This window comes from Electrophorus electricus, chromosome 3 (genome assembly GCF_041902795.1).
Source record: "Electrophorus electricus isolate QZ-2024a chromosome 3, ASM4190279v1, whole genome shotgun sequence".
Classification (NCBI taxonomy): Eukaryota; Metazoa; Chordata; class Actinopteri; order Gymnotiformes; family Gymnotidae; genus Electrophorus; species Electrophorus electricus.
The window spans coordinates 4,807,501-4,927,500 of record NC_137499.1 but is presented as its reverse complement, the minus strand read 5'-3'; the positions used below and the strand labels follow the sequence as shown (position 1 = coordinate 4,927,500).

The 120,000-nt window shown below is 44.9% G+C and overlaps 8 protein-coding genes and 2 long non-coding RNA genes across 22 annotated transcripts in view; 3 read left to right on the top strand and 7 right to left on the bottom strand.

The window, feature by feature from the left end:
- Nucleotides 1-6,286: 6,286 nt before the first annotated feature.
- On the bottom strand, nt 6,287-7,952 carry LOC113586513 (uncharacterized). Its single transcript, XR_004776578.2, has 2 exons — nt 7,862-7,952; nt 6,287-7,641 (listed from the first exon to the last, which is right to left on the bottom strand). It is a non-coding gene; the product is annotated as an uncharacterized LOC113586513 (long non-coding RNA).
- A 148-nt stretch (nt 7,953-8,100) lies between these two features.
- LOC113586511 (uncharacterized) lies at nt 8,101-12,840 on the top strand. Of its 2 annotated transcripts, XR_003411623.3 has the most exons (4): nt 8,101-8,231; nt 11,240-11,537; nt 11,719-11,779; nt 12,140-12,840. It is a non-coding gene; the product is annotated as an uncharacterized LOC113586511 (long non-coding RNA). The 2 variants fall into 2 exon arrangements; XR_014122517.1 differs by lacking the exon at nt 8,101-8,231 and having other exon boundaries at nt 8,252-11,537.
- Nucleotides 12,841-31,739: 18,899 nt separating this feature from the next.
- map1lc3c (microtubule-associated protein 1 light chain 3 gamma) lies at nt 31,740-32,896 on the bottom strand. Its single transcript, XM_027024677.3, has 4 exons — nt 32,646-32,896; nt 32,485-32,540; nt 32,299-32,405; nt 31,740-32,139 (listed from the first exon to the last, which is right to left on the bottom strand). Exons 1-4 carry the CDS (start codon nt 32,701-32,703, stop codon nt 31,947-31,949), a joined length of 414 nt encoding a protein of 137 aa, XP_026880478.1. The 5' UTR covers nt 32,704-32,896; the 3' UTR covers nt 31,740-31,946.
- Nucleotides 32,897-33,228: 332 nt separating this feature from the next.
- strn (striatin, calmodulin binding protein) lies at nt 33,229-66,388 on the top strand. 5 transcript variants are annotated; one of them, XR_014122516.1, is made up of 19 exons: nt 33,229-33,682; nt 44,674-44,777; nt 45,769-45,842; nt 46,081-46,162; nt 54,210-54,401; nt 54,776-54,911; nt 55,084-55,246; nt 56,516-56,626; nt 57,662-57,805; nt 58,048-58,184; nt 58,702-58,877; nt 58,985-59,032; nt 59,555-59,676; nt 59,860-60,027; nt 60,972-61,118; nt 61,888-61,989; nt 62,473-62,559; nt 62,682-65,053; nt 66,323-66,388. XR_014122516.1 is itself a non-coding variant. In XM_035527425.2 (18 exons), exons 1-18 carry the CDS (start codon nt 33,467-33,469, stop codon nt 62,849-62,851), a joined length of 2,379 nt encoding a protein of 792 aa, XP_035383318.1. In that variant the 5' UTR covers nt 33,229-33,466; the 3' UTR covers nt 62,852-66,388. The 5 variants fall into 5 exon arrangements, 4 of the variants coding, with proteins under 4 accessions (XP_035383318.1, XP_081566096.1, XP_081566098.1 ...); XM_035527425.2 differs by having other exon boundaries at nt 62,682-66,388; XM_081709970.1 differs by lacking the exon at nt 56,516-56,626 and having other exon boundaries at nt 62,682-66,388.
- A 3,568-nt stretch (nt 66,389-69,956) lies between these two features.
- On the bottom strand, nt 69,957-73,805 carry eif4a3 (eukaryotic translation initiation factor 4A3). The gene is made up of 12 exons (XM_027024678.3): nt 73,523-73,805; nt 73,035-73,107; nt 72,822-72,888; nt 72,626-72,688; nt 72,360-72,492; nt 72,196-72,276; nt 71,882-72,023; nt 71,612-71,750; nt 71,276-71,391; nt 70,888-70,995; nt 70,331-70,458; nt 69,957-70,175 (listed from the first exon to the last, which is right to left on the bottom strand). The coding sequence occupies exons 1-12, from the start codon at nt 73,674-73,676 to the stop codon at nt 70,159-70,161; spliced, it is 1,221 nt and encodes a 406-aa protein (XP_026880479.1). The 5' UTR covers nt 73,677-73,805; the 3' UTR covers nt 69,957-70,158.
- Nucleotides 73,806-75,711: 1,906 nt separating this feature from the next.
- rpl37a (ribosomal protein L37a) lies at nt 75,712-78,368 on the bottom strand. Its single transcript, XM_035533199.2, has 4 exons — nt 78,294-78,368; nt 77,453-77,581; nt 75,985-76,067; nt 75,712-75,880 (listed from the first exon to the last, which is right to left on the bottom strand). Exons 1-4 carry the CDS (start codon nt 78,294-78,296, stop codon nt 75,817-75,819), a joined length of 279 nt encoding a protein of 92 aa, XP_035389092.2. The 5' UTR covers nt 78,297-78,368; the 3' UTR covers nt 75,712-75,816.
- A 2,622-nt stretch (nt 78,369-80,990) lies between these two features.
- On the bottom strand, nt 80,991-92,108 carry pfklb (phosphofructokinase, liver b). 3 transcript variants are annotated; one of them, XM_027029455.3, is made up of 23 exons: nt 91,824-92,108; nt 90,871-90,944; nt 90,667-90,744; nt 89,899-90,088; nt 89,169-89,334; nt 88,977-89,021; nt 88,692-88,800; nt 88,358-88,453; nt 88,117-88,209; nt 87,799-87,924; nt 87,118-87,182; nt 86,980-87,043; nt 86,177-86,323; nt 86,014-86,084; nt 85,844-85,931; nt 85,601-85,753; nt 85,048-85,212; nt 84,731-84,792; nt 84,248-84,359; nt 83,787-83,886; nt 83,256-83,361; nt 82,463-82,648; nt 81,662-81,861 (listed from the first exon to the last, which is right to left on the bottom strand). In XM_027029455.3, the coding sequence occupies exons 1-22, from the start codon at nt 91,903-91,905 to the stop codon at nt 82,474-82,476; spliced, it is 2,367 nt and encodes a 788-aa protein (XP_026885256.3). In that variant the 5' UTR covers nt 91,906-92,108; the 3' UTR covers nt 81,662-81,861; nt 82,463-82,473. The 3 variants fall into 3 exon arrangements, with proteins under 3 accessions (XP_026885258.3, XP_026885256.3, XP_081566094.1); XM_027029457.3 differs by lacking the exon at nt 82,463-82,648 and having other exon boundaries at nt 80,991-81,861; nt 91,824-92,101; XM_081709968.1 differs by lacking the exons at nt 81,662-81,861; nt 82,463-82,648; nt 83,256-83,361; nt 83,787-83,886; nt 84,731-84,792.
- A 743-nt stretch (nt 92,109-92,851) lies between these two features.
- On the top strand, nt 92,852-95,647 carry cfap410 (cilia and flagella associated protein 410). Of its 3 annotated transcripts, none has more exons than XM_027029459.3 (7): nt 92,852-93,038; nt 93,414-93,432; nt 93,566-93,612; nt 93,744-93,973; nt 94,366-94,513; nt 94,626-94,710; nt 94,999-95,647. In XM_027029459.3, the coding sequence occupies exons 1-7, from the start codon at nt 92,962-92,964 to the stop codon at nt 95,161-95,163; spliced, it is 771 nt and encodes a 256-aa protein (XP_026885260.1). In that variant the 5' UTR covers nt 92,852-92,961; the 3' UTR covers nt 95,164-95,647. The 3 variants fall into 3 exon arrangements, with proteins under 3 accessions (XP_026885260.1, XP_026885261.1, XP_026885262.1); XM_027029461.3 differs by having other exon boundaries at nt 92,882-93,018; XM_027029460.3 differs by lacking the exons at nt 93,414-93,432; nt 93,566-93,612.
- A 207-nt stretch (nt 95,648-95,854) lies between these two features.
- Nucleotides 95,855-101,517, bottom strand: orc2 (origin recognition complex, subunit 2). The gene is made up of 17 exons (XM_027029458.3): nt 101,342-101,517; nt 101,154-101,257; nt 100,713-100,868; nt 100,455-100,541; nt 100,171-100,263; nt 99,968-99,999; nt 99,784-99,835; nt 99,501-99,688; nt 99,199-99,297; nt 98,989-99,098; nt 98,600-98,732; nt 97,956-98,052; nt 97,627-97,773; nt 96,896-97,067; nt 96,589-96,650; nt 96,357-96,475; nt 95,855-96,146 (listed from the first exon to the last, which is right to left on the bottom strand). Exons 2-17 carry the CDS (start codon nt 101,248-101,250, stop codon nt 96,063-96,065), a joined length of 1,728 nt encoding a protein of 575 aa, XP_026885259.2. The 5' UTR covers nt 101,251-101,257; nt 101,342-101,517; the 3' UTR covers nt 95,855-96,062.
- Nucleotides 101,518-103,677: 2,160 nt separating this feature from the next.
- Nucleotides 103,678-120,000, bottom strand: part of ldb1b (LIM-domain binding 1b) — a 24,778-nt gene continuing 8,455 nt past the window's right edge. Inside the window, exons 1-11 of one of the 4 annotated variants that reach the window (XM_027029472.3) lie at nt 115,597-115,877; nt 109,586-109,688; nt 108,717-108,761; nt 108,410-108,485; nt 108,054-108,156; nt 107,737-107,909; nt 107,333-107,455; nt 107,134-107,217; nt 106,405-106,528; nt 105,616-105,764; nt 103,678-105,528 (exon numbers count right to left, since the gene is read on the bottom strand). In XM_027029472.3, coding sequence (XP_026885273.1) covers nt 105,298-105,528; nt 105,616-105,764; nt 106,405-106,528; nt 107,134-107,217; nt 107,333-107,455; nt 107,737-107,909; nt 108,054-108,156; nt 108,410-108,485; nt 108,717-108,761; nt 109,586-109,688; nt 115,597-115,621 — 1,236 coding nt within the window. In that variant the 5' untranslated portion in view covers nt 115,622-115,877 and the 3' untranslated portion in view covers nt 103,678-105,297. Of the gene's footprint in view, nt 105,529-105,615; nt 105,765-106,404; nt 106,529-107,133; nt 107,218-107,332; nt 107,456-107,736; nt 107,910-108,053; nt 108,157-108,409; nt 108,486-108,716; nt 108,762-109,585; nt 109,689-111,256; nt 112,975-113,075; nt 113,416-115,596; nt 115,878-120,000 lie in introns of those variants that run through there. The other 3 variants (XM_027029473.3, XM_081709967.1, XM_027029471.3) reach the window with 3 other exon arrangements.

Here is a 120,000-nt window from a genome sequence, read left to right as displayed (position 1 = left end):
ACTGTATCTCACCCTTCTTCTTATCTCTGATATTAAACACACACACACACACACACACACACTCAAGAATACGAAGACTACCCAAACACGATTAGGGTGATGCAGATGATGGTTAAAGAGTATTGTTTATAAAATAAAATTTAAAAAAAAACAGCCACCTTCAGGTGAAAGAAATGAAGGTATAAATTTGCTTTTACTGATCAAAGATAACCTGATGAAATCACGTTAATGTCAAAAGCATGTTAGCGTCAGGATGAGATTAAACTCCTTTATCTCCTTGTAGTACACAAGTATAAAAAGTGTTATTTGGGACATCTGTGATTTTAGTCTCTTTAATTCTCTCTCTCTCTCTCTCTCTCTCTCTCTCTTTCTCTCTCTCTCTCTGTCTGTGTCTGTCTGTCTGTCTCTCTGTCTGTGTCTGTCTCTCTCTCTCTCTGCCTCTGTCTCTCTCGCTCTCTCTGTCTGTGTCTGTCTGTCTCTCTCTCTCTGTGTGTGTGTCTCTCTCTCTGTCTGTCTCTCTCTCTTTCTCTGTCTGTGTCTGTCTCTCTCTCTGTCTGTGTCTGTCTCTCTCTCTGTCTGTGTCTGTCTCTCTCTCTCTCTCTCTCTCTCTCTCTCTGTGTCTGTCTCTCTCTCTCTGTCTCTCTGTCTGTGTCTGTCTCTCTCTCTCTGTCTCCCTCTCTCTCTGCCTGTCTGTCTCTCTCGCTCTCTCTGTCTGTGTCTGTCTGTCTCTCTCTCTCTGTGTGTGTGTGTCTCTCTCTCTCTGTCTCTCTCTCTCTCTCTCTCAGTCTGTGTCTCTCTGTCTGTCTCTTTCTTTCCCCATCTCTCCCATCCTAAAGTTTGTGTCCTACTTTCTGGGTTCTTTGAAAAACAGTAGTTGGTGTGTATCAGATGAAAGATAGAAGGAGATGAGGAGGAGAGAGAGAGAGAAAAGAGAGCAAAAGCCAGAGCAAGAGAGAGTGAAAGAGAGAGAGAGGGAGAATGGAAGAGCAGGGAAGAGAGGCCAGTGGAATCATGTGAAGGCTTTGCCCCTTTTATCTTTCAGCCTGAGATGACTGACTTTAAAAAGACATGACAGTCTCTCAGGGGACCAAACCCTCCTTTGGCTTTAAGCACTCTGAATGTAAATAGTGGAATGCAGCCGTTACACAACATCCGCGGCCCACTTAGACGAAAGGGAGGCATTTTGCCTTTTTCATTTTTCTGTTTCTGCAATCAGCAAAGGCTGGAACTGTGCTTGTGCATTCCAGGTTGTTAACGACTAATGCGTAATCCATATGCCTGGAGAATTTAGGCAATTTTACATACTATGCCAAAGAGACAGATGATTGCCTACCTGAGATGGAAAATGGGAATGATCACTTCCCACATATTCCCAGATCTACTCTCCAGCAGTACAATGTAAAATTACTGAAAAGCCTTTCTGGGTCATTTAAAGCTCTTGACTAAGGTTTGACTTTTCCACTCTCAAAGAAGGTCGAAGCAAAACCATAAAGGACATCAACTTATGTGTGCTAATTGTTTGGATTTGAGTGTGCATGTGTGTATGTGTGTGTGTGTGTGTGTGTGTGTGTGTGTGTGTGTGTGTGTGTGTGTGTGTGTGTGTGTGTGTGGGCGGGGCCAAGGGCGTCAGTGGTGGTGGTGAATGTAGAACATGTCTATTTTGAGTTCTAGTAGAGCACATGGTCCCATCATTAGAGGCCAGACTGTGTCCCATGTGTCACTTGAGCAGGCAAACTCTCAATGTGACGCCGTAACTCGTTTACTTCAGGCCCCCACCGAGAGCCACGTCACTAGCAGCACTACATGGTGTGTGTGTGTGTGTGTGTGTGTGTGTGTGTGTGTGTGTGTGTGTGTGTGTGTGTGCATGTGCATGTGTGTGTGTGTTTCTTTGTGCTGGGCTGTCACAGGCTTTTGAGTGGAAGGCAGCTTAAGCCATGTGGCAGACTTTATGGTGTGTGTGAGTGTTTGTGTGTGTGTGTGTGTGTGTGTGTGTGTGTGTGCATGTGTGTGTGTGTGTATAAGAGGGCTTGCCCTCTTCTGATGATCCGTTCAAAACAGGTTTCTGAGAGGCACACCCCACACTCTTCACCAACCCCTCCTCATCACTTCTACCAACACCTCTACCACTACCTCATACACACATGCACACACACACACACACACACACACACACACACACACACACACACACACACATAAATACGCACACACTTACACACAATGCATGTCCTTTATTGCTGAGGGCTTTGAGCTGATAGGCAGTGCTTCCATGTGACCGTTTTGTTAAGCTGTGTCTGGCTGGTGTGGGCTAAAACCTTCAGTGACGGTGACGTGACCCTGCTGTAAATGACCTGTCCTGTCAGACTCACCTCCTGCCTACTCCCAGACAAAGCGAGACAGAGACAGTAGAGGTAGAGAGAGAACGAGAGAGGGAGAGAATGAGTGAGAGAAAGAATGAAGAAAAAGAAACAAGCAGATCAATGGAATCTAGTCCATTATCTGTTTCTCTCTACTGTGTGACGCTCCCTACTGCACGCTTTGCCGGCCTTGTGATAAAGCAGGTCATGTGACCTTGCAGCTGCCGTGGCGACACCTATCAGTCAGCGGCAGAGGAGAGCAGTGTGTCTCACAGTCCCCCCATGTGAACCCTTCGCTCGGCGAAACTGAGCTGGACCCCTTCTGGCCCTCTCTGTCCCTGAATGGCTCAGATTACGGAAGATATAGCAGTGGCTGGTCTCTCAGTCGGGCAATGTCAGTTATACCGAACAGGAAACCCGCCAGCCATCTGTAGAATGGGCCGCCTTGCCAGTGTGTCAGGGTGGCGTAATCACCACGCCGGTGTGCTCTCAGATCTGGCCATTCGTCTTGCTTTGATGCCGGGTGTGCTGGTTTTCCTGGAGCTGGGCCTCAAACAGCGGGAAGGGGGGTGCGGAGCAAGGTGGAGCACGTCTGGAGATGTGCTTCATGTTTTGGTGGGGAGTAGTGGGTGTGTGTGTGTGTTTGTGTGTATGTGAGAGAGAGAGTGTGGAAGAGAGAGATCAAGAGACATGGAGGGAGGCCATGTGCAACGAGGTGATGGCTAGACTTGAGTGGACAGAAAGAGGAAGCAGTTCTTGCATCAAAGAGGCAGATGGCGCAACACAAGCCTGGCATGACGAGATCGGCGTGACTGGTCGGTTGGCTCAGGGTGGCGTGGCAGACGACATTGGCACCGGCGGATGGCGGAGAGGAGACAGCCTGCCTAATTGTTGTCAGGCAGTGACGGTGTCGAGTTACTTCACTGGCACGCAGAAGATCTGAGGCAGAGTTTTAGGGCTTTTGTGCAGTTCTGAGACCTGCCGCTTCCATCCAAAGTGCAAGCATCTATATCACTGCAGGGCCCAACACTGTTGATTGTATGTCAACTCCTAATGTTCCGGAACTGTGCTGGAATTCTGCTTCACTCTGATGTCATGATTCTAATTTGAATTCGACCACACCCTAAAGTTTTGTGGCAGAACCACGCCAATCCAAGATATGACGGGGTCGCTGGGAGGCCTGTGGTGTTCATCTCTGTGTCTGGCTGCGTATATGTGTAAACATGTGGGTTAGCGCAGGTGGTTGGGTAACTTCCCTCACACAATGACTGCGTTGTTCTGAGCACTGCCTGCTTCGTGCTGTAGTTCCAAACAGGCTGTACCAGTATGGCGGGTGTGCATCGGCCTCTGGGGGGAGGAAGCAAAATGTTGTGCAGTTCATATATAGCCAGCGTGGTTGTTTTCAACTGTCATATGGAGCTCTGTCGATGCTCTATAATTATCCTTTCTCTCGCTTTCGCCATCTCTCGCGTTCTCTCACGGATAAGTGTGTACATGCACAAGCGCGCGCGCACACACACGCAGAGAATGTGAAACGTCACACATTCTAACACACATCTATAACACTCTTTGTTTCAGCTCACACCCTCCCACACAAATCCATATATTCTGAAACATTCCTCTACATCATCTCACGTGTTCTTTCATGGATAAACACACATGCATTCTCTCTCTCTCTCTCTCTCTCTCTCTCTCTCTCTCCATATCTCTCACTCACCAGTGCCCTTGCAGCAATTTGTGTGCTGTGGGTGCTAATGGAGTGTGTTATGGTGATGATGAGAGGAGGGAGACAAAGAGAGAGAGGGGGAGGGAGAGGGAGAGAGAGAGAGAGAGAGAGAGAGAGAGAGAGAGAGAGCTTTAACCTGCAGCACGACGCACTGACGTTTAGCGGACGCGTCCCGGCCCCTCCATCATAATCCTCAGTGCGGTGGTGTGGAACCAGAACAGAAACCTGCCTCGAGCTCACCGTGTGGACCCCACATGCTCCAGATGGATCATGGGAGAACAAGGGCCCCTAAATATAGCTGGTTGCTATAGAAACCCAGGTGCACGGGCCACCTCCCCTAGCCGTGTGGTGGGGGCGGTTGGAGGCGGCCGGGACGCAGGTGAGGCGGAACTCTGGCCGGAGAGCAACGCTCAGCAGCACTTCATTATATTACACCCATGTTGGAGCAATCAACATTTCCATGACAACCAAAAAGATTCCGGCACGGTGGTTGTCCACCTTCTGTGGACACCACCATGGTAACAGTTTTTCATGAGGCTCGAGTGGAGTTCTTTCCCTCGCAACCTGAACTCTCACCAGCCATAGCTAACAAGATATCTCACGTTTTATATAACCACATATTTTTCATTAGTTTCCTGTAGACTTACCTAGCGCGCCCTCGTTGTCTTGTTATTACCTATGGTAAGATACGCTCACTTTGTGCGTAAAATGATGTTGGATCATTTGAGTTGGCCCAGGAACAGTCACAAGGCACATTCATGTCTTCCTGGTTCATTGGACAGGGACTACTGCACTAACAAATGTTTATCAGATTAAAAGTTGTGGTCAAGTTCAAAGTGAACACAAACATGGGACATAAATATTGTGGTTCGTGTTTGAATATGGGGGCTGCAATGAGCCGTGAAATTATTTTCCTTAATTTGATGGCGCCAAACTGGCTTTTATTTATGCACGAGTGAAAGATTCACTGGCTGACGGGGTACTTGGTGGAGACAACGCAGAGGACGACATTGGACAGCACTGTTATATTGGCTCTTGCTGTAGTCTTCAGGTGTAGTCGAGTAGCCACGGACCGTGAAAGGACGCCACCAACTTAAAAAAAACAACAACAACCTAGTAACCGTGGCTGACACTGCATGAAGTGAGAGCATTTACGTTCAAGCTTGCTACCTTCACCGTGCTGTTTTTACAGCTGTCGCATGTCTTGCGATATCGGTCAGGTCTGCCACTAGCCGGAAGACTGTCGTCGTTTCTAAAACCACTGGAGCTGCCGGTAAAATCTTCCGTCGTCGCAGCACGCCATTTCACCAGGTGGACACGCTATACTGTACGCGCAGACGGTCGCGGCGACGCGGAACCGAAAGCGATACGGCAGAAGTGAAAGTGTTGTGGGGGGATTTCGCACTGCCGTTATAAGGGAGTTTTTGCGATGGTTATGGAGAGTGTATCATAAGCCACATGCCCTTTAGTTAAACGTCAGTTCCAGCACACGCTGCATGGTGACGAATGCTTAAAGAGCAGTAAAGGTGAAAGTAGCACTGCGTCCGAAACCGCGCTATGTTGTCATTTTATGAGTATATACCGTTGGGCCGGGCACATTTAAGACATGGAGTGTAACCTTTTTGAGATTAGATATTGGCATAAGAGCATATTATTTTTGACATAGCCTACTGTTCAGTATTATTTTAGAGGCCTATCAAATTTGCAGGGATTTTTTTTTTTTTTAACAATTTCGCTTTTCCCACGTTGGTTAAACATACACCAAGTAACAAGACTTTTATGTTTGTGTTCTGCTTCCAGCTAAGAACTGTAGAAAAGCACTCTGTTCGCGGAGCACACAGCTCACGCTGTTGTGAAGGAGTGTTTATTTCCTTGATATTTTGGCTGTTCGTTAGGCGACGAGGCTGACTGCTTTACGGTGGCGAAGCGTAGATGGAGCCTGTTACAACAGCCTGGAGAGGCTGAAAACCACTCCGATATGTATGAGAGAGCAGAAGAGACAATATTATGCGACCACTGAGATGATTAATATGCATCGGCACAGGTGGTGCGTTCTAATTTATGCTGATGAATTCCGAGCCAGACTACATGATCTCTAATCAGTTTCTCATTGAGCAAACGGTCACACCATGATAAAAAATATATATTGATTTCTTTCTCTTTTTTAGCATAGAGAAAAATATCAAGTTCATTGAGTTGTGCATAACATTAGCACATTATATATTTATTAATGATGTGTAATGTTGTATTCTTTTAAAGTTTATTGCACCAGTACATCTACAGCCAAGGCAGCAATTGTTGCTTAACAGGCTGAAATGAATCTGGAAACCCGAGTGGCCCTGACCTATGAAGAACTAAAGAGAGGCTCTGGCAACCCTATCCTCCACATGTGGCTGCGGCTCCAAGGTGGTGCACAGGAGGACCACAGAGGCCCGCTGCCTGCCAGGAGCAGCGGGGTAACCCAAAGCCCTCCAGAGGGGCTACATTTCAACGGCCTAGCACAATCTCCTCTCACCAGCCTCAGCTGTCGCCCTCCAGCCGCAGGGGCGCGACTGGGAAAAGACTGAGTGAAATGTTACTGAATAGAGCCCGTGAGCCCAGGGGACAGAATCAAAACAAGTTCTGTGATGTTTTGGCAACTCCACTCTAAATGACAGGTGCTGTTTAGGGAGATATTTTCTGGAAACGCAAGTAGGACACTGCTTAGTCATAAAGTTCAGCCGTGTGTGAACATTTCATGTCTCCCATGAGTAGTCTCATTATAAGAGCTACAGAAAGATTGACAGGAGGGGTTAGCATGTATTTGGCAACGTCATATCAGTGAGCTGGAGGAATTCCGCTGTGACCAAACGGTTTCCCTGGTTACAAAGGGATAAGCTGCCACCTCGCTCAAGCCAGACATGGTGATCGGTTTCAGCAGGACAGAGCCCAAGTCTAGTCAGAGAACAAAGATATATTAGCTCTTACTTACTACCCTTAATCGGAATACGAAAATGAATACAGGGCTGGTAATAAAATATGAAGTGCTATAATAATATAATAATAATAATAATAATAATAATAATAATAATAAAACCTTTAAGTGCTTTTCATGTACTCAATGAAATTCGAAAGCTGTAAGAAGATATAATGGTCAAAGGAAGGTTACAATATAAACATAAAATAAATCCTTCTGTGTTTCTGCTAGTGAGCCCTGTGTTATATTTGAATGTTTGCATAGCTGAAGCCTAATCTGTCCAAAAAGTCAAAAATGCATATAGTTCCTGAGACTAGCAATTAACCTTACCAAAAAAACTCATAGCCATTTCCAGCTCTGAACATGTTTGCACTGTCAACCTACAATTAGCCTTCCCATTTTGGGAAACAGAGAGCGTGTTATACCTATCAGTCCGCCATTTCCTTCTAATGCATCGAGTAACTGAATAGGCATGACGAAGTGAGATTTAATACTGCCTTCTTCCGAGAGTCTTACGGCGCGCCACCATTCGGGTTCTCTCCATTCACTTCCACCAGACGTCCTGGTAGGACCAAACATGGCAGGAACTGAGACAGCTTTAACTGCAAACCACAGCAAAGTATAAATAAATAAGAATGTGCATAGATCCCCATACCAGCACACTGTTTAGAATATAGTCTCCATGCACTTTGGAAGAGTCAGTAACAGCCGGAAGGCGGGAGGTGTCACCAATCGCTGGACCTTCTAAATGAAGCGAGACTAACTCATGTCTGATGACTGAACTCTCTGAAGCAAGCTGAGCTCCCCGGAGCATGACCTCACCTCCATTACCCAAAGCTCTCCGCTCGTGCCGGACAGGATGATTGGATTTGCGGCCGAGGCCGCCCCAGCGCTGGGCTGGGTTGGCTCGCCAGCAGACGGTCAGGCTCGGGACGTGACTCACCGAGCGCGTGGAGCAGGCCTGTGTCTGAGCAAGGCCCGCCCCGGAGAAACCCGAGCCGTCACTGACCGGGCAGGAAACCCTGATGCTGTTGAAGCTAAGCGGATGATGTCATCGCTCCATTAACCACAGCGGCATCTGTGCTGCCCCGAGAGCTCGCCAACAGGGAGCCTGTTCCAGGCCGGCTGTCGTCTCCCCCTACGGTCTCCCTCGCCAAGCTACCAGCCGACGGCGGCCAAAACATCACCGAAGGTTAGGTTGTTTGCGCGGCATATTTTATGCACAATATGGGAACAGGAGAAGCCTTAGGACGAGTCTGACTTCCTGAGTATATATAGAAGGTCTGTGCTGAGTGTGGCTCAGGGTGTGCGGCAGAGAAGTCATGACAAAAGGGTTGCGTCACCGATAGGTGAATATAAATATAGCACTGAAATATTCGCCGTCTCTGTTGTGTGTGTTCGTGAGTCATAGGCCACGGCTCGTCCGCCTGCCTCCACCTCATTCTGATGAGGTGACGCAGCCTTCCACGCGTAGGCGTCTGCAGGAAGCGCTACGGCCATGCTTGATCACGGCTGCCCTTGACAAAAGTGTGTTGTTTGCTCTTCTGAGAAAAGGGAACGGGGGGGTTAAGGTGAAAGGTAAGCAGGTGAGAAGCTTCAACCCCTTAACGCTAGCGTGACTGAAATTTCTTGATCCTGAGGACATCTCCCCTCCTTTTTGCCAACCATTAGTGGCCCAAAAGACGTTTGTTATGTAAATGCATGACAGAGGCTGCAGCTGTTTTGTGCAGTTGAAAAGCAACCATAGATTCCCTGGCTATGACTGCACATATGCTGGAGTCACAATAGCCCACAATCTCTCTCTCCAAATATAGCACTTTATTGTTGTTGTTAGTATAATTTCTGTATAAATACGAAATCGTGTGTGTGTGTGTGTGTGTGTGTGTGTACAATCATTTTCAACAGTGTTTTTGTTATTGGTGTTATTAGTTGAAATCACGCATGCTCATATTCTATCACAATTTTCTACAGAACAGTGCTTTTTTTTGGTTTTTGAATGAACAACTATACATTGCCTACTTCTCTTATTGTCCCTTATTACGCACCTCTTCTATTTTAATTTTCCTTTCCTGATCTCCCTTTTCCTTTATTATTATTATTATTATTATTATTATTATTATTATTATTATTATCATCAGCTGAAGAAAAATGTGCTTGCTTCAGAAACAGGCAGCGGACGACACCTGGAGACAAGTGCAGCCAGTGTAGCAGTGAGTGCCACTCACGTGTGGGCCTGTACAGTCACAGGTGCTGCTCTTCCAAACCGGAGGAGCAACTTTCCAGACGCAGATGCATAGTTTTCCGAGATTTATGGATTTTTAAATTTTATTATTTGTTTAATCTATATGAGTCAACATATATAGTCAAACTTTTTTGTGTTAATAATACACATTTGCACATCCGTTAATTACATCCGTTATTAATATGTAAATAACTGGAATAATATTAAGGAGTTTGCAAAAAACAGCACAAGGACTGATTGGATTGTTGAGTGTTGAGGAAGTGCTGGGACGTGTAGTCCAGATGGAGTGGTCAGCGGCCAAGCACGGAGCATGACGACTTCCACGAATTCACTCCGATCCTCGGCTTCCCAGAAATGTTGCTGTTGTTGTGGTCTGCCGCTGCTGCTGGCATGGCTGCGGTCCTGCAAAACTGAGTGTCCCAAGTTCTGCCGTAAACCGATTGGCCAAAATTACTCTAGTTGTGTTGCTAAGGTGATAATGATTCCCAGGCAGCTAACTCAAATGAGTCACTTTCTACTATCTGCAAACAGTGGTAAGTCCTATGAGGGTAAAGTACAGCGGTGGATGTTACAGCTGGCTGAGTATATTCCGGTTGTTTCCCTCTGTTAGGGGGGGATAATCATAGTCATCCATGCCAAACTTACCCTTATACTTGATGCCAAGCCGTTAGCCTAGAAGAGCAAGTGGAGGCAGAGTGTGTGATATATCTGTAAAACAGAATTAAAGAGCTGAGTGCTTTGGCAGGTCTGAACAGGGTGAGGAGTAGCTCTCTCCAGAACCTCAGTGTCCTCTGTCTGTCGGGCTGTTCATCAGCGGCAACGAGGCCATATATCTCAAAGACACAGCACCCAGTAGGAGGGCCCTTAAACAGGCCAAAGCGTCCTGATTTAAATAAGGGCGCGGAGGAGTGCTTTTGTGAGCACTCCTTCCTTCAGTCGTTTCTCTGATGTATTTATGGCCTGCCAAGTTTGCCCACTGCTTTTGGAAAAGCGCTGGCACAAATCAAATGACCTTCGGCATCTCCCATGTCGGACGCTGTGTGCAGCACGTGCTGGATATGAAGACCAGGATCACCTTAGCTACCCTGCAGTGCTTATTCAGAAGCCATTTGCATCACTTACAACTCTATTAAAGTTGAGGATGCATTATCCTGGATGCACACCATTTCGTCTCTCTCTGTGACTTTGTATGTGGTCTGAGATCAAAATAAAGCTTTACTTAAAAATACAGATTTAAAAAAATGTATCGTTATAGATGTTGATAGATGTTTAGTAAGTTGCTTACATGCTGTGTTTAAGGAACAGGACTTGAAAACACATTAAAGCTGTGAGACCAAAACTGGCTGTTTGATAGTCCAAGATAAATGATTGTTGATCTAATTTCCACAGAGTCATTATTAGTAAGTATACCACGGTGAATGGAAAATGTCTGACTGAAACTGGATCTCAGTATCTCCAGCTGTAACGCACTGCTGTTCTGTGCAGAGGGCTTTGTTTTCTTAACTGGGTCGCCCTTTGACCTTTGTGTTTGCTGGGACCTCTGGAATTTCGCGTCACAAGGAAAATACAAACAACAGCTGTAGCTTGTTTCCTCAACTCAGGAAAAGGTCATGTTTACAATGGCTCACATCCAGAGGTTGTTCGCCTGGACAGATTTCAAAGAACCTTATCACTCCATCCTTTCTCAGCAGCCTAAATATAGTCACGCTATCGAGGTTGATCACCGTACGCTTATACAGTTCTGTGAAGGGATGAGGGTCTAGGTAACAAATGTCCAAAGTCTGTTTTGTTTTTTTATATACAATAAGTGACCGCGTTCCTTATCTTTTTACGACGTGTGTGATATTTGCGCCTTACCAAAAGAAGCTGAAATCCAAGAGGAGGCGTGTAGCTGTCTTTGCCACGCTAAGCGAGGTGCGGTTTTTGTGTGTGTGTGTGTGTGTGTGTGTGTTGCACAGGGAGGAGCATTTGGCTTCACCTTGCTGCGTTGCTGTATATCTGATCCTGCAGGGCTGATTGAAAGGTTAATGGGCAGAGTGGGCCAGACGCACTGTTCTTCACCACTGACAGTGAGTAACGCCGCTGCTCCGTTTCCAGGAAGCGCCTGTCTCCTTCTCGGGATCGATCCACCTCGTACCATCCGCTGGCTCCCATTTTTAGAGCTAATGGAAGAGGCACGTTACTACGTTACTGCAAACACGCGCGTCGCTGATTACAAGTGACCGCGCCTTGATCGTTATTCAGCCTACAGGAAATGTAAGAATTTCGTTGACCACTCACATTCACATTTCATCACGCTCTTCAAACATGAGCAAGCACCGAGAGAGCTGATGTTAGGCCTAATTAAATTATTAATTCGAATTTGTCTGTGTCAGCATCAACCAAGAAAGCATGGCACCCAGTAACCGCATTGTTCTCTATCTCTCTAATGACACAGATGTGGTGACTTAGAGACTTCATTGGAAGTGACCCCGCTGAGGCAAAGCCAGAGGTGGGATGTACGTGCCACACTTCTAGTGCTCATTACGCTTTACCCTGTACATAACTGAGGACCCCATGCAGTCAGGCAGATAAATGCATTCTGCCATTGCGATGTTCTCGGCTGCCGATCTGAGGGCCTGTGTCCATAAAGCCGATCTGAGATCTGGCACCTCCCCTGTCTATAATGATCGGGACCGTTAGATGAGATCCAAGATCATAGAGCCTAGACTGTGGCTCTCAGACGATAACATTGACTCGCCACTCCTCAACACGGACAGCAAGCGTAAAATAAATGATTTGTGTCTGGATCTGGTCGACATATTTGGTATTGTGGGTTGTGCTTTAAAAAAATAATAAATCTGTTGTTTTTCTTTCAGATTTATGTACAACAGCACTCAGTTGCACCAGCTATTTAAGTTCTTCCTTATGGCCATGTGTTGACAGCTGTAGTGCAAACCACAGTCGACTTCAAAGAGCACAGTACCACCCACAGTGTTTATTCCCAATCCAGTGCAATAGATCATGGAACAAATGGCAAAAACTGACAGTCTTGTTAGTGTAACAACATGTTTGTATTTGTAATCTAAAGAAGAGGAACGTGGATGGGAGATGCACGTCTGGGTTTGACACAACAGGGACAGCAGGATTGATTATCTCTGTGCAGAAGCTCTGGAAAAAAAAAACAACCCTAGGATGTGTTTTCTGCATCCTTCGGAACAAAGAGACCCACATTCACACCATAGTGCCCCTCACCTGGCGACGCCCTTGAGGAAAGCCTCTCGGGCCAGACTGGCTTTTGATTGGGTGTGATCCCGTGGCCGTAACCATAGCGACTGCCCACGGAGCACCTGGAGGAGTGACGCAGGCGTCGTCATGGCTGCCGAAGGACGAGGATGATAACGGGGAGAAGGTCGAGAGCTGGGGGAGATGTGTTGCGGGGAGGGAGGGGCATGCCAGCTGTGCCTTTCTCACACACACACACACACACACACACACACACACACACACACACACACACACACACACACGCACACACACACGCACACACACACACACATCACACACACACACACACAAATGTACACCAAATTAGATAACCATGGGAATGCCATCCAGACTCCCATAACACACTTCACTCTGGAGCTCAGTGTGACTTTGAAAACTCCCAACAGCCAATATGACAGAAGAGGGGCAGGTACAGTGTCAGCGCACTCATACAGCTAGAGGTGGGACTCGGCTTGACTTGTCTGGTTTTTGGGGTTCGTATATATATCAACCTTGTCTGATCACATGATTGCAACCACATGATTCCAGCTTTGATTTACTAGGGAGATGTGATCATATGACCTCAGAAGCAGACAAGTGACTAATTAATTTGATTTTTTCTGTAACCAAACCTTTCAAGCCCTCTGTGTGCTTTATTTTTACTGCATCAGATTTGTCCGTATCTTGTATTGTCTGTATTCTTTGAAAACTATAGTTTACAACGGTAAGTCTGGTTGATTTACAACAAAAATCACCATTAAAATAAAGTTTACTCCATGTAATACAAACAGCAAATGTATCTGGCACTTCTTGAAGTGTCCCCCTGTGCTTTCCTCGATGAAATCAGCTTCATTGTTGATAATCATAATTCAGACCTCCAGCAGGTGAGTATGTGCTTTGTCACCATGGTGTCTCAAGCTAGCCTGACAGACGAAAGAGAGTGCCGCTCTGTCACCATGGAAACCATCTTGGCGAAAAGTAGCAAGAGATCATTAGCTGATGCCAGTGAGAGATTAAATCTTCAATTATGCTTCAGTGAGCTTATATTAACCAAACAACCCAATGTCCTTTGCTGGGTGAATGCCATCGTGGCCATGTGTATGAACAGACTTTGGTCACCTAAATGATCCCGGCACAGTTTAACTTGCCTTGTAATGTGGCAATGTTGCGATGTCTTTGGGATTGGTAGAAGTTGGTGTTGGTTACTCATTGCACTGTTCAAGGAAGAACAGTCCTCTGTGCCTTAGTGACTTAACGTGTACCTTCCCTGCTTGCACAACCTCACGCACTTCTGTGTGTGTGTGTGTGTGTGTGTGTGTGTGTGTGTGTGTGAGAGAGAGAGATGATGGCTCTTGCTCATTAGTGTGTGAAGAACAACATGTAGACGTGGAGGGGTATTTTCTAGAAGCTTTTAGCCCAATTGGTTTAAAACAGTGTGTGTGTGTGTTCATGAAAGCTTCCATACAAAAAGAGTCACAGTCTCCCAAGTGTGAAAAACACAATGTTAACATTCATTTGGTGTATTTAACATGTTTAAGTGGTGTGTTAGGAGCGCATTGTACGTGTGTGTGTGTGCGTGTGTTTGTGCATGCTTGTGTGTGTGTGTGTGTGTGTGTGTGTGTGTACTAGATGTTAAATGTTCATATATACTTTGTTTCTGGTGTACAGTTTGTGTTCATTATTGAATAACCTAGTCCCATCCAACACAAACACACAAACACTCCAATTCTAATCTCTGTATTTATCTCACTGGATGACTTATGTCCTCCTTCTTATAAAACATTTACTGTGGAAAGAGACACATGTGCGTAAGCATACACATGCACCCACATAAAGGATGGGCTAATTATATGGAGCCTATTATGTCACACACAAATAGCCTTGTCACATGACGTGGAGTCATGTGACATGTGGGTGGTGGTGTGGCATCCTGGGAGGCAGGAAAAGTTCAGGTACCTGCCTCAGGTTTCACTGGTTAATTATTAAGTGTGGGAACGAGAGGTTCACCTGTCACAGGGGTGTGGGGCTGCATCAATGCATTCAAATTCACTGTGCTGCAAACAGGATACCTGTTTCATCCTGTGTCTGTGTGTGTGTGTGTGTGTGTGTGTGTGTGTGTGTGTGTGTGTGTGTGTGTGTGTGTGTGTATGTGTGTGTGTGTGTGTGTGTGTGTGTGTGTGTGTGTGTTGATATAAATGCTATATCAAGGTGTTTAGGCCTACCATAATGCAACAAGGATAGTATTTACATCTGTGCATGTAGGTATGTGGGCGTGTGTGTCGTATTTACATGTACACATGAACCTCTGAAAAGCAAAGCCTAGATGGGGTGGGGCTGGGGGTAGGTGATGGGAACTGTGCCCCCTTGTATCTCACGATAAAGGACCTGCAGATGTCATTGAACGAACAAGCCCTTGCCGTGCAACCAAAATACTTGTACAGCGTACAGAAGTCTCAACATCCACTGTAATGGCTGCTTCTCAAAGCTATCGCTTTCCAAGTCTGTCTTCTCCTGGGGGAAAGAAAAAGGTTCAGACTCGCTAAGCTCAGTTTGAAGTGTTTTTTAATACTCGGTTTTCTCCTAATTTCACCATCGACACTTCCAAACACCTACTCCTGACCTGCTATTGCACGAGAGCTACCCAGGAGGATGAGGGCTGATGTGTGATTCCTCCAGGACACGTGAAGCCAGCCACTTCCTATTTTTGAGTTCTGAAAAATTTATAGTGAATACATAGTACACATACATGTATAATCTAAGCTTAATAACAGTGTGCAAGCTTTTGTGGGAGACATGAACTTGTGCTGGTGTGTGTGCCAGGTGTCTGAGTGCGTGATCTGGGTTGTTCTTGCTTTGCACACCATGGCGAAAGGTCATTGAGGTAAACCTCAGTTGCATCATAGGGAAGCCAGCCAATTAAACAGTGGAATCTCCCTAAACAACCCCTTAACCTCTAAATACACACATGGAAATGCACACACATGCAAAACGCGTTCACAGTACAAACATGCATAAACAGACACCTATCCCACCCCAACATACACACACAGACATATACGCACACATACAGAAACACACAGAGACACATACAGACCTCCTCTGACCTCTACTTAACAAAATGACACAGTGATCCTTGAGAATGGGGGAGGGTTCGGTCAGAGCCTGAAGCTGAGGAGTGTTACTCAATGCCTGCTTATTGTTTACATAAACACGCCCGCGGGGAGGAAAGTTATGATGGCTGTAAACACAAGAAAGCAGACACGTGGTCCCGGGCTTTTTGCTGCGTGGGGTCATGCGGAGCGCTAGGATAGTACAGGGTTAAATGTATCCCTGTTACGTAAGGTGATTATGGTCACGTGTAATTAAAAAGATAGGAACTTGCGATTTCCGGCGTGCTTTCTGTCAAAGTGTAATGTTTTCGTGACGTGTCCTCCGGCAGGGACTGAGAAGGATTCAACAATGTCAAGAGCACTGGTAGCACTGCTTGCCAACCCACAGCTACTTCTTCTGTTCCTTCTCACCTCAGTCCAGCGCATTCCATCCTGCAGAGAACGTGTTTCTCCCAGCGTCCTCTATGTGTTGGCTCAGTGTCAGCTAGCATTAATCCAAGCTGCGGAATTCCCCACCATCAGCAGACCACACACAAGCATACACACACACACACACACACACACTCACACTCACACACACACGCGCGCACACACACACGCACACACACACACGCACACACACACGCTCACACTCACACACACACTCACACTCACACTCACACACACACTCACACTCACACTCACACACACACACACACGCACACTCACACACACACACGCTCACACACACACACACACACGCACACACACGCACGCACACACACACACGCACACACACGCTCACACTCACACACACACTCACACTCACACACACACTCACACACACACTCACACTCACACACACACGCTCACACTCACACACACACTCACACTCACACACACACTCACACTCACACTCACACACACACACACACTCACACTCACTCACACACGCGCGCACACACACACGCACACACACACGCACACACACACACGCACACACACACACACACACACGCACACACACACACACACGCTCACACACACACACACTCACACTCACACACACACTCACACTCACACTCACACTCACACACACACTCACACTCACACTCACACTCACACACACACTCACACTCACACTCACACACACACACGCTCACACACACACACACACACACGCACACACACACGCACACACACACACACACGCACGCACACACGCACACACGTGCACGCGTGCACTCCTCCATCACATCAAAAGCCATTCTTCTGTTCTACCCTTCCTGAAGAGTTCGAGCAGCAGCTAAGAGTGGCTGTGCGACCTGCTCTTATCCCACCACAATGACTTCCGAGACTCTCAAACGGAATCTAATTTTAAGTGTGTGGGTATGGGATTTGATTGAGGTTGCATGGAAATAAAAGGAACCCATTAACAGGACGTTAGTTGCAAATAAACCATATGTCACACAGACATCTTGAAGTACTTCAACTCCAGGTTTTAGGGGGGGGGTTTCAAAGGTAAGATACTTCAGAAAGTTAGTGGTAAATGTTGCTGGTTAAAAAAAGAAAAGAAAGAAAAAAGAAAATGCATCATTGACTTTCAATTTTTATTTGTTCCTTATTATAGATGCCAAATAGTCCATTAGAGATATATAATCCAGAGGTGGCTTTGATCAGAGGGTCTGCCCGTACTCTACCACAGACCTTCTGAGGACCTGTTTACTGCCAGTACCCTAACACACATCCTCTGAGCTCCTCTGCTATGATTGTTCAACTCCCAACTGCACTCATCTCCCATGCGCTTGTACAGATGCCGACCGGTAATTTTCCGAGAAGCGGCCGACTGGCAGCCAGGAAGCGTAAACTCCCTCACCCGGCCTCCAGAGCGGCTCACAGTGCCGCCCTGTTCCCTCTCGATCATGCGGCGTCGGCACGGCAACACTGCTTGCCCCCGCCTGGCCCAGAGGATCCAGGGCGAGGGCCAATCGGAGTGTGTGTGCCGGGGCACGCCTCCCCCCACCGTGGGACCAGGTTTAGGAGGCCCCGAGACAGCAGGGAGAGAAGCGGATGGATGAGAGGACTCTCAGAGCGGTAAGCAGCACTATGACAAATACACGTTCAGTTTGCTACATTCACGTGTTTCCATTCACATGAAAACACATACCATCTGTCCCTCTACCCCCCATAGTCTATCACATGGTTTGTGACCAAGATGTTTTTCAACCACCTTTCAAAAGCTGGCTGTTCTTTTACAAGAGAGCGTAGGAGGTTTGAACTGTTTGAATAGCAACGCCATTCTTTGATATTTTTTTTGTGAGGACCTTTTCCATGTGTTGTTGGGTAGTCTTGTAGACAGGAGCAGGATGTATGGTAAGGTGGAGTAATCTGGGAATACAGGCTGGCCCATTCCGACCACATGATATACATTCATTCATTTTATGTGCCTTCTATTATTTTCATGACTTTTTGCTGTTGTTTTTCCTGTGTTGACTAAAGAGGTGCACAAGATATTCCGAGATTTCCGGCAAAAAGAAAAGGCACTGTCTCCACCCTGGTAATTACTGCATGCTGGCTTGGCAGGAGCCCCACTGAAGGTCATGTGGAATGCTTTAGCAGCCGTTGCCATTACAATAATGCAGAGGAATGAAGCGCACAGATTCACGCACACACACACACACACACACACACACACACACACGCGCACACACACACACATGCACACACACACACACGCATGCGCATGCACGCGCACACACACGCACACACACGCACACACGCGCACGCACACGCACACACACGCACACGCGCGCACACACACACACACTCACTGAATACAAAATTCACCAGAGAAGAAAAAACATGAATCTGTTCTCAAAGTGCATTAAAGAGTATGAAAGAGAGAAAGAGAGAGAGAGAGAGAGTGTGTGTGTGTGTGTGTGTGTGTGTCTGTGTGTGTGTGTGTGTGAGAGAGAGAGTGTGTGTGTGTGTGTGTGTGTGTGTGTGTGTGTGTGTGTGTGTGTGTGTGTGTGAGAGTTTGTGTGTGTGTGTGTGTGTGTGTGTGAGAGAGAGAGAGTGTGTGTGTGTGTGTGTGTGAGAGACAGAGAGAGTGTGTGTGTGTGTGTGTGTGTGTGAGTGTGTTTAAAGAAGCACGTTTTATTCTTGCACTTACACACATTTATAGCAGGTGGAAATAAAGATGAAGAGACAGAAGAAAGAGTTGGAGGTTCAGGGTGCTTCTACCTTCACCAGCAGACACTTACATGAGCAGAGCCTTAGAGAAGGAAGTCTGGGAGAAAAGCTGTGTGTGTGTGTATATGTGTGTGGGTGTGTGTCTACTAAAGAGGTGATGGGGTGTGTCTGGGAGGGGGATGAGCACACCCTGACCTGAGCATGCCACTCCAGCACTGTAGGCCTCCAGCCCCTCCCCCAGCTCAAGCTCAAGGCCAGACGACGCCCACTGTCCACGTTCTGTTTAATTCCACAGCCACAGGGCCGCAAATGAGCCGGGTCGGTCGGTTTAGGCCGCCAACCAATGGGCAGCTTCTAAAGCTGGACAAATCCCGACCGGAGCGCCACTCCACCGCAGCTGTCATGCCACACCAAGATGGCCATCCATCATGCCCCCGCGGCTCGTAGAGGCGAGGCGTGTGGGGAGAGGGCGAGCCGTTAGCCCTGGGCCAGCACATCCTGCTGAGTCATGTGGGTAGCCAGCACTGTGACTGCCTGCTGTCTGTGTGCGTTAAGTTCATTTGGGTGTCGTTTTCTCTCACTGCGAGAATCACTCTCTTTATTAATGTGTTATTGTAGGGAGGTGCATCAGTGCTAATGGCCTAGCTCTGTTTACACACACATACACACATACACGCACACACACACACTCACACATACGCACGCACACACACACGCACACACACACACAGACACACACACAGCTTTCATGTTATTGTTTACTGAGTCTCTATAGAGACTTCATTCAGTGCAGTCACTTCTCATTTGGGAAGAGACAGGAGTCTCTGTGTTTCCTAATCAACAACTCACGTCAAACAGGTTCACCGTAGGTCCTGAAGGACTCGATATGAGACTTTGTATTGAGTTTGGGGGCCTTCTGGGTGGTCTCCTTGTCAGCAGAGTAAGAGGCCAGAGAACAGATCCTGGAAAAGGAGTTTGGTGTATGTAGGAGAGGCTTTGCTGTGACATTTTGAGTACAATCAAACAGATTTGTTCCTGAATATCTGGAAATAGGATTGAATGAGGCACAAATTCAACGATTTGAGTACAAACAAAAGAAAAAAAAGGAAATCAGCTGAGTGTAGATTGCAAATTCTCTCTATAGGAAAAGAAGACAGAGGAAAAACAGAAAAATAAAGAGAAAGAGAGAGAGAGAGGTTGTTTATCTCTGCCATTCATCCTCTGGGTGGTGATGTGGGTACTATGGTACTCCTCTTATGAGGAGATTCTGCTTAGTAACCCGTTGTCATGGTGGTGGTCCTGCACTCTGATAGGACAAGAGCCTTGGCCTTAGGGGCTCCGGCAGTAATTGCACCTTTTTTCAGCAGATGAAAAACAGAGCAGGGAAGACGTATTGCGTAACGGATGCTGTTTCATATCTCTCTCTCTCTCTCTCTCTCTCTCTCTCTCTCTCTCTCTCTCTCTCTCTCTCTCTCTCTCTCTCCCTCCCCTCAGGGGTTGTTCTCTAGACTTCCATATGATCCCAGCAGTGACAGAAGTGGATAATTTCATAGCAGGTAGTGGGAAGACAAAATATGGGGGGGGGGGGGGGATAGAACAGGTATAAATAATAAATACAGAGAGAGCAAAAAATGGATAAGAGTGATGTAGAGAGGAAGCAAGGAAAAGAGGACAGAAGATAAAGGAAAAGTGAGGAAGGAGGAGCAGGGAAATGGAGAGGGCGGCAAGAGCTCTGAAAGAGAGACTGGTAGGGGTGTCAGGTCCCACAGGTGCTGACTGCAGGTTGCCATAGCAGCCGTTATAAAAAGCCTGTGTGTCAGCAGCAGGGGTCGACCCCTCGACACTGAATCCAGATGTACCCCAGTCACACGGCCTGAGCACTGGGAGTGGGCGATGGGGCAGTTGGGTGGGTGGATGGGTGGGGGTAAGTCTCTCATCTCCCCTCACCACCCCCCACTTAGTAACTCCTTCCACATCCACCATCAACAGAATCTCCAACTAAGTCAACACTGCTCCCACAGGCTGCACGTGGGCCGCACACGTGTGGGTCGCACTGCGGCTCTCTCCTGCCTGGGTACGAGCCTCGTTTCCTGGAGACAACATTTTGATGGGCTGCGCTCGGATCTGCAGTCATCATCTCCCTGCGTGCAAACGCCACGGCCTTCCTTTGAACCGTCCGTCGAGCGATCAGAGCCTAGCCGCGGGGCGCGTCCTCACTCCAGAAGCAACAGCTCGCCGTCTTCCAGTTTTTCTTTTTCTCTCATTTCTTTTAAAGATGTTTACATTGCAGCGAAGGAGAGCTGCTTTGCAGCGTCTGTGCGCGTTAAAGGCGAGCACGTCGGCTAAGTCCTCCAGACCGAGGCAGAGGCCACAGGGCTGCCGCACACGTTCAGGCCGGACCAGCAGAAGCGCCTGCCGGCGACATTTCGGGGGGCTTAGATTTACCTCTCGTGCGCTCTTTGGCCCTTCATCGCTCGGAGCATAATAAAGAGGAACAGATCCTGTAACCAGAGATATGTGAGTATCCGCCGCGCTCACTCAGGCTCGCAGGCCAAATGAGAAACAAATGGTTCTTCTCAGACACTCTTGGCCTACGTCCTGGACCCTCTGTCCTCTAAAAGTCTGGCTCTCCCCACCCACCCCCACCCCCAACACCACGGCCACCGTTCCCAGAGTGCTCCACGGCGGCACAAAAGGGAGCCGGGCCATTCTTCCGTTCACACCGTATCGGGTGGCGTATTGTGTCTTATCGTTCTGGACTCGCCTCGCTGCCCATGGACACTGGCCAAGGTGCAGGGAAGGCCTGTACACAACGAATAGCCTTATCTGCAGCCAAGCGTTTACTGGACCAAATGAAACAGGCCATAAAGCACACGAGTTTGAACTCAAAACAGGTATCGAACCACTGAGGTCTTTAAGAACTCTTTGGAGCTTGCTGCAATAATATTCTTTAGTTAATAAAAAAAAAAGTGCTTCATATGTGGTTGCAGGCAACGTTTTGAAGCTGCGTACAGTTGAAATTCTTCTGAAGGTTGCCAGGGGGACAAAAATCTAGGCCATATTCATCGGATGGATTACCAAAACAATGGCACAAAAAATAGATACCCAAAAAAAAAGCAAACCACATGTGTCAGAAATTCATGGGCCAAACTTAGGTGTACGGTTCAAGAAGGGGCTAAAGTGTGACTGACAGAGTCATCGATTCGTCTTAAGATCAGTGAGCTTAGGCAGATCTGAGGCTAAGAGCCAAAGCAGATTAGCAAGGCACCAGGTACCGCCTGCTATATCCGCACCCCCATCTGACAGCGGGAGAAAGGTCATAGGGTCACAGGGTCATGGGGTCACAGGGAAGTTGTGATGCGTTCGGTGATAAGTGACTCGTGACTGATGCGCTCTTGCAGGGGCGGGTGTCGTTAAAAAGCGTGAGGCAATCTTGCGCGCGTGTGTGTGTTTAAAAGATGAGTGAGGTAGGTACCTGAAACTTGAGTACTTGCAGGCATGTGATTATTAAGTGGGTCTGCTCCCGACCGGGGCACGTGTGATTGGCTGCTCAGGTCACTGCTATGTTTGTTTGTGTGGTGATGGAAACTCTCTGGTGTTCTGGATGCCATCCAGAAACGAATGACCTTGTTTCCGTGGAAACTCCGCCAATGAAGTGAAGGAGGACTGTTTTTTTCCTCTTTTTCTCTCTTTCCTGGAAGCCAAGCAGTTTGCATCGCTGCAGAGCTTTATTGATTCACTGGATCTGAGGCGTTTCCATTAGCTAAGATTACCTAGATGCATGTGACCTTCTTTCTTGCATTGGTCCTTTCATCCAATATTTCCATGCCAAATCAAGGATGCTGGGCCCCTTCTCCTCTTCCCTGGGCCGGTGAGGCATCAGGCGTGAGCCGTGGGAGTGTGTACTCCTGCAGCAGAGCCAATGACGGCCAGAACCTTGACTTTGAGTCAACCCTACCATAGCTGTGAACCGAGGGCCACGACTCCACTTTATTTTTCTCAAGTCATGTTTCGAATACGCTTAATAAGAACCGTTAGCCTGCCCCATGGTCAAGAGAGAAGGGAAAAGGGGTAGCTGATATTTATGCAGATAGCTGGGGTTGAATAGGTCCTAGCATGACTCTTTTACTCGGATTTTCTCTCTCTCTCTCTCTCTCTCCCTCCCTCCCCCTGTCAGAGTCCTGGGAGAAATCTTGTGTGCAGGAGGTAGATTATGACTGGGTCCATGTTGGGTCTGTTTGGCAGTAGCAGTGTGACCTCCAACGCACCGAGGATTAGCTCCAGTTACCATTAATGGAAAATAGAGCAGACTCCTGGCTTTCTCTCTCTCTCTCTCTCTCTCTCTCTCTCTCTTTGTGTGTGTGTGTGTGTGTGTGTGTGTGTGTGTGTGTGTGTGTGTGTGTGTGCATGAAGAGATGGAGAGAGCAAGGGAGAGTTCATTTCTAAACCCACCCACCCTTCATTCCTTAACTAATTCACTCTAGGCTTGTTTGTTTGTGTGTGTGTGTGTGTGTGTGTGTGTGTGTGTGTGTGTGTGTGTGTGTGTGTGTGTGTGTGTGTGTGTGTGTGTGTGTGTGTGTGTGTGTGTGTGTGTGTGTGTGTGTGATGGAGGAGATGGTGGCACACTAAGCATTTAAAACCAAAGCTACCATAATCTCTGCTTTGTATGGAGTAGTGGAAGTCTTTCAAAACCAACCGTTTGCATAGTCACAACACAAAAAAGTAAACAGGGGAACGCACATTTCTCTGTGTGCACATGAGTGCATGCATGCGCGTGCGCGTGTGTGTGTGTGTGTGTCTGGGCCAAGAATATTTTGTGGTCAAAGCTTAGCGGATTCAGGAGATTGTACGTTTATGTTTCACTCTCCATAGCTGCGTAGGTATTTTGGTTGGATATTGAGGCTGAACCCAGACATATGCTTGCAGCAGGCTAGGTCCTGCCTTATCCGGCCTCAGAGAGACACCTCGCTGAGTCCCAGACAAAGAATGCCACTGCTTGCTGCTTGATTATACTTTGCAAACTGTTTAAATGTTGATCCTAATGTTTCAGTAAAGAAAAGAAACATCATAAAAATCATCCAGAACTGTTCTTAGGAATAAAAACATCATGACAAAATATTACTTGGCTACCTATAGCAACATTTATATTTCAGCAGAAACTCCTCCTTATTCTGTTATAGAATTATAATTGTACTTTTAACAGAATTAAATATTTATAGCATGTTCTTTTGCAGATCCCTAACTTTAACAACTTTAGAGACACTGAAATCAGTTTAAATGACCCCTTCCCAAAATAATATCCACTGGGAGCAGAATGTCCAGCCTGATTCAGGAACAGCTGTCAAAGAAAATCATGTGACTATTGTGTGTTTGTCTCAGCACTTCCAGACCCCTCTGAAACTCAATCTCCACAGAGTGGGTGGGAGAGTGTATGTGTGGAGGGGTATACCCATTCAGAGCCTGGTCTGGACCGGGAGACAAGGGATGTCTTTGTGAAAGCAAAACATGTGACAGGCGAGACAGAGACGGCTCTGTGGCCCCTACCCGTAGCCGCCCGGAGAGAGAAGGACCATCTAACACCTACAAGGATCTCACCACGTCGCCCGCGTCCACCGCTGGAATGGCCACGTGCAAAACAGCTCAGAGCGCACACAGCAAGTACGAGGTGAGCTCTCCCGCTGCCGTGCGCTCGGTCCGGCTGGTGCGGCCTAGAAAGCACGCCTCCCAGCGGAGACTCCTGACCCTGTTTTGAACATTAACCAGGCAACCGAAAGCCCAGCGATGCTTCAGCCAAAAACGGCACGTGATTGGCTAAAGCCCTGGCCAATCGCAAGCATGTTTGGATGCTGCCCACGACTCGCTCCACGGGCCGCTGTGTTTTCTGCCCCACTGCTTTCGTCTGCAGCTGGCCGTTGACTCAGAGGTTGTTTGAGAGTGTAGGCCACAGAGCAGGGGAGATGGGAGGTGGGGAATGGTTGTGGGGTTCAGGTTTACAGGCCCGATGGCGGGTTGTGGTGGTGGTGTTTTCCCTACATTTATGCTAGCCAGAGATTTCCTCTCTTCCTCTCCATTGCCGAGATGATGAGAGGAGAACACAGGGACTTCAAAAGCATTCAGCCTAAGAGTTAAATTAGGACATCAAACAGACGTATATCCCTGTATGGGAGCGTGCTCGCGTTTCTGTGTACATAACTATCATAACCATATCTGAGTTTATTGTACATGTTTGTAACTGTGCTTCTGCTGTCATTCACGAGCACATGCTGTTTATATGGCAATATCCGCATTGATTATACAGCGTTCACGTCGGCATGTGCACATGCACGTGTTTAGCTTTGCAGCCGCACATGTATAAGGCAGTGTTTCTGTGTGCTCGACCCCCCACCTTGTTTGCATGGGGGGGTGCGATTTCGAGACGTGTTATCCACCCACCGGGTCCCAGACAAAACTGAGTCCAAGTTTCGGCACGGCAGTGGCCCGGGCCTTCTCCTTCCCGGCATCTGCAGCGCACGTCCGATTACGCGGTCGTATCCTTGCTGTCTCCCACCTCTTCCCCTCGTCCTTTCCTCGCTTGCATCATCGATGGGGCTGGAGGGCTGAAGCGGCAGAAAGTTCCGCCGCGTTCCAGCCTGCTCCTCCCCGCCCTGCTGCGCCGCCAGAGCGTGGATCCGTTTTCCCCCGGCTGAGGGCACTGCCTGGAGTGGATCGTTGCCGACTCTGCTGAACTCGGCTGATTCAATTAAGTGCTGTAAATAATTGAGCAAATGGCGAAACCGATGCGCTGCCTCGTGGGAAGCGGATGACATCATGACTGAAAGCAGTAGGGGAGGTTGGAGGGGGGAATAGGACACGGTCGTCCCGGAGACACAGCCCGTTTGTGTCCCAGTTGGCTTGCCATATCTGATTACCTAACAACACCCCCACACCCTCCTCCATCCTCCCCTCCTGCAGACGCCTCCCTGACTGTGCTCCTCCTCGGCCCTGTGAAAGGCATCTCCACCAAAGCTGGCAAGAAAGACCAGGAACATTGTAATCTGTAACCTGATGCTGACTGCTATAGAAGTGTTTATTCATCGGGGCCTGGGCTAAGAGCCAATCAGGGCACAAACACAATGGGTGAAGCTTCCAGGTCTGGTCCAATGAAGTGAAAGACAGGCCCGGACTGGTGCTTACATCACAAGGACCAGTAATCAGGAGCTGTGCTGAGCTACAGGGCTCATGGGTCTGAAATAACACAGTACCGTGTCGGCCTGCTCCTTGTTCGGCTCTGCGTTCTGGTTTTCAGGCCGCATGCTGTGCTTTGGAGCCAGTGGGAAAAATGAAAGCCATCCTTGACCTCCGACCCGAGGGGAAAATCTAGCCCATCATAATGACCTCATTATGAAGGGGCAGCCTTGACTCCTTTTTCTCACCTTTGATGTCAATCCAAATATTTTCTCTCCATCTTTAATGACAAAATGGTGCCCATTCACTGAGTCATCCTGAGATCATTTTGAGTACAGTGGGGTTACATGGACGAAATTCTTTTGGTTTCAGGGAGCTCAGCTCTGACATTAATTACAGACATGTGTCAGGACAGGAAGTGGGATACAAAACCCCGCACGTGTGTCAGACCGGGTGCCATTCACTCATCGGCCAATCTGGGCACATTAGACAGACATCATCAACAATTCAAGTGTCCTAGAAGACTCAAACAAGGTGAAGATTGCGTGGGTGACTGTGTGTGTGTGTGTGCGCGCATTAAACAGAACATTAAAAGTTTCAGCTGAGCTAGCCAGAAGCCGTTACTCCTGCGTGCACCACGACAGTCCCTGCGATCCTGCTCTGCTTTCCAGTGTGAAACAGCAGGACGTGGCATCCCTGTGAGGCCAGAGGTCACCTCTTTCCTTCTCCGCCATAAATCCGGACATAAACAACAGGTCCACTGCCTTCTGCACACGTATCGTCATCCCCCCCACCCCACCCTACAACCGACGCTTCCTCCCCCACATCCATTAGCCGATGCATTAGCCGTGGCTATTAGCGCATCGGACCCAAGCGCGGCAGGACGGCCCCGAGAGGCTCGCGGCTTTCCCTTCCACAGGAGGCTTCAATGATGCGGTGGGAGAGAATGGCCACCGACGAGGCCCCCTGGCGCTAGGGGAGGGGCGCGCCGGAGCTCCTCGCTTTCAACGCGGCCGCTTGCACGTGACTGCCGCGACCCGGAGAGGAGACAAAGGGCTTCCTCTGAGGCCAGAACGTGCAACAGCGCGGCTTTCACATGCAAAGACTTTCGGTGAAATTTAATATAAGGGGAGAGTTAATGTTACAGAGAGAGATGGGGAGAGAAAGAAAGAGAGTGAGTGAGTGAGTGAGTGAGTGAGTGTGTGTGTGTGTGTGTGTGTGTGTGTGTGTAAGAGAGAGAGAAACTATGTTCTTGGCCTATTCATGACTTTTTCTGCTTGGAGCAACATTGCCCTCTTTAGGTGAACACTGAACACTGAGACATACATTCGGATACCTGTCCTGCAGGCCACAGAACGGCTTTGTTCAGTCCCTGTGGCCTCTAGCAAAGCCCTGTGAAGCAGGCTGTGTGTGTGTGTGTGTGTGAGTGTCTAACAGCGGATGACATTTTTTTTCCTCTGATACTGCTCTCTAGGCCTTTGGGGGTGTACAGGCTGACCACATTTAAACGTTCCATTGACTTTTTCAGTTCAATTGGCTTTTCAGAGTTTTATTGAATTTCTTTTATTTCCATTCATGTCTGATAACCTAATGTGGGCTGTGAGCTCAGCCTTAAACACTGGCAAGTGTGTGCTGACGCCATCCGCTGGGCCTGATCCTATAGAGAGGGTGCAGCACAGTCAATATGCGTGGCCGTCCTGATACAGGAGTAGGCACAAACTTAACCGCTCTCGAAGTTCAATGCTGTTTTTAATGATGAGGCATGGCGCAGTGCAGTGCTTTACCACAATGGAACCAGTAATAACGTCTTACTAGTGCTCACACTGAACACCAGTGACCGAGGAGCCGTTTGCCTACGCGGGACGGCTCATTTAACCCCGACGCACATTAAATAATCATGCCCTGCTCCTGCAGTCCTCCAGGAACCATTATGAAATATTCATCTTTGTGCTACGCAAGTGATTTGTCAAAAAAAAACGGGGGGGTGGGGGGGTGGAGGGGTGGACAGTCTGCAGTCGCCTTAGTGACGAGTGTTTTGCATGCACAAGAAATACGAAAATATGAAAGCCCGACCCATAAGATGGACTCTGGGTTCCCTGGTCCTTCTTCAGCCAGTCAGCAGTGATATGCCCGAGCCTCAGTGATCTTTTTCCAACCCCTACAAACTGATGCTTCACTGCATATACACGCGTTAATAATTACTTGTTGAGGGCTTTGCTCTCTCTGAAGACAGTCTGCAGTTGCCTTAGTGACGAGGGCCTGCCTCTCTCTCTCTCTCTCTCTCTCTCTCTCTCTCTCTCTCTCTCTCTCCAAACAAGGCCAGAGGCAAGCTGGGGGTCGTCGGTGTCGGAGCACGGCTGTTTCCATAGAGACAGCAAGTCAATTATTAATGCCTTCATCCATTTTTAACATGCAGCCATTCGAAATCTGGGTCAAGTAGGGTCAAAGATCAAGCTGACATCATGACATTGCTTCATGTACTCGACGTGAAGGTGGAAGCTGCATGCACAGAAAATACGAAAGACCCACAGCCTGAGCCTCGGTGCCCTTTTTCCAACCCCTACAAATCAATGGTACACTGCATATACACATTAATAATTACCTGTTCACCTGAGACCTACATACAGTCTCCTTTTTTTATGTTTGTTCTGGAAAAATGTAACTCCTAAATAAAGATAAGACAGCCCTTGACACCAGTTGGAGCAGCGGGGCCGCTCGGCTGGCCCCGTCTGGGGGGGGCGTATGGAGCGGCCTAACAGTAGCCTGCTCCCAGTGCAACAGCCGGGGGACGCAGGTGGGGCCACAGCGTCTAGCGGGAGTGTAAATGGAGGAAACAGACACGCTGCACCGCAGAACCGCAGACGACGCGCTCTCTTCAACACCCCACGTCTGCTGCTGTCGTCTAGAACGCTGGAAGATCTGGGAGGGGTTTATTACCTGGGGAGGAATTCAGCCCCATTCCCCACGGAGCTTGCCACAAGCTTGAATTCTAGTTTTAATGTAAAAACCATGAACCGAGAAAATTCTCATACAAGAGACTGACTGCACATCCTTAATGTTTCGTCGCTAACTCTCTTTTAGGGCTTGCTAGACTGCTTTCATTATCAAGAGAACTGAATCAGCAGTCTGCTTTCCCATGCAATTTGAGCTCTCCATTCTGAAAAACGTCGTGTCTTTTGGTTGAGACAGCCAGCGGGGTGTACTGACACATCATCCACTGCCAAGGCTTGTTTTCACCAAACTAGAATGAGCCTTTTCTCTGGAGGCTCAGACGGTACTTCAGAAGTCACGCAGCTGCACGGCTGTGACCCAAACCCGCCTCTAGCGTGTGGCGTGACACGCGGATGGTTCCTGCGATGCTCCGGCGCGGCTCAGCTCCATCCCAAAGGTCAAAGGTCACGGCGAGTCATTTCCGGGAGTAACGGGGCGACGGAAACCGCGCCTCCCAGTCGCCCAGCAAACTCAGTCGCCGGCTCCGTAGCTCCGCCTTCGCACCCGGCGGAGGGCTTCGGTGCGAGGCAACACGGCTCCAGGGGGAACACAATTAAGAGCGCACGCAGGGGGCGGCGTGGACCGCCTGGAGGGCATACTCCAGCAGCCCGAGAGGCCACCGAAGCAAAGAGAAGAAAGAACGCCAATGAGAGGGAATGGCTTCGCCAGTCACAGTTGAAAGAGGCAGGAGAACAAGAGCTTAATGAGTGACCCTGCACATGGCCTGCGCTGCGCTCCTCGGACACGGTACACGCCGACGGGCACGTCAATCACTAGAGCCATAGCTCCGCACCTAAATGACAGCTGCTCGAGTCAAGTGCATGAGGATTTGGCGAACAGTCACTTCTTTGCAGCTTCAGCGTGGAGGGAATTTGAGGCATGTTAGTAGGGCACATGGTGTTCAGTACTGGGTATATCAGCCTCTGAGGCTTGCTGGAGGTCTTAGCTGGATTTTGGCAGGGCGGGTCCCTGTGCTGTCACATTCACTGCTGTGTATGAGTTAGCAGAGGACAGATGGAAGGATCCTCAAAGCAATGAGCAAAGGAATTAAGAGGCCTCTCTCCAGTTAGACACTGTCTCAACGCAGTTTCAAAAACATGCACACACACACACACACACACATATAATCCCTGTTGGTGCCCGTTTTTGAAGGGTTGGCATTACTGTGTTGGCAGCCTGCTAATTATGGCACTGCATATGCCCGGCTGGCACCAGAGACAATTAAGTGTTTGTCCACAGAGCAGCACACAGGGGTGCTGCAGGTTTCATCGCAGCTGTCAGAACGCTATTAGCTACCCACACCATGGCATGGCACAAATAAACGAAGCCAGAGGGTGCAAAGGGGTAACGCAGAAACACCTCTGATAAGTGTGACATATCCAGCGTCTATTATTAGAACCACAAAAAGAGAGGGACACCAGGACTGCGTCAGCTGTAAAACGTAATTCCTGTGGGTCTGAGTGCATCGCAAACATTCATACACATTTGGGTCCAATAAATGTGGCGCGTCATCGTCTTCGCACTTTGGGATGTAGTGAATATTTGGTTTTGGTGCGAGAAATTTGCTCGTTTTGGATGAAGGCGGAAGGATTACGATTGACGGCCGACGCATCGCGCCCACAGGAAGCAAGCCGGGTTGTTCAAGCGGGCCTTTGTGAAGTCTGTACCTCGGAGTCTGCCTTTCAGAGTTCATCTGCTGCTGGAGTTTGCAGCGGTGCGTTAAAACCCATGCCGTCACGGCTATCCGCGTCTCACGCCTGACGTGGGGGAATTTTCCCATCCCCCACAGCACCGCTAGAAACGCAACCACAGGATCATCTTGACTAAGGATAGAGCTGACATGGCCTTCGATATCCCGCTTTGTCAGTAAGCTCGGTGCTGTAACGCTGCAGATCACAGAAAATGGAGCCAACTCGTGGCTTTGTTGGAACGGCTAAATTTAAGCGGCTATCATTAAGTGACATTATGCAGGTACGTACAGAAAAGGAAAAATACAAACTCCCCAATTCCATACGTCACTAGAAGAGGTAGATGACCCTCATCTTTCACAGTAACATCCAATCCTCTCCACAAGAGAAAGCCTGCAAAACAAATGAAGCGTTTCTTGAAAACCTCCCCGAGGACACGCTACTGCTATACTTGTTAAGCATAAATGCCTTCACAGGTATTGAAGCCAAGCTATTACCAAGTGCCCAAGAGAAACGCTGATTTAATACAGAAAGTCTTCCCCTTTTCAGGTCATCTTTTACAGCTGACGAGCGCCATCTCCGGGACGTTTTTATTTACTCAGAGCTCGTCTCCCATTTTGTGACAGCACCTATTTAACATATACTCAACTCCTAGGTGACCACTTCTACAAAAACACTGTAGCTTCCCCCTGACTTATCGCTATATTTTCTACATAAATGATTACCGCATCTTGGCAGAGCTTTTTGCACAACCAACGTGCAGGTTTCTTTAGCAAGCGTGTTGCATCACAGCCAGCCCTACTTAATCTGCAACACCCTCTGTTTACGCACTGTGGCTCTTTGAACGAGGTTATTCGCCATTGAAGTTGTATCCGCCTTGTTAATGCCACAACCACGAAGTACTACAGAACTGCAAGGGTCCCCACATACTTTAATATTACGAATTGCCTGCCAAATATTTATACATAGCTGTGGATACAAAAGTACCAGCAGTGATCAATCAAATTACCAAGTGCTGTGCTCCTATTGGTAGTCAACGTATTTAACCATTCTGCATTATGCTGCCCTCTAGTGACTGACGAATAAAGTGACGAGTACAATTTATTACTTCATTAAAACATACAGCACAAAACGACTCGTGCAGACACGAAATGCACAATCCTTAAAAAAAAAAAATCAAATACTATGTACAAGCAGTCTTAAATAGGCCTACAATCTAGGCTGGTAAAGGAAGGGAAGTTCTCTTCAAAACACGTCATGCGTAACTTTTTTTCTAAACATTTCGGATCGCTTTCTTATCGCAGTGAGAATTCAGTCGCGTTTTCACGAAGTCCAAACATTTCCTGAGAGGCGTAGGTCATGTAGAGGAATCCGTCCTCGTCTTTGTGGTCGCTGTACACCTGCGCCAGTGTCAGCGACATGCTGGCGATGCCCGTGTTGTCGATGAGCAAGTAGAAAGCTTGGCTTGGCATAAGGGTCATTCGGTTTCTGAAATGCAAACGCATAAAGAGAGTCATGTAGACGGGGTAGAGGAGTCGATGGCGCCCTTTTGAACACGTTTGCAACACCGTTATGGTCAGAAACCACGGTGTGCTTGTTCTCCAAAGTTTTACAAATATTAAACTTGCTACAAAAACCTGAACGCACCTAATGATGGTAACGAACTGCGTCATGGTGAGTTCTTGTGGGACAAGAAACTTGGTTTTATCCAGGGGTGGGAGGTATTTTTCCCGATGGTATCGTTCAATAATCACCTAGACAATAATGAGTAGTTTACGCACAAAGACACACACCTTAACCAAATACACCAACTTCTATTTTTCTAGCTCTCACCGGAACTTTAGTAGGAAACTTCGTTCGAATTCCTGCCACCTCTTGTTTTCGCAATGCTGTTCATAAAAACATGTCCGAGTTAGAAGAATGTCGCCGAGCCTTACAGTTTGCTGCGTGCTGATCCACTACAACTCTTAGCGTACATAAGAAAACATTTTTACCAAAACTTTTCCTCTGTTTGAAAGGCTTGGGGTGCTTCGGTTTCTCAAACGGCGCCATTTCGAGGTTTCCTCTCCTTAACGGGTTCCCCACGGCCTCTGACCTGCTCAGAGTAATTGCTTATGAAGCCAACTAACCCAAATTAAATAGTGCAAGCTGTGGTGACGTATGACCTCCACTGACGGCCTGATCCATCCCATACTGCTTTCCCACCTTCCAGAGTGGTGGGATTCTTAGGAAAAATGTTATCAATTGTGTAATAACCTCTTATGTCTGTCACAAAGATTTTTTTTAAAACTGCTCATCAAAAGTCATTTTGTCTTACTGTTTCACTTTTGTGAAAGGTTTTATGTTTCTAAATCAGTCTTTAAAGTCACAGTGAAAGAGTTTAGGCAAAATGAATTTAAAACCGTTTTTGGCTTTTGGCATGTGCAAAAAAAATGAGGCCCGTTGAAACTTCTAAACTACAAGTCCAATCATTCATAGCGTGCAGTTCGCCGTCGAATAAGTGCATTCATATCCGATTGGCTGCTCACGATCGGAGTTGTTTATTGTAGCCAATCAGAACGGAGCGTGTTGACGGTGCTCTACGCGGTGTTTGTGGGCGCAAGCTCGCCGCCAACGTCACGAAATAACAACCGATTTCTCGTTTTGAATCGACTTGCCCAGTAGAGAGAGCTGTTGCTAGGCTAGTTGTTTTTCCCCCTCTTCGAGTACTGAAGCGGATATTGTAACTAGCCAAGTATCGAGGCGTCAAAGAGGAGCCATACGACGAAGTGTCGTGCCAGTCTGGGCGAGCGGATCTCACATTCCCGGCCTTGCCATGGACGAGCAGGCAGGCCCCGGTGTGTTTTTTAACAACAATAACAACGCGGTGTTGCCCGGGGGAGTGAAGGCACCACAGCCGGGCGACGTCGGAGGCGGAGAGGCGGCGAGGGCTCAGTACAGTATTCCGGGGATCCTGCACTTTCTGCAGCACGAATGGGCCCGTTTCGAGGTAGAACGAGCGCAGTGGGAAGTGGAACGGGCCGAATTACAGGTAATACACATTCGCAAAAAATAATTGTGGTTTTGGTTTTTTATGTTTTGTGTAGTGCACCAGTCAAAAGGGGGTGTCCATTTCTCCGCACGATTGTCACTAGCAGCTCCTTACAGTCACGCAGCTAAGCTAGCATGTTAGCATGGAATGACATTTAGCTTAGCTTCAAAAATATTCTGCCGACCACGGCATGGAACTAGCTAAACTTTTAATTTTGCAGTCTGTTAGTTAGCTATCCTTCATCGTCCGTCAAGCCATTCTCCTGTAGCTAAAATGCCTATTGTCTGTTACGAGGAACTCGAGGAGAAAGTAGCTTGGTTATACTCGCAGGTTAGCCTAGCTGCTGTGTGAGCTGATGATGGTCTGTGATGGAATTCCAAAAATGTCCTAGCTAGCTAACTGTTGGCTTGTAAGTTACACAACCAGTTCGTGAATCAAGGTTTTTTTTTTTTAAAGATGGGATATGAATCCATGTCAGTTTCTTTGTCTCCCTAGCTTTTTTTTCACGATTTACTTTGATCTGCTGCAGACAACACTGACGTCAGGATAAAATGGGTTTGTAACTAGCTAGATATAAAACACCAAAACCGACATGTGACTCCAGTAAAACCATACACAGTGCTAGCTAATTAAATGCATTCAACTGCAATAAAGATTTATAACATAAACAGTTTATAAATTCGTTTGATTAACCAGACTGGCAATGTGATACCTTAGCTATATCCCATGCCCTTTCAACACTCATTGAATTACTGCTCTCAAGTGAGCATGTAAGGTTAATAGTTAAACTGTTCAACACACATCTTTTATGCTCCTGTATAACAGTACCATATTATGCATATAGACAGCTGAAAGCTACACAATGTCCCTGTCATTTGAGACACACTGACCAGTGAGGCGTTTAGCACTTATCTTATTGGTGTGATGCCCTTTTTGGCATTTGTACATCCCTATCTCTGAAACAGACATACAGACCAATAGGTATTACATGTACACGTGTTCAAGAGCTCAGTGGTTAAGGTACTTGACTTGTAATCAGAAAGTTGCTGGTTCAAGCCCTCCCACTGCCAAGTTGCCACTATTGGGCCCCTGAGCAAGACCCTTTTTGCTCAAGTTGTACTCAGTCATAATTGTAAGTCACTTTGGATAAAAGCAGCAGCTAAATGCCATAAATGTAAGTATAGTAAGGAAGTTGACAGGTGTCGCAGAGGTAGATGTGAGAAATGGCCACCGGTCTCTTCTCCTCAGAAGAGGAGCTGCTAGCTCTCTGCCTGCGGCTGCTGAGGACAGCACGCTCTATACGCCAATACAGCGTGGGGAAGAGAATGGATTAAGGATTACTGCCCCACTGCTATTGTCTCTGTGGACAGGATCCATTTGACACTGGAATCTTGTTTAGAAAGGAATTTGTTTTGTTTTCATTTGTTTTATTTTATTTTCCTCCTTTGCAGCAACGAAGACAACAAACAGTTACCAGCATTTGCACATGGACAATATCTACTATCATTTTTCCCCAAACTTTCAGTTAGCAAACTCATGCACCAGGCCTGGTTTGGGATTTCTTTTAAAAGGGTGAATGAATAGGAAGAAACATGTGGACCGCAGGATGCGCTTAGTTAACATCTAGCACTGTTGCTTCTCCCATCCAGTGTCATTTGTCTCTTCATAGAATAGTGATCATCATCAAATGTTAAATAATGTATTGGCAACGCCTTGTGTAAATACGGACTGTTATGCTGGGAGGCTTTGCACAAATGGTGCTCTGGTCAGTAGTGTCCTCACACTTGATGGCATTTAAACATTTTCTGCATGTGTTTCACACCTGAGATTGTCAGTTAGTAGGGAGTTCCAGTGTTGGCCAGCTTTAGCTGGGATTTACAAGCCCATCTCCATGGTGACTCATTCTTCTGCACTGCACAGCTTTCTCTCTCTCTCTCTCTCTCCCTCTCTCTCTCTCTTTCTCTCTCTCTCTCTCTCTCTCTCTCTCTCTCTCTCTCTCTCTCTCTCTCTGTATATCTTACATCTAAATATATAAATGAAGAAATATAGGAACAAGCAATTAGGAAAGGAGGAAATGTTGCAGTCTTGCCAGTTTTAGTACTGCAACAGTGCATCTTTTTAACCGGACCCACAAATCCATCCAGCGGGTTTGTTTACCACACGTTCTGGCTGTTAGCTCAGCGGCGGCTCCAGGGGTGGTCGCGCCGATGCATCAGCCGGTCCTTGCCACGGCTTTAAGCTGTTCCCCTCTCTGAGACAGGCCTGTCAGAGGCAGCGAGGCAGTCCCGGGGGAAGAGTGTGGGTTTGTGGCTACGTCACAGAGCTATTCCTGAATATCCCTCCTTATTTCAGCTTGGCATCTCTCATCCTTGTGTCTTCTGACTCTCTCTCCTTTTTTCCCTCCCTCCCTCCCTTTCTCTCTCTCTCCTTTTTTCCCTCCTTCCCTCCCTTTCTCTCTTATAAAACATGCCCTCAGCTGCTGGAGAAAGAACATGTCTGTCTGTCTCCTGGCAGACCCATCCAGAAGGGGCTTCACCAGGCCTGTGGGCTGGACACATTGCACTGAGTTCACACATCCTGTTCTGATGTTTCCCAGCACAGGGTTGCAGTCTGAAACACAACCCCACACATCAATTTTCAAGTGATGTAGATGTGGGGCTACACAATGTAGCCAAAATCTTACAGGGCAAATATAACAATGGAGATCAGCCTTGAGGTATATTAAATGATTTGGCTAACCCTAGATGGAACATGCTTAAAGAATGATGTGGTTAAGGTTACAGAACTTGTGAATGCCATCCTGATTCCTAGACACACCCACTGGGTGTTCTTCCGGAACATCCGAGAGCGGTCAGCCTGCTTACAGCAGAATAAATATTCCATGTTGCTTCGTTCAGTGTCATCATCGCGAAGGCAAATATTGCAGTAACGATTAACAAATGGTATACTGTGCAGATGTAGACATGTGCTCTGACTCTGGAATGCAAGAGAAAGAGCTGTGTGTGTGTGTGTGTGTGTGTGTGTGTGTGTGTGTGTGTGTGTGTGTGTGTGTGTGTGTGTGTGTGTGTGTGTGTGTGGTCGGTCCTGTTTTGACTGCCGGTGCCAGTGATGTCAGGAGGACCTCCGTCCATCAGATCAGCGTGTTGTGTATCACCAGCCTGCTTCTCAAGCCATGAGTAACCCTGGCTGCTATTCTAAAGGCTGTCCAGTGTTCAGCAGTAGTTTGTTTTGCAAGTGTGTTTTGGGAGGCCGTATGCATCAGTCAGCAGCTGCTCCAGCAGGTTTCTCTCTCTCTCCCTCCCTTCCTCCTTACTGGCAGAACTTTTGCTCTACATGTGTTTTTGTTTCCCCCTTTGCGGCATAATCTATTTTGGAGAGCAGGAGTTGTCTGTGGAGTCCTGATCTGCCTCAACCACCCGCACTGCGTTACCGCCCTGCCTGCTTTTCTGCCAGGAACACGCAAACAGGAGGGCACCTTTGCTCCAGGGCAAGTTGGTACTCGTTGGTATTCGTTCCCTCTCATGCTGATATGAAGAAGACTAAGTCAACAGACTGCAGTATTTACATCCGAGCAGTAGTTCTGGATGGCCAACTGGCTTTCAGCATATAGGTGCTTGTTAATGGGTCTTCCTGCCCCCTTCTTGTTCTCTTCCTGCTCTCTTCCTGCCCCCTGCCTGTCCCACACTGAACTGGTCCAGACTCACCACTTTTGCAGTAGTGGTTTGAGCCACTAATTAGCCAGAGGTCAGCATCTCCAGATTTGCTTCCCAGAGGTGTTTTTTTATAGTACCGCATCCATGTCTAAATGAATTGGCCTGAATTGGCCTGAGCAGGCGGGACGAGCTTTTTGTGAGGCTCAGAGGAGGATCACCACTGAAGGGGGGGCAGCCATATTTTGCATTCCTCTCTCTCTGTGTGTGCGTGCACACATGTGCATGTATTAGTGTGTGTTTGTTTACGTGTGTTTGAGAGTGAGAGAAGCAGGGAGGGAGATTATCTCTTACATCAGAGGTAGTTCAGACAGGGGACCCATGGAAACAGCAGAGAACCACAGCTCAGTTACAGTATCAGGTTTACCAGCAGTGTGGTGGAACCCAAGAAATCCACACCCCATTGTGGCTGTGTTTTCCCCTTCCACTTCACCTTAGCTCACAGAACCTAATTCAATGGATCAGTATCCGACGTCGATGAGCTTAATATATCATCGGATCCTGTAATCCTGCTGTAACTAGTCTAATTCCCAGCAGCAGTGACTTTTCGGCGTGTTTCTTTTGATTTGGGGCTTATCACCAGTTAGCTCTCAGGATCTGTCATTAGCCTTCTTAACGCCTTAAGCTGTCTCACAGCCGTTCTGGGAGAAATTGGCATCGAGATTGCATAAGACTCTGCATACTCCAGTAATACCCTATACCATGTGAGTTCCCATGGTCTCCTCTTATCTCACCTTATCTCCCCTTTGCCTCCCTCTGTCTCCACCTGTCTCCCTTGTCTCTGGTCTCAGATGCCTGGGTCTCTCTTTACATTTCACCTACTTAAAGGTTAGTTGCATTTTCAGAGAGGGTCAAGTAAGTTCGTGTATACAGAGGCTCCTGTAGGTGGGACCTGCAGGAGGATGAGAGAAGTAGTGCTGTACTGGTGGGCGGGATTAGGGCCGGTCATCTGGCCCCTGAGCAGGGGTGTGTCACTGTTTGTGGTTTTTGTTTTTGTATTTCCTGTTCATGAGCTCTTTTAGCCGAGCTCATTCCCAGTAGAGGGGCAGGACATCGCAGCACCGCCACTGACTGGACGAGATTCCACAGGTTTGGAAGAGAACGGAAGGCAGTGTTGTGATTCTGGAGGGAGAGCTCAACAGCTCTGTGCTGTAGGATGTGATCTGTCGTGTGCACGCAGCGAAGTCAACCATAACATTTCCTTCTACTCAGACCTTCGTTTGCGTCTTGAAGCCAAGCTGCAGCTTACTTAAATATTTCACGACTGTGGCGTGTCGTGTTGCTTAGAAGTCACCAGCAGTGTTTACCACCTCCGTATGCATAATCTGCACCGACATCCACGTTTATCCAAACCTCCGTGCGGCTGACGAGCAACCCTCAAAACCTTCCTCTCCGCCGCTGTGACGGAGCCCATGTGGGCGCCTTTTTAAACGGCGTGATTCATGATTTGAATTTCAAAACAGTCGGCAAGGCATAAGCGTGTCCTGCAGATGTTCCATTTTTGTCGCATGTTTGGAAAGATGATGCGTGGTGATCTCCCCTGCGCTTCCACATCAGACCCCCACTACACCTACCTCCATGTAGCCCAATCCCAAGTCCCCATGCAGTTGCTTTGTCATGTCGCGTTCATGCTATTAACCGACACCCTATGTAGTGCACTATGCAGGCAATAAGCCAAGAGCTGGCATCCTGTGTGGGCTGTATGTAAGGTGTAAAAAAAAAAAAAAAAACCTTCAACCATCCTCCAAGGTGGTGCATTATTTGTCTTCCATGTGCCGCTGTCACCAGCAGGTTGCTCATTAGGGGTCTGGGCTCTGGGGTTCTGCATAGCTGCTTTACTTACAGTGTCCGTCACAAGAAGCGCTGTGCAAATAAAAACCAACCAAGTTGGGCTGACTCTTACAGATGTATTGAAAATCGTTGTCATACTTTTGCGTAAAACCATATCCTTTGCCTCCAGTCACGTCTTCAAAAGTCGTTCACAAACGCTTTCTAGATTTTAGTTTTGCTGCCTGGTAAATTGGTGGATCCTGGGTGAATCCCTCCCCCTAGTCCTCACTGCTTCGGTAATTGAGTTTCCATAGCTGAGATGATGACCTCATCAGGTCTGGTGTCTCCGTGGAGCCCGTAAACTCTGTCCTAGAGCGTCTGAAAGTGGACTTGGCGGAGGACGCAGAGCAGAAGTTCTCCTCAATGCCTGTTTGTGCTGGAGGTTCCTCTCACGGGATTCTCTACCTATGCACTTCTCCTTATAGCTTTTACATCTTAAGCATTTCTGTTGAAGCCCATCAGGATAAACCCCCTCACGGAGTGCTTAGGGGTCTTCTACCCATCATACACCTCTGTAAATGGGAGCGTGTTGAATGAGACTGTCCTAGGACCTGGCCTAGTTACCTCTGGGTGCGTGGTAATCGCAGTGGGTAGGCACTTATTAGCGCCCTTCCTCATCCTGCTACTGTGCTGCTGTTCCACACAGGAAACAATTAGCACCTCTGTTGTTTCATCATTCCTGGGATCGTTGCTGTTTGACTGAGCATGTGGCTTTCGGTCCGGGTGCCACGCCACTGCAGGGTAGAGGTATTGTTCTTACAGACACGCCCTTACATGACGGGTTCTCTTCACTGCTGCGTGGCGAGGGGCCAGCACAAAAGATCCATCCTGCAGATACAAGCCGTCTGACTGCCACCCTTTTCGGCTCCCTTTTAAAAGGGCATCGGATGTTTCGATGGGGCTTTCACCAGTCGTGCTTTTCAGGCTCTGAAGTCGCTGGCTCCCTGGCTTTGGCTGGTTATCGGCAAGGACTTTGGGCAGAGCGAGCCGGCGAGGCTCCTCTCTCGTCCTGCTCTGGGACGGACGCAGACGTATGGCAGATGAATTGCTGGGCGCTGCTCTGCTGCTTCCCCCAGCCATGCTGTTGCTGTGAGGAGGTGATCAATAAGATCACTCATTAGAAGTGCTGCAGGAGTTTGTGGTGGAAGACATTTTTCTTGCTTTCACTCACTTATACTCACTCACACTTTTTTTTTCATCTTTCTGTCTCTCTGTCTCTCTCTCTCTCACACACACACACACAAACACTCATACTTACTCACTCGCACGCACATACACTCTGCTGTCCTGTCCTTCTTCACTGGCAGAACTTTTGCTCTACATATATATTTGTTTCTCTCTCTCTCTCTCTCTCTCTCTCCCTCCCCCCATCCTCCTCTTCACTTTCCCTTAGTCAGGCATTAGCAGACTAACGTAAGGTGTCCAGGTCATGCAGTAGCAGGTGTGTGTGTGTGAGTGTGAGAGAGAGAGAGAGAGAGAGAGAGACAGACACACGTTCAGTGCAGGCGGTAGCAGACCTAACGTGCGGCGTGTGAAACGTTCAGGTCAGGCAGTAGCAGACTAACACAACGTGTTCGGGTCAGGCAGTAGCAGACGGGTGTGTGTGAGTGAGAGAGAGACACGTTCAGGACAGGCAGCAGCAGACCTAACGTGAGGCGTTCACTGCAGGCTAACGTGAGGCGTGTGAGGCGTTCACTGCAGGCTAACGTGAGGCGCTCGGCGCTGGCAGTGGCGGACTAATGTCACTAAATGGTGCGTGTTTAGTGCTCTCCCTGTCTCCCTACATGGTGAGCCACAGTGTGTCCTTACTGCAACATCACTCCGAGCACTTGTAAGCACAAGCCTGGCATACCAGACACAACTGCTCTTCTGTCAGCCTGAGACCTCTCACGTGTGTTACACAGCACCGGCGAAAACAAGCACACGCACAGCGGCTCAAAACTTTGCACACTCGCCACAGCTCTGCCACCGACACTGGGACGAACACTGCAGGAGTCGAGAGCTGACAACCGCGTGAGCCAAATGGACTTGGTCATGTATGGGCTTTTACTTGCCATAGCAACGGCGCACTTAGGCGCTAAAAGGGTGCAGGCCATCATGCTGCACACGCGGCCTCTGTCGGGCTCTCTTGGTGGGGCTTCTGGCCATGGCCAGGTAGCCGGGGCCCCGCAGGAGTCGGCTTGGGTTTCCCTGGGGAACCAGAACCGGGTCATGTCGGCCGGTGGGGGCATACCCAACAGGGCGGACCCCGCCTTTCCGACCGCGGCTGTCCCATGCAGATGTTGCGCGGTGGCGATTGCCACTTCTTCCACGACAACAGAGACATCCGACATTAGACTTTCAACCGATGACTTGCTCTGAGCAGCGCTGGTGTAATCAGGGGGCTCATTAGCCTGAGAACTTCCTTCCTGTTTTCTTCTCGTCTGCCATCGTGCCTTTGCTCTAAGCCCAGGGAGAATGGAGCGTGTCTGCTAGAAGCTGCTCCCCTCTTCGAGACAGCGCTGTCAGAGACCATCTCAAGGTGACTAGTGTGGGTTTGGAGCTACGTCACTGAGCTATTCCTGAACTCCCTGCAACCTACCCCTTCTGCTTCATGCCTCTAGTGTCTCCTGTTCTCTCTTTCATTTCTTCCTCTCGCACTTTCTCTGCCACTGGAAGAGGAACAGCTTCTCCCGTGGAAGCTTTGGTAGGTCTTTCCTATAGACAAAAGTGTAAATGAGCTCGTCCTCTCTCGGGAACAGCCAGAGAGCCTGAAGTCCCATAGGGGAGTTTAAACCGGTTCTCCTGGATTCTCCATGGCCAGTGCAGCCACTGTGCTCACGGGAGACGATGTGAAATTCAGTCAGAGCGCTGAACAACAGTGTTATTGAGGTCACCTAAACTGCTCCCCGGTTGTGCGAAGAAGACGCCAGCATGATTTAGCGGGTAATTTCCTCAGTGGGAAGTCTAGTGCAGTGGCTGCTGGTATTTGCATTTGCTATTTTCTCCCCACCACGCATTGGGGAGCCCCCGCTCCTCTGAAAACCCACTCTGAGTCACCACCATGGGCCTCATTTGAGGGCTTTCACTTGCAGGCGTCCAGAGGGCACTTCCGCACAAACTGCCTGTCAGCCTACAGAAGCGGAGAAGGCTAGGGAGGGTCCTTTTACAGCAAACGCCTCATTTAACGGGTTGTGTTTATGCGTGTGCCCTAAGAAAGGCCAAATCTAATTTTCACACTTGTCCATCTACCCTAGATCATTTAATCAACACCCTTTGGTGTCAGAGTTTAATGTAGCTAAAATGTTAGGAAATATTGGGGGGATATATTAGAAAGTGAGGAAATCCCCACCAAACAGCATATTACAGCCTGTTTTGTGATGCTTCTGTTGAAGAAAGTTAAATGACTGTGTGGTGTTCTGGTGCATGTAAGCGATGTTAACCTTGTACCTACATCATTGCTTACTCCCATCGGTGTATCACCACAAAATAGTGAATCAAAACATTTTTTTTCAGCCGTGGTTTTACATAGCAAAATTAGCACAGGAAAAACCACACGTACATGCATGTGTTGCAGTGAATGGAAGCTTTCAGATGGAAGCTCCATGCTTGCACAACCTGCTTGTGCTCTCACTAAACATGCCCAACTCTTTTTATAAAACTCTGCGGTCTTAAAATGGGAAATGGAGTGAAGATTAATCAATTGGGTTACCCAGTTTTCCCCCTGCATTTAGGTCATATCAACCTCTACATCTGAAGCTCCCTTTTTAACTCTCTAATTTCAGCTTTCGCTTCCCTAGCAGGGGGGGCAACTGTGCAAACTCAGCATGGCTCTTACATATGGGCTTCCACCTGTGCTGTACTGGTATCCTAATCCTGCACAGATTGGGGATTTTGTCCCTAGTTAAACTCGTAACTTAATTCCCAGGTTTAGTAGATGTGTGAGCGCAGAGAAGTCACTAGACGTGGCACTTCCAGAAGCTTTTCTGCTGCTCTACAGGTTGTCTGTCACGTCTCACCCAATTTCAGTTTGCTGAGGGAGTGTTTACCATCAGATGCTGGCACCGACCCAGTTGCCTCAGCAACCCTGCAAATGAGCATGACCGTGCTGCCCATGCCTGCCACGTGGAGGTCAAGGTTTAGAGGCCATGACCGTCCTCTGAATCATAACGTGTTGTACTCCAAGGGTCACCCAACTAGAGAAACACCAGGAATTATGGATAGAACATGTATTAACATATATGGATATAACGTGTATGAATTAGTGACTCATTTAGCTCTGCAGTTGTTGTAGCCTGTTCTGCAGGTTGTGTTGTAGCCTGCAGCCTGTCCCATCAGCCTTTTCCCCTGTAACAGGACTGCGTATGTGTCCATTGTCTGCGATTAAAACCACGTTATCCACCTCCTGCTGCTGTTCCCCTTCAGTGCACACTTTAGCTCGATTCCGGTTCGCATTGGCTCGCTTAATTAATCGCCATTGTCTGCTGCTAAAGAGAACTTCTGACAGCTCGGTATCAATGCTGTGAGCATGATGCACTGAACGGAGAGTGTCGTGCTGCGTAAAGGAAATGTAAAGGCAGTGTAAAGACTATGCAAAGGCGGTGTAATAGAAGTGTAAAGGCTGTGTAAAGGTTGTTTTTTACTGCCTCGCTGCACAACCGCTGCCGGGCCAGCAGTTAGCGCCTGCTAGCAGGAGACCTAAAGGGAATTTTCACAGCTCCAGCCTACAGATGGCGAGGTTCTTAATGCCAGAGCTGAAAGCGTTCCCCGACTTAGGGCCTCCTTCAGAGCATGAGGCATGCTTCTGCACACCCACACCCACACACATCGTCTAACATGCTGTTTGTTCAGCACAGATTTGAACAAGTGCAGCTAAAATAAGGTCTAGTACATTGTGTGCGCATGCACGTGCGTTTGTGTGTGTGTGCGCGCCCATGGGTGTGGTTGTGTGTTTTTGCTGTTGGCTTTATGGGTGTGCTAAATCTGATTAATCCTGCGCCAGCTATCGGTGTTTGGCCCTGGGCACTAATTCACCCCATCACTTAGGCAGACATTAAGCAGCAGATGGGCCATTTGTCCAAGATGCTATGGATAGAGTCCAGAAAGCCACGCAAAGACAGAAATAACGAGAAGTGAGGAGTTGCGAGAAAAGCATGGAACCTGGCTTTGCCGTCCTTCCTTTGGCTTAGTGAGTTAACCTTTAGAGAAGTGTATAGTTTTATGAACCGTGTAACCCTGGTGAGGCTAGTGGGTTTAATCTTGGTTCATTTCTCTGGCACACTTTTCTGCCTGCACCCGGGTTCCCCTTCACCAACACCAGCCGTTTCTGCTGCTGTCTTGGATCCCAGCTAGAGCTGCTTCAACTCATAGAATATTTTTTTCAGCTTCTTATGTTTAAATGTTCTACTTTATGGTTTAGCTGGGTTTTAGTTTGGCTTTGGTTCACTGTGGTTGCGTGTACATGTGTTCCAGGCTCAGATTGCCTTCCTGCAGGGGGAGAGGAAGGGCCAGGAGAACCTGAAGAAGGATCTGGTGAGGAGGATCAAGATGCTGGAGTATGCTCTGAAGCAAGAGAGGTGTGATCCCATCAAGACCCCCACAGTACCCCATCACCACCCCACCCATCCTCACTACCCCCCAGTACCCCCACCACTCCTTACCATAACACCTTTTCCTACACCCAAAGAATGCCTTCGTTTTCATGAGCATATTTTTCTCTTGCTGATGTGCTCTGGTTGACATCTTTTTGACTTTAACTGCCAGAGATATATTCTCCATCTCTACTTCTCAGCCTGCCTCACTCTACCATCTCTAAAATCTTGTTCTTACTCACTCTCTCACACTGCTTCTTTCTCCACCTCTCTCTGCCTCTCTCAATCACCTCTACCACTGTTTTCTCTTACCTGTGTTTGCCTTGCTCTCTAAATCTGTGGCAGCAGAGTATGAGTCATTCCTCGTCCCAGGTCAGGCTGAAATAATATAGGACCCAGGTCCACAGTGAGGCTTTCACAGCAGAAATCCATCTACTGCAACAATGTCTCCTGTGCCAATGGGAAACGTCTCTTGAGATGTGGTGTCTATAGCTGGCATGCCCACGGCTCACGTCTTTGCCTTGTCCTTCCTCCAAAGCCTGTCTGAGGCTCCATTGCTCCTGGCTCTCTTCCCTGAGCACCTGGGCAGGCGTTGCGTGGAACGGTATTGCTCACACCGCGCTTTTTTCTGAGCTGCGTTTAATTCGACTGCGGCCTACGGGACGTGGCAGGAGGAGACGGTGACACCGGAAATGGCCGTTGCGAGTCACGTTTACGGTGCACGCGCTCTCTGCAGTGCGCGGTCACGTAGCCAGATTGCTTATCCGATGAGCAGCACTCCGCTCTAAGTCCTCCCTGTTCTCTGCCACCGCCAGCGTTTCCCAGCACGCACAGTTTATGGAATCGATCAGCAATGCGTTCTAGACAATGTCAGAGTGCCAAGTGGGCGTTCTGCTGTAGCCGTGGCAACAGCGCAACTAAAGCCTTCTTTCTGTCTGTCTTTCTTTCTTTTTAATACTTTTGCCCCCTCCCTCAGAGCAAAATACCACAAGCTGAAGTATGGGACAGAGCTCCAGCAGGGAGACATGAAACCACCTAGCTATGACTCAGGTAGGTCATTGCCTACGCTCCACTACAACCACATTTCTGAGTGTGAGACTCGAGACAAATGTTACCGACAGCAGTGTCTCCACCTCCCCCACCCTCTTCAGACAGTTTTATAACTCTACTTCTGTGTGGGTTATGCAAGGAATGCTGAAAGATAAGATGGTGTGGTTTCTGCAGTGGTGACACTATAGCTGTGTCTGGGAGTGATGCTGAACTGTGACCCCCTCTCTCACTCTTCCAGATGATGGGAACGAGAATGAGGCCCTCCCTGAGCCACCCAACAGCCAGCTGAGCTGGAAGCAGGGGAGACAGCTGCTGAGACAGTGAGTGATGGACAATCACACCCAGACACACACACACACACACACACACACACCCATCGACAAGTAAGATGTTGGCTACGTATGTAAATCTCACATTCTTGTGTTCGAGCACCCACAAACACATACACACACCTCATTCTCCCAACCCAGGCACAGGTCCACTCCCACATAGAGACACAGTCAGGAGAAAGACCCTAGAGCATGTTCTGAGGTAGGTGGGGCATCCACCACTGCTCTGGGCAGTTACGAGAACTCGCAAGTTATGTAATGTTGATTCTTCCAATGTTGAGAAGTACTCTTCAACATTGTCATGATGTGTGTGAGACAGACAGACAGAGACAGACAGAGACAGACAGAGACAGACAGAGACAGACAGAGACAGAGAGAGAGACAGAGAGAGAGACAGAGAGAGAGAGAGACACAGAGAGAGAGAGAGAGAGAGACAGACAGACAGGCAGAGAGAGACAGACAGACAGGCAGAGAGAGACAGACAGACAGGCAGAGAGAGACAGACAGACAGGCAGACAGAGACAGAGAGAGAGAGACACAGAGAGAGAGAGACAGAGAGAGAGAACAATCTCTCTCGCTCTCTCACACACACACACACACACACACACACGTTCAGCACACACCTGAACAATCACTGCTAAATTAAACAGCACTTGTCTAAAGACCATGTGATGTAATCAGGCTTTCTGAACCCTTGCCTCATGTAGCCTGTCAGGCTAAATGGGGAAAGCTTGTTCAGCATACAGAGACCCAGAGGGGAAGAAAAGGGGATTTCCTTGGCGACACCTGTGCTGAGCAGGATGTCATGCGCCACACAATGCCCCAAATTCCCTAAGGATGCAAGACTAATACTATTCACCAGAAACACAAACGTGCACACTGGAAACCTCACACAGCAAATAGTTCTCAAACGTCATTTCAGTGCAAAGTCAACATTTGTATTTTTTCACGGTCTGTAGCGGAGACTGTTGAATGTTCAAAGCTTTGGTGGGAATCTGTTTGTCAGAGCTCTGGTGGGAATCTGCTTGGCAGAGTTTAATTCTGAGTGTCTAGAACAGGCAGCCAGAGCTAAAGTTGTGCTTCAGCAGGTGCTGTGGGTGCTGAGCACCCGTGACCAGCTATGCAGACAAGCTTCCAGAAAGCCATCAATTATTTGCATAACCATAATAAAGAAGTTATCGACAATTTGGTTATTTTCATTTCTGTTTTTGCTTGTTAGAAGTACAGACAACAGCTGCTAACATGCTAAATCCAAAGATTCTACCAATGTGCTTAGGCTAAACAGGCCGTTTCCGTAGACTTATGTGTCGTATTTTCAAGGACAACTACAAGCGTGCAGCGTCTTTCTGTGTAATATTAAGTGCTACAGCCCGTTTCAATATGTGGCTAGCCTCCATTCTGTGGAAGGCTTAAAATGACTGTTGTCTTAAACATGAATTTAATAGACTGGTAATAAGACTTGCAACTCCAGGAAACAGAAGCATCAGGTGTTCTGCAAAGTTAGTCATCAGGTTACCTTGGAGTTGTTACTACCCTGTCTAGGATTGTAGGCTTGAGTAATGGAATGCAAACCAGACAGACAGGTTGATGGCAAAAGTCAATTGTATTTACAAGTTTTGGTGTTCAGATACAGAAATGTACAATAAACTGGTGCAGTAACTTCAGGAGTGGCCCAGACCAACACAACAAATAAAACCGCACTAGAAACAAAAAGACAACTGATTAAGCTAATAAAAAGAAATGTACTATGACTATAAACAGATAAATCCACTCCCTACCACCAGTGTGTAACTACTATATACAGGGCAAACCAATAAAGGACAAAGCGAACCGTAAATCAAGGGGAAAAGCCAAAGTCGTACACACAAATCCAAGCAGTCACAGTATCAAAAAGCAGACACAAGTCCAAACACTAACAACAACGATCTCTTCTCTAATGAGCCCTAAGCGGAGCCCTTCTTCCCTTCCTTTTATATGGTCCTCAGCTCACTGCAAAACCAATGTAGACTTCAAAATACTGCAGCACTAACAAGAGAGCAGGTGCGTCTTTTTCTATGGTGCTGTACGCTAATTGGTGCTTTATAAATTTTTTTGAAGATATAAAAAACAGGGTGTTCCAAGCCTTGGGTATCCTTCTGCATGAGGACAGCACCAGCACCTACGCCACTAGCGTCAACCTCCAATATAAAGGGACGTGAGAAGTCAGGAGCAGCAAGAACAGGAGTATGGCACAATAACGCTTTGATGGTGTCAAAAGCATCCTGGCGCATAGGGGACCACTCAAAGGGAACTTTCTCAGGGAGTAGGTTTGTTAGGGGTGTCACAATTACAGAAACATTTATACAAAAACATCGGTAAACGGTGCTACTTCACCCATACCAAAATAACATTTGTTCAGATTTAAAACAAGCAAAGCATCCTGCAACTTTCCAAAAACCATTTCTAAAGTCCGCAGGTGCTGTTCCCACATGAGTATAAACATCATCATCCATGTAGGCTTCACAATTCGGGACCTCACCTAGCACAATATTCATAAACCACTGAAAGGTTGAAGGTGCATTTTTGAGACCAAAACTGTGTAATGCAGGAATTTATCAGGGGTGGCAAAACGAATGTCTTGAGGCATGAGGTGTAAGCGGCACTTGCCAATAACCCTTTAGAAGGTTGAGCCTACTCACAAAATTAGCAGATCCTATCTTATCAATGCAATCCTCCATGCAAGGCATGAGGAACAAATCCTGCGTTCACTTTACGGTAACCCGTGCAAAAGCAAAAGGTTCCGTCAGGTTTCGGAAGCAGGAGACGAGGAGAGCACAAAGGGCTGTTACTATGGATGGCTAAACCATTAGCAAGCAAGTATGTTGTTTCCTGTTCCAACAAAGCTTATGGGGGTTTACTCGATACGGATTTTGTTTTATTGGAGGGTGTGAGCCTACATCTCTATTAACAACAGAAGTACACAAAGGAGTATCAGAAAAGAGTGATTAGTATCTCTGTCAGCTTCTCTGGGAGACATCGTAGGACTTCTGAATTGGTTAGACGTGCACACGGTAGACTGTTGCAAGCCAGGTGTACCCCATCTTGCACTGGTATATACTCAGCAGGAACCATAACCATAGCTAGGGTACAAGGGGTTGATGATGACGAGGAAACAGAGGACACGCACACATTCTGAGCATTTTGATCAACATAGGGCTTTTAACTAATTGATATGGCACATGTGCATCTTTCGTCTACTAACAGGTAGCCAAAGCATAATTGGTAGGGGACCCGCAAAGCGTGCACTCAAGGAAGATCCCAACATAGGCAAAAGGGCTAATGCCTTGTCACCAACCTCAAAAGAACGACCGACAGCTTTTTGGTCATACATTGCCTTCATAGCTGTCTGAGAGTCACTAAGATTACGTTTAGTAAGACGGGCACTTTGGAGTGTACCGCTACTTTAGCTGGCCCTGAATATACACTTGAGGGTAGGAACAGATTATGTACAAGGAGCCTCATAATACTTTTCCTACACCTTGCACCAACACATTGTTACCACCATATGTGTCTGATACTGGCAACACGCTTTCCAATATAAGTAATACAGCAGCATCAGTATCCCTTAATCCTGTGATTTACCGATGATGATGAGGGACAACGGCCAAAGAGACAGAACCTTGGAAAATAAAGGGTTGAAAAGCTGGTTCTACACATTCAAACGTATCCAAGGGTAGAACACTCATCACATTTATTTTCTTAGCTGCTCTCGCTTCGTTGGGGCGTAGGGCCAGACAAGATGCAACGATGCATGCCCTTTTTCATAAAAACACTCCCTTGTTTCCACTGTGGGAGAGGAAACAGGTGCTTGTGGTGGTATCAGGGTTTTCAGGGACTATGGCTAGGCAGATTCGTAGTCACATAGTTACGGAGCAAACTCGGTTTTGTGAGTTAGGACTAATTAATCTGCCAAAGTAGCTTTCTGCTCATTCAGGTAAACAACAACCGTTTTCAGGAGACAAATTTCGAGAGACAACTCCAAGTAAAATCAGCTCTTTTAGATTATCAAACATTTTAACACTACTCGCACTACACCACTTCTCGAATTAACAAGTTTTCTCCCTTGCAAGCTCTGTATGTGTCTGGGGGATTTTCTCAAATGCCAAAACTTCTGTCTATAGACTTCTGGCACCAACTCACAAGCATTGTGGCTTTCACAACATCGTAGTTAAAGCTCTGCTCTAAAGTTAACAATGAGCAAACCACCTTGCACTGGAGCATGAGTGGCCAAAGATCCTTGGCCAATTTAATGCTGTGGCTTTACGTTCAAACATTGGAAAAATAAGCATGTACCTCATCATCCTGAAATGCTGGTACCAAACTTCTCTGCCAGCTGACATCAATCCATGTGATACTGGTGTAGTGGATACAGAAGTAGTGGGCGATCTGGGCAGGCGTGGTTTTGGCACCGGGGTACTGCCGTTAGCTGAGCCATGTGGCATAGAGGAGAACTTCTGGGACAGAGGAATAGGACCCTGCAGACCTATGCTGTGCCTCCTGATCGCTGCCTCCTTATCTGCCTTTTCAGTAAGGCCCGCACCCTCAGTAGCTCCGTCTCATAGTCCTGAGTCTTGATTTCTATTTCCACTTCCTTCAGTTTCAAAGCCAGCATCGGGTCACCACCAGGAAACTGGATGACCTGAGGCTCTATGCATGAGCCGACCTCAGGGTCGTCTCTGGTTTCCACCATCCCCGAGCCCTGTGTCAGGTTTACCACAACAGCGACAGGACCACCTCGTTCCAGCAAAATTCCCTTTCATACTAAGCAGGCCTTTAAGACTTCCTTGATTTCCCCTTTTTGTGGCTGAACAGGTCAACCACAACATCAAAGAAATCTGCTATTAGTAGCAGGTCTGCCTTTCTACACCAGTCAAACTGCTCCAGGGTGGAACAAACAGTAAAACCAGATGAATCAAAACTCTCCATCCTAACACAAATGCTCCCAGCACACAAAGCCACAACCCAAAACCGCCCACAACCACCCCACCCACAAGAGAAAATCAACCAGCACAGAAAAACACCAAAACGCACAAAAGGGGGAAAGAAACAAACAAAACCGCATTAGAAACAAAAACACTACTGACTAAGCTAACAAAAAGAAACGCACGATGACTACACTGACTATACCAGTATAAACAGAGATAAATTCACACCCAAACAAAATGGCAGTCACTCCCTACCACCAGTGTGTAACTACTATATACAGGGCAATATTCACAAGAGACATACATTTAACCAGCAATCAAGCCAATAAGGGACAAAGCAAACCATAAATCATGGGGCGAAGCCAAAGTCATACACACAAATCCAAGCAATGACGATATCAAAAAGTAGACACAAGTCCAAACACAAGCAACATCACTCTCTTCTGTAATGAGCCCTATGCTGAGCCCGTCTCCCCTTCCTCTTACTTTTATATGGTCCTCCGTTTACTGCAAAACCTGGTCCAGATCAGAATGGGGGACACTCCCGAGTCAGACACACACGTGCGTGTGTACATAACGGAGTCTAATAGCAAATTAATACTCCTAGAATGGACAAATCAAGTGAATATAGTCCCAATTATCCAGTGAGTCAAATATCCATTATAAAAAATGAATAATCCCAGTCTCCTAGGTCAGGGAAACTCTGAGTATGAAATGGAGCTCAACAGCCAGACCCGAACACATGAAGCGCCAATGAGTCTGGTGAATGGTTAGACAAGACAAACGTGTTGCTATTTATTTTCATGTACCGTGATATTGTGGTTTGTGGTCATTGTCACTGTGTCACTGTGTGTGTGTGTGTGTGTGTGTGTTTGAGTGCATTCACAGAAGTGCTCATTTAATCGTCTAACTTCTTTTGGCTCTAATGGGTGGTCTGTCGACACTAGATTTGGTCATCAAGGCTATTTCTGGATCAGTAATGTCTGATCTTTAGTGTAAGTTTTGAGTAAGCCACAAAGAATGATTATAGGTTCTCCTCTATTCTTCTGTGAAAGCTGTAGATCCAAAATGAGTCAGTTACACTGGAACTAACGCTGTTTAGTTGACAACTTTCAGGCTGAAACATGAATCATTTAAATGATTTCCACCAAATAATCAAAACCATTCACCTAATTGATTAGAGTTAGAGTTAAAGCCAAATGATATTTTTAATAAAAAATAAAATAACACTTTATTAAGAAAAATAAATGGCATAAAGAAACTAGTAACTTTGAACAAACATGTAGGCCAAGACCTGCTCATGAATGCTGTTTTTGCTTGGTAGTGACTACCTACAATTCTCATAATCAAACTTCAGTATTTGAGCGGACGTTGAGAATGACTGACTGACTGTTGTGTGCTTAATTTCACATTGTGTCTACGCTCTGCCACAAAGCAAGAGTGATCGCCTTAGGAAGAGCATCGGTAAAACGTGTAGTTAGATCCGGTCCGATTTCATTACCGCTGCCACTGATCACCATGGGGCCTCTCGTGCGAATCGGCTTGACTGGCTGAGCACTCTAGCGTGGCCGGGACTCACAAGAATGCCCTTCACCGCTGTCTGTCATGCGGCACGGACAAATGAGAACATGGTAAACATTAATCCGGCAGTTCCAGCCCACCGGCTTCATTAGGACAGGCATTGATTTCATGTCCTGTGTCAGGGTGCACAAGGCAGCCAGCATTTGGGCTCATTGACTCTGAAGAAGTATTCCATGGGGGTGGGGGGTGGGGAGAGTTAATTGGTATCAAAAATCAGATGAAAGACAAATGTTTCAAAAAAAGATATAGTGAAGAGGGCATTGCATTGAAAGTGTGTTTATGCATGTGTGCACATCAGAATCTTTGATACACATTGATGAAGGCACACTGACGTGCCATCCAGTTTGCAAAACGCACGCACACACACACACACACACACACACACACACACACACACACACACACGTATAGAGGCACATGTACACAAATTACACAGCCCCTCCACCCACAAAAGTTAATTCACAACCAACAACCACAAATTTTTTAAAAATGCATATAAAGGATCCCAAAAACAGTCCTTATAAAGAGAGGGTACATACTGGACTTTGTGTCAGTGTCACTGTTCGATGGGTTCATGAAGGGCACTGCCATTACAGCTGTGTGTGTGTGTCTGTGTGAAAAAGAGAGCGACAGAGACAGAGTGAGAGAGAGGAACCGAGTGTCAGTGACAGTGAAGGAGGATGAATGGAGGATTGTGTTGGGGCATTCAGCCCTCCAGGGCCTGCAGAGACTGGTACAGAGGGAGACGCCACACTAGTCTCTCCCCTGCTTTTTTCTTCCCGTCCATAGCTGCCTTTTCTCACTTAAAGCTGCTCCTAAAGGTTCTGATGCGATTCTTCAGCTATAGAGCCGCAGGGCAGGAGCAGAGGGAGCTTTGCACAGGAGAGGTGCCTGGCTGGCCGCTTCACGGAGAAGCCTTCACGAGGTACACAGCGCCGGGAGCTGGCTTGTGGCCGCGTCTGCATTGAGCAGTGCTGACGGAATGCCGCGGGTTTGTGGAATTTGATCTGAACGGTGTCGTATAGGTTTTTGTGGTATTTGTGCAGTGGACATTATCTGTCATAGAGATTGTTGCTGCGTATGGGAATTTGTGATGCTGCCTAGTTTTGACTTTGACTTTGAGCTATCGTCTTTGCAATTTTTCTCTGTCTAGGTTTTTTTTTTATCCTTTCTTTTTTGCGGGGGTATCCATGTGACTATATAAAAACACATACATATGACTTGCACAGCTCTGTAGGTACTGCTTTGTTGTGCCTGGGTACTCTCCTTTGTGTCTGCTTTACACAACATAGAAAATGAGGTGTGGTGTGACTGTCAGTTTAACCGGCAAATAGCCCGTTGTTTACCAACCATTTTTCTGGAGGGAAAAAAAAAAATTTCACCCTAGCATATAGAAGCCTTACCTTTGCTGACACCCCCCCCCCCCTCTCTCTCTCTCTCTCTCTCTCTCTCTCTCTCTCTCTCTCTCTCTCTCTCTCTCTCTCTGTCTCCAGGTACCTCCAGGAGGTGGGCTACACAGACACCATCCTGGATGTAAAGTCCCAGAGGGTAAAGGCACTGCTGGGTCTGGCTGGGGACAATGGTGGGCAGAGTGGCGGAGAGCACAGGCTTGAGCCCATGGTGAACGGCACGGAGCCTTCCTCGCTGAAGACCACCACCACCACCACCACCACCACCATGATGGGGTAAGGCAGAGGCAGACAGCAGCTCGGTCGTACAGCGTGACCTGCAGTAATCGGCGCTCGGATCTTGCGGACCTCACGCCGGTATTAAGGCGGAGAGAGATTGGGTTTCCAGCTTCTCAGGTGGCTCCTGTCCCTCACTGTGTGCTGGTGTTTCCGTCCTTTTGTTTTGCTCTTTCTCATTGGGCCAGTGCATGCCAGAGTTCTGGAGTGATGACGCTTATTGAGGATTGGGTTTTTTTGCCTTTATTTAGGATTTAAATGTGACCTATAAGGTTAGGGAGAAGTGACATTAGATCAGTTTCATTGATAAATACGGGTATTAGATGTCACTGGGTGATTGTGTTTAACTGTTTACTTTCTCTTACTCATCACAGGAAACCAGAAACATCAGACTCGGCAACAGTCTTGGAGGCCTTTAAGTTCATTGAGAGTGCAGCGGCTGAGTTCAGTGATGAGGATGATGATGAAGACAGTGAGGAGAGGGACAAGACCATCATCGACTTGGCAACGGTGCGTTCTTGCACACATACCTGCACATACGAGATGAGTAAACGAGTGCTCATCTTATCAACCCACCCAACCCTCCACTGCTCTTACTCTCCCCATCGCTCACTTACTCTTTCTTTCTCCATCTCTCTGACTCAACTGTCTATCTCCTTGTCTGTCTGTCTTTCTCTTGCAGATGGTAAGGAAGAAGGTGTCTGGGTCTCCCTCCTCCTCATCATCTGATCTGAGTGATGACCCAGACACTGAAGAGGCTCTGAAGGGCTTTGACTTCCTAGCCAGCAGCGAGGACATGGAGGCGTCCCCCGAGTCTCCCAGCACAGGAGATGCTGTCGACTGGGGTAAGCCCTGCCCTCACACTACTGACTGGGGCAAGCCCCACCTCTACAGTAAAGACTGGGGTAAGCCCTGCCCTCACACTACTGACTGGGGTAAGCCTTGCCCTCACACTACTGACTGGGGCAAGCCCCACCTCTACAGTAAAGACTGGGGTAAGCCCTGCCCTCACACTACTGACTGGGGCAAGCCCCACCTCTACAGTACAGACTGGGGTAAGCCCTGCCCTCACACTACTGACTGGGGCAAGCCCCACCTCTACAGTACAGACTGGGGTAAGCCCTGCCCTCACACTACTGACTGGGGCAAGCCCCACCTCTACAGTACAGACTGGGGTAAGCCCTGCCCCCACACTACTGACTCAGGCAAGCCCCACCCTTACAGTGCAGACTGGGCCACCCCGACCCACCCCGAGTGGCTGGTGTGAGCCCTGCCCCCACAGGACCAGCCTGCAGTCTAACTCTGCACACAGACTCGTGGGTAATGGAAGTTTTTGTTTCCCATGTTTCTTAGCTCATGTCTGTAAGTGCATTTTTAAAATGTCAAGATTATTCCGTAGTTTTAAGTTTGGTGTTCACACATGGAAGGATTAGTAGCTAATCTTATCTCTGTTCCCTAAGATGTCTCCCACAGCACCACGCACACGGGGCTCTGCACGCTTTCTGAAAGGCATGCATGTTTGAGCAGTCTTTACTTTTCAGGGTGGCTATAAGGTGATTAATGGGAGTCGGTCTGGAGTACACTGTGGCATCCAACCACATTAAGATCTGTTTCTGTGGTTAGTGCGGGCAGGTGTTCTGGGTGTGTGTCCCTCAGTCCTCCGCACTGGTGTGTTTGGACAACACGTCTTCTCATCGCCCGTCTGCCGGATAAGGCCCGGGAGCTGGTACCGAGCATGTAGTGTCTTCCAGAACAGGGGGGAAGGACCCGCACCTGATCAGACAGTCGCTGAAGGAGCCCGCACTTTCCTTTGACTAAGGCCAAGTCCATTGACTTCCTCCTGCTGAGGGCTAGGGTTCAGTAGTTCCGCGAGTACCGGAAGACAGCCGGGCTGGAATAATTCGCTTCTATATTAAAAACTGAAGGGGTCCACTATTACTTTTTGTTTTGTTTTTATTTTTACTATTTTCCACGAGCATGGCTTCGCCCAGACCAATGCAGGATCTGGAGGCTGTAACCGAAGGCTCCTGAAGGATGTGCGCATCAATGACGAGCCCTGCCAGAGGTCACACCAAATTCCCAGCTGAACATTGTCTTCCTCCGTCTCCGTGTAGATAAGGAGGAGCACAGTCCCATGTCGGAGGCCTGGGAGGTGGACCAGGGTCTGATCTCTAAACTGAAGGAGCAATACAGGAAGGAGCGCAAGGGCAAGAAGGGGGTGAAGAGTAAGTCCAACTGGGCCTGCGTCTCCTCTGGCTCCACGCCTGAGAACCAAACCGCAGCCACAGTTCCATTCAGTTACCTGCTCCTACCTCCATCACTCAATCTTTGTGTTTGTGACACTTTCATTTTGCTCCCAGGCCTGTGTGTGTCCGTGCGTCTGTGTGTGTCCGTGCGTCTGTGTGTGTCCGTGCGTCTGTGTGTGTCCGTGCGTCTGTGTGTGTCCGTGCGTCTGTGTGTGTCCGTGCGTGTGTGACACCACCATGCTAATGAAATATCTTGGTAGAGGCTGTTTCCTCCATCCATCTGTATACTCCGCTGAGCTGTCTCTCTCTCTCTCTCTCTCTCTCTCTCTCTCTCTCCTTTCCACTTGAATGTGTTCTAATCCCTCTTTCACTCCACCTCGATGTTAAATCAGCCATGCTCCAAATCAGCAGCCCAGCACCTTCTTTCCCTCACCGTTTCTATGCTTTTATTTCTATTCGTTGTGCTACCTTCGTTCTTTCTGTTTGCCTTCCTTTTAGGGCCCTGTGCTGGCTGGCCCTGGCTGACACTTTCCCTCCCTTCTGCTCCTGGTTTTGTTTTCACACAACTGTGCTTTAATGCTTAAATGCCTGCCATCGTCGCGTTTTCACTTTCTTCTTTGTCGACATTTGTGAGGGAGTTGGAGCTTTCAGACAAGGCTCAGCCTTGTGCTGGCTCCGCCCTGCCTAAGATGGACAGGGTCAAAGGTTGCCGTAAGCCTTGAGCAAAGGCTCTGCCAACCAACAACTCTGCCTCTTTTGGAATGCCTCTCCCTCTTAACTTCCTCCCCCTTATTGCTTTTCCCCTCTGAGTCTTTACTCATTTGCAGTGCCTTCATCTCATTCCTTCGCAAACCTCTGATAGGGGAAGTAATTTGCAAGACAACAGTTTTCTGAAGTAAAGTCAATAAAAAAGATTTTCTCTCTCTCTCTCTCTCTCTCTCTCTCTCTCTCTCTCTCTCTCTCTCTCTCTCTCTCTCTTTCTCTCTGTCTTTCGTGCTCTACCTCATGTCGCAGGGCCAAACAGGTCCAAGCTCCAGGACATGCTGGCTAACCTGCGCGATGCAGAGGACCTGCCCTCTATGCAGCCCTCAGTAGCGCCCCCTGCCAGACCCAGCCTGCCCCGGCTCAACGAGCATGACCTTACCCGGGCTGATGAAGGTATAGTCCTCCTGGATCACCTCCTCCATCTCCACTGCCTGTGGCTCGCTATCTCTCTCTCTCTCTCACCCACACAAACACAAACTAATGTTTAGGGGTTAAGTCGACATAGCTTAATTAATTAGTTTTATATCACACATTCATCTGATATTACTTTTTTAACATCATCGGGATCAACTGATCAACATGAGTGAAAGTGTGTGTGTGTGTGTGTGTGTGTGTGTGTGTGTGTTGCGTTGCAGTGGAAGCCCTCACCTTCCCCCCCTCCTCGGGTAAATCGTTCATAATGGGTGCAGATGAGGCGCTGGAGACAGAGCTTGGCCTGGGGGAACTCGCAGGGCTCACAGTGGCCAACGAAGCAGAGAGTCTGGCCTATGATGTGAATACTGCCCCTCACTACACCCCCCAGCACCCCCACCTCACCTCCACACAACTCCTGCAGGGCTTAACACAGTTCTTCACTTCAGCCTTCATGGACTTAAATCAACCCATAATCTATTGTTTTTGCATGTCTAAATGCCAAATAAATAAGGATTAAATGGCTCAGAAATGCTGAGGTCTAGAGTGAACAGGCAGATCTATACCACAGTGACATCTGCTTCCTTTAGAAATGCCAATAAACAGGCTTTTAACTGTGTTTGCTTCCTTTCTACACACGCATGCACATGCACACATAATGAGGGTTAATTAGGACTGGGAGGTCTTCTCAGTCATTAAATGTGTCAGATGACTCCTTCAGCTGCGTTTATGTGACATGTAATTTTCTGTATTCTTATTAAACATGTAAACGATTATTCTTATTAAACATTTATAAACGAAGTGCTTTTATAAAATGACTTTGCTCTTAAAGGGCCACGGTCACTTTTTTTTAGTCACAGTCACTTTTTATTTGTCAGATCACCAATAACAAAGATGTGCTGAGGAAGACATGGAACCCCAAGTTTACTCTGAGGAGCCATTTTGACTCCATCCGTGGCTTGGCCTTCCACCCAGTGGAGCCGGTGCTGGTCACAGCGTCTGAGGACCACACACTGAAAATGTGGAACCTGCAGAAGACGGCCCCTGCCAAGAAGTACGGTTCACTCGCCGGCCTAAAGCCCCCTGGCCCTCTACCTGCTCTGCTCATTAAAATTGCCGTATGTGTACAGATGAAGTCATTCTTTCTCCCTCCACCCCCAGGTGCGCTGCCCTCGACGTGGAGCCGATTTACACATTCAGAGGGCACAGGTGAGTGTGTAAGGAGACTATGCACTGAACATACTACTACTGAACTTTCTATTGCAACTACTGAACATTCTACTATTACTACTAATGTAACTGCTACTACTATTCTTAATACTATTACTACTATTACTATTACTGCTTCCACCAGTACTACTACTAGAACAACTTTATTTATATAGCACTTTTCAAAAAGAAGGTTTACAAATCATGCCTAGCGCTCAAAATGCCTGAAGTGCCCTGTCCTTTACCAGCTGGACACAGGAGCATTCTGGAACAGTGGGTAGGGGTTCCATGCCACAAGGTCAAATCCCGGGTCAAGTCCCAGGTGTCACTCAGAGAGCTGCATCTCTGCCTCTCCCAAGTGTTGTTCTCATGGAACAGTTGAAACATGTAATTACGTATCACTGTAAGGGTAGCTGCTTAGGCTTCCAGTTGTGAATCGTCGTAGAAACGGTAGTGCGCTGGTGTTTTGTGTGTGTGTGTTGGTGGGTTGCTGAGGTAAACCCTTTCTTCTTCTCTCCATAGAGGAGCGGTTCTGTGTGTGGTAATGAGCAGCACTGGGGAACAGTGCTTCAGTGGCGGGGTGGATGGAACCATTCAGAGCTGGAACACTCCTAACCCCAACATTGACCCCTATGACTCTTATGGTAGATTCTAAGTTCCTTGCACTTCAGTATTGACCGTATGAATCTGTTGAGTGGCATTAATCCACTCAGATATCAGATTCTGATTATTGTTTTGTTCTTCTGAGACTTATCAAAACCTTTGTCGTTTTTGCTCATCGCCGTTTTAACACACCCCCCTAATCCCCCACCCGCTGGCTGAAATAGAACCCTCTGTGCTGAGGGGGGCGCTGTGTGGTCACTCTGATGCTGTGTGGGGCGTGGCGTATAGCTCCGCCCACCACCGCCTGCTGTCCTGCTCAGCGGACGGGACTGTACGGCTGTGGAATGCTGCAGACACCTCCCCTGCCCTGGCTGTCTTCAATGAGGATAAAGGTAACGCAGCACACAAGCCTCAAGCTCCTCTCTGTCATAACACACATGTGAAAGGGCCTCAGTAACGAAATCCCCATTCTTTAAAGAACCGAATGTGAATAGTTTCTGCAGTTCATTGGTGTTTATTAGTGGTCAACCGATGTGAATTTTTTTAAGTATTGATGCCTATATTTAGAGAGCAGGTCGACTGATGGCTGATGTATAAAGCGCATATCACAACACTAAAATAATTGAATTAATAATAATAACAATGAGACACAAAATTGCTGAACTGAAATGAACGTTTAATTAATTATAAATGGTTATTACATGGTTATTGTCTGCACTGTCTGTGTCTGCAGGCCACTTATTTTAAATCATAAAAAAAAAAAAAAGAAACATCGTAAATAAATGTCCACAGGTAATTAATAAAAAAAAAACAAAAAAAAAACACAGAGTGTATGAGAGTTATAGTACAGGGTTCTAACTAACCTTCTCTCCACCTTCCCAGAACTGTCCAGAAGCATGTTTTTGTATGCTTGTTTAGGTTTGTTGACCGATTCGGTTACAAGCAAAGATAATCTAAGCAATTAAACAAAGTTGGGGGTGGGGGGTGTTTATTCGCATTTTCTAACTAAATTATCTAATTATTGAAGTTTTACTTTTTTTTTTTTCCCTCATGAAATGTTACATCCTGCATTGGCATGCACTATTTCACAGCAGCCACAGAAGTCGACCCGTAGAATGGTGTAAAGGACACAAGGGGGCGCTCTAACTGCACCACAGCAGCCAGACTAACAGGGTTGCCTGCATTGTGCTTGTCGGCAATTTTTAGATTGTAGGCCTCATGAACGCAGGCGTCAACCAAGGCTGATCATCTCAAAATGGCATTAATCAGCCTGATTAAACCACTGTTGTTTATTACATGCGCCATTTTTGTGCGTGTGTGTTTGTGTTCCTTGTAGACCTGGGTATCCCTTCCTCTGTCGACCTGGTGTGCAGTGAGCCTGCTCACATGGTGACGGCCTTCTGTAACGGCAGGTCAGCTGTCTATAACATGGAGACCCAGCAGCAGGTGCTAGAGCTGGAGTCGCAGGACGCCGGAGAGCCAGGTACGCACAGCCATCACCCACTGACCACGCCTCCAGCCGCCGTCCCCCTGACAACGTCTCAGCTGCCCTGAAACCCACAAGTTGGCTCGGCTTTGGCTCTCAGTTCTTGATTTCCAGTTGTTCTGAAATTATGACAAATGTGGATTCCCGTTATCAGCTGACTCTCATCAGCTGTTTTACCGCCGTAGTTCAGAGAATGCCCATGGGGCCAGCCAGCAGATGGGAATAAATCCCGCACAGGCTAGCTGTGGCAGAAAAACCTGCCCCCTCATCCAGAGAAAGGCCATGGGGAGGTTCTCTCTGTTATCTGGGTTTTCTCACTGTGTTTCTGACCACTGAAACCAAAAATGTAAGTGATGATAGAAAATGTGTGAAGAGGTAGCGGGTTTTGTTTTTGTTTTTTTTTTTCTTTCTTTTTTTTTCTTTTTTTTTTCTTTTTTTTTCCCAAAAATTGCAATTCTCTGGGTTTATAGCAGAATATAGTCTCCTTAAAAATAGCTTACAAATTATTGCTAAACATAGTCTTGATAAAAAATTTGATTTATTTATCAGTTTGTTTTTTGGTTTGGCCTTTTTTCTTTCTTCGATTGTACATTTGTACTACTGCACACACCTGCGTAATATGCCAGCAGTTAGTGGAACCCTTAAATGCCCAGTGTCAATTCACCTTTGTGTCCTTGTTTTTGAGTAGAGACTGACAAACCTTGCATCTTTTACCAAGATGTTCAGTATGTGGTATCCAGCTGTGTTTGTATGCGTCACTCCTCAGATGCCCCTCGTCACATCAACAAAGTGCTTAGTCACCCAACGCTGCCCATCACCATTACAGCCCAGGAGGACCGACACATCCGTTTCTACGACAACAACACAGGTACCGCCTGGCCATTGGGTCTTTGCAAGCATGTTGTGAAACCATGACCAGCGCAGGATAACTCAAGAGGATGTGGCAGTGTGTCTGTCCCTCTGTCTCTTCACCAGTTAATATGATTTACAAGAAATGATTCAACATGTGGACATGCTCTCTCTTTCTGTTGATAAGTGGACTCGTGAGTCAAGTGTGAGAATGTGTGACTCTGAAGTCTAGCTAAATATTCAAGACCAGGAGTTTCTCCTTAGAACAAACCCATAGTGCTCAGATAGAGACAAAATAATTATTTCTTATATTAGTTAAAACTCCATTCCCTGTAACTCTGTCTGATTAAAATAAAAGACTAGAATTATAAATATAATAGACTAGAAGTCTGACAGGCCAGGACATTGTGCTACACCTTTAATACCACACTCATGCCATTACGAAAAAGTTTACTTCTTAAGATATTTGTGTCAAAATGCCATTTGTTATGGTTGTGTTAAGGCAAACTGATTCACTCCATGGTGGCGCACCTGGACGCCGTGACCAGTTTAGCGGTGGACCCCAATGGCCTCTACCTGATGTCTGGAAGTAAGTTGGGCTGTCCCTGCCCTTGTTTCACAGGGAGGTGAACCATGTTTGGCATAGAGCCTGTTGGCATCTTTTCATATCCCACATCAGGATGGTAAGTGAACAGTCTCTCTCTCTCAAAGGTCACGACTGCTCCATCCGTCTGTGGAACATGGAGAGCAAGACATGCATCCAGGAGTTCACGGCTCACCGCAAGAAGTTTGAAGAGTCCATCCACGACGTGGCGTTCCACCCCACCAAGTGCTACATCGGCAGCGCCGGAGCCGACGCCCTCGCCAAAGTCTTCGTATGACCTCTGACCTTCTGCTTCTGTGGACCTCTGGCCTTGAGGCCCGGACATGGACCTGAACCCAATGGGTGGGAGACCCCTTTTAGATCAGACCGAGGCCTCTCTTGGTGACTCGCAAGGCAGAGCTGTTTGGTTTGGAACTAGTGGTGATGGTGCGGTTTAAGAAGCCTTGCTCAGCGGACCTAGCTCCGGCCCTCCCTTGCGTGAACCCCTGGCTGAAATCCGTAACCCCTCATCCGGGCAGGCCTGGGTGTGTGACGTGGGCAGGGACGTCCGGCTATAGAAGCCTAGAGCAGCAGCAGCAGCAGCAGCAGCTGTAATTTGCTGAGAGCGCCACTAGGAGGCTCTAAAGTTCATCCCCCGCACCCCTCCACTGACTCCCAGCTCAGCCTCCTATGCCTGTCTCACCTCAGCCCCCAGCCTCATCCGAGTGTCTCACCTCCTCTCGTTTTAAACTGGTCAATGACTACGTGCCTTTGCGTCCAAACAAGGTCTCTGAGTTAGCTTTCAGATTTCAGTTGGGTTCGGACTTGACGAAACCATCCTCCTCTGCTTAACCAGCAAACACCATTCCACTGCTATTTAGTTTTATTTGACAATGTGGTGTTTTGATGGCTTATTCCCAAAACCTGTACAGCCCACTGTGTGATGGGAGAATCCATAACGGATTCAGATTCACTTGCGCTAAAGTTGCTCAAAGCACCCAAGCTTAAAAGGTCAGAAATGTCTGAATTGGAGAAATTATTTTATCCCATGTTTTCTGTCACATTTTCTAAATTTTTTCTTTCTTTCTCTTCCACCATCCACTCAGTACTCTCTTCAAAAGGCATATTTAAATGGGTTCTCTGGAATAGAGTTTGATATATATTTTTTAATACATCTTAAGTAGATGTTATCCATGGTTCCGTTATAGAACAACCAGGATTAGAGTTGTACATAGTATTAAAGTAAATTATTTATTGGTGGAACCATTACCAAAATTCTCTGTGGCTTTACATCTAATTACAATTGACTTTTTTATTGTACTGCATTTACTCTTTAATTTCTTAAGCACCTTTAACAAGCTAGTAATCCCCCAAAACTGTCAGTTGTAACTGTTGCATAGTTTCTATTCAGTATTTCTTGGAAGCATTAGGTCTTGATATCTAAGCTCGTTTTAGAAACGTAGTTCTCAGTTCTAAACATGTACTGTTCTCCTTCCTAAAGAGAACAGGTATCTGATCCAATAGAGTTGTATATTTTGTGCAATGGCTACAGTATAATACTTTTCCCTTTTTTGTATGTTTGTTTTTTTGTTTTGTTTTTATTTTTATGCTACTGGGGAGTTTTGTACATGGAGTAGCTAAGACACTTTCACTGTCGTGTGATGCCAACAATGTAATGTTCCAACAAACTTAGGGAAAACAAGTGGTGAAGTCCAATGAAATCTGTCGTCATGTGATTTTAAATTGCCTAGATTTAGATATAGCTATATGGATGATGCGTGTCGTGTTCTGCATTCAGAGATGATGCACAAGCAAGGTCTGAAATTAGACTGACCGTCTCAAAGTGTATTTGAACCAACTTTGGACAAGCTGGACACAAACTGCCGCAATTCGACATACCCTTTTAAAGTGTTTTAAGGGATGATTTTACAGCTTGGTTTCTACTGTTTTAAAAAAAAAAAATCTTTCCTTCTGTTTATTTATAGATTTGTTTTCGTTTGGGTTGGGTTCTTTTTCTAGCCAAATGTTTGCCCATTGTTAGGACAGACGTGCAGCCTGTATGGGACTCTGTGAAAGGACATGAGGATTGTACAAGACGCTGTGTGTTGCTGGGGGGTCTGACCCTCGATAGAGGTCAGAGATTAGGAAATGGTGCAAGCCAGAGAACAGACACAAATATCTCAACATTTTACACATACTGCTACGCTCTTGTTTTTGATTATATGACCTTCCAGAACAAATACTAGTATTTCTATTTACTTAACATGCATTTGGTGACAGGTTGCAAATGAATCGTAACCAAGATTTGCTGCAGGTTGATACTTTAAAAGGGTTTGTTGGTTGGTTTGTTTTCCTTTGTATTTTTTTCTGTGATTACTTGAAATACTTTAGGAGTGTGTCTCTGGGGGTGCCTCTGAAGGGTTGACCATATGCCAGTCTCATCAAGAATTACATGCCTTTTTAAGTGATGATGATGGGGGCATTACAAAGCAAAAGGAAAGTAAGTATGTGTGTGTGTGTGTGTGTGTGTGTGTGTGTGTGTGTGTGTGTGTGTGTGTGTGTGTGTGTGTGTCATACTGGTAAATATGCTTTTTTTTTCTGGTGCATATTTGTAGAAAGATGAGAGAAAATCAGTATGTATAATCTTTGACTATTTACAAAAAAAAGCTATTTATGAATACAGTATAGTGTATATTAAACTGCAGAAGGCTAACAAATGTGACCCAGTGATGTGTGCTTTTAATGGTAAACAGGACAACACTGACATTTCAGCAAATGTACCGTAGCTTCATTCGTTTAACATGTGATGAATGCTTATAGACACTTCTGACATTAATCAGCAATAATGACCAGAGTGGTATAGGTATAATAATACAGGGCTGGAAACTCAGATTTCATGTGCAGATCATTAGATTGGGAACCAACTGATATGCCAAGTTAAATTCTGTAAGGTACCTCAGATACTTTTATTTCTACCTTTTATGATGCTACATTAAGGTTTACTTGATGTACAAATATGTTCCATTTTGCCCCCAGAGCCCTTGTGTGCCATTCATATTAGCTGGAGAGAAATTCTGCTCAGCCAAATGTCCCTGCCTCCTTTGTCTGCACATACTGTATTTGTTGTATTTATTTCATGTCCAACTAATGAAACGGTTGTTTGTCAGATGTCCGAGTTGTCCTACAGTGCCCCCTGCTGGTCAGAGATGGGAACTAACTAGCTGACTCGGCCTATAAAGGGTTAGAGTGACAGCTATACAATAACAAACAGGCTCATAATGTTGAGCGCGCTTTTGTCTATAAACAACAGTGTCTTTCAGACAATAGGATGACTGAGTAGAACTTTGACCACCGATTAAAATTTAGCATGAGCTCTAGCCTTGGTCACAGCTACAGTGCATTGTTCTGTTATTCAGCCCAGTTACTCAGAGAGAGAAAATATATAGACCGTTATTTTCAGGGTATTGTGTTTAGGGAACACCAACAACCCTCTGAGCACCATGACAAAGAGTGGTTTGCGCCAACATCACAGGTGTCCTGGAAAGTAAACTGCTGTTTCATGTAACAGCTGAAATATGAGCACGTGCTGGAATATGTGATTTTAGTCTGTAAAGAATCAGCATTGTAGTTCTAACTCATGGCTGTATAGAGAGAGAGAGTATTGAAGATCATATAGATTGGATAAATATGTTAATTCTCTTGTATATACTTTATTATTAATATTAGAAATTATTCTTTTTAATGTTGTATTTTCCTTTTTTTGTTTCAGGGTTTTTTTCCAGATGGAAAACATTTATCAATATAATACAATAATAAAAGACAATGTTGTATTTCACATTGGTGTAGACTTAAACAATACACATAAGTAAATTTGTTGTTTTGGTCTTTTTATATTGGGTATCGGATACATTCTGTAATCTTTATTACGGAATATATCCCGGTTGTCGTGTCATGGATCATTCAGCAAACTCTCTTGAATGTATTTATTTATTTATTTACGATGATAACTACAAACGAACGTTAAGTAATGTTTTCTTCAGTGATTTTAAAACGTTTGTAGAAACTACGATGCTGCTCTTTTCCAAATAGCTATCATTGAAGTCAACCGCGCAATCCGATTTATCGTGCTTTTTTATACTCTCGGAACATATCTGCATATACGATAGCATGAAGCCTAATTAATGTGGTTGGGACTGCAGTGGGGTGTTCCTCCCATCAGAGGAGTTCTCCGCTTTATGTGACGTCGGCTGGCCTGGGACCAAGCTGGGAGGAAAGGTGCATTCGTTGCGTTTGAAAAATTATCATGAACACAAGCAGCGCAAACTCAAGTGCTTTCACTAAGAAGCAAAACCATGACTGGCTGTTTTAAAAGATACGTCCCCGTGAGAGAAGGAGCAATCAAAAACTTCTACTCTAGTAATGCTAAAGCCCAGGCGGCATGTACTCTACGTTCACAGATATTTTTACTTGTATAACAATCGCAGCTGTACTTCAAAGTACATTGCATACAGAATAAAGTATATTGCATAAAGAATAATAACATAAAGCACGGAAAAGGTTTGGGGGAAAAGAAGTCAAATACATTTCCAGTGTTGCTTTTAAGATCATAATAAGATATCAGAAATGTTTTCAGATTAGATATTACAACGTCTGTTTTGGGCACAGTTTCATCTGAGCGTAACATAGTAGCTAAAAGCTGTGAATTCGAGTATTATGTTCACGTTGTACTGGTTAGAATTATAGCAGCAGAAATTAAGTCTAAAATTAAATCTAAGCTCTACATGTTTAATGTCAATGAGATCCATATGCGATTTAATGCAGATGCTACTTAAATCGTGACTGCATAGCTCCGGTCTCAACCCCTTCAGTCCCATTGCGACGTTTTCTGTTAACAACTGTCAGATTTTTAAAACAGTAGTGTTTTTGAGTATTTGATTGATAAATGGTAATTCTGAAATTCTGATATCTGGGCCTAGTGATTGTTCTAAATCTCTGCATGAATTATGGGCCCGCTTGGGTTTCTTCCATTGTAGTGTGCACCGTAATTGAATAGCCAGAAAGTAACAGTGCAAATTTGGAGCTTCTAACCCCCTATGAACCTTTGAATTCTGTTATGTGGTTTTAGTTTGATTCTAGGCGATTTTTTCCCACTAGTAGTTAGTGACAGTGAAGTCTAATGTTTCAGACCATGTTGTGAGTCACTGAGCATAGGTAATTAATTTTTTGGTAATATTGTCATTTTTATTGTAGCTATTTAACTTGAGAGAGGAGTTTTATTATTTTAACAGAGATCATTGCTTATTGTTTTGAGAAGCAGGTTGAATTTGAGTTTGGGTAGCTTTGAAAGCTGAGGGGAAGTTCTGATGCCCAGGTATGCAATATAATTGAGATTTAGGGAAATGGGTAAAATTTGGTAAGTTTTATTTTTGTGTATTCCTACCTATTGGAAGAATAGATTTTGACCAGTTGATATTTTTGATTATATATATATACACAGTTATGTGCAAAATAATAGGCGTCTAACATCACTAATGTATTTAATTACTGATTTTGGCAGAAAAGATAATACAATACAACAAAATAATACAAAAAAAATAATTCATGACTAGGTGTAGCTGAGCAATGGGCAACCAATAGACAGTCATGACATGCATGCTGCTAATTGGGTGTAATTGACTCATTTAATGAAAGGGGTGTGTTCAAATTAATAACAGTGTGGAGTACAATTAGTGAGTTCATTCATTCTATGAAGAAACGGGTGTCAATTATGGCCCTTAGTTAAAGAAGGAGGGCAGCAAATGTTGTACCTGCTGGTTTTAGCGCTTGCTCAGTGAGTAAAAGGGGTCATTCCAGACATTGTACTGAAGGAGAAAGAAGTTGATTGGAGAGGGGAAAACATAAAAGTACAGAAAATAATTGTCTGCTCAGCTAAAATGATCTCGAATGCTTTAAAATGGCAAACAAAACCCAAAACATGTGGTAGGAAAAGAAATCCTACCATCCTTGTAGATCATAGAATAACAAGAATGGCAAAGAAGCATCCAATGATCAGCTCCAGGGAAACCAAAGATCTTTAGTTGCCTGTGCGTACTGCAACAATCAGAAGATGCCTATGTGAATTCAAACTATTTGCAAACCCTCATAAAGTACCACTGCAGAAAAAAGACGTGTTGAAAAGGTTAGTTTGCCAAAGAACACATTAACTGGCCTAAAGAGAAGTGGTGCAACATTCTATGAACAGATGAGGGCAAGATTATTCTTACTGGGTCTAAAGGCCACAGTTTGTGAAACAACCCATAAACACTGAATTCAAGCCACAGTACTGTGAAGACTGTAAAACATGGAGTTGCAAGCATAATGGTTTGGTGATGTTTCTCATACTTCGGAGTCTGACCCATTTATCACATACCAGGCACTATAAACCAGTTTGAATATATCAAAATACTAGAAGAGGTCATGTTGCCTTATGCTGAAAAAGAAATGACCTTGAAACAGGTGTTTCAGCAGGACAACGACCCCAAACACAGCAGCAAGCAGGCTACATCCTGATTCCAGACAAGATGGATGGATGTTATGAAGTGGTCGGCCCAATCCCCAGACCGCAATCCCATTGAGAATTTGTGGAATGATATCAAAAATGCTGTTTTTGATGCAAAAGCCAAGGATGCAGAAGAACTGTGGAATGTAGTCAAGTCATCTTGGGCTAGAATATCTGTTCGCACGTGTCAGATGTTGGTTGACTCCATGCCACACAGATATAAAGCAGTTATCAGAAATAAAGGTTATACAACTAAATGTTAGTTCAGTGATCAACGGGGAAACCAAATCTGTAAACAACTTTGTTTATACTGTAAATATTCGAGTTTGTAAATGAAAATGAAGACCAAGCTATTTTTTTGAACAGCCTTTTTTTTTTTCATTTTCAGTTCTAAAATTGATATTTTGTGCATATTTACATTTGGAATTGAATGTGCAGTGCTCCCAGTGCCTTTGTGTATATGCTATTATGAGGATTAAGATTTTTCTCAGTTGTTTTAAACACAGTGCTGTATGTGTGTTATATTTATACACTCTGATCTTGAGGCTGATTAATTTGTAAAAAGATAAGAATGTTGTCCACATCTAAACTTGTGATCTGAGTTTGGTGTTTCTATTCCTTTTATGTTTATATTGTTTTATTTCTACAGCTAGTGTCGCAATCAAAACGCATGGGGGGAGAGCAAATACTCTTCCGAGCAATTTGCAATCTAAGATTTCCTCCCTCCCCCCCACTAGCCAGCAGAAAGGAACATGCAGATGCATGGAATGCTTCAAAACAAAAATAATGGTTTAGATACACAGCATGTTTCCTTGGAGATTTAGTCAGTCAGTCATTTTCATTATTTGATTTCAGCAAGACAAAATGAAACGGGTGATTCTTTATTTACAAAACCTCAAAAGATGAAAAGCTCAGTCAAGGCAAACTGCTCGCACCATAACATATAGGCTAGCGCCATCTACATAAAAAGACAACACCACCCCCCACCCCCCACCCCAAAAAAAGTAGGAATAAAATGATGCAGATGAAACCAAAATGCTCCTCAGATTTTCTCCCCCATTACCACCTCAGATTAGATCAGCCACTGGAAAAAAGAAAATGACAACGTAAAAGGTTTGACAGACATCAGAATACAGCTGAGTTTACAAAGAACACACATATTTTGTAGCAACATGCATGAAGTCAGCACGGGGCATGCAAATCGTTTTAAACGCAACCAGAAGGTGCCCAGTAACATACCATTCATTGGCATTTCATCAATCTGCGTTGAGTAGTACTGCTCAATGTCACGAAGGATACGGATGTCATCATTCTTCACAAAGTTGATGGCCACACCCTTGCGGCCGTAACGCCCTGATCGGCCAATTCTGCAGAGACAACAGAGAGGAGTCTTCACTCACTGTCTGTAGTACTGCATTAATGTTACAGTGTAATCTTTAAATGCAAAACACTAGTCATGTGTGATGCTCAAACTTCAGAAAAGGAACTACTCTCACATTTGTAGTATTTTACGCATCCTTCCAGAACTCATTTAAGTGTTTAAGACTTGTTTACTGTATGAAAGTCATAAAAGTGGGTCATCAGGCTAAGTAGCAATGGAAACTCATCTCAAAAAGGATTATGAGCAATTCACATGACCTACTTTTTTTTTTTAAGACCATATCCAGCTATTTACTTGCTGAAATTTGAACATCCATTTGTTTTTATGTGGATTACATATAATGGGTTTATATAATCCATTAAATATCATAGTTCTGCTCTTAGAAATCTGTCCTTGGGTGCAGACGTATTCATACCTGTGAATGTACAACTCTCTGTTGTTAGGCAGATCATAATTGATGATGAGGGATACTTGAGGCACATCTAGACCTCTGGCCCACACGTCTGTAGAGATCAGCACTCGGCTGCAGCAACACAAGTACAAAACGTCATAATATGCATACATGTAAAAACTGTCTACAGAAGACATGAAATTCGATGTTTTAAAACTACAGTCAATAAAATACAAAATGTATAATGCTACATAGTAAAATGTGCATGTTACAAAAACAAAGAAAAACAGGTGTAGAGGATAGTCATATGAGAACACAACCAAATATGCACAAATTACAAACATCTGCCTTTTATACCATCTATATTAAGCCCACAGTACAAAAGACGCTCAGATCATTAGGTTTGGGTTACCTGGCTCCAGATCGGAACTCTTTCATGATGGACTCTCTCTCCTTCTGTGGCATGTCTCCATGCATAGATGACACTGTGAAGTTTGCCTCTCTCATCTTTTCAGTTAGCCAGTCCACCTACAAAAATTTAAGCCACTAAATTAAGTCAGTGGTAACCCAAGAACACAACTGCGCTGTTAATTAGATGAGCAGAGACAGATTTAGAACATTACAGTTTTGCACCTACTTCACATACATGGAACAGAAAATGGCAGGATTCGACACAACTCGGTCTCTTCCCCCCACTTTTTTGCTTGTACTGACTGCTTTGGTGTCTGTGTGAGAGTGGGGTACTGACCTTCCGTTTGGTGTTGCAAAAGATGACAGCTTGCGTGATGGTGAGAGTATCATACAGGTCACAGAGTGTGTCAAACTTCCACTCTTCCCTCTCCACAGCCACAAAGAACTGCTTAATACCCTCCAGCGTCAACTCATCACTGTGAATGGGAGCAGGGAATTAAACCTCAACATTACCCAAGCAGAATTACATTAAAATCTAAGTAACACACTCAAAACAAACTATTAGTGTTCTGGAATTAGACAATGGAAGCACACATTTTCCCCTTACCGCTTCACCAGAATACGGATAGGGTCTGTCATGAATTTGTTTGTCATCTCCAGGATCTCGTGTGGCAGGGTGGCACTGATCAGAACCACCTGAGTTGCAGGAGGCAGGTACCGGTACACATCATAGATCTGCTCTTTAAAACCTATACACAGAGAGGAAATTGACAACTGGAAATAAAGAAAACATGACACCAGAGACCATCGTATTCTATACGACTGCGCTCTCAAGCCAACTGCCTGCCCGCCAGCCCCTTAATCTAGGGCTTTGTTATTTGATCAATTGCTTGTTTTTTTTAAAAGGACAAGTGTTCTTACCTTTGTTAAGCATTTCATCAGCTTCATCGAGAACCAGCATCTTAATTGCACGGGTCCTCAGACTTCTCCTGCGGATCATATCTGAGGGAGGAAGGGTAATACAATTTATACTCATCAACTTAGTGACAACATCCTAATGAAGAGCCCAAGACAAGCAAACTCACCAAACACTCTGCCAGGTGTTCCTGCTACCACGTGCTGCCCATAGTCCAGCTTCCGAATGTCTTCGCCCACGTTTGTGCCACCAATACAAGCATGGCACTGCACATTCATGTAGTCACCCAGAGCAAGAAGAACCTATAAAACAACAGATAAGTACAAGACAGTCCACAGTGAGACACTTGGGTAAGTCAAAAGGGGTAAGCACCAAATAATAGATGTATATTATATATTAGTATGATGTACATCTTTTTTTTTCTTTAATATTTACCTTTTGAATTTGTCCAGCCAGTTCTCTAGTTGGAGCCAAAATTAGGGCTTGGGTCTCACGAACCTTTTTTGGGGGATAAGGGAAAGAATTTGAAGCGAACAATTGATAAAACGTTGCATCCAAGTGCCATTTGTATAAGTTAGCAACTAAAATGAAGCAGTGTGCACATAAAGAAAGAAAAAATACGCTTAAATACCTGGATGTCCAGACACTGCAACACCGACACGCAAAATGTTGCCGTTTTACCAGTACCTGACTGCGACCTGAAGAGTTGAACAGGTCAGATTAGAAACTTTATCTGAAATAGGGATACCTCGCTCATGTCTAATTTAAACATGTCTAATCGCATTTTGTAAATAAAATCACTTGTAAAACAGCGGCATGGATTATAAGCAACAGAAAAACTTACTGAGCAATTACATCTCTCCCCTTTATTATTTGCTTGATGGCTCTTTGCTGGATTGCTGATGGCTTCTCAAAGCCTAAACAAAGAGCAGACTGTATCACAAATGATCAGATCACAGATGAACCCGTAAGCATCCATTCCTAAGGGCACATTCTGAAAACCTCACCTATAAGGACAAATTGCAGGGTATCACAGGTGCCAATGATCACAAAAATGATAGCGAGCCAACGCCAGGTAGCTGCGTCAAGCGGAAGCCAACGGAGCTACAGCGAGCTAATTAGCTCACATTAGCTTGCCATTGTATGCTACCTTCCTAGCTAGCAAGCAATTTTTTTTATAGAAAGCAAAACGCCTCCTTGCTGCAGCTTAATGGCATAACCATTTATTACACCAAAGCTACGTTTTACTAAGAATTAAAAGTTTGTTTTAGAATCCTGTGTTGGGTAAGTAGCTAGCTAGCGTGAGAGCGGGCCCAGATCCGCGGACTCTACCATAAGCGTAAATCCCACGGAGGAGATCCTCACGCAGGCCCATCGTGTCAAACGTCGGCGTAACGTCGACCTCTTCGCTAGTCTCAAACTCCACTTTGGTCATATCCTCCTCCTTCAGGAGTCGCTTTCTTCCACTTGCAGCAGCTGCGGCCATGGTTGTCGAGAATTAACGTATCTCCGTATAAAAAAAACCCAATAATGTTTTAAAAGAAATCACCAGTCCGTCCTAAACGCGGAGTCGCCTGAGAGGAAAAAAAAATGAACGCCGCGTGTCGCCGAAGTGACGCACAAAAAGCGCGCGATGGCGTCGGGCGTGACGCGCCTCGCGCCGGTGGTCAAACTGAGCCGGCTCATGACATAGGGGGCGTCGTTTATACAATACACAACCAAACTGGTGACAATGCAGAGATTTACCTATTTGTGTTTTAAATATATGTTACAATATATGCCTACTACTGGCCTTTCCGTACAAAAAAACAAGAATCCCACTGAAGCAGAAATTCAGTCTCCAACTAGCAGCTGTCATCAATGGTGGCCGCCAGCTATTCGCGCTGTTCGTCGCTAATGTTAATCAATAACAAAGCCCTCAAACATATTATTTTAATATTAACAATATTAAAAGCAACTGTTCGAATATCGCTTCACACTAAGTCAATACTATGAAGTAAATCAACGTCTTCTGTTATTTTATAATCATCAGGAGTCTGCGCATAGGTTATACATTTGGCGAATATCAAACACTGATTTTACTGTGGCCTGACAAAACACACAACAGTAACCAAGTTAAAATATTGTTACTAGATTCAAGCTACAACATATTACAATATTGTGTCTATGGGTAGCAAGGCTGGCAGCTGACAGTCACGATTTATTCCTCCATGTATTGGCATTTGCCAGTGTGAGTGGCAGGCCGTCACTGTCCGGTATTTCCTGCCAGGTGAAGATTGAATCCTCTCTGATTTTTCAGAAGGTAGGCCTGGGAGGTATCCTGCTTTTTATGGAAACTGAAAGTTGATACAAACACGCCCCTCCAAAATCGACCACTCAAGCATTTTCCTGTTCTCATCATAAATTGGGCATCTTACCCAGATCACTTTTTCATGCTTTAACACACAATGTGATTTCACCAGACATGGAGTTACCCTATTTTTATTTCACCTTTTAGGTAGAGTCTAGGCTGAGGAAACCAGCCCCGAAAACCTAGGATTTCCCAGCCTCTGAGACTGGGTTTGTTATTTACTACATCCAAAGTGGAAGGTCTGTGGTGCAGCACTACACTAAGGCCAGCCCACATTTCTGGGCTTCTCTAAGGACAGTGTGGGATTTGCTCAGGCAGGTGAGGTCTTAATCATAAAATAAAATGTACTGAAACATTACAATTAATAGAAACATCAGTTTTTGTATGACTGTACTGGTATCTGCAACAAAAATGATTTTAACTTGTGTAGTTTCACATAAAAGTGGCTAAATATTAGGTTTCCTCATTTTTTTGTACATCAAAGGCTTTAAGATGATAATTTTGATGTTTGCAGTATAATTGGCCCAAAAAACACTTCAAATCCTGTGGTGGTATGATGTCTAGCCACCAGTGAATACTGTATGCTCCCTTCAACATTGTAAATTAACATTGCCCAGTCTCCCATTATGTAAATCACACTATCCATACTTGCCTTGAGAAAATGCTTTAGTATCAGTAGCATAGAACCTATCCCAGCTTGTGCCAAGTGTTGTAGTTTGCATCATTAACTAGTTTTTGGCCATTGTTAATTTACTTTTGCACCACAAGTTTCAATTACTATGAGTTATTGAATTTTGTTAATTTTCGATTGTCATCTTGGAGGCATTACCTCTGAATGGACAAGTGTTCAAACAAATAAACATCTAAACGTCTTTCGAGTGTGCAAGAAAGCTTGCTGGTTCCCTTCAGGTGAATATGAATACGTCAGCACTGTGCACAGCACGTGTCCACCTACCTCACCCACCTTTTTGTAGGTATGGACCTTCACTCACAAATTGAAGAGAAAACTTAATTTGTGCACACTTTGCTTTAGTATTGGAAAAACCTTATACAATTATCCAATTTCACCAGATTACTGTGTGAATAGGACCCTATTGTCTTGTCACAAGAAATCTGATCCTTTTCAGTTTTTGTTCACAGTAAAAAGATGATTAAAAACTCAAAGGCAGAATCCCGCTCAAGACTTAAAATTTATTGTGAGATGTTTCAGTGAGTCACACAATAAACGCAGAGTCTCAGACATAGAAGTTAACCTGTACAAAAACAAAGTCCCAGTCTACTGGTCTTTCATCTCCTTCAGTCTCTTGATGGCAGACTTGACTGTTACAGCAGATGTCGTGCTGTGAAAGAGAGAAATGTTAGTAAAGTTTTGGTATACATAGAGGTGTGTGTATACAATCAGGATCAGCATCTAATTTTCTCTGTAACCACAGCAGATCCTTACTTGTATGTCCAAGCACCTCCCGCTACAGTCTTCATGCAGGACCCACAGTGCCAAATGCCAACAGCTCTCCTTTTCATCTTTGTCTGAAGGTACACAACCATCAGCAACACCATTACAGATGTAACCGCATCCCAAGAACCATTTAATGGCTCTTTGTTTAGATAAAAACAGCAGTTAGTAACTAATGCCTGATCAGTGAAAAACCTGAAAGGAACACTAATCTTATGACGTACTGAAAAACAAGTGTGCAACAGGACACATCAACACTGCATTCTCAAATCCATACTTTTGCTGCATGTGCAGACAGACATTTGTTACCACACATTGCTTCAAATTCAGACAGCACCTTTTCGACCTGAATGCACCTTACTACCCTACTAACCTGTGGTATTAAGAAAAAAACTTGATTCACAATTTTAAAGTCTACGTGGGACCAGTACAAAATGCTTTTTGTCCCAATAATACTGCCATTGTAACTAGCAACTATTAGAAAATCCACTTGATCATTCCATTCCAAGAACGAATCCTCAGTCCCTCCCACCACAAGTAAATTCAATCAAGACTGGAGGTCTTCCACACAAACCATACCCCGATTAAAGCCTGTTATTGTGCATGTATTTAACCAAGCATGTGTCTCGTACTCAACAAACACTCATTAGTCTCTTGTTACACTGTATCTGACAATCAAGCTTGCACTGGCTTGACCATTTGAATGCACAACACAAATGTGCATTAATACAAGTAATCATATGCAAAAACAAATCTGAAGCACACAGTGAAATGCACATTATGTGGTGTGGCCAGGAGAATATAAATCCCTCATCTCACAATTTTTATTTATTTATTTTTTTTACCATTTTTAGGAGAGGGTTTGATGCATCATGAAATCTCAAATTTTACCAGGCCTTGAATATTTTGGTAGGATATCACTTGAACGATTTATTTACAGAGTAGTGGAAAGTAGACAATACTGTACTTCTAGGTTCAGTACTTTTACCAATCATTTAATTTACATCAAATAATTTGCAAAAAATAGGAGTCCTGATTCCCAAAATATATGGCCTCCTTGAAAGAGATACATACAAACCACAGACCTGTATGCAGATTCATAACAGACTGGATTGCAAAGATGCACCTAATAGTGCACAACAATTTAAATAGAAACAAAAACATCTCAAATACAATATAGTGATTTTATGAAACAATCTAAAAAGTCAATAGTTAGCAAAGTTCCCTTATAAGTGCCAAAGTTATGGCCACTAAAGTGAATGCACCAAAGCCTATCTGAATGGCTTCTTAAAAGATTGCATTAAAAGGCCATAATCACAGACATGCCAATTTTACAGTGCAGCAGACACTCACAAATACACCCCCTTTGTGAACACTGGAACAACTTTTTGAGACATTATGAACAATAATTGTTCAAAACCACTGTGCTTTTAGGAAATCCACCTAAATGGGAACTCACCTTGCCACAGAAGGAGCAGGTATATTTTGCGTGCTGGGTGATTTCGATTTTCTTCACCATTTTCCTGAGGGAAGCACCATAACGGGTGCCGTACTTCCCCACAATCCCCACCTTCTTGGTGCGTTTGGCCTGCAGAAGCAAAAAGAGCCAACAATTCAAGTTTTTATATTTTCAAATAGCCGTTCACGGTCTCTTTATAGCTATTTCCGAAAGACGTCTCAAGTATAGTAAAGTGTGCAGCTAGCAAGCTACGTGCTGTCTGAACTGGCTTTTCTTGTCATTCTCTCCGAGCTCCTGTTGCGAACCTCTAAAAACCCAACTGGGATAAAATTAGACTCGGCACATCTGAATTCACTCAATAGCGATGCACCACAGCAGCGAACTATTGTCGCAAAATTATATATCTAACGCTAGAGGATACACCCCTAACCGCCTCTACTCCATGTCTGTAATCAAGAGCCGTAGTTAGCCAGCTAACCTAGTTAGTGATAGCTAGCTATGAAATCAGCAAAATGTTGTGATACGCAGCGCAATTTTTTGAAAAAATCCCAGCGCTAGTTTTCACCATGTGAACCCTTCGCTATAGATCATCTGCTGCCGTTGGATCGTCACAATATATTTCATTTCGCGGACTTCATCGTCCATAGGACACAAGCTCAGCTAAAAGCGACAACAATCTTTGGGGAACATTTCACGAAACAATCGTCATCTTTATTAGCAACTATCTGGATGAAAACCTTTCGTAGACTTTGAACAGCAGTACAATATATGCACATTAAGTATTTACAGTACAGACTGACCAGATTTAGGTGGATTGTTTTGCCGGTGTAAAGCAACTCACCATTTCAGCAGAAGAGGTGCGAAGCCAAAAGAGGGACGATAAAGTGCGCACGCGCGATTTACCATTCACGCACGCTTGCACTCTGGGATATCGGCGGACCAACTCCACAACTCACTCTCTCTCTCTTTCATTTAGGGCATTTAGCAGACGCTCTTATCCAGAGCGACTTACAAAAGTGCTTTGTCATTTACTCATAGAATATATCCAAGTACAGTAGGTTACAATCAAACATACCAATGAACTAGAATACTGTAGAATACAGAGATGAATGCTGATACCTAGAAGTACAAAATACATAAGGTCTATCTTAAACAATGATAAGTGCTATAAGTAATAAGTGCTAGAGCTTGTTAAACAATATAAACAATACCCTACAATAAGTACTAAATTAGTCAGTCAATATGGGAGCAGTGTCAGTTATCCTTTAAATATTCTGCAAATAGATGGGTCTTCAGTCTGCGTTTGAAGACTGCAAGGGACTCTGCTGTCCGGACAGCAAGTTGGAGTTCATTCCACCATCTTGGAGCCAAGACAGAAAATAGTCTCAATGCTTGTCATCCATGAGACCTGAAGCAAGGTATTTCAAGCTGAGCCGTACTTGAGGTTCGAAGTACTCGAGGTACAGATCGGGCTTTGACCATTGACCTCATGTATGAAGGGGCTGGTCCATTTTTGGCTTTGTAGGCAAGCATCAAGGTTTTAAATTTGATGCGTGCAGCTACAGGGAGCCAATGAAGGGAGCGCAGCAGTGGAGTAATGTGTGAACTTCAGAAGATTGAAGACCAGTCGTGCTGCTGCATTCTGGACAAGTTGTGGAGGTTTGATGGCTCTTAGAGGAAGACCAGCAAGTAGCGAGTTGCAGTAGTCTAGTTTTGAGATCTCAAGAGACTGCACAAGCACCTGGGTAGCTTGCTGCGAAAGAAAGGGTCGAATCCTTCGTATGTTACAAAGGAGGAATCTGCAAGACCAGGTTAGATTAAAAACATGAGTTTAGACCGACAACTGGTTGTCCAAAGTTATGCCCAGGCTACGGGCAGCTTCGGATGGTGATACCAGGGAGTTTTCAAAGGAAACAGTGAGGTCCTAATAAGGGTTGGGAGTACCTGGGATGACCAGAAGCTCAGTTTTACTGGGGTTGAGCTTCAAGTGGTGGGCTGTCACGCATGAAGCAATATCATCAAGCATGCCGAGATATGTCTGGAGACCTGCATGTCAGAGGGTGGAAAAGAAAGAAATAATTGAGTGTCATCGGCATAGCAGTGGTAGGAGAAAGCATGAGAAGATATGACATCACCATGAGAACAAATATACAAAGAGAAGAGAAGGGGGCCCAATACCCAATACTCTCTCTCTGTGTGTGTAGTAAAATCCACAGCTTTGCACAGCTGATGAAGGAGCTCTGAAACAATCTCTCTCTCTCTCTACATATATATATATATATATACACACACATTTTTTTTACATTTATTTATTTTACTTTGTAGTGGTATTTTTTCTGGCTCAGTTTCGCTGTGAATCCGTGTTAGTGTGGGGAAATCGAGCGATCCGAGCAACTTTGAACGTGCAATACCCAGAACGGTGTGATCGAGCGAAAACATCTGGTGAAAGGGCATCCTGTGGACATAAACGACTCACTGATGAAAGTGGCCAGAGGAGGATGTCAAAAATCGTTCTGACCAACAGGCGCTATACAGTCAAGTAAACGGCATCTGAACACAAAGCTGGTGCTGGAACTAACGTGTCCAAATGCACAACTATTACAGGGGCTATGGGCTATTACAGCGGACGATCAGTTCGAGTGTCACTGCTGCCTAAGGGAAACAAAGGCAACACTCCAGTGGGCAGAAGAACACAAACTTGACCCCGAACAGTGGAAAAACATCACCTACTCAGATGCATACGGATTTCTGTGGCACTATGCTGACGAGAGGGTCAGAATTTGACACAATCACAAGCCCTTCCTGCTGGGTGTCAACAATTCAGGTTGGTGGTGTGGAGAATGTTTTCTTTGCACACCCTGGGTCCTCCGATACACATGGCCGGGCGTTTGGACAGTAGGGCTTACCTAAGTGTTGTGGCTGACCAAGTTCATCCCTTTTTGGCAGCAGGATACTTTCATCAGAACAATGCAGCATGCCACACGGGCCATATGGTCGCCGAACACGACAGTGAGTTTTCATTGCTTCCTGGGCCTTCAGGTTCCACATCTTAATCCTACAGAGCATCTCTATGATAGGGCAGAACATGCTGTTCAGAGCACATCACTATCTAATTTGCAGCAACTGCGAGGAGCTATCCTGCCTGTATGGGCCAAGACTCCTGCAGAGCGATCTCCACAGCTAGTGGAGTCTTATGCCAAGATGAACAGTAAAGTGGCCAGTCAGCGTAATGTGTTTTAAAAGCACATGTTAATGGTACATTTTAATTGGGTGTAATTCGAATGTTCCGGTATGGCAGGTTTCAGGTGCACAGATAATCCTGCAAATTATGCCTATGAAGTTTCATTAAAAATAATTTAGATCTCAGTTTAATCTGGTCAATTTTAGTGTAAGATATAATTGACAGTAGCACATCCGCAAAATAAAAATTATCCAGTATGCAAAACTAGGGTAATGAGACAGCAAACATAACATTTTATTAAAGTAGAAAGTATCAATAGCAAAAAAAAACAACAAAAAAAAACAAGTAAACATTCACTTTGCAACTTACACCAATTTATTTCATGACTACACAAAAGGTCAATTTATACAAAACTGAGAACATTTGTCCAAATGATTAAGAGTGCAGCCTTAGATGAAAAGTATAATCTATTAATCTACCAACAGCTTTTTACTGATCCGAGTGTTCAGAGCGACGTTGGCTGCAAACTGAGGCAGTTCTACATGTAGGTACAGTCTGATGCAGACACTACCCAGCCCCCTTAGAAATGTGTATTGTGTTAGAAATGTGTTAGTGCTTCAGACTAAAATGTGTACATTATCACATATTAATCTCATATTAAGAAAACAGGAAACAATACTATGCTGGATTCCAATAAGGAGGGTTCAAGAAATACTGTTTGCATGCACTGGAATAGCATTTTACACTAAATGTACAACAAAGGCACAGAAGAACTAAAACATTAACACTTGATTGAGCATCACTCTCAAATCATTATGAGGTCTGTAAACAAATAAATCAAAACCAATTATTTAAAACCTAACTTGAACAGGGATTCAAAGCAACATGATAGGCTGCAATCTCATTAGCGTAAAAAAGTGATACCGCAAAAGGTAAGATCAATTTGTTACAAGTAAAGAATTTACAGGATTCATGCACTTGGGAAAGAAATTTGGAATGTACTGTAGTCTGGGATGTATACTGGGATGACATGGTTGTTGCTATGGTGTTCTCTTGTGGACAGAGTGTATTTTCATCTTGTCAGAATCCTGTTTCTATGCTGAGGCTCCTGAGGGTCACATGCTCCATCTCCCCGGTAACGTATTCCTCGAAGTTGGTGTGGTACTTGGCCAACATCTTCAGCACAGCTCGCAGATTTATCCACCACTGATCCTTCTGCATCCTGTGTCTGCAGAGCCACACAGTTACATTTTTAGCATTTGGCAGACACCAGTTCAGAACCTCCTTCTAAGATTCCTGGTGAGTAACTGCAGTGTACTGTCATAAAAGATGTAGAGATTGCAACGAAGTACACAAGGTTTCCAGAGAAACAGGATGTGCTTCTGAATTTGGGGGAGGAGGAGGGACATTCAAATTTCTCCTACAATTTCAGGAGTACTTTTGCACAGCTGACGAAGCACCCTTGTCCAAAGCATCCTCTTTCTTGGGTATCCTTGTATATTTTAATGCAATTTTGACTACCATATAAAAAAAATTAAAATTAAGAGAACACAATCATCACAGTAACAGAGTTAATTAAGCTTTAATATCATTCTGTCCAGTTAGGTTTCCTAACATAAGCAATTATGTATAATTTACCTGCCTTGGTGCAAATTAAAGTAACAGGGGCACTGGAGAAGCAAGACCATCCCCAAAAAGGGAATAGTTTTGCAGGTGGTGGCCACAGATGGTTATTCTCTCCTCATCCTTCCTGACCAATTTTTCTCTACAGTACTATAGTTTTGCATTGTGCTAATGTCCATGTCACTACTAATAGCATGAGGTGGTACCTGCAGTCCATTCAGGCTGTACAGGTAATCCAGGTAATCGATATGTGCCGTCTCAAGATTGTTTGTTGCCTCTCCCAGCTCAGTCTTGAGAGCATGGAGGAGACACCAGGACACGGGCCCTTACAGAAGGAGAACTGGACAGGGCCGCGGAAGGGCATCAACCTAGCAGCAGAACCGGTATCTGCTCTTTTGTGTGAGGAGGAACAGAATGAGCACTGACAGAGACCTACAAAATGACCTCCAATGGGCTACTGGTGTGCATGTTTCTGACCAAACTGTCAGAAAAAGACTTCATGAAGGTGGCCTGAGTGTCCAATAGCTTGCTCAGAGCCCAGCACAGTGCAGCTCGACTGGCATTCGCCAGAGAACACAAAAATTGGCAGGTCCACCACTGGTGCCCTGTTCTCTTCACAGATGAGAGCAGTCGGGTGTGCAAACAAGCATGTGGGGGCCATACACACACTAGTGTCACATTATTAAATTGGATCAGCCTGTGATTAATTTTTTACTTGGATTTTCGGTGTGATTTTTGAATTCAGCCCTTGGTGGCCCGATTGTGGTTTCCATTGATCGTTGTTGCATCATTTTGTTCACAACGATATCAATTGTGATATCAGTGAAAATTTTTATCCTCAATCTTTCAATTATTGAAATCTGATGTATGATTTAAGTGCTCCCTTAATGTTATGTATGTATGTATGTATGTATGTATGTATGTATGTGCCACCCATGTGATGCATCTTGCCATGTGATGCCATCATGTCACTTCTCATAGCAGGACAGCGTCACTCACTCAAAGTCTGTGTGGTCCTTGAGCTCTGTGACCGGGCTAAATGACATCACTTTCCTGTTCATGCCGATGACACAGGCCGTGTCCGGGGCATTGGCAAACACACGGCCTGTGATGGAAAAACACGAAGAGAGTGATCTACGTGCGCCGATTCCCCAACCTCCACCAATCAGACTGCTGTTTAATAGGCCATTACATTATTTTTAATCATTTCTACACTAAATATTTTTCCATCTCTTTCCACTTGCTCAACCAGTTTTCAAAAATCTCACATAATAATGAAATGGCCCAAAAAAAAAATAATTAGGTAACCAAAGAGGCCTGTTCTCAGAAACCCTCCCCCTCCCCCTCAAGCAAGGTGGTAAGGTGTGGAGCTCACTACAGATTGTTCATTTGCTTAACAGAGAAATATGCTGACTTTCACAGAACAGTGCTCGCATTTCTCAGAGAGAGGATTTACCATAATAGTTAATCATGACTGTGGAAAAAAGCCCTGATCTGTTCTGTTTAAAGTGCTGTCTGCCTCCCCCTTACCTTGCCTGTAGGTCTGTTTCATTTTCTCAGCAAGCCACTGCACTGCCTTCACTCCCATTTTGGTGCCAAAGTTCCTGTCAAAGGGCGTAGGGACGCCACCCTTAAAAATAAAATAAAATCAATAAAAATTTATATATATATATATGTATGTATGTATGTATGTATGTATGTATGTATGTATGTGTATGCGTGTTCTAAAAATAAAGAAATAATAACATTTTTATTTTTTAAAACTTTCAAAGTTATCAGTTCAGGGCATGGCACAACTCCTTTCCAAAAATGTATTTTATAGGTACCTCATGTACTACTAAAAAGAGCCATTATGGTAAAATATTACTTGAATGAACTTTTCTGAAGAGTCCAAGCCTGGAAAGCTTATAAATATTAGTTGCAAGATACGGCCAGTGCCCAATGTGCTGGCACTGTTTAGATGCTGCATTAACCATCATGTCATTCCTTACCTGCTGCAAGTGTCCCAGTACGTTAACCCTACAGTCGAAGACGCCCATGCCCTCAGCAGAGTACAGGTTATAGATGAAGTCGGTTGTGTAGTGTTGGTGGCATTTCTCATTTCTGCACATAAGACAGGGCACCTCTCATCTCTACCCTGCTAACACATCACGACGCTGCCAGCTACAGCAGTTTCAAGCCTTAATCCATAAACGTGCACTCCAAAATCTGTTTGCAGTGACCAAATTGTGTTCCATATGTTGGCAATAATGTCATGCCTTGGTATGTTTTAAACTAAAAAATGGATGTATGACAATTTTCCTCACCTTCCAAACAAATAAGTCATCCAAGGCTTGTTTTCTCTCTGTTTTTGGTAAGCTTGTTTCATTTATGTAACTGGAAGAGTTAATGTCAGTTTTATCTAGCTTTAGAAGGCTTATAATTGCTGAAAAGCAGCTCAGGTTGTAACCTGCAATCTTAAAGAGCATGTTCACCTCAGCACCAGGCCTCTCTGAATGTCATTCTTCATCTTCTCTGTCAAATGCTCTACATTCATCTGACATCAAAAGAAAACGTACTGATTACAGCGTAGTTTGCCAGGTTCAATCAAACTTGACAGGACTAAAATCGGCTCCGTTTCAACCACACCAAAAACAGATTCTTTAGAAATCCCCTATAACCCACAGAGCGTTGAGAATGTGACGCAACAGAAGAAGCAATCAGTACTGAGGCTACACTGAAGGTAGTGGACAGAATAAATATTCCCACTAAAATCTAATCGTAAGGCTCATATAACAGTGTTGGAATTTACCTCCAGGTCATGAATGTTGAAGGCCTCTTCAAAGATGTAGGCTGCATCTGCCCCAACAGCGATGCCTGTGGTGGTTGCCAGATAGCCACAATATCCACCCATGGTCTCGACAATGAAGACACGCCTCTTGGTGCCAGATGCAGACTGCTTGATTTTGTCACAGCTCTATAGGAACACACAAGCTCTTACCTCTGTCCTGAGTCTCTAAATTATTTGCCAATCCATTACAAACAGCTGTGCAAACATCTGTTTAGTACTTATGACAAAATAAATGTATTATTCCAAAATCCCTTTATTAAATACCTGCTATAATTGTGCTTAAAACAGTGCCAGGACAAATGCTGAATTTACCACTTTAGCAAGCACATCAATTATGTGAATGCACCCACTAGTTGTACTACTTAAATCCAGTAGACTCACTGCGATGAATTCTGACTGTCACGGTTTAACAGTTGCAACATTCACAGGATTTAAAATCCAAACAAAGCCCCTAACAACTACCATTTAACTCTACTTTACACAACATGCAGTACTCTGCCAGGGGGAGTCAGACCTCCATGGCAGCATTGACAGCCGTGTCTGCTCCTATACTGAAATCTGTGCCTGGAACGTTGTTGCTTATGGTGGCCGGAATCACACACATGACAATGCAAAGTTCGTCATAATGGCCCCGAGCCTCCACCAGCTGGAGAATTCCCTCATAAGCCTGTGGAAATTTGAAACAAATCATTGTTATTCACCGACACGCTCACCCACCCACCCACCTGTCCAGCAAGTTCCTGAATTATTAGTGTACCTCAAATCCACCGATAACCAGAAGAGACTGAATACCAAATTTGCCAATATTCTCCACAATTTTTTCCATGCAGGAGTTGGGGAGGGTTCTGAAATTTAGATAAACATTATCTTAACCGCTCTTCTAAAGAGAAAGAAAAGCAATAAGGAAAACACACACACACAGCCCACCGTTTTGTACCGAGCAGTGAGCCTCCTTGGCCAGTCCACCCAGCTACATCATGCCAGTGCATCTCTGTCACCTGCAGAAAGAACCCAAGTCATCCCCTGTAAACCAAATGACACTGTGTTATCACCAAAGCCCAACCGAGACAGGTGGGTGCTGGGAGCTAACCGCGCCTCTGGCCAAGCCCTCGAAGCCATCATGGACGGTGTAGACACGGAGACCCTGGGCCAGGCCCACTCGGACCGCCGACCTCACGGCCGCGTTCATACCCGCCGCAGGAGCTCCCACGTTCAGGATCGCCACGGAGTGGTTGCTCTGGAAACAAACAGAGACAGAGAAGATGGTTTCTCAGTCCCTTCAGTATAAGATTAATTTAGTTGCAGGTGTTTGATGACTGCAAACGATGGTCTCATGCTGTGCTTGTGAGGTTAGCAAAGATTTCATAATCCCACACCATCTCAAAAGCCATTTAAGTCTCCTGATCAACTATGGCATTTGTCTTCCAGTAATATTTGTGCTCTTGCAAGGTTTACAACAACAAAAACAAAATCAGCACAATATAACTGAGTTTTCCATCATATGCATACTCAAGTAACAAACTGAAATTTTGGATGGCTGTGAAAATTATTTCTTCTTCTTACAATGTGAAAAACCTAAAAGGCACAGTTTGTAAATGTCTCAACATTAACAAAACGGTAATCTGAACACATCAAATGTGTCAGAAATTAGCTCTGTCAAATTGTAAAAACCTGCATACCATGTGCCCAAAGTGACCAATTGCTGGGTTTATGATGTAACTCCTGGGTTTCAAATTAACACAAGAGCCCTTACTCCAATAATTCCAGGTAAATACAGAGAGAAGTGGATGGATTGAGGATCAAACAAATAGTAGTCAGAACAGAAACCATGTGTTGAGAGTTATACAGTACAACAAGACAAAAATAAAAAGGGAACGAGCACGCATGTCCTACCTTTGACTGGGCAGGTTTCTGGTGGGCTAAAAGCTTATAAGTGTTCCAGTTGTTCTCAAAACTCCTGCAACAAGGAAATGTTTGATGGGACCTTTCAACAACACACAGACAAAGACGTGTCGATTTTACCAGACTCACTTTCCACGTAGTTGAATAGCTTCATCGAATCGCCCCTCATTCATGGCTTTCTGGACCTCTTTTGTCTAAACACAGAAAGAGAGAGCGTGATGATATTAATAAAACCAGATCAACCTCAGAGTTTGGTTGTTATACATACCAAATGTCAACTATTCCCACTTTCATGTTTTCTTCTTAACATGATTAAGACCATTTTGCAGATGGCAGCCTTAAGCAGTCCAAGAATTTAGGAAAAGTCTTTCACTGTAAATGCTGTATGGATAAACTGAATCTTATATCGTAAATGTTTGCATGTCTCTGCAAATGACCCTTACATGATCATAATAAAAATAAAACCAAACAAAAAACTCTTTTGCCTATTTACTATGCTGTAATTATTCCAGGACCTTCTTGCAAAATAAACTGAACTGCTGAGAAGTGTTCATCTTCTGAAAGAAATGAGCTGTGAAAAAAATGACACGTGATGTCATTTAGTCATCATTACCTAAACAAATGTATTGTGTATGTGTAATATGTAATAAATATATAATATAGTATAGATGTGCCCAAGTTAAAGGAAAAAAGTAGGAATCCTGTGGATGTAGAGTTGCGGGATGATCTGGGATTATGCAGATTGGTTATGAAGAGATTTGGGATCATGAGTATAGGGCAGGTTATGGAGAGATTGTGTGTGTGACTCACCATATTGACACATTCCATAAGAGGGAGACGCATGGCCTGGTTACCAGACAGTCCGATCACACAGGCCGAAGTCTCTGGTGTAGCCTCCAACAAGGCTACAACTGCCTCCACCCCCAGTTTACTGCTCTGTAGACAAAGACAGACACAAGAAAACAGAGGCTTTCCTAAACCTTCCGGCAGAATCAGTAATACTTATGTTTACCTTTTTATCTACATGAATTTCTTCCATTGTTCCAGGTATATTAGCTAGCGCAAGACAACACAAGCGCAGCACTACAGACCTGAGCTGACCTTTGACCTCATGCCCGACTGTCTTACCAGCACCCTGTCGAAGGCAGAAGGTGTTCCTCCCCTTTGCACGTGCCCCAGTACAGTGATCCGAGTGTCATAACCCAGCCTCTGCACCACCAGCTTAGAGGGAGATATAAAAAAGTCACAGCGTGGAGAAGCAAAACAAAACACAGACAAAGCCGTTCGGACGGTAAACAATGCCCTTCCACATGGTGCGTCTGATAACCCAAGAAATACAAAATCTGATTTGCTTTTTTTGCTTTCTTACATCCTTTACGTAGTTGGAGGTTATTGGCTGGCCGTGCTTATCAATGGCGCCCTCTGCGATGATCACAATGTTGAGGCGAGACCCCTTGCTGCGACTCTGCAGAAGCAAATGCATGCGCACGCACACACACACCCACACACACACCCACACACACACTATTAATACATAGCCCACTAAACCAAATGTACACTATTTACTTAGCTGTCTTTTGAAGCCATGTCAAATTGTATTATCCTCTGTGCACTGGTATCTCGCATGATACAATAAAACAACCAATGCACTGGAAAGCAAATCCAAAGTGTGTACCCATGCACAGTGCGTACCCCAGACTCACCTGTCCAAGGCGGGCACACATGTGGTCCTCCCACCCCTCCTCTGGAGGAGCCTCGGGGATAAAGACCCAGTCGGCACCAGATGCCAGAGCTGACACCACAGCCAGGTACCTGCCCCGTAAGGGCACAGCAAAACACAGTACCAGACCCACATCAGCCAGACTGCCCAGTATACAGCATACTTACTACTTTATAAGACCTCTTATATTCAGATATCAGAAAATATCTCAACAAAACCTCAGCATCCACTAACGCAGAGCACATTAGCAGCTAAAAATTAACCTTACCCGCAATGTCTGCCCATCACCTCCAGCACAAATGTCCTCTGGTGACTGGAAGACAATAAACACAGCGGTAACGTGGCGATGAACAGAAACCGAAGAGAAGAATTGCCATGACCAACCTCATTGCAACGCAATGCAGTCTGACCTTGTGTTGTGCAGATCGTTTTGTGTGTGTGTGTGTCTGTATGACCTCACCTCTGTGCAGTGGTGCTGATGGCATCAATGACCTCCATGATGCGATGAAGAGCCGAGTCGGCTCCGATGGTCATGTCTGTTCCGCAGAAGTCATTATCGATGGAACCCACAAGGCCCACAATGTTTAGATGAGTGTATTGTTGAGCCAAAGGGTCAGCGATTCTCCCTTAAAAAAAATACACACACATTATATAAATTCTAAAATGTAAAGGCAAATCGTAGTGCTTACAAAATGGCAAAACAATCCATCTGTCATATGCACACTGGTAATTAAAAACCTTTCTTAGAGATCTGATTAATTTGGCCACTTAGTATAGTGTTATCATACTTTAGGGATGTAGACAGCTCCCTGTGATATTTTTTTCATACAAATTAGATTCAAAATTTCAGTTTAAATGTTCAGATGCGTATGAAATATGGCTGCTTCTTTCCACCTTGGTAACACAAAGGCCACATTCAGCTGAGTCCATGTTGGGGTCGAAGCAGACAAAGCAGCAATTGATTCACTCAAGTAAATGGAGCAGAAATCTACAGCCACACAGCAGACGGCGGGCACGTTAACGAGTGCCCATCTTGCACAGATGTCACTTCTGCTTCTCCCTTTTATACATTTTTGCCATTGACATTTCTCTCCTCTATAGACTGCATCCTTAGATATATGAAAGTCATCACTGAGGACGTTCTCGGGAGAGCCCCTCGCCCCGGAGACCTCAGCTGTCCAGGGGTTTACCTTCCTCCACCAGCTGGGCCAACAGTTCACTCCATTCACTGCGGAAGATGTTGGCACCAGTGAGGCTGCCGTCCCCACCGCACACACACAGGTTAGTGATGCCCCGCTGGACCAGGTGGAAGGCAGCTGCCAGGCGACCCTCTCGTGTAGTGAAAGCCTTACAGCGGGCACTGCCAATCACGGTGCCACCCTGACAGAAACGACATTAAGTTATTCTTTCTGAAATAGCAGAAACTTACAAATAGGGTGTCTGTGTGTAAAAATCATTGCTTTAGGGAGAACATTTAAACATGAACAGTACCGATACTGTTGTATCTATTGCGAGGGGTTGCAGGTAAACTGAGATCATTCAACACAAACAGGTCATCTCCTTCTGTCGAGGTGACCAGTGACAATCAAGCAGTCCAAACCCACCATAACACGCATAACCCTTGTCCTGTGTCTGATTATATTTCCTAGGCCAAGAAACTGAACTGTGCTATGGATTACTGCGGTAATATCACAGATTTAATTTCCTCACTCAGCACTTTCCCTTAATCTCAATCAGGCCCTCTCACTGCCATCCCCTGAAATCTATAGCAGGATAAAGACACAGATATGAATTTCACATGCTTACAGCGCTCACACTAGGCTGTAGCAAAATGCGGGAAGCTGTAGCCCTATAGGGCCATGCTCTCTAGCCATCCGAGACGCTTCCCCTGATGGCAAACGAGTAGAAAACAAGGCCCAGATTAAACCTTAAAGATCTGGGAAAGTCCAGACCCCTACCAGCTGGATGATGTTGGTCACACTTTGCCAGTTGGCAGGTTTGATGTTGTCACCTCCATCCACAAGTCCTTGGTAGCCCTTGGAAAACAAACATTTGTAGTCATTACTGTTGTAGTTACTGAAATTAGTCATACCATTATTAGGTGAAATGAGCAACAGCACATGCACTGTGTTTTATACTTTATATTGAAAATATCACCATACCTCATAGATCAGGTAAACCTTTGCACCGACATAAATGCCCATGCGTGTTACAGCACGAACGGCTGCATTCATTCCTGTATATTGTATAAGCACATACACACACGGTCATCAAATATGCTGCTAGCCACCCCGTTACACGGTTGTTCAATAGTCACTATTGGTACGCAGAAGTGTATCCTTGAATCCAATGAATCCATGAATATACTTGCCACGCACGCTGTGTTTGTCTTGGGTAACATTTTGACAGACAGTGATACTGTAACTGAACAGAAGGCGGGTCAGTTACTAGGTATGTATACTGGGGTGCCACAGACGACTACATGCTTCTAGATGCACCCTTATCGATAGTTCTTAGGCGTCCAGGCTTTTAGGTTTTAGACTCTTTCGGTCTTCGATGCACATCTGCCACCACACCGACGTATGCTACGTGACCTACGAGTCAAGTTATGCAATAGACTTAACAAGCTCGGAATTCGCGAAGTTTCCCACATTTTCATACGACCAATTCCATTATTTTTGCATTATTATTTAGTGTAGACTGTCAAATATATCAAATATGAGAATCAAATATATCACTTTTTGTTTAAAGTTTAGCTACTACAATAATTATACCCATAAACTAATAGTAAAGATATTCGAAATCTGATTTAACCGCAAATATTTGCCTCACACGTTACACTGAATAAAATATAAGATCAAATCTAAAAGCGATTAAAATTGAGTCCTGGAAACCAATCTGCCAGATTTCCAGTAAGCGAGACTAAAAAACAACGATGGCTCCGAACAACAGGTCGGAGACAAAAGAGCTTTGGAGAAGTAGGCAGGACGGGACTGAGAAGGAAATATCCTGCTAGTTTAGCTAACACACCCGGCTAGGTGGCCAAGATTAAATGCACGTCGTCTTTGGCCATGCATATCACTGCCGTTCATTGGAATGTTAGCGAATGAACTACCTTGTGCATCTCCGCCGCTTGTCAGGACAGCAATAGCTTTCCCAGCGCCCGTCATCCGCAGCTTTTCGAAATCCACCAGCATGACTGCCACAGGTGCGGGCGTCTGCAGGCGACCGCTAGTTCTTTATCTCCGGGATTCCCCACAGGCGCTGTTGTTCGCGGTCCAGCGAGCCTTTCAGCATTCAGAAGATACAGCTCGACTGAGAAACGATTCCGCTCCGCCTCTTCTTTCTACTGCACGTTTTAAAATGCACCGTGTAACGTATTAAACCTAGTAACCCCGCAATATTTGGATTAAGACGTACGTAGCTACTGCACATCGATTTGTCTTGATAGAATTCTTACAATCAAGACACACTCACTCTTGTATATACAGTCTATGAGCTCACAACACAAAATTCATTGACTTTTTATTGAAGATCACTGACGTTTAAAGTGCTCATTTAAGTTTTATTTTGATAATTAATAAATAAATTTACAGCTGTTTAATACGGACCGTATGCTTGAATTTGCATGAGTCAGGGAACAAACCATTTCAAAGTTTGTTCAAATTAGTGAAGATCTTTCTTTGGATACCCTTTTTGACCTTGTTGGGTAGCTTGCTAGCTGGCAGGCTCTAAAACCTGGTGCACTTTGTGCTCTCCTGCTACCTCTAATCTCCTTTAAGCCTTCTGGTTGCATGTATGTGCACCTAAGGGTGGGACTAGCACTTGATGATGGTGTCGGTGAAGGGGTCTCCACACACAGCCCCATGGGCCACCGGTACTGAGTGTAAGGGTGGAGGAAAGACGTGGGAACATTGTCTACCAGTCCGAGGCTGCTCAGTCAGTCCAAAATCAGGTGGACTGGGAGAGACCCAAGTCAGTGAGTTTTAGTTACCCGTGTGTCTGGGACGACCATGCTGAAGGAAAGAAAACGGAAAGCCTGTCGCCGCGCACCGTAAAGTTCCCCATGTTGAGTAGCAACAGAACAACACAGCCTCGTAGTTCACTATCTCCCTCTAGCGGTTGTGCTGAATCTCTGGAAAGAGTCAGAGTCTCTCACGTTAGCTTGACGGCGGTGCCCAGTGACGAGATGGCTGTTAGCTAGTCTCGGTAGGACTTCATAGACATATGAGCCAACACGGCACGTCTCTAAAATGAAATTGACCAGAAAGCTCGTCCTGGCACGGGCCAAAGCATCGGACCTTGAAAATGTAAAAAAACTGAATTGCTGGTATGTTTTGCGTTCAGATGCGTTAGCCAGGTAGCAGATGGTTAGCTGGCATAGCTAACTAACCTAGCTAGCTTCCTACCTAGCTACAAGTGACCCTTGGCAACGGTATTTACTTCAAGCTTTTCTGCTTTCTTAGTGAATGTGTGTATCTTAGCTGGCACTACCCTCACCACCACTTCGCTACCAAATTTAACCTAGAAATGATATGCGTAAAATATGAACTAGCTACCGACCCCGCGGGCTTGCGCACCTAGTAACTATTTCTATCATTTTACACGCGTGAAGATTGTAAAAAGTGACGTTGGATAATTTACTAAATACAAATGCTTAGCCTGACAATCAACTCAAATTAATTAACTTATTTACGTGTTGCAGGGGTTGCAACCTAACAGATGTAAGTATTTATATTTCTCCAGTGTGGCCGGTTAATATTATTAATCTTATGCATTATTACTTACCCGGACGTTTTAAGCTGAGACGACATATTTGTAAGTTTCATGTTATTTTGTGGTTGTGTACATCCTCAGATCTCAATATTCTCAGAAATACCCAATATTGAGGTGTTAACATTAAGGTATGTTGGCTGTGTTATCCCTGGTTTTTAAGGCAGTAGTAGGTGATTGTCTGCATGGTCATGATTTCTGTTATTAAGCCACATTCAAGTATGTAAAATGGCATATTATTTTATCGATTTCTCTTTTTCAGTGCCAATAAAATATCATCACTGGAACACCTCTCCAACTGTCAGAATCTGACAGAGCTTTACTTAAGGCGGAATGACATCCAGAATATCTCAGAGCTGAGCCACCTTAAGAACCTGGCCTGCCTCAAGGTTCTCTGGCTGGCAGAGAATCCATGCTGTGAGACAGACCCAGTCAAGTACCGCCTCACTGTTCTCCGAAACCTGCCTTGCCTGCACAAACTGGACAACCAGGGTGGGTAAGAGACAGACACCCAAAGTACGCTTGCCTAGGATCCTCCCAGATCAGTGTTTCTTGTCTTGCCTAGACTTGGAATGACTTGGTTTTTCCTCAGTAAAAGCTATTCAGTGCTAATGTTTGAATTGGCCTTATGTGACAACAGTGGTATTGCCGCTGCCACAATATCATGCCAAATGATTCGGAGCAAAGCTAAATGTTGTCCAAAGCAATGTTGTCTAGAGTTTGACTAAAACTTTGGAAAACTTTGTTTTTAGTCAAAGTTAATGAGAAACGGAATATAGTGTCACCGCACTTAACTAGCATACTGCAGGCTGAACATAATGTTAGTCCATGACGTACATTTTGGTTGAGCGACTCTTTAAAGGGTGCCTCTCTGGTTTGGGTAGTGGTGACGGGGGAAGAGCTTGCACTTGCTTTGGAGAAAGGGGAGGAAATTCTCAGCCCTCCTGGTCCTGCCTCAGCCAGTTCCACCAATGGCCACACAGATGCGGACTCTGAGACAGACCCCCTTAATTACAGCATGGAGGAGACCAAGTAAGTTGTTAACTTCTTCAGTCACTGTTGACTCATGGCACACAAGTATGGTTTACTAAGCAAACTGGAGCATCTCAAAGGTTTTTTTTGTTGTTGTTGTTTGGTCGCTCAGTAATATCCGCGCGCAGCTGGGGATGAAGCCGTTGCCTAGAGATAAATTTTCATCCCCACGAGAAGCAGGGGCTACCCCTAAGAAGGTTAGTCCATGTTTAACTTAGTCAACATATAACACTGTATAGCACCTTCTCTAAAACAAACAAGGTAAGGTTGCTTGCAGTGATCTATTCCTAATAATACAGCATTAGAATTGATTTAGCTACTATTTACTTTAGCATTTTCTGACTTGATGTGGTTATTAATGACATTTGAATCTGAGGTAGTTTATGTAGGTTTTATGCTTTGTAGAACAGCTTGAAAATGTGTGCAGAACAGGTAGTGGTCAGTGTGGTGCATGCTCCTAATGACCCGGTCCCTGCTGTGTGTAGAGCCACGGTCTGGAGGCCGTGCTGCTACTGCTCAAGGATCTGGACGTGGAGGAGCTGAAGATTGTTCAGAGTGCCACAGAGAACAAGATCAGGGCTCGCTGCAGAGGGAGAAGATCGCCACTCCGCCGTACTGACCATATACTGCCTGAAACAATGCTAAATTAACTACCATTACACATGTTGACCAGCAACATAATGGAATAGTTAGGACTGAAACATTGAGATTTTTTTTTTTTATTTATAAATACATTTTTTGAGGTTTTTTATGACCCATTAAAAAAAGTTGAGACCGACAAAGTCAGCCTACAAGGACACTCACTGGGCCAAGAAGGTGTGTGTGTGTGTGTGTGTATGTGTATATATAAGTTCAGAACATCACCTACAAAGTGCAGGTACTTTAAAAATATACAACTAACTTCACAGAATAAGCAACAAATGCTCATTGTTTCATTTACTCTTTTCTCCCCATCCTTAATCACTAGTTCATGACTAAAGCACCAGTGTTTAAAACTAAATAATGGTCTAAGTTGTTACTGTGCCAAGTGAATTATGGAAAACATATGCTGCATAAACAGCTATGTGTATAGTGCTATAACAAAACATTCAAATGTAATTTTTTTTATTTTATTTTTTTATTGTTAAACGATCATTTGCTTTGCTGAAAATATCCTCAATGTAAAGTGTGGATTTACTGTCATATATATTTTTATATCTAAATTTGAATGCACCATGTTTATTATACTTCTATACATGGCAATACAAAGACTGGTTTCCAAAAGATTTCAAATGCTGAGGTGACGAGCTGTGAGTGAACACAAATATCTGGTAGTGGAACGGGGTAACGTCGCACTGGACGCTACACATCTCCAGCGCAAGTGTCCTGAATCCCTTGGTCCCGTTTTAGCAGCACGTCTTGCTGAACCTCTGCCTGACGAAATGGGGCAACATGCAGTCCAGCATGGGCTGTTCTGCATTTTCTGAATACATGCGGTGAACAGTGGAGTGAGGGAGTCGGTGACAGCAGAGCGGTAACGTTTCCAGTCCTTTTGTCTTGATGCTCTCGCTCACTCGACATCCTCTTTCTCCAGGAAGTCTGTCAGAGTTCCTGCATCCACAGGGATAGTAAGATACTCCACTCCATCAGCTCCCTGCAAAGATTTATAAGCACATATATATCAATAGTAGTAGTAGTGATTAATAGATTAAAAAAAACACCTTAAGGCTTTTACTATTTGCCTGTTAGTATTAAAAGTTAGAAATTTCAATAGCACTACAATTTTAAAAAATGTAATTAAACTTAGTTTCTGCAACTAGACCAGCTGCCTTTATAAAACCGATGCTGTTTTGAGGGCATTCACCTTCTTGGTGCGGATGAGCTTGTGATCTCTGAACTCTGTGAGCTGAGTTCTCAGTGTGATGTCACTGTTCACCAGGAACGCTTCACGACTACGCTGATAAAAGTCTTGGAAAGACAGACCTGAACACAAAACATAAAAGACAAAGAATTAACAAACTGGTGGAGAAATTGGGCTGTTTCCAAGACATGACGTTAGATTTCCAGCTAAGAGCACATGGATGACCTTGTTATACCTGTATATGAAGGGTTGTCTTTGTTCTCAAGCTGAAACTCAGCCAACAGTCTGAAGATTCCTCTGTGGAAAGACCACACAAGATGCCAACCAGAACGCACTGACACGTAACCAGCATGTTTAAGCATCTGAGGCCAAAATTGCCACAAAAGCTCACGTGCACACTGAGACCATTACAGTTGCATTAAAGAGCATTAAAACATCCGTCCGACCAATAACTGCATTCATGTCTTTTTATCTTTAAACCCAATTAAGCAGGTCTTGGGTGTAAAGGTGTAGAGGGTGGGTGTGTGTGTGTCTCCCTATACCTGGCATTTGGTGTGAGACTGCGCAGGACATGTGTGAGGGAGCTGAGTGCCAGTGCCCCCGTCTGCTGCACCAGGAGTGAGTTCTCATACGACGTCTCCTCCATGTACGGTATGAACGTGGTCGTCTCGTACCACAGCCAATTAAACACGCTCATCTTCGAGTGGTCCCACACTAAATACGACCACAAACAAGCAAACAAAGCAACTCTCAAACAGCTCCATCAGAACTGCTGAAGTTAAGTTTGACCTTCACAAATGGGTAACGGAGTCTAAAGATCGAGCTTAAATCACAATTGCTTAAAGCTAAATATTAAGCTTAAACAAATACTGAAGAATGAAAACTTGTGACTCAATTAAATAATTTTGTGTGTCACAGTTCCCACTTGAATGTCACGGTGAATTTCCATCACCTACAATGAAAATAAGAACAGGCTGCCTTTGTTAAATGTGTGCTGAAAATCCAGTAACCATAACAACCACTCTCATAATATTGTGAAGGTGTCAAAATAAAATATATTTTTGATAAAATGGCAACTAAAATTTAAAACATGCTACAAACAAAATTCCCTGATACTCCATGAGATTGATCCAAATGATGATCAAATCCCCCAACTTTCCATGTCTGGAATACTAGGATATTCCAGAAATTCCATGACCAGTGGAAGACTTGTACAAAAAACACGCACAAAGGTTCAAATTGTAGTAATAGTGCGAAAAGTATCAAAACAAACCAAGAGGGGCATTGATGTGATCTATGGAAGCGAGCAGGTGCATGTTTGGAATTGATGCCAGCTGCCCCAGAGCCTGCTGGGTATTTTCACCACGCAACATGGGCCCATCGATGTTGTGGACAATCAGGTACACGTGGCTGTCCGGGTCTGCAAGGGAGAAGTTGCTAACATAAAAACTACATTGCCTCGTAGCATCTTCACTGTACCACATCCTTCAGACTGTCACACTGGACATGTGACAAAACATCAATGATAGAGTTTTGCACTCAGCGTTTGAAAGCTATGTGGTGTGTGCTTCACATTTCGAGCAGTGAAGATCTAAACTGTACCATTTTTTAGGGTTTTCACAATGAAGTCGATTTGGTCCATAGGGCTACGAAAACTCCCATCGTGCTCCAGCACTTCACTAGTGATGGCATTTAAGATCTGTCCAAGAGACAAGACATATAGCCACCTATTCAGTGAACAGGTATGCATGCCATTCTCATTATTCTGATTATTGAGTACGAACATCAATAACAACCTGCAGCAATATATACTAAGCTATACACATTCATAAGAGTAATACAATTTATACATACTAATAACAGTAAAATAAACTACACAATACCCAGAGACAAAAGTTGCCTTTCAAAGCCCTAATAAAAAATATATAAAGAACATCCTGCCCAAAATCTTCCCAAATACAGGTAAAGAACACCTCTGATTTTCAACGTAAAGGCCTATGTATTACTCTTTATGCAGCTACAGTGTAAAAATATAGATGTACTACAGGCCAAATGACTGAGAGGGTTCTTTTGTTGCACTGGTAGTAGAACAAGGGGACCTGACAAAAAGCTTGTCAGAATTTTTCAAACAGAGCCATAATTTTAAAAGTTAGCCAACACCACCCAAGGAAACACTGAAGTGATGCACACCAATTGCATATTTGGTTCTGTAAGGAGAGAGGCGTATCAAGAGGGTTGAAACGGACCGATTTGAGGGTGATGCTGGGGAAAAAGCCATTGACCACCAGGTGCATGCAGCTGGACAGCATAGTGGTACGAAATGTCTCCAGCAAGTGCTTCTTGGAGCCCAGGCCATAGAGAAGGATGTTGAACCCCATTCTAAAGAAGTGTGGATGAAACAAGATGTGCCACATGGAGGGGGAATGGATAAATCTGACTTTTCCTTCCATCTGACTTCCTTCTGGCTGTTATTAAATCCACAGCAGACATTTAACATTGTGTTTAACATTACATGAATATCATTTAAACATGAAAATGCCATATGTAGCTTCATAGAACAGTCAAAATGCACAATATTAAGAACTACTTCAAAACAGACATGCACCCATACACACACCCACACACACCACCTAACTGTAACTGCAGCATCCATTTGCTGAAATTCTTCTCATGTTTCTTGTTCAGATGATCGATCTCCTCCCCATAACAGGAAGGCTTTCCATCCAGCAACCTGAACAGGGTTTCCTGAGCAGAGCAAAATCCCCCCCAGTTATACAAATATACACCATGAATGACAGCTACCCTGGACTTAGGTGTGAGGCATAGACAGCTGACCAACACCAACCCGATCCAGTTTGGGCGTCTGGAGCTTTTGAAGCGTCCTGTCTGATGTGAGGACCTTCGAGCTGCTGTGCGCTTCAAAATATTCCTCCACCAGGTTGGGCTGGAAGAGGGTCAATCACACTCTAAACAAACACCACCATCCACCAACCTCACCAAAAGCATCCTACAAGGTGCTCCTGTCTAAACCCACACCAAATGAACATACACAGCATTTTCAATCCCTGAGTCTTGATTGTGTTTTTTGTCTGACGGAGACAGCGATGCCACCAGCACAGGCAGCCAAACGTGGACCCGAGATCCTACCTCAGGTGCTGTCTTGCTTCGCTTGGTAGGTGTCTTACAGACAGCAGCAGCAGCTGCCGAGCTCGTGCCGGGGGGCTTGGGCTGAGCTTCACTACACTTCCTCTTTTCTACATCATCCTCATCACCCTCTTCCTCCTCTGAGTTTGAGGGAGAGAAATCGCTGTCGCTGTCCGACCTCAGATTAGGAGCTGAACAAAAACAAAACAAACACACCAATTATTTTCAGAAAATGTAAGGAACTTCTACAATCTGCACCAAAAGCATTTCAAATGACTGAACTAACCTGAAATTCTCTTTCTCAGTCTATGGGGGGTCGTGGAAACAAACCGTACTTTCTTCACCCGGGAAGAAAAAAAGCAAATATATAGCAAAGAAATCACAGATATAAATAAACATACATAATAAATAAATACAGATGAGGGTGGTCATGCTACATATTGTGAAAGTGAACGCGTTCTTGGCTTTACCTTCTGTGGAGTTTTGTTTTGACCGGCCAACTCTGCAGAGTAAACAGAACAGAAGACGACAGGTTTAAACATTATATGTGCAGGAAAGAACAACCTTGAATGTCCCCGTTAATAACAATTAGGCTAGGATAGCGTACAGTAACCAGAAGTGGAGAAAAATGAGGGGAAAAAAGACAGATAGAACATGAAGTGAACCAACTAACTCTTGACTGCACAGCCAGGGCTGGGTAGCTCCTCTGGACTATCAAGAGTACTAAAGCTGACACTTTTCCCAGGTGTGCGGGCCCACTCTGATGCTAGATAGACAGACAGACAGACAGACAGACAGAGATGCATAGTTATTACAATCTCTAGTCACAAGTTTTCTTTCACTGTCTGAAGTATGAGAGAATAGAAGTACATTAAGCAACTTAGAATTCATTACAATTCTGAAAAATGAAACATCCTCCCACACCAACACCAACCGACAGCCCTTCTCTCTACTCACCCATCTGAGCCATTTTTTTGGAACGTTTCATAGCCTGGAAGGTGAACACTGAGGCCCCGGTAGGCGCTGAACGGTTCTCCTCTCCAGCTGCACAATAACAGTAAAAACAAACTGAAAACACGCAATGAAAGTCCATGTGAAATAAAACAATAAAGGCCATCCAAAGCCGGACATACACTTGCAAAATGTCAAAAAAGTTTTTCATTGAACTGTTTCATCTCTCTCTCTCACACACACACACACAAACACAAACCTCACCCTGTGCACTAGCCTCTACACCAAGTGCCTCTACGTAGTCCTTCTCACTGAAGAGCACATCTTCCTCCTCTTCCACGTCTGCAGAACTTGCCAGTGCACTCTGGGAGCTCTTCAGGCTTACCAGGCTCTGCACAGAACTCTGGCCAGCTTTTGACCCTAAACCACAAACATGGGGAAAAATGTTCAACATGATCAAGCTAAGTACCAAGCTGTCGCGCTCCCCCTCTATTTTGTTAAAGGCGTTTCACACATGAAAGTTTTACACAGTGTGCAAGACTCCAGTGCAGTCAGTTGTCGATTCAACAGTGGTGCTTAGACATGTAGATTAGATATGTGTGTATATCGATGCCTCAAATGCAGTTTACAAAACATCAAAAGCGCATTATATGTCTGTAAACAACGAAAAAAAACGCTTATCTGGCCAACCTAGCACTTCTATACCTTCATGTTTCTCAACAATGTGTTCAAGCACATCTTCATCGCCCACGAATCGGACTTCCAAACTTCCAGAATCAACGGTGCGCTTCTGTGGACTCATATTAGCCCTGATATTGGAAAAAGTACAAGTTTTAGTTAACTAGCTATCTTGCTAAGGTAGCAATAACTTCGGTTTCAGTGGCCGACCTCACCAAAAAAGTGATCATTTCATTCAAAGGAAGCAAATCTGGGATCATTTATCCACTAAGGTCTTCGACTTCAAACGGTCTATAGGTTGCAAGGTTTTATGAAGCAAACTTTATAGCAAAAGAGTTCACAGTTCAGCGGAAAATGACAGATCTCCAGGCCGGGTAAAACACAACTCCGCTTCCCCGCCACTAGAAAAATATTCTAAACACGTGATAGGAAGTGATCTCATTTTGTAGTTCTCGAACATGAAGGACCCGATTTCCCACAAGCCCACCTTTGAGGTTTTAGTGCGCTTTTCCTGCGGTAAAACAGAATCGTCTAACTTAAATGAACCGGTATTGGGCAAGGGATATTATAAGGATAACAGACCTAGGCCGTAATTACTCAAACACGCCATAGTTGTGAAACGATAAATGAAAATGAAGCCTTTTTAAAAACCCTTATGTAAGGACACGCTACAAAAAATTGTCATGGTTTTGAATCTGTGACCAAATATGTCATGGAAATTGACACCATAAGGGAGAAAATGGTGCTGTAATTCAGTGATTTCTCCATTGCTTATCAGTGGTGGCCAGATGCCAGATGCCACTCAGTCCTGTGCAATACCGATTCACCTAAATATCATGCGATAATGGCCAGAACATTTTCAGTCAAACGGAGCGTGGTCTCTAAATGTCACTGACTATCGTAAAGATCAAATGCAGTATTTCAGAAAAAAAGAAAAAACACATCAAAGATTGCTACAACGGAAACTATCGCTGTCTTGACTGTTTGAAAATCATTTTGTATGTATGATGGGCTGTCTTAGAAACTCGCATGCGGTTTGCACCCCCGAACTAAATAAATAATAATATTTCATAAATACATCTGTAGTATGTGACTGTGTAGGTCATAAAACATTTAAGGCAACAGCGTAAAAAAGAAGTATAGATGCAAGGCTGAGTCTTAACAGTGGTGCGGAATGGAGCCAGGCAGAGAGAAATGCAACATGCAAGAGGCCAAAGTGAGCCAAGACCTGTAGCTGTGGGACAGTGAAACGTGCTGATCTGGAATATTGTGATATTACCACCAAACATTCGTACAGCAAATATTCCTATAATGTATAACTAAAACTGGAAGTACTAGTAAACTGCCAAAAAAGAATCAGAAGCTCTTCAGTTTTGTAAAAACATACAAAGAAAAACCTTTGAGCTCCTGTAAGGGAAAGGGTAGCAGTGAAGTATGTTGATGTTGATCTTAGTGGCCTTATGTACTAAACATTTGCATGTTTCACCTAGCACGTATCCCATTCAGTTGCACTAGTGTCGTAGAAATACTAGCAACGTGGTTAGGTCTTAATTAGGCAAAGGCTCATTAAACAGAAAACACCACTGTGGGTTCTTTGAACGTGAGCTTCATATTTACAACACAAAGGCGCTCCAGTGAGACTTGAACCTATGACCCTCCACTCGTGGGTCAAGCGCACGCTGCTAGCCTCAGGCACGTCCCAGGAACTATAAGGAGTCATCTGTTTTCCAAGAGGGTCCAGTTACGCACCAGCTGAGAGCAGATGGGTCTTTCAAATTTTGTCTGGAACCCTTCTAGCACATTCGGCCACCAGCAAACTGCACACCACTGCTAGAACGCTGTATCGCATACTGGATTTTAAACCTATTTTTGTATTAATTATTATACAAATTAATTCAATTAAAACCATTTTTAAAAGAATGTCAACTCATCAACCATGAGAGAGAGAAAATATGTTTGGATCTAAAAAAAAAAAATCCTGTTATTATTCTTAATTGACACATACACATAAAGGAACACATTAATGAAGAAACATCTGATTATGAATATAATAGTCGGACATAGGATAAATTTTTTTTTTCTTTAACCGGTCTATTTTTCCTTTTTTCTATTACAGCATTGCTGCCATTACTACAGTAATACATTAATAAGTTGCCGTTGAAATAAATGTATCCAGAGAAAAGAAGAGAATAACAATGAAAAATGTTTTCTAAATTACCTACCAACTATGTAGACTGAAAGACACTGTTACAGTTAAGCTGGCGAACACCATGCTGATTTTAACAAACTAAAATAAAACATTCGTTCGATATTCCAGCAGAGGGCAGCACTGCACAGCACTTCTCACGAGAAGGTCCTGCAGACATGTGCAGATGATCACGTTTAAAAAAGCAGGTGCTGGACTTATCTGTGTGGCTATTGTAGAAAAAAGAGGATATAGCCACCATTTTTAGATAATGTTCAAATAAATACACAATACTTTGGTAAACAACATTTCCTGTTTGTTCATTTACTTGGTTTCCAACATAAAAAAGCAAGCGGATAATTCTACTTTAAAGTGAAAATTCATATTTTATTGGTACATACATTAATTTAGTCAAGGGCAGAAACTAAGAAAAACAAAAATAGATATATCAAAGAGGGGGTGTCTACAGGGTTAGAAGAGAGAAAGATCACCATTAAGTTTCAATTACAAGTGCAGGGCTTGCAGAAATCTCACAATTTTAATGTAGATTAATTCAATTGGGCATTTGAAAAAAATTACAAAAATTACCAGTGGATTCAAAGACAAATTGAATTTCAATTCTTGTCTCCATACAGTAAATCAAATATGGTTCACACAAGGACATGTACCTATGCTCTACGCAGCTGACATGCACTTAACAAATAACCTGTATGTGCAGAGATCTGACAGGACGAACCGAACATAGAGACAGTGGATCAATAAATCACATTGGCTAATGTACTTAGAGGATCTAATTTGCTCGTATAGGCCTTTAAATTTCCACTTTAACAATAACTGTTGTGACAGGGTTCGCTGCTTTGGTTGGCCTATAGGAACTGGGTACCTGCAGACCAAGGATTCACTCTAATTAGAATCAACTGAGTTTGCACAAGTTCATAAAATTAAGAGAGGGGGTAAAGGACAGAATCATGGGGTTTTATCTTTTCTTTTTTTTTAAAACACATTAGGTCAGAATGGCTTTAGGTAATGCTAAGGAATAATACATTTCCATACAGTTATACAGAACTTTGCTACTACCTTAAATATACAAGCACAAGTACACAAACTGAAATAAAAGCCCACACTAAATTACTCTCTTTTTAAAAATAATACAAACCAATATAATTTGAAGGTTGAGATTTTAAGGACCTTGAAAGTCCCCTTAGCTCCTTGGTCTGTAGCTTTCAACGTTGGTAAAAAAAAAAAATAAAAATAAAATAAAATACAAACATTCTAGGGTAATAGAGGCTGGTATAAAATGCAGAGATTTTTCCCCCCCAAACAGCTTCTTTTAAATGCTCTCCATCTCATCCCTTTAAAATGACCATTCTGGACTGTTCTACAGCATCATGGTGGTACACTGGGATTTATGTTTCAATCCAAATCCTCCACTAATGACGGGGAATTGTGAACAGAAGTTTGCCAGCATCAGACAAAGACAGCCTGGGTTTCAGGCCAAAGTAGTACAGACCTGACATCAGCCTTCACCTTCTGCCAGGTTTGAGAATGTGTGTGTGTGCGTGTGTCACTGGGGCATGGATCTGTGTGTCTGTGTGCGCACTCTGCTGGCGTTATATACGTGTTCTCCTCTGAGGACGAAATGGCCAACTTAAACATACAAACTATCCACAAACTTCTTCGGAGGGGCATTCGTGCCATGAAAAGCCAGCGAATCCAGTCCACAGCTACCGCGCTGTTCAGACCTGATGCGCTCGTCTTCCATTTCTCTTGTTCTTAATGTCCCGGTTTGCTCCCCGGGTCCTCCACCTCTGTCCCACTCTCCTCCGGCATACCGAGACGGGGACAAAATCAGCGGCTGCCATTTTGTATATGTGGATCTGCATGTAAATGAGTGAATCAGCCGTCTGCAACCTGGTGGCCACCTCCTGACGCCTACTTCCTCCATAAGCACCTCCTCTTTGCGCTCCTCCCCTCCCGGCCTGAGTCTCACTGGGAGGCTTGGGAGGTGGGGTTGTCGCTCTTGCTCTCCTGGCTGGAGGGTGCCTTGTTGTTCCAGGGGCTGTTGGCGCCCAGCGCGGGAGAGTTGTTGAAGCTGTCCTCGTCGTCGATGCCATTGGCTGCGTCGAACTGCGTGTTCTCCAGCCGAGTGATCAGGCGCTCGTCTTCGTCACCAAACTCCCCTCCCATCAGAGTGGGCTCACCCACGACCATCACATCCTACAGTGGGGAGAAATCATTAGAATACACTGGAGGGGGAGGTGAAAGGAATTGGCATTACCAATTGTTGGTCTAAAGCCTGCTCACAGGTACTTGGCTGGAGAGAGGGAAGCTGCCAGCAGGGCTCTTCTTCTTGCTGTTGTTGTTGGTGGTGGTGCCTCCACCCGCACTCATGGTGCTGCCGCCTGATATCTTGCGCTTCCGCCGCTTATTGGGCGCTTGCCGTGCCGGCTCCGCTGGAGAATGACAGACCAGACCAATCAGAGCTTTGAGATGAGCAACCCAGAGAGGTTGCACAAGCCAGCCAATTCTCAGAGACTAGTGTCCTCAGCTGACACCAGCATCTGCTTCAGTGCAGCCTTTTACAACACTCAGTAAGCAAGGCATTATTTCAGTACAGTACTGAACAACAAAGTTCAAAATGATGTATAAAAATGTGAAACCATCATCGATATCCCCCTCTATCTTTTCTATATAACATTTTAGATGAGGCAGTACATGTTTTTTATAGTTTGTAGCTCAGCTTTTATTGCTTGTATTTTTATTGTTTGCTTTTATTATATGTAGTTAAAGGTCTGCAGAATACACTTTTAATACACAAAATATCAAAAACTAGCTAAAATCTTGACCGTATTATTCTAAGTGAAAATCGAAATTTGTGAATTGATACACCCCTAATATTTAAAACAAACCAACTTACTAATTCATTTCCTAAAAGTCAGAAACCCACGCTGGACATCCCTAACATGTAGGTGTTCATTCATGTGTTGGTATGCAGTTTATGTATGTTTACGCACAAATTAAGATTTTCTCCCGAGAGCAGATGTGAGAATAGCAGGAGCGGCCCAGCCTGACAAAAAGTGAACATTGGCCTACCTGGAGGAGCTACCATCCTCTGCCACTTCTGGAACAGGCAAGTCTTGAGGCAGTCTCTGGGGCTCAGGCTGTAGGTCTTGTGCCTGGACATGAGCTCTTGCATGGGCTCCAGAATCACACACAGCTGGAGATGGCGAAAGAGAGGGGGAGAGGTACAGAGAGAGCGAAAACTTCAGAATCTATAATACAGTAAGCTCTTTAACACCTAGGCTGTAGTAGGGAATATTACAGAAGACTACAGTCTACATTTTGTGTCTTCTCAACTAACAAACAAAGCAGGCACCACCAGTTCCTTAACGTAGTTCATCAATTACTGCCATATTTGCTGAGATAATCGAGTCAAACTACAATTTCCAGATTCTTTTCATTCTGCTGATGACATCAGTGTCACTTTTTTCACTCAAAAACCAAACTGCTATATCTGGATAACAAAATGCAATTACATTCCTTCCACAAACTCAGACGTTACAAATCTTAACCTGCCAAACAGCTTGTCAGGGGTGGATGTGTAACTGTTTCATTACAAGTTCCAGCAAAGATTTGAGATCCACTTGGGCGTACTCTATCAAAACAACTACAACACCTCCATGAAAAAAAAACAAGTTCAAACATTCATGCCCGCAGAGCATTTGTGGGAAAGTTATGTTTATTTTCTACTTGGAGATGCTTTCTGAGAACAGCCATGTCACTGAGGCAGCTGGCCCATAGAGAGACTGTGGTAGCTCTCACCCGGAGGTAGTTGAGAGTGGAGTTGGAGAGACCGCATCTCGTGATATTCTTAGACAGCTGGTCCACCATCTGTGGGTCCTGGGCCTGGAACGGCAGACCGGACAAATGAGACATAAATGTCGCTGCTGTGAGATGTTTGGCCCATTAGGAATGGTACATGCGCGGTTAGTCAGGGGTGCGGCAGGGGGCGGACACGTACGTGCATAGCCAGGATGCTGCGGGGAACCAGTTCTCGGTGCTGCCGTATGCTGAAGTGCCACGTCTTTATCCTCATCATGTCGTCAAACATGAACTCCAGGTACAGACGGCCCTCCACACACACCTGTAAAGACATGGCTGTTACGGTACACATCTAACCGGTCCGTTACAGTACGCATTTAACCTGACTGTTGCGGTAGGTTTACTGATATGCACACTTGAGCAACTCCCAAACCCCAAACAACTACAATAGAATAATTTGTTAATGCACTAGGGTGCAGCAAATAAACTGCAATTTTATTTACATGTCCTTAACAACATTGTCAAGTTTCTTAACTGTTTTATCTCACACACACACACATACACACACACACACACACACACCTCTGCTGCTACAAGACCTACCTGTGTGAACATAGGTTTGCCATTCTGAGTGACCATCGTACACTGGTCACAGTCTAAAGACACAAAGTTATTGTGAAAAGATTCCTTTGGGTGCTTTAGCACATAGTAGAGCTCAGTGGCGCCCCCTTCAAATATACTGCGGAAGTAGCGTGGGATCAGCGTCCGACCAATCGCTGAGGAGGACAAACAAAATTTCCATTAGCACTTCACAATGTCCCATGTCAGGAAGAACAATAATCACTTTAATAAAATGATGAATTCAATATCTAAAATATACAAAGCATTCTCATTTCAAACATAGCGTCTGAGTTACTTACTATATCGCTTGGGACCATCCTCTAGACAGAAGGTGATTGTCAGCATGGCGTCGTCCTCAAAAAACTCTGTGGTGAAGGCATCCCACCACAGGTTATCACACTCCTGGAGAGGGGAAGAGAGAGAGAGAGAGAGAGAGAGAGAGAGAGAAATACTGTGAACTCAACATCAAAACAACTGGACATCAAAGGTCCATGTCCTGCAGCTAGACTGGGACAGTTGTCTTTGAGATAGGCACGCTCTACCTATGGAGAACATGTACCAGCTTTGGTGTGACGCTAAACGTGTGGAATTCCACATCCACACCCCCCCCGAACCTGCAGCATTGAAGGACACTTTATGTCTCCACTTCACTCACCTCTGTCCAGTTCTGTAGCCTTTTGTTGAGCTCAAATATCCTGTAGTCGGTCTGGTTCCCATACGGCGTGTGCCTCCTGACAGACAAAAAGCAAGGGTGGAATAGAGAGACAAGGAGAAAAATCAGAGACACAGATTAGACTTCCTTGACATAAGCTTTTCCATAAGAGTAAATGTCTACTTAAACAGAAATGACCGACTAAGCAGGCATTCAAGCAAAAAAAGAAAAAAAAGTTGATTTTTGTATTATTTGGAAAACCTAAATGTAACTTATATAAGATAACAGGAGCACTAGCAGGAATACTTACCCAATCCCAGGCTCTAGGTATGTCGGCGGGTACATGGGCGTTGGGCTGCAGAGTAAGACAAGGAAAAGCGTCAAACAAGGGATCAAAGATCACAAGAGCTCTAAGCACTGCAATGCCATCAACAGACCACACCTGTGGACCTAAGGATCGCCATCTCTCCTAGCATAAGTGTTTCTCCACCAACATGTACGGCATGGAGCTGCATTTCGGTGATGCGTGTATGTGACACCATTTGTGCAGGCCACTGAAGGCTGCTGCAGGGCTGACGACGGCGGATTAAGTCGCCTGACTGATCCCCCGTGAGCAAAATTTCAGACAGGAAGGGGATCGTTTCCTCCCCAGATGTCTTCCCCCCCTTATCTCTACAGTGCAGTGAAGGCAGACAGACATGGCACCCCCGACACTTTCAGTAAACCCTCCCTCATACTGTCCAATTGGAGCAGAGGCTGTTGATTGACAGCTCAGTTTGCCACAGACATGGTGGGACTGGCTCGCGGTTTCATGCACTTCCTTAAGCCTCTATCTCTCTACAGCCAAACCACTGTTGGCTGACTCAGCAAAACCAACACACACAGACACACATGCACAAGCACACAGACACAACCGCACATACTGTGCTTTCCACAAACTTGTGAAGCTCCCCATGACGTAAAAACATAGCAGTACAGAATGCGACAGCACAAATACTGCTTTAGAATTATGAATTATTCAGAATTCAGAGTCAAACGTGAGTCCTGAACATTCATTCCCCAAGAGAATCCAATGGCCAAAATACCTCGCCCAAGAGTGACACTAACAGCAACGCCAAAACCAGTAACACACATTCAGGCCTACTAAACAGCACTTTGTGGGCCATGACAGGCACTCACCCCAGGTCTCTGTCCAGCATGGTGCCGGGGTGGAATGGGGGAAAGGCGCTGCCGTTGGGGGGCTCCTTTGGGGAGTACAGCTTGAATGACTTGGAGGAACAGCCTGAAACAGATGGAAAAGAAAACAGATAAAACATCCGCAAGCTAGAAAGCTTGGAACTCTAGTGCAGCCTACTCGGAATTTGCAGAGGGGTGTTTATCTGGAAATGTTCATGTACTGCTCTTAAGGGCTAGCTAGGTAATCAATACAAAAAAAATATTACTGTGATCAGCTTGAATAACATTGTACTTGCAACAGTTAACACAAATTAGTTAACTAAGAACAACACATTTCACAAGCCCAATATTTTTATTACAGTGCACTTAACTGTTGAGCCCTCCTATCAAAATGAATTCTAGTCATAAGGGTTATAACCGAATTGACAATTGGCCCAGTGATTTACGCCTGATTTCAAAAGTCTTCGGGGATATGTATCCAAGAGTGCAGGGGTTAGTTTTGACAGCATCTGCAGACAAGCACGTGGGTGTGAGCCATACGGGGCAACAGCCTGCCCTCATTTCAATCCACTCCACAGGTCAGGTCCAGTCTGGGGTTTTTACTTGCGCGCACACACGTACACACTCATAGCCCACTATAAACAGAGAGCAGGAGGGGCTAGAGGATGCAGACACACCCCTCACCCCATCTATCCCACCTATTAAAGGGATCTACTGCAAGGCGCATTCAGCCACAAAGGGGTCATGACCTCTGCCATCACTGGAACAACTCTGCCTAATAACGAGTGGCTGACATGTCTGGCAAATAAATCGGAGAGATGTCAATGTCACTTGGCCATCATAAAACCACACACAGGGGTTTTACAAGGTTTGCGAATCCCTGTTATAAAACACATTGGCTAAATCTTAATGTTTGCTAATTTCCTAGGTAGTTCTTTATGGCCACAACATCAGTTTGTTTTTCCTAGTTACGTGAAAACTCTGTGAGGCATGAATCTTTCTATTAAATTCACCTTTAGAATTAGAAACATTCAACTGTTATTTTGTCAACACACTCTATGGATGTATACAGTTAATACCTAGAAATGTTTGAGTGTGATGCAACATACAAAACTAACTGCAGAAATCATAAAGGGCCTTTCCGAGAGCAATGCAGTAATATTGTGGGCATATTTCTCCATTCATTGTTAATTAGGTTGTATGATTAATCCACTTACAAAACATAATCACAACATAAATTATAATCTCAGTACAGGCTGAATGACATTTCCCCCAAACTGTCCATCCCTATATGCTACCATCAATAAATCAACCAGCTAAACAACTCCTGCAGATTTGATTGAATTGGCTTTTTGGGTTTTTTTATACCATGGTAAGGATGTGATAAACAACCACCTAGGCTTTTTGCCCTCACTTCACAGATGCTCTCAGACATCCTTAAGTAGAATAGCAGGGGACAGGGGGTTAATATGGTCTCCAACAAATTAATCAAGGCATGGGGTTTCCAGGGTGCTCCATCAGAGCGGTCTCCGCCCCCAGTCACAACAGGGCTTTTGTCCATCCCTTCTTGTCCTCCATTCATTTGACCTCCACATCACACCTACTTCTTATAGCACCTTTCCATGCACATGTGCCAATACAATACCTTTTAATGAGGGGAGTGGACATACATACCTATTTTGCACATCCAATATCAGATTCATATGCAGGCGCACATACACATGGAAACGCTTCCTGCATCGGTTTACGGTCTTCATGAAACATTTATTTAGACTTTAAGACATTAAAAATTAAGAGAGGATGACACTAGTCACAGAGCTGCCCTGGCCCATGGTGCCTCACAGCAGTGCATTTAGCCACTGTGGTCACATGTTCTCCTTGTCAGCAGGTCAATGGTGACCACTAACACATTCCTGACACCCAGTCTCTATGGCTGTGTTTGCAAGCAGTTTGCAATGCTCAGTTCCAACTCGCTGCTCATACTAAGCTTGCTGAACCTGATGTGGTTTGGGCAGGCACACACGCACACACCTGCAGTTGTGTAAATTTACAGTCCACTACTAACCCAAACTGGATGCTTGAACTAGCACACATTATAAATTGGGATGGTCTGTCTAAATGAAGGCCTAAATCAGACCATCCAATGATCAGTTAAGAACTGTAATTCTTTCCAGGAAGAGTTAGAAGTGATTGTTGTATGGCCATTAAGAGTGATAAATAAATAAATTAATAAATAGGAACAGCATTAGATCTTAAGAGCATACCATTAACAGAGATTGCTCATTTGGTGGTTAATGACCGACTGTCTAAATCAAATCAAGCTACAAACACTAACTTCCTGTGCACTAAATTGCTTTCTTGAAAACAACACCTCCCCCTCCCCCTGATAAACACAGTGTACTCTCTTCCTCTCTTACATGCACTCATGTACACACACACACACATCCTACTCAAGGCTAAAATGTGCTGATAATCTAATTTACCTCAAAATATGCCACATTTTAAGTTGTGCTGACAAGACAGAGAGGAAGCAAAAATCCACTAAAGGATTTGCAAATTGCCCCAGCTGCAGTATAGGACATTTCTCTTCCATAACATGGTTCATTAATGACACGGGAAAGCGGATTATGCCATCCCATAATGGAAATAACACAATTAATGTTTCACAAAATGTGACAACTGAGTCAGGGTTTTTCTACATCTGGAAATCTATGGCCAAGCTGAGAGACAGCACATTAACACCGAACACAAACGTCTTCATGGTGTTACGATTCGGAACCTAAACGACACATTTTCTCAATTAATGCTGAGGTACACGTCCAACTGGTCCGCCAATATAGTTATAATTTGGATTGTTAACAAAAGACATTCCACATAAAAAAATATACGTAGACGAAATACCGTGAGAAGGAGATAAATGTTTAGTACTTCAGATTAAGATGAACAATTTAAACAATTTAGACCCTGTAGAAAAACCGACGGTGGTTACATCAAGTAGGCATACTAATCATATGTATGTTTTTCTAATAGAAAGAGAAAAGTTTTCTGCAAGGTGCGAGATTTCTCTGGTCACAAGACCTCCACTAGTCAAGGAAGCTGGTAAATAAAGTCAGCCTGCTAGCCTTCTCCTGGCGTCATTTCTTCAACTAATGCGCTTCACAAGAGGCAACATAGGGTACGGTTAAACAGAGCAATAAAGTGCCTAAACTAAAGTACGATTATATTTAGGATTTACTGAACGCGGGGCACGTTGATGAAAACAGTTCAGGCCCGATAACTGCCGGATCTATTCTCCTCTCTGCCATGGTAGGGCTATCCTAGCTTAGCTAGCTAAAAAGATAGCCAGTAGGTTAACTGTTAGCGTAAAACGGCCACAATAAACACAAAATACTAATGAATTCTATGACGACAAAGACCGCTTTTTAATGCAGCTTCAGTATAAACAAGCGCATTATACAATAAATGAAACGTACGGCAAAACACAGCAGTTTACCTGCAAGAAGTGCTTTCAGAAATTAAATGTTTACAGATCCAGCGAGAGTAGCCAGGGCAGCGCGCTGTTACGTAGCGGACGGGAGTACGGTGGCTGACTGGGTGCGAGCGACGGTGGAGCAAAATGCAAAAAAATCTCTAACTCTAAGGACGGAAAATACATTGAAAACGAGAGGGGAAACTGTCTTCTAGATTGGTTTCAATGCGATTCCTTTTCCATTAAAAAAAAGCCTGCTGTGGTCTTGCGAATGGACCCCGTTAAGCCCTTTGTTCGAGGGCGGGCATGAACAATAGCTGTAGGCCCTCCTCTTTCTCCGGTCTTCCCCGCTCCCCCACCAGCCAGCTTCTCATCTCCTCTTTCTGCCAGAATGAAACCCGGGACAGCGAGAACACAGTCCACCGCCCTTTCTCAACCCCCCCCCCCCCCAACCGTAAGCTTGTCTGCTAAGCAGATTTTACATTTCTACTTTTCCTTCGTTGACATATGGGAGTGACACGTACCGATACGAGCAGTTGCACGCACTTAAACATAGAAGAATACTCGTGCAGTTCAGTTGTACTATGAACACCGTTTTATGATCCTGTAATAACCTATTTATAAGATGTTCCTAATTTCAAAATGATTGTAAATTATAATTCAAGAGTCTGCTAATATATGTAAGTTCTACCAGGAACCCACATTAAAATAAATATATCTAAATACACAGCTTAATCAAAAATAATTATTGGTACTGGATGACCTGCTAAATGTAACCCTATGTATATCCCAAAGAGATTATGGTCATCAATTTGTCTAAACAAATCAATAATTCAGTTACACATTTAAACATCTCAACTGCATTAGCCCACTTCATATCTTTACGTTCTTTGACAGCCACGTGTCTGATAAAAAACAATGCAGCTGGGAATTTTAAATGATCAATTCCGACTGAAGTCGATAGCAAGCCACTTAATGTCACGGCGCAAAATCAATAAACGTGGTTTCACGACATTCAGTGTGGACAGTGGTCCAATGTTACATGTTAAAAAATAACTTCGATATCTACATCAATAGAGTCCTGACATAAAATTAAGCCTCACCCAGACTTTACATTAACGTCTAATTAAAAATATTATTTATCTAAAGTTACAGAAACAATCTTAATGGCACAATATACACAAATGTGTGCAATCGAGTGGTACTCTTAAAAATATAAATACTCAGATTAAAAAATAAATAAAAAATAGGGGAGCAGATATTGCTTGCCCAAATTTTCCAGACTGACAACTGTCAGCAACTGATACACACAGTATGTCGTAGCGGAGAGCTTTACAATATTTGCACTTTGTATATCCACTGTTTAAACTAGGCTTTGATGCATTTAATATGAAAAACATTAAATGCATAAAACATGCATCTAGAGAATAAAGGCTCCTAGCACGTGCGTGTACAATCATTTTGGTTGTTTACTATTTGCCTTTTTTTTATATAAAATTGTTGTCAAAATGTGCTGTCAAACACATGCAAGGGATTTCAGAAAATCAGATTTTAGAAAACCACTGAGTTGGAATGATTCTGCTTGATTTGACATGTCCTGTTGATGAATACACACAAACAGTTTCTTCATTCTGCTGTTGGTTCTTGCATAGGCAGGCTAAGTGTGAAATTTCTCTCTGTGTGTGTGTGCTTCTTTTTGAGTCACGTTCAGCATACATTTGTTGCCATTTTTTCCTCCTAAACCACTAGTAGTCTGTTCTTCGTGTACAAGGCTGGGTTCCCCCCTGCTGTGAAGCCAGACCACATACATGTGTTCCCTGCATAAATGCAGCCTGCCAGCCTTGTGCCCGTGGGAGACACATTCTGCATGTCCTGGGGTTTAAATCTGCATCTTGTGCATATCTGAGCCCATACACACACCTTAATACACTCAAGTGGCGTGCTTACTGGAAGAACGCTGTGATTGCCCAGTATAATGGCTCTCAGTAGTTAATCCCCTTACAGAGGGAGGAGGTAACTCTTACTTGGTTTTCAGCTGTCACAGAGCAGCACAGGCAGCAGGCTTTCTAATGATGCGTTTGCACGCCACACAGTGCTCTGAACCTGGTCTTATAGAAATGTCACCTTTTTTTAGGCTCGATAGAAGCCATTCTTCCTTTACTAATTGCGCACTGGGGTTGCAGCGTATTGATATCTCAAATGTGATGAATCAAGCTTACCAAAAAACATTACCAAGAACCCATTAGGTAAGAAGGGGTTCAAGCACCCGTGAGAACAGTTTAACTGTAAGTTCTTAATGGTTAGCAGTGAGACAGCTATTGAAGGCAGCTTTTGGAAGTAAATAACTCAGGCTATCCAGACCGAGTCAATGCAGCAAGCTAGCCAACAAATGCAGGCAAGACAGCCTCTGAACAAGAAAGAACAAGATCCAGCGGAAGTGTGCATAGTGCGTCTGCCACAGCCTTGTTCGGAATCTAAGCCCAGGAGTGGGCAAGAGAACAGAGCAAAATCACCACAGGAGCAGAGTGAAAGGGTTCCTTCTTACCGGCTGTTTCCAGTTGGTCAGTCATGATGAAAAGTCTCACTGTTGCCTGACTGAAGATCTCAACTCCCTACACGTACAAGTGCATGAGATGGCAGGATCACATGCTCCCTCTCTCTGTCTCTCTGTCCCTCTCACCCTGAGACACACACACTCACACACACACACACACACACACACACACACACATATATATATCTACACTCTCTCTCTTTGGTGGATATCTCTGGTGTCCAGGCTGTTGGCTGAAGGGGTGTAGTTAAGTGATGGGGGAGTTCAGGACTCTCATACCCACCTTCTGTTCACTAGTCAACAGGAAGTCTTGAGGCACACATCTGCCATAGGACTGATAACGGTTCATATTGCCCTCCACCTCCAGTAGCGACACCCTCCCCTCCCCCTGACACACACACACACACACACACACACACACACACACACACACACACACACTTACACACTTCTGGCTGTCCCTCATGTACTTAGTACCAGTCTGGAGATGTGTTAAATTAACATACCTTGCCAGCAAAAAAAAAAAAAAAAAAAATCACTATTATTTATTAAAACAATTTCATTATATCAGTTGTAACAGCTCTTCAGAATGACTACACGATGACTGTTGGAAGTCCTTCTCCTATTGTAGCAATTCTCAGCTATGTTTGAGGTGTGTTGCAACAATACAGACTTGTTTCTGCATTTATCAAAAAATAAGCACTACTGCCAGCAGCTTATGCAAATATGCGCCATGACGTTGTCTCCCATCCCTATGCCTCTCCCAGCACTTGTGAATGACACAAAGAGCGGGTGTGTTATCTGAGTGATTGACAGGACTCCCATGGGACTGGTGTATTTCTGCAGCGCTAAGCCTCAGATCAATGCTGTTCTGAAGTGCTGATCATAGCGTTTGGATTAGGATCTGCCAAGCCCGCGAGGCTACAGAAGGACTGAACTACTCTCAGATACCATCGTCAATGAAAACACCAGACATTGTGATCTGATACTCGAATATTGTCTAAACGCGTTATGAAAATGCTGTCAAACAGGCGCCATCTAGTGGTCAAAGATTGGCCAGATAGTATGGGCACAGAATGTCATACAGTATAATAACCATCTTATAAATCATGTCAGTGCATTAGTGTTACAAATACAGGGTTTTCTGGAAGAAAGTGAAGACAATATGCTGATTATAGTGCTAAATTATATTTTAAACAGTTATTTTTTTGTTTTTATTTTTTTTATTCAACAATCTTAATATACATGCAATAATACTTCTCTATCACTGATTGAGAAGGCATTTAGCCATTGTCTTTCCTCTTTGCTCTCTGCTGCCTGGGGGCTGATGGGTAAGTGACATTGCCCTGATGCTGCTGTGTTCTCGGCACAGGAAGCCATTTTGTTCCAGATCTGTAGCTGCTGGGAGACAGGTCTGATGTGTGGAGACAGCCTGGCCAATGACAGATCAGTCTGCCAGCCAAACACGCAGGCACCCACCAGCTAAGTGAGCTCTCTCTCGCTCCTTCTCCCTCCCTCCCTCGCTCCCTCCCTCCCTCCCTCCCTCCCTCGCTCTCTTGCCCTCTTTCTCTTCCTCTCCTTCTCCCTTTCTCTGACACAAACCCTCTCGTGCTGCTCTCCTTGTTCCTCCACACTGCCTCTATCTCTGAGACGTGTCTCTCGCTTCAGCCCGCGTGGGTGCAGTGGCGAGGGGTTGTGGGGCAGGGGATGGGGGGGTTAGGCGCCGCGTGCTTGCGGTTGCCATTTTAGCACTGCTGTGCTTTGGGTGATTTTCCTCTAATCAAGCGCACCATGTGACTCTCTGCATGAGCGCACACCAACCTCTGTTCACACTGCCACGGAGGGTGTGTGTGTGTGTGTGTGTGGAGTCTGAGAAGGAGGGAGGGTGAGGAAGGAGAAGAAAGGTAAGGAGGAGCTTGTGACCTGTGGACGCTGAAGGTGACAGTACTGCACTGCTGGTTAGACAAAAGGACCTACGGTTGCGGCACTGAAATAAAACCAGTTATATTCTAAATCAGGAAACATAAATCCACATTTCGAGACATCGCACTTATGAGCATACGTACATACGCTCCTAAGCACAACAGACACACACACACACACACACACACACATACTCTTGGAAGCCAGACCACACAAGAAGGGAGGTTCAACCCACTCAACATCACTGAGGAATGTAAACAAAATGGGTGTACACAGAGCATGCTAAGTGTCTCTCTCTCTCCCGCTCCTTCTGTCTGTCTGTCTCTCTTGTGACTCACCCTCTCTCTCTCACTTCTAACTGGCTCTTTTTCCCTGCTAAGCAGACACTTTTCTCTCTGTCTACAGGCCATGTACAAAGCTTGCTCTTAGACCAAATGCAACAAAAACAACTGACACTGGCTGAACAGTTCCTTATAATCACAAATCACAAAACAGGCCTGCAATCACAGGCACCCACCTGCAACATCTCTCTCTGAGTCCACACACACACACACACACACACACACACACACACGCACACACACACACACACACACACACACTCCAGAACCTCAACAATGCAAAACAGCCTAGAAAAAAAAATTCAAAGCACACTAATTATGATTTACTGGTTTACTATTATGTAACTTTATGAAAATTTATATTCACTGTCGCTTGTGAGTCCAACTGAAAATAAGGTGGCTCTTTGACTGACAGTCAATGAGACATCTTCTTGTAAATGATCCAAACACATGCCAGTGCAGTTGCACACAGGCACTGAACAAATTAATCATATGAACCTATTTAAAGGTTCATAAAACTTTATTGATATGATATTGCAACAGAGTGAGTGAGCAGATGCACTTGAGAAGTTGCAGCTCGCTCTCAGAGACCTCGGCTTTATGAGGAGGCAAGAAGCCTTGGAGAGGAGGCCATCTTGTAAACCTGCTGGGGCATTGTCATAAAACTAAATAAAACCGAAGAAAAAAATCCCTCTAGTGAGAACTAAACTGTGGCATTGTGAGTCTTTTTTTAATCAGTGCTTGAGCTCTGTGTTCAAATAAAGACGGGAAAGGATGAAAAGTGAGCGCTGGCATAGAAATGAAGGGATAGACGCAGCGGAGGTGACCAAAAGCTCTCGCAGAGGACAAAATGCTATCAGGACAAAATGCTATCAGCGCTCGATTCGTGGTACAAGGGCCAAGGGCGTGCCTGTGTGTCTGCTGCTCTGGACGCCTGGGACAGCGTCACCTGGGTGAACCCGACGACACTGGAAACCAACCACAGTGCTTATGGATCAAGATACAGCGTGTCCTTTCTGATATCGGCCCTTAATATTGGAGTCTTAATCCAAATCTCGGCCTCTCCTTCACTCTCCATATTGACAAAGCCCCTTTGTTTTTGTTGCTGAAACTACTCACTCACCCTCCAGGTTTCTGATTTTCTCCACTATAACCTGTTCCCATCACCTCTCTCTCTCTCTCTCGCTCTGTCTCTCTCTTCCTCTCACTCACACTCGGTAAAGGATGAGAGGAGAGGGTGTTGAAGCGTTTGGAAGGCTGTCGCTGGGTGACAGTCGCTCAGTCCAGCGAGACTGAGCGACAGAGTGGAGATATCAACAGCAGAAGACTGTGAAATTACATCAATCTAGCAGGGAGAGAGCGCGAGAGAGAGAGAGACACAGAGACATGAAGCATATTTGCCCCCTACTGGAGGTATAGGATGTGTTCCAAAACTTGCCCCGAACCCTGTGGGATCCTTGTGTTTAAAGACCACCTGCAGCTTTACCCAAGTCTTTTCAATGTGTGCAAGCTTTGGGAGGAACATGATATGTCCCTGGAGGAGGTGGGTAACAGTATGGTCTCTCATAGCTTTTTATCTGTTAAGAAGTATAAACTGATATTTCACTGAAATGGACCAGCTTGCCTTGGTTCAGCCACGACTGGAGGTTAGGGCTGTCGTGGGAAGCTTCTGTCTCCAGTATGCCAGACCCCAGGAGACGGGAAATCTTCCAACCACAAACAAACGAGAACATAACAAGAGAGCAGCCATGGAGCGCAGGAGTGAGACTAGAGAGGGTCAGAGAGACTGGGGCTTATCTAGAGAACAAGAGAGACTGGAGCTGATCTAGAGAGAACAAGAGAGACTGGACCTGAACTAGAGAACAAAGAAAGACTGGAGCTGATCTAGAGAGAACAAGAGAGACTGCAGCTGATCTAGAGAACAAAGAAAGACTGGAGCTGATCTAGAGAGAACAAGAGAGACTGCAGCTGATCTAGAGAACAAGAAAGACTGGAGCTGATCTAGAGAGAACAAGAGAGACTGGAGCTGATCTAGAGAGAACAAGAGAGACTGCAGCTGATCTAGAGAACAAGAGAGACTGGAGCTGATCTGTTGAAGCTCTGTTACTGTTACATCACTGCCAATACTTTC

Excerpts from the sequence above, each read along its gene's own strand:
- map1lc3c (XM_027024677.3), bottom strand. The coding sequence starts at position 32,703 with ATGGCGCCGTTTGAGAAACCGAAGCACCCCAAGCCTTTCAAACAGAGG. Across the intron at positions 32,406-32,484 it reads AGTTTCCTACTAAAGTTCCG|GTGATTATTGAACGATACCA; the intron begins GTGAGAGCTAGA and ends ATTATTGTCTAG. Across the intron at positions 32,140-32,298 it reads CAGTTCGTTACCATCATTAG|AAACCGAATGACCCTTATGC; the intron begins GTGCGTTCAGGT and ends TTTGCATTTCAG.
- strn (XM_035527425.2), top strand. The coding sequence starts at position 33,467 with ATGGACGAGCAGGCAGGCCCCGGTGTGTTTTTTAACAACAATAACAAC. Across the intron at positions 33,683-44,673 it reads TGGAACGGGCCGAATTACAG|GCTCAGATTGCCTTCCTGCA; the intron begins GTAATACACATT and ends CATGTGTTCCAG. Across the intron at positions 58,185-58,701 it reads CAGAGAGTCTGGCCTATGAT|ATCACCAATAACAAAGATGT; the intron begins GTGAATACTGCC and ends TTTATTTGTCAG.
- eif4a3 (XM_027024678.3), bottom strand. The coding sequence starts at position 73,676 with ATGGCCGCAGCTGCTGCAAGTGGAAGAAAGCGACTCCTGAAGGAGGAG. Across the intron at positions 73,108-73,522 it reads CCGTGGGATTTACGCTTATG|GCTTTGAGAAGCCATCAGCA; the intron begins GTAGAGTCCGCG and ends CTCTTTGTTTAG. Across the intron at positions 72,024-72,195 it reads TGATGAAATGCTTAACAAAG|GTTTTAAAGAGCAGATCTAT; the intron begins GTAAGAACACTT and ends CTCTGTGTATAG.
- rpl37a (XM_035533199.2), bottom strand. Across the intron at positions 76,068-77,452 it reads CCTGCTCCTTCTGTGGCAAG|ACAAAGATGAAAAGGAGAGC; the intron begins GTGAGTTCCCAT and ends GTGTACCTTCAG. Across the intron at positions 75,881-75,984 it reads GGAGGTGCTTGGACATACAA|CACGACATCTGCTGTAACAG; the intron begins GTAAGGATCTGC and ends TCTCTTTCACAG.
- pfklb (XM_027029455.3), bottom strand. The coding sequence starts at position 91,905 with ATGCTGGTGGATTTCGAAAAGCTGCGGATGACGGGCGCTGGGAAAGCT. Across the intron at positions 89,335-89,898 it reads GGCCCAGCTGGTGGAGGAAG|GGAGAATCGCTGACCCTTTG; the intron begins GTAAACCCCTGG and ends ATTTTTTTTAAG. Across the intron at positions 86,324-86,979 it reads AGAAACCTGCCCAGTCAAAG|AGCAACCACTCCGTGGCGAT; the intron begins GTAGGACATGCG and ends GTTTGTTTCCAG.
- cfap410 (XM_027029459.3), top strand. The coding sequence starts at position 92,962 with ATGAAATTGACCAGAAAGCTCGTCCTGGCACGGGCCAAAGCATCGGAC. Across the intron at positions 93,613-93,743 it reads ATTGAGGTGTTAACATTAAG|TGCCAATAAAATATCATCAC; the intron begins GTATGTTGGCTG and ends TCTCTTTTTCAG. Across the intron at positions 93,974-94,365 it reads GCACAAACTGGACAACCAGG|TGGTGACGGGGGAAGAGCTT; the intron begins GTGGGTAAGAGA and ends TGGTTTGGGTAG.
- orc2 (XM_027029458.3), bottom strand. The coding sequence starts at position 101,250 with ATGAGTCCACAGAAGCGCACCGTTGATTCTGGAAGTTTGGAAGTCCGA. Across the intron at positions 99,689-99,783 it reads ACTGAGAAAGAGAATTTCAG|CTCCTAATCTGAGGTCGGAC; the intron begins GTTAGTTCAGTC and ends GTTTTTGTTCAG. Across the intron at positions 96,476-96,588 it reads AGACAACCCTTCATATACAG|GTCTGTCTTTCCAAGACTTT; the intron begins GTATAACAAGGT and ends TTTTGTGTTCAG.